The sequence below is a fragment of the Paramacrobiotus metropolitanus genome, unplaced genomic scaffold, assembly GCF_019649055.1.
Source record: "Paramacrobiotus metropolitanus isolate TYO unplaced genomic scaffold, Prichtersi_v1.0 Parri_scaffold0000031, whole genome shotgun sequence".
NCBI classification, from domain to species: Eukaryota; Metazoa; Tardigrada; class Eutardigrada; order Parachela; family Macrobiotidae; genus Paramacrobiotus; species Paramacrobiotus metropolitanus.
In genome coordinates this window covers 207,534-348,099 of record NW_026570251.1, presented here as the reverse complement: position 1 = coordinate 348,099, position 140,566 = coordinate 207,534, and the positions used below count along the sequence as shown (strand labels likewise).

General features: G+C 44.3%; 14 protein-coding genes and 4 long non-coding RNA genes across 25 annotated transcripts in view; 7 read left to right on the top strand and 11 right to left on the bottom strand.

Moving 5' to 3' along the window:
• Positions 1–1,758, bottom strand: part of LOC129588840 (serpin B6-like) — a 1,763-nt gene extending 5 nt beyond the window's left edge. Inside the window, exons 1-2 of the mRNA XM_055483236.1 lie at positions 389–1,758; positions 1–308 (exon numbers count right to left, since the gene is read on the bottom strand). The exon at positions 1–308 is cut by the window's left edge and continues 5 nt beyond it. Coding sequence (XP_055339211.1) covers positions 67–308; positions 389–1,448 — 1,302 coding nt within the window. The 5' untranslated portion in view covers positions 1,449–1,758 and the 3' untranslated portion in view covers positions 1–66. The remainder of the gene's footprint in view (positions 309–388) is intronic.
• Positions 1,759–5,125: 3,367 nt separating this feature from the next.
• Positions 5,126–9,007, top strand: LOC129588776 (uncharacterized). Of its 5 annotated transcripts, XM_055483148.1 has the most exons (4): positions 5,126–5,905; positions 6,923–7,762; positions 7,850–7,864; positions 8,404–9,007. In XM_055483148.1, the coding sequence occupies exons 1-4, from the start codon at positions 5,237–5,239 to the stop codon at positions 8,575–8,577; spliced, it is 1,698 nt and encodes a 565-aa protein (XP_055339123.1). In that variant the 5' UTR covers positions 5,126–5,236; the 3' UTR covers positions 8,578–9,007. The 5 variants fall into 5 exon arrangements, with proteins under 5 accessions (XP_055339123.1, XP_055339126.1, XP_055339125.1 ...); XM_055483151.1 differs by lacking the exon at positions 7,850–7,864 and having other exon boundaries at positions 8,444–9,007; XM_055483150.1 differs by lacking the exon at positions 7,850–7,864 and having other exon boundaries at positions 8,422–9,007.
• Positions 9,008–17,900: 8,893 nt separating this feature from the next.
• Positions 17,901–19,328, top strand: LOC129588743 (uncharacterized protein F54H12.2-like). The gene is made up of 2 exons (XM_055483108.1): positions 17,901–18,440; positions 18,561–19,328. Exons 1-2 carry the CDS (start codon positions 17,901–17,903, stop codon positions 19,326–19,328), a joined length of 1,308 nt encoding a protein of 435 aa, XP_055339083.1.
• A 3,081-nt stretch (positions 19,329–22,409) lies between these two features.
• LOC129588856 (uncharacterized) lies at positions 22,410–22,938 on the bottom strand. Its single transcript, XR_008690532.1, has 3 exons — positions 22,799–22,938; positions 22,665–22,745; positions 22,410–22,606 (listed from the first exon to the last, which is right to left on the bottom strand). It is a non-coding gene; the product is annotated as an uncharacterized LOC129588856 (long non-coding RNA).
• A 323-nt stretch (positions 22,939–23,261) lies between these two features.
• Positions 23,262–24,377, bottom strand: LOC129588742 (uncharacterized). Its single transcript, XM_055483107.1, has one exon. The coding sequence runs from the start codon at positions 24,375–24,377 to the stop codon at positions 23,262–23,264; it is 1,116 nt and encodes a 371-aa protein (XP_055339082.1).
• A 9,694-nt stretch (positions 24,378–34,071) lies between these two features.
• Positions 34,072–34,752, top strand: LOC129588741 (uncharacterized). The gene is made up of 2 exons (XM_055483106.1): positions 34,072–34,462; positions 34,531–34,752. Exons 1-2 carry the CDS (start codon positions 34,106–34,108, stop codon positions 34,750–34,752), a joined length of 579 nt encoding a protein of 192 aa, XP_055339081.1. The 5' UTR covers positions 34,072–34,105.
• A 17,334-nt stretch (positions 34,753–52,086) lies between these two features.
• LOC129588786 (serpin B6-like) lies at positions 52,087–53,931 on the bottom strand. Its single transcript, XM_055483166.1, has 2 exons — positions 52,631–53,931; positions 52,087–52,575 (listed from the first exon to the last, which is right to left on the bottom strand). Exons 1-2 carry the CDS (start codon positions 53,703–53,705, stop codon positions 52,376–52,378), a joined length of 1,275 nt encoding a protein of 424 aa, XP_055339141.1. The 5' UTR covers positions 53,706–53,931; the 3' UTR covers positions 52,087–52,375.
• A 10,064-nt stretch (positions 53,932–63,995) lies between these two features.
• Positions 63,996–65,638, bottom strand: LOC129588799 (uncharacterized). The gene is made up of 3 exons (XR_008690517.1): positions 65,397–65,638; positions 65,111–65,307; positions 63,996–64,998 (listed from the first exon to the last, which is right to left on the bottom strand). It is a non-coding gene; the product is annotated as an uncharacterized LOC129588799 (long non-coding RNA).
• A 140-nt stretch (positions 65,639–65,778) lies between these two features.
• On the bottom strand, positions 65,779–68,443 carry LOC129588798 (uncharacterized). Its single transcript, XM_055483181.1, has 3 exons — positions 67,307–68,443; positions 66,249–67,037; positions 65,779–66,157 (listed from the first exon to the last, which is right to left on the bottom strand). The coding sequence occupies exons 1-2, from the start codon at positions 67,943–67,945 to the stop codon at positions 66,828–66,830; spliced, it is 849 nt and encodes a 282-aa protein (XP_055339156.1). The 5' UTR covers positions 67,946–68,443; the 3' UTR covers positions 65,779–66,157; positions 66,249–66,827.
• Positions 68,444–74,093: 5,650 nt separating this feature from the next.
• Positions 74,094–76,952, bottom strand: LOC129588775 (uncharacterized). Its single transcript, XM_055483146.1, has 3 exons — positions 75,933–76,952; positions 74,994–75,803; positions 74,094–74,916 (listed from the first exon to the last, which is right to left on the bottom strand). The coding sequence occupies exons 1-3, from the start codon at positions 76,602–76,604 to the stop codon at positions 74,734–74,736; spliced, it is 1,665 nt and encodes a 554-aa protein (XP_055339121.1). The 5' UTR covers positions 76,605–76,952; the 3' UTR covers positions 74,094–74,733.
• Positions 76,953–79,101: 2,149 nt separating this feature from the next.
• Positions 79,102–83,620, top strand: LOC129588785 (uncharacterized). Its single transcript, XM_055483165.1, has 10 exons — positions 79,102–79,602; positions 79,961–80,012; positions 80,107–80,158; positions 80,988–81,009; positions 81,118–81,194; positions 81,253–81,335; positions 81,411–81,528; positions 82,784–82,817; positions 82,896–82,982; positions 83,213–83,620. The coding sequence occupies exons 1-10, from the start codon at positions 79,477–79,479 to the stop codon at positions 83,396–83,398; spliced, it is 837 nt and encodes a 278-aa protein (XP_055339140.1). The 5' UTR covers positions 79,102–79,476; the 3' UTR covers positions 83,399–83,620.
• Positions 83,621–84,499: 879 nt separating this feature from the next.
• On the top strand, positions 84,500–86,429 carry LOC129588812 (serpin B8-like). Its single transcript, XM_055483199.1, has 2 exons — positions 84,500–85,795; positions 85,852–86,429. The coding sequence occupies exons 1-2, from the start codon at positions 84,748–84,750 to the stop codon at positions 86,028–86,030; spliced, it is 1,227 nt and encodes a 408-aa protein (XP_055339174.1). The 5' UTR covers positions 84,500–84,747; the 3' UTR covers positions 86,031–86,429.
• Positions 86,430–87,222: 793 nt separating this feature from the next.
• On the bottom strand, positions 87,223–88,364 carry LOC129588740 (atrial natriuretic peptide receptor 1-like). The gene is made up of 6 exons (XM_055483105.1): positions 88,301–88,364; positions 87,934–88,225; positions 87,796–87,870; positions 87,657–87,726; positions 87,503–87,577; positions 87,223–87,432 (listed from the first exon to the last, which is right to left on the bottom strand). The coding sequence occupies exons 1-6, from the start codon at positions 88,362–88,364 to the stop codon at positions 87,223–87,225; spliced, it is 786 nt and encodes a 261-aa protein (XP_055339080.1).
• A 1,657-nt stretch (positions 88,365–90,021) lies between these two features.
• On the bottom strand, positions 90,022–91,259 carry LOC129588739 (uncharacterized). The gene is made up of 5 exons (XM_055483103.1): positions 91,014–91,259; positions 90,845–90,927; positions 90,688–90,768; positions 90,210–90,356; positions 90,022–90,132 (listed from the first exon to the last, which is right to left on the bottom strand). The coding sequence occupies exons 1-5, from the start codon at positions 91,225–91,227 to the stop codon at positions 90,022–90,024; spliced, it is 636 nt and encodes a 211-aa protein (XP_055339078.1). The 5' UTR covers positions 91,228–91,259.
• Positions 91,260–100,612: 9,353 nt separating this feature from the next.
• Positions 100,613–108,851, bottom strand: LOC129588738 (atrial natriuretic peptide receptor 1-like). Its single transcript, XM_055483102.1, has 20 exons — positions 108,524–108,851; positions 108,119–108,182; positions 107,309–107,610; positions 107,125–107,207; positions 106,768–106,848; positions 103,856–104,002; positions 103,710–103,760; positions 103,378–103,560; positions 103,167–103,302; positions 102,975–103,059; positions 102,794–102,857; positions 102,563–102,706; positions 102,327–102,497; positions 101,978–102,254; positions 101,589–101,880; positions 101,441–101,515; positions 101,310–101,379; positions 101,169–101,243; positions 100,907–101,094; positions 100,613–100,802 (listed from the first exon to the last, which is right to left on the bottom strand). The coding sequence occupies exons 1-20, from the start codon at positions 108,849–108,851 to the stop codon at positions 100,613–100,615; spliced, it is 3,006 nt and encodes a 1,001-aa protein (XP_055339077.1).
• Positions 108,852–111,182: 2,331 nt separating this feature from the next.
• On the bottom strand, positions 111,183–114,209 carry LOC129588822 (uncharacterized). Of its 3 annotated transcripts, none has more exons than XR_008690523.1 (4): positions 114,069–114,209; positions 113,640–113,920; positions 113,426–113,579; positions 111,183–111,886 (listed from the first exon to the last, which is right to left on the bottom strand). It is a non-coding gene; the product is annotated as an uncharacterized LOC129588822 (long non-coding RNA). The 3 variants fall into 3 exon arrangements; XR_008690522.1 differs by lacking the exon at positions 111,183–111,886 and adding an exon at positions 112,491–112,975; XR_008690521.1 differs by lacking the exon at positions 111,183–111,886 and having other exon boundaries at positions 112,491–113,579.
• Positions 114,210–124,196: 9,987 nt separating this feature from the next.
• Positions 124,197–125,024, top strand: LOC129588851 (uncharacterized). The gene is made up of 3 exons (XR_008690529.1): positions 124,197–124,239; positions 124,298–124,559; positions 124,626–125,024. It is a non-coding gene; the product is annotated as an uncharacterized LOC129588851 (long non-coding RNA).
• Positions 125,025–135,042: 10,018 nt separating this feature from the next.
• LOC129588825 (uncharacterized) overlaps positions 135,043–140,566 on the top strand; it is a 6,360-nt gene continuing 836 nt past the window's right edge. Inside the window, exons 1-3 of one of the 2 annotated variants that reach the window (XM_055483218.1) lie at positions 135,043–136,748; positions 136,813–137,034; positions 140,007–140,357. In XM_055483218.1, coding sequence (XP_055339193.1) covers positions 135,264–136,748; positions 136,813–137,034; positions 140,007–140,063 — 1,764 coding nt within the window. In that variant the 5' untranslated portion in view covers positions 135,043–135,263 and the 3' untranslated portion in view covers positions 140,064–140,357. Of the gene's footprint in view, positions 136,749–136,812; positions 137,035–140,006; positions 140,358–140,566 lie in introns of those variants that run through there. The other variant, XM_055483219.1, reaches the window with a different exon arrangement.

The following is a 140,566-nucleotide window of genomic DNA, read 5'->3' as shown; positions in this document are numbered from 1 at the left end:
GATGGTGATTGACCGTATTAACTAAAGGATGTCTGTACAATAAAAAGATCATCATTAAACCGGAAGTTATGACTTGGAAGTTGACTGCGGTTGGGGCAACCATGGCGGCCATACAAGCGCTTGATTCTCAGGGTCAGCCGTTTCATCCGGCTCCGTAATGCGTCCAATAAAAACGGGAACGTTGGCGATCTCATTCCAGAGGATCACCAAGAACGGGTGATCGGCCTGAAAATCCGGGAATTTAATACAACTATAGCTCGAGCAAGAACAAGACGCTGCCGATGCCTTGATGCCATATTCGTTCATTTCTGTAAGTACATCCAAAACTGAGCGTTACCGAGAGTTGTAACAGAGAACATATGTAAACCAGTGACGGTACGGTCGGTACCTATAGCCACTTCCTGTCGAAACTGGTCAACACGCTTCCCCCGACAGTCTTCATCAAACATCCGGTCAAAATTCACCACCGACGGCTGAAACATTTCCTGCAAACCCATTGCTTTTGCGCCCGGTATTAAGTCAACACCGCAGCTAATACGGAATTTCGGTACAACAATGTAAATCATTTCTTTGGAACTTTTCTGGCGCCACTTTAATAACTTTTCAGTAGTCAGTTCTTTCTGCAAACTGTTAATTCCACCGGTGTCTTTTGCTGGCAACAACAACATTACGCTGAATTTTCTTTCAACGACGTTGAGAATAATCATGCGCGGATCTCCGACTTCAACATTTTGCTCCGCCGTTTTATAATAGTCATAAATATTGTACGCGCGAACTTTGGCATCTTGGTTATTCATGAAGTCAACCGTTTTCTCGACATTGTTCGCGCAATAAAATGTCCCATTTTTGGTTTCTTCTTCATCGAACGGAAATTCCCATTGACCGGAGAAATCAATGATATTCACCAGAATTAACAGCGTGTGATCATCGATTTCTTCCAGCAATTTGGTTATTTTTCCTTCGGTTTTCTCCGCAACAAAACTATTTACCATCGTCAGTGCTTCCTTAGGAGAAATCGCAAATGGCGTTTCGACAAACCCAAATTTCATGGCGCTGTCAATCGTATCCTGATATTGCGAAGACAGGCGACAGTTGTCATCATAAAATGCCGCGTTAACTGCATTCAGCGCGCCGTCCGTGTTGACGGCATCCAGATTTTTTATCAGCTCGGAAAAGTCTCTTCCATTCTGGCATAATAATTCTGTGAGGGCTGACTGCAGTGCACCGTTGGTTCCGGGAAGGAGTGCCGCCAGAATGATTTCTGCCGAATAGGGACTGACGACGATATTCTCATCCATGGTGTTCGCCGATGTGATCACAGCCTTGAACATTCTAACGGCAAAGTTGCTCTCCGGATTGACGGTGAAATCTGTATTGTAGGGTCGGAGATCTGTTTCCTCAGGTTCCGGCGATTCGCAGCTGTCGGAATCGCTTTCTGTTTCATCCATAATTGACGTGCACAGAATTTACTGCGGGACAACAACACAGCAGCAAATGGAACACGCTTGTGCATAACAATGTAAAAATCACCTGCACAATACGACTAAATTGTCGAAACAAGGACAATTATAAGAAAAAAGATGCCGTTGAATTACTCAAGAAACAGAGCTTAACAGTTAACAATGTAAAAGTGCTGTATGTATCTGTATGTCGCATTCTGTGGCTGCGCTTGTGCGTTGGCTAAACTAAAACGACCGCAGTTGCAACAAAATCAGGGCCTGCAAGAGGCATCCAGATGAAGATCCAAGTAGTCGGCGTGAGCAATCGCGTATACGGTACGGTGAACAAGACCGAAGCTGTGCGAGAATGTGCGGTACGATGTTGGCAAACACCCACCGATCGATATTTTTGGCTTGTGGCAGTAATCAACCGCATTGCCCTATATTTACCCGGCATCTCGAAGCTTGAATGTAATCTCAAGTAGAAGTACTTCTACTGTACGTTCACGCCGTGCTATATGTATGATTCTGCGTACATTACGTCGATGGGACCGTGTGTGACCGGCAAAAATGTCCCCCCTGTCCCCCCGGACATTTTAATGCACCACAAAATGAACAGTTAATGCACCACAAAATGAATGCTATCGATGCTATTATTTAAGACATCTTCAATCGGCATTTGTGGCTTTATTCACCTGTGGTACAATGTATCTGTATTATTAGGTAATTAAAAAAACAACACAATTTTACAACATTAAAACTTCGTTTAACTTTTCTGCTCCTTCCATTGTTCCCAAAACTGAGGCCGGATTCCCCCGCTGTATCGCCAACGACAAACTTTGCCGCAGAAATTCATGGGAACGCTTCTCCCCTGTATCGGCATCTGCCATTACATTACACATAATAATACGCCTGAGCGGGAGTACACTAATGAAAGTTTCGAATTTTAAACACTGAAAACGATTATTTAAGATTGAATAATATAATCCTAGCATCACTATCATGCTTCTACGACATTTGTGATGGCTACTGAATCTACTTATTCCATCTTACCGCGTCGGCCTCAAGCGTTGAAGGGTCATATGCCAGCACATTTGCCATTTTGAATACAGATACGATGCACAGTGTACAACGGTCGTTATGAATACAGGTATTTCCATTGTTTTGCCTTTTCTTGTTTCGCGGCCATGTTTCTTTTTTTCTTGTTTTTCCACATCAGTTGTATATCCCGTAAGTTTTTTGAAAACCACAAGAACCTACGCAATTGATGAAAAGCAACAGGAGGACGCAGAAAACGCACTATGGAAGTACTGTAGGATAAACCGGAATTCCAATATCCACATTAACAGAGATATTGAAATACCGTAATACTTATTAATACATGCAGGATACTAAAACAAAGTTGTGATGCGTATTCCGGGTGTATGCTTTCAATTTCTAAGACTTCTTAGAGTTTCTGAATGATTTCTTAATGCGGTCGGTTATAATTCCCTGAAGAAACGTAATAAACCTTTTGGCAATGCTAGCAATAAAGCAATGCAGAAAAGTGCTCTGGAGTGCTCGAAAACACAAAGGTAAGTATTTTACACACAGTATTTAAAAAACACACAGTATTTTACAGTACGAGTATTTTACAGTAACAGAAAGATGCAAACAGCAACTTGTAAAGTATCTGAAATTTAGCAGAAACAAGTATCACTAGTTCCGCAAGGCAAGACGGAGAAAAATTTCAGTCATCGTCGGCGCCCTTGAAAATTTCATCTAACGCCGCTAAAGTTATTTTGCTTAAAGCGGATATGTCTAACTCCCGGAGATCCAGTGCATCCCATCGTTGTGGAGTTCCATCCGAGTGAAACCCGCTGAACCTGTTAGCATGCACAGATTACCGCAACAAGCATCATAACGTACTGATAGACTGTTAAGCAGGAGGTATACTCCATCCGAAGTGCTTTCAGTTTGCCATTACGAAATGAAGGAAGCAAATAATAAAAAAAATTCGTTATCACGCGCTCTGTAGACTATTTGATTTGGTAACATTATTTTACTCACAGATTAAGGAAATTTCGGACTGGGACCCATTCTTCCGGGTAAGCCAGGGTTTGCAGCCAACGATTGTGTACGTATGTCACTTTGTACGATTGTGTACGTATGTCCGATTGTGTACGTACGTGTACGATTGTGTACGTATGTCACGATTGTGTACGTATGTCACTTTGTCATAGACGAACTGGCTTACAAGCGGAAAAGCGTTATCAGCTGCCAATAAGAGAAGTCGGACGTGTTGCTCCGTTGTTTCCGCGGCGCGTAGACGTAGACGATCGATTTTAACCGCCTGACTTTTTCTGTCGTGGCAATATGCCCGCACAAAAGCTCCTTCGGGCTGTGGAATAATTTGTGGGACTCCAGAAATAAGTGTTAGTTTACAAAAAAAAACGTTCCGGTGCTGAAACTATGATTCACTATCCGCAGCTGGTCACAAACGGCCATTAGTTTCGAAAAATTTTGGCATTCATAATTTCCAGTTGTCGCTGTATTCTTTTCCAACTCCGCACGCCAATTCCAACAGCTCCTAACTATGATTACGGGGACTCTGATTCCTTTGGCAAGCAGCACTTCCGTTGCAGTGTTCGCGCGTCTTTCGAATTCCGTGCTGCTGCTGTTAACCGCAAGATCGACAAGGGTAAGCGTTTTTGTGCGGCTAGTGATCATTTGGTCCAAAACCATGGTGAGATGATACTTATCATTCCAAGTAGAGGTCACTGTTTTCCAAGCATGGATGATGGTGTTCTGGTTCTGTGTAACATTCTTGTAATATATTTTCTCGCTGATATATGAGCTACGAGTAAGACGTCGGCGGTGACGAGATGTTCCGGTAGCATCAGGTGCCATAAGATGCACACTCTGAAAAAATAACAAAACAAAACGCATTTCCAAACAGCAGTAACGGGGAATAGTCCCAGCTCCCGGAGCCACGGGAGGTCCACTTCGGCTACCCGAAATTTGCCTGCAGATTGTCTGAGATTAAGTTCGAATGATAACGCTGGCAATAACGGCGGTGTTCTACGCCTATAAAAGCTTTTCTGAGATTATCTAGTTTTCTCAAGTTTTTCTCATGTTAGGTTCCATGGTTATTTTCAGGTCTCTTATTAGATTTGTTGAGGTGTGTTTTCTTTTTCAAATGTGTACGAGTGCACGTGCATGTGTTCTGCATTTGTACGAGTGCATTTGTATATAAAAATTAATGTGAACTCTTTTCCTTGTATTTCAGTAAAAGTGTTTTCATAATTCTTCGACTTTGATATCTTATAATATCATGTATGAGTCACACATTATCCTACTCATCTAGGTCATTCAACGTGTACTCAAGGGGCTTTCTTGTATTGTATTGTTTACACCGAGCGCGAAGAAGAAACTTCTGTTACGTGCGATGCATACAGATACTTGTACGTGTACAGGTGTAAATGGTATGCTTTATTGCGACAAGCACACGATAAGCGGAACGATAAGTCGATCACCAGGAAATAACAAACCGGTAACGGCATGAACGCAAGTGTACTTTGTAGATAAGCTAACCTAACAAGTAAGCAAGCAGTACATATGCAGTATCAGTCGTATGCAGTATGCCGGGTACAGGCCCACAAGCCTGTGTAAAAGGCGTGAGGCTGAATTTTGCAGTCAGGTAAGTTTTCATTTTCCACTTTTGAGCTATAGCGCCCACCTCCAGTCTCCAGTAATATTATTATCGCAGAGTTTGAACTTTTGTTACAACTGAATGGTCGCTTCCGGAGTACGTGAGCATGTCTCTGTATTTGAAGGAAAACGAGCTGCAACACTCTGCATACGAGTGGAATGGTGTGGATGTTGAAGTGGATGGTATTCTTCAACACGGTTATGTCATCGGCCTAGAACACAACGGATGCTGCTTGCAGCGTCTGCTTGTGGATTTCGGATGTTGGACGCAACGGTCGGTCCCAGTTGATTACGGGAAGGCTTTTCAGCGCTCTCTTCAGAACAAAAGAGATAAAAATTGTTTTACCAACGATAGCGTTCCTGCGAAGACTTACCCCACCGTAGAGGCACTGATCGGCGGCCATCCAAGCCAGCCTTGGAAATGGTACCCCGCCAAAAACCTCATGGCACACCTTGCTGATCTGTTCGACTACTCTGTAGTGGAAGTGATTCAAGAAAATCGCAATATCCGAGAACTGATTCCAGAGAGCCAAATAAGGTGGACGCAATCGGGCACAGCACCCCGGTTGAAACTCGTTCGTCCAGCTGATTTTGTGATAAGATCGTGCACTTTCCCTGCAGGATTTTGGTCCTCCTTGGAGCCATGGAAAGCCATGAGCCTGCGCTGTAGGATACAGCATCGATGTAGTCTGTTTATTATATCGGTCGTCCGTGAGACGATGACTTATCTTGATCGCCCCAATGGTTACATCATGCCCAAAGAACATGGAGATGCAGTAAGTTTATGCGTTGCTTGGTTAAGGAAATTTTGGAAGGTCAAACATGTACCTAGAAAACCTCATTAGGACCGACATTCAAATTCTGCGCGAAAATGAAGACAGTTTGAGGATCGTGGTTGGAGGACTTTAACGTGGAACTAAAGTTACGGCATTTTTCTTTCTAATTTTGAAATGAATATCATAAATTTTTAACCAATTTCGCAACTGAAAAAAGCCAGAACAAAAAAAAGTTAAGTAAAAAAAGTTAAGTGTGATTGCAAAAACGAACTACAAATTTTGTATGAATTTCCGGCAGACGTGCACGATTTGAAGAAGATCGGTCCACAGTGAGACCTTCGATGCAGCTGTTTGCGCTTCGATTTTGTGGAACTTTACTTCGCTCTATGGCTGTTGCTAAAAATGTATTACCAATGTACATGTATATTAAACAATTTCATGATGTGTCAGCTGCTTGTAAACTATGACCCATTGTTGTTACTAACTGATCTATGAGTGTACGGTGGACCCCGGTCACCAGTCCTCCTGTTTATCCGATGTTAAGATGCAGTAACTTAATAGTATCGCGAATGCATCGTGTGCTGTATAATCACCTCCCTGTACAGCTTTGATTCTTGTTTGGGTTAGACGCTACACTGTTACAAAGGGGGTTATTTTATTACTGCTGACCGAACAACAACAAAACAGAACAACCTCTGAACAAGAAGAAAAAAATTTACAAAAAATTACAGCAATATTGCAGCGGCAGCCAAATGCGACAGACACGTGCACGTAGTAAATGCTTATGCTTTTGGCTTTCATGGTGATATCAGTCAACGGATTTTGACTGGTTGACAAGGCACATAAGGGGCGTGATAACAATCAGCACACAAAATAGGTACGAACTTGATATACTAGCACTGCACAAGAGACGCGTCATCACCGTACACAACAATACATACTTGGATTACTCGCATAATCCCACCAACGTGACGCCAATATGTGTTACGCTTCTAGTTTATGTTCCCGTTTTTGTAGTGGAAAGTGTTCTATCATCTTCGCGATGAGATACGATATAAAGACAACAGGAAAAGAACGGAAGATCGTGTAAAGATCCAAAATTTGCAAAATGATGATGAAGCAGCCGACACCGGCGAACTCACTCTGATACTACCTCCTGAGCTTTTGAAAGGAATCTTCCGGTCACTCGACACCATTAACCGGCTGCGCTGCCGACGCACTTGTCACTTGTGGAATGATATCCTAGGTTCCCCGGAATTTTGCCGCGATGTCGTTGTACAGATACAACTAGAGCAGTCAATGTCTGATACTACTGACAACTGTCAGCAGTCCATTTATGAAGCATACGCATGCTTTTGGAAGTGCGTTACATCCATTACCCGCACAGTCCGCATACAGGGCGGCCTTGTTCACCCGGATGACGATGGTGAAAAATGGGGACGTCGACGCATCACCGATGCGATGCTCGACTGTATCCAACAGGTACTGGAGCACACCGGCACTCGCATTAATCAGTTAGCGTTTGACCGCCGCGACATGACAATCACCAGTGCTTTCAACCGCCGTTTCGGAGATTACTGTGATGATCTAGCTTGCACCTACTTCAACCTGGCACCGTGGTGCCAGCGCATAGTCTGGACCAATGTTTCGTTCTGCTACATAAAAGACGGCCATCAAATCTATATTCGCATTCCGCGGGGAGAGTTCGATCTGAAAAGCGTCAATGCTGCCCAGATTTGGGATTTATTGGAAGCACATCTGGATCTCGTGAAGGCGCTAGATATGGAGCGTATCGCACAATGGATCATATCAGCAGGACAGACGAAGTGCAACACAAGCGGTGAACGGATCATCCGGGTACAATTCAATGTTTCTCTTATAGGAAACAGTTCTGCACCGCATTGCAATAATATTTCGATAATACGTACAATGTACGACAAAAAGAGGTTGAACCGATCAGTCGGTCCGCGGTTCAAAATAACCTCGCAACGACACGCCACCACTAAAACTTGGACGCTTACTCACTACTTTCAGACGCTCGCGCTCCGTGATATCAAAGTGCAGCTATACTGGTTGCATATCAAAAGGTGTAGAAAAAAATTTTTAACTTTTTGATACTAAACCTGTGACTGTTTATGGCGAACAGCACAAATTCTAGCCATTTTGCTTTCCCATAGAGTATAGACTTGAGCACTGATTGCAAGCCAAACGGTTATGCGCACAGATCCTATGCTGTGTCTACGAGAAAGCAAAATGGCTAGAATTTTTGTTGGTCGCCATAAACAACCACAGGTTTAGTATCAAAAAGTTTAAAATTTTTTTCTACACCTTTTGATATGCAACTAGTATAGCTGCACTTTGATATCACGGAGCGCGAGCGTCTGAAAGTAGTGAGTAAGCGTCTAAGTTTTAGTGGTGGCGTGTCGTTGCGAGGTTATTCTGAACCGCGGACCGACTGATCGGTTCAACCTCTTTTTGTCGTACATTGTATTTTGCAGGTGCTGACAACGTACCAGAGCTGCGATCCGCGTCTTTCAGCCTCTTATTCCAAGAGAAAATGGAAAACGAAAATTCTGCGCAGTTTGGGCGTTCGGAAACTAAATCGATTATGTTTGTATGTTTTATGGTATATTGCTCCTATATTGCTCCTTGAGACGGATCCACGGAGCTAAAAGTTTGTCTATCTGCCGAGATGGATTTTAAAGGTTTCAGAATTTATTCTGTACTGTTGCGAAAACATGATGGTAACGTGATTTCGTAACCAGCGGAACAAGATCGCGCAAGGTCACTTTTTCATCAGCATGGTTTCAAATAAGAGATGTTTAACAAAAGTGGCACGGTATGGGAATGAGTACCGTTACGTTTCCCGACTACGCCAATGGCAGTGGCTGGAGGAGTATGAGGTGACGAATAACCGAAAAACGGGGTACTCATATGGCATTTATATTAATTTGTTCACTCTGTTGTACGCCGTGAGTGGTTATGCTGACCGGAACTTAAGAAAACCTTTCCGGTACTGATATCAGTTAATTTGTACCTATGCACGGAAACTATCGCTTCCGCGCTCTTCAAAAAATATATAATGTTTCCAATTTTTTTGTAACATTCGATGGTTTAATGACCTGGAGGCGTTGGCATGAAAACCGATTGACAGCACAGCTTTATCTTTGTCTTTCCCAAGCAGTTGTTAATTTCCAGAAAAGCGGTTTGAACAAAACAGTCGGTTTTGCAACTTCATGTTGCGAGAGAAGAACAACCTAAAAACATTTAGTGCTTCAAAAATGTGAGCGTAAAAATTGGAAAGTATATGAAAATGTGCGAAAATTTCGTTTCAGTTTGACTGTAGTTCAACCGGGTTTCTTTCGTTTCCATTATGAAGGACGTTTTCATAATATATTTTCACAAGATGGCTAATAGTTGATTGATCAAATTATAAGTGTCTGTATTTGCTCTTCGCCTACGCATCGCAGAGAGAAAAGCAGGGGAGACCTAATTGCGATTACTTTAGGTCAAAATTTTTAGCAAAGATCTGGCCTCTCTGTGTACCCTGTACAGTTTATCATTATTCATACGTTTATGTCGTCCCTCACTGTCTCACTTCAAGACAGTGATAAAGGATGTCCCAATTTTTATAACGCAGTAAAAGTTTGACCACTAAAGAAACTAAATCAGAAAATAGTTTCTGAGCAACACTGACACGGATCACACATATCTGTATTTGACAGAAAATATGTGTGGGGAAGTATCGCTAGATTCGGTACCCGTGTTACGAGAGGAAACGGTCTCTTGCAGTGTGTACTGGATGGTCTTTATTGGCGACCCTCTCGATTCAAAACTCTCAACTAACAAGATTCAGATACTAGCGATGTAACCGCGCTTATATTGGCGGCAGATTCCTAGCATCCAAGGCTTCAAAAAGATAGCAAAACACACACAGCAGGTTATGCAATCAAAACTCATGAGAAGAACACGCCTACGGGTGTGGGAGCATTCCTAATGACATCATAACAGTGACCTAATAACAACTCTCCCCTTAGAAAAATCGCACTTCGCGATTAAAACAAACATACTTTGTACTGTCGCACCGGATCAATAATTATTAGCAATTTAATTAGCAGACACATACAATTTAAAGCATCAAGCATCCATGAAATTTCTTTCCGTTTCGTTCAGTTTTCACTTTCATCGCCCATTCGATTTGTAGTCTATTGTATTTCTCAAAAATTGTTCTAATTCAATCGCGCTGATTTTCTTCATGTTGTTTCCATGCGTCAGTTCCAACTTTTTCCGCTTCTTCCCTCCAGTCGGAATTCGTTAAGCGTTTCGTTGTCCCGATGCTTAATATTCACTGATGTTTGCTCATTCTTCACGTCATTTATCTTCATGACTCTTCCTCCTCCGTAGAAAATTCCTCCCCAACGTTTTTTAGGATGCTCTCCAGTTTCTGTTATTTCTGCTCTTTCAGTTGTATTTGGCGTTTTTCTATTTACGCGGCATTTTTTCACGCTTCTCAAACGCCTTCTATGGTTTCCCTCCAATTTTCCGGCTCCGTTATAGCTGCCTTTCTTTCTCCTTCGGGGAGTTTTAACTGCTGTCGCCAAGAAACGCTCCTGTTGTTTTCCAAAGATGTCATTGCAATCGTAATCCGTGATTCTAATCAAGAATGGTTCACATTATTCTAATCGGTCGTGGATTGTGGAGGATTTTGGCAATTTACCCATTCGGAAGTTCAATCGAATCTGCATAGATGCTCTGTCGTGTGCTTTATGGCCAGGTCGCAAGCTACGTCGACAGGAACACCAGAATGCACGACTAGCGAAATCACTTGGCAGAAAGGCTAAAGCGAAAGCTGGAACCGACGACGATGAAGATATTTCCTTGATATATGTTTGGGCGAATAGAGCAATAAATTTGCTATTATAACCAGTATGGCGGACACGCGAACGCTGTGGAGTTGTTGAATGCGGTTTTGTGTTGTCATGTTCATTGTGCAATTGCCGCAAAGAAAAGTGCGAAGACTTTTTACCTCGCAGAAGAAATAGCGCACCCTTCGTACGTCCAACGGGTTTGTCACCGCTGCGCACTGTGTAATCTGAATTGGTGATCTTATCCAAATACATAGAATTTTTACGACCACAGGGGTCGAAGAAACGCAGTGCGCACGAACAATTGCTAGTTACGAATGACGATTACTAACAGCCTGGTGCACTGGCCTGACGGCCGTACACTCGCAGCTTGATCCTAGAGCGGATAACCATCCAATTCCAAACTGTGTTCGATGTACTACGAGTAATTGTAGGCATCCCTTCAAAACCCGAAACGTGTGCATTAGCACCACTGCGTGTGGCTGTTGCATTTGGATTAACTTAACAGTTTAGCCAGCCTGCCGCAAATTCACTGGTCCGTGAGTTTAGCTATCCATAAATGCGAGCGGATTGTCTTTTCGTCCTACCGCTTGAATATATGGATTGGGAAAACATGATGCATTGTGGTGATTGTACCCTAGCCCTCATTGTCGAAACGTCTGTACGGCCAATTATTAAAATTTTAAATGCTACATCACTAAAATGTATACAAAATGTCTGTCTCAACATGATGAAATGTCTAATCCACTTGTCAACAGCAAATCGTCCGAATCTTCATATTGGCAGCTATGAAGTGTATGTACTTGTACGAGTGTTTTTCTGTAAGTGTTTTTCTGCAGTTGTAGACACGCAGCAATTATTGTGTCTGTACATGCACAAGTAGAGCGAATCATTCAAACCGAAGAAACAGTTTGTGTAACTGCGATGCTAACTGATCGTGAGTGTTTAAAAAACGTGTATGCCGATATGACACACAAAACCTGATGAATATCGATCATTTGCTCATTAAAAGAGAAATAGCGGCAAGTCTTGCGACAGGCAAAAGATAAACGGGGACGATAAGCCCGAAATTACGGTGAAACCTGCCGGTAATCATAATGTGTGCTTGTTTCGACAAGCTGATGAAATTAAATACCGATTTGCACTCAAACTTCGTTGATAAACTTTAATCTGGTATATATAACTTTCCTTTCTGCCCCGAAGAAGGCTATATAACAACAGATTTTATTATATGTAAATGACTTTATACCTGAAAGTGAAAATGCATCTGTATGTAAATGGAAATGGTAAACGCTGTCCTCAGCGCGCCGTAGTATCCCAGTCCAACCTGACCAGTTTTTTTTAACCGGGGGGTCTAAAATTTTGGACCTAGGTCATTATTTACGGGTTATAATTTTTGGACCTAGGGTATTTATGTAGGGGTCGAAATTTCTGGACCTGTTACGTATTTTACACCGGCGGTGGGCATGTACAGTCGTGGCGCAGCCACGATTGTTTATGTACACGCGGTTTCAAGTAATCAAAAGCAATGATCTCGGTACTTTTGCCAAAAAAATTATCAAAACTGTGCTTATTTACACAAAAATTTACTTCAGTTAGCAGAAATTTTGATAAAAGAAGTGCGATAAATAAAGAACGGAAGTGTTAGTAAAAAAGCAAGAACTTTGAAAAAAAACTGTAGAAATACAGTTTACCGATTTTGAAATTTATAGAAAAAAGGGAAAACAAAGCTTGATCTGCGGTTGGGTAAATATGCTATTGCACTAACGCACATTCCAAACGAAAAAAAGGTAATTATAACTGATAACCTTGGCAATCAAAACTGATTATCTTGGTAATTTAAAGTGATTACCTAGGTAATCCAAACCAATTACCTGAGGAATCAGGAACGACTACTTTTATTACTAGAACAGATAACCAAAAACGGTTACCTTTTGTAGATGTCTAAAGTATAAGAATAACCAAAAACGTTCATCCGTGAAACAAAAAAATATATGGAGGTAACCAGAAATGATTAGCTTTTCTACTGGTAGAGGTATCAGTTTTTGATCACGTCAAGTACGTACAAAGTTGTGGTAATGAATTACGCATAGTGTAGCTTTTTATTACGTTGCGTACATTCCAATCTGTTTAACACAAAAATCCGCACCGTGTTTTGCGCCGGATCCACAAATACTCTGGCAATAACAGTTACTTTCCGAAAAAGTTTTTGCATTCAGTTATTTTGTGGAACGAAACCTCAGAAATTGGTATGACCGGAGTCACTGTTTGAAAGAAGCGCCCATTCTTATACAGGTCCAACTGTTCCAACGGTTCCAACTGCTGCATTTATGCTGTAATAATAACGAGGACATAAGTACGCAGTAAAGTTTTTAATTGATTGCAATCTTGAATCGTTATACACTTTAACTTAATACTGTTAAATTCTTACCCAGCAGTTGAAACGTCATACCGTTCTGTTGTTCGGTTTCGCAAGGTGCTGTTCCAGTAGTCAGTACGCATAATTTTTCCAATCCCTTCAATGACAACAAATGCAGCGAAAACTACGAAGAATACTACATACACGATGATTAGCAGCACCTTTTCGCAATTCTGCTCAAGGTTACGTGCAAAGCACAACATGTGTTGAAGGTTAGCCATTGTGAATTGAACATATTTTTAAGTCATACCAGCATCCCTTAAATAAGCTAGCGCAGTTTATTTTCCACGAGTGGGTCAAGTTTTAATTCACCATCGTTTCTGTCTATTTAAGCGGTATCGATCAGGTGTGCCAAATATGTACACAAAATATTCTGCTGGCTTTAAAAATGTTCAGTGTAATAAATGATTATCCGCGCTTTTGCGCTTTGTTTGGAATGTGTGTTTGTGGGCCAACTATGTCGGGCAAAACAAACTTTGTTTTTACGCTCCTGAGAAACAGTACCTCCGTTTTTGATCAACAACCAGCACGGATATTATATTGTTACGGCCGGTGGCAGAAGGGATTTGAGAACATTCAGAAACAGGTTACTCCAGTAGAATTCTTGTACGGTCTGGACGAACTCTTTTCAGTTTTGCAGTCAGTTGACAGTAAGGCTCCTACCTTGGTTATTATCGACGATTTAGCTACCGACCAGTGCAAAGATGCTCGATGTTCGGACCTGTTCACCCGTGGAATTCACCACAAGAACGTTTCCGTCATCCCGCTGCTGCAAAATCTGTACGAACAAGGAAAATCCATGCGTGACATCACACTCAATTCGCAGTACTTGATACTATTTAAGAAAGTCCGGGATGTCAACCAGATCGCATTACTGGCAGGTCAAACTGGACTGAAACATTTGGTCGACGCGTACAACAAAGTTACATCGGAGCCCTATCAACCCTTGGTTCTGGACTTGCGCCCAACTTGCCCAGATTATTTAAGGATACGATCGCATGTTTTACCGGGTGAACGAATGCGGATTTATCTCAACCGGAGCGCAACAAACAGTTTACCAAAATGTCGGAACGGGTAAAGGCCTTAGCGCCCTTCATCATCACCCTGCAACACCTGAAGCCAGAGCAACAGAAAGTCCTTGTGGGCTAAATAAACAAATCGCAACTTAAAGCACTGGAAGAAGTTGCGGTCAATATTGTAAAAAACACGGTCAACCTCTCGTCTGCAGAAGCAGACAAATGCAAACGGTATCGGAAAGCGTCAAAGCTGATTGCCTTACGACGCTACCCATTGAAAGAAAAACGAAAATTGATTCAGCAAGGAGGATTTACTGGAGCAATCTTACCAGTCATTGCCGGCGTCTTGACTTCTCTTATCGGAAATGGATGAATACTTTATCGTTCCACGCCGAGTTATGGAAAACCGCCTTCATGAACAACTGCAGATCAATAGGGAACCCCCAGAAGCCCAAAGCGTTCTATCGTTGGACGCCCTCGTACTTCAAACACTGCAACGCACTGATATAAGCGAGCACGAAAAAGCCAGCCAGATAAGCAGTATTCTGGAACGGTTCCTTGCCTTGAAACAAAAAGCAATTCCTGATGAAAATCCATTGGAATTGTCCACAGATGTAACCACGCAACCGCTACCAATAACTGCGGAAAGGAACCTGCAACCCCCAACACTCCAACCACATTCCCGACTGCAACCGCAGGCGATGGTAGTTGAGACACGGGATTTTGATCAACCAGTTCCTCGAAAGCGAAAGAAACCAGAAGACTTTGAGGAAGCTGCTCCTACCAAACAACCTCGTCAACCTTTATTCCCATCCGATGTACCCGCCAAAGGACAGAAACGCCACGACAGCGATCTTGAAGACAATACCAGAGCCAGAGCAGCACGCATTGCTTTGTTTCCTGCGTTGTTGCCAAAGAAAGGTTCAAAACGACATCAAGACGAGAGCGCAGAAGTGCGACCATTAAAAACACCACGCCTGGTGCTGTCTCCACCGACCGCACCAAGGAAGGGTCAGGAACGACAACCTGAAGATACTAAAACCCCAACGTATCCGCAAAAGCGATCTCGTCGGCCGCTGTTCCCAGTAAGCACACTTTTACGTGGGAAAAAAAGAAAAGCGGGTGAAATTGAAGGCAGTGTCAGGAAACTGCGCTCACGTACCATCCAAACGGGAACTGGTCATATGAGAATACAGTGGATTACCCTAACGTAATGGCTAGCCTACTGCCCAGCGTTTTGCGGTTGTGCCGAATATTTAAGATCAACTGCGTGTCAACGTGTTGCAACAAAAGTGATGGAGAAACTGATGAAACGATACCTCATTCCACGCGACCCCGGCGGTCTTCGAGGCGTAGAAAGGTTTCGAAGAAGTCTCAAGACCAGAGCCAACAGACGGAAAGCAAAGGAGATTCTGCAGGAGATCAATGCGTACACTGTGACCAAAGAAAATCCCCGGCGGTTTGCACGCAATCAGATCGTAGTGACCAACCTTCGCCAGCAGTACCAAGCGGATCTGGCTGATTTATCAAAATATTCCAAGGAAAACGATGGATACGAACACCTGTTTTTGTGATTGACTGCTTCTCCAAAAAGCTGAGCATCCAACCGATGAAAACCGAAACGGCCAAAGAAACCAAAAATGCCTTATCGCAGGGCTTTGAAGAACTCGGCGAACCGGAGAAGCTGCAGTACGACAAAGGAACCGAAGTTGTTAACGCCACCGTCAAGACTTTCCTGAAAGAAAAAAAGATTCATTCCTTCACATCGGAAAATGAAGACATTAAATGCGCCATGGCTGAACGCGTCATTCGCACCATCAAAACACGGATGTTTCGCTTGTTTCGAGCGCGTGTATCGACCGGTACATTGACATACTGCAAGACTTGGTTTACTCGTATAACCATTCCAAACATCGTGCCCACGGACTGCGCCCAATTGATGTCACACAAAACAATTCGTTGGCGGTATTCAACAAGCTGTATCCCACCAGTAAATGCCGGCAACCTCGGTTCAAGGTCGGTGATCCGGTTCGCATTACCGTGCACAAAACCAAGGTGGAAAAAGGCTATACGTATCGATTTAAGGAGGAGGTCTTCTACATCAATAAAGTCATCTCGCATACTGTACCGGTATACCGACTACAGGATTACCAAGACCAGCCCATCGAAGGGACATTCTACGAACACGAACTTTCCAAAGTATCGCACCCGGAACAGAAGGAACATACCATCGACCGCGTTATTAGACGCCGTGGACCTAAGATACTAGTACGTTGGTTAGGGTACGGACCTGAACACGATTCCTGGATCAAGGCATCATGTATGAAGGAGCACCGTTCTACGTGACGCTGCCGAGCGATGTCGCTACGGACCCTAGCAACACCCCTTCCAACTGGACGACCAAACTGAAGCATCCCATTACCCTGAAAGGAAAATGGGAAATGGCTTTGGTTGAACTACAGTACCTCAACTCCTTTTTTACTCTTCCTGTTGAGCAGAAGATTGCGGTATACATTGTACGAGAATTCAAATTAAAGAAAGACGAAGCAAACTTCCTGGAATCTGCTGACCAAGTGGTTCACACGGACGAGATCACTATACCACCTGGAAATTACAAAGATGCGGAATTATTACTGAAGACCATTAATTCACTGGTGCCCAAAGTTGGATCGTACATGGTAGACGATACGGTGCGCGCTGATAAAAGCGCTTTAACTGCTGACAGAGCTTTCACTGTTCAACTGCTAACGCCCACCAATCATCGGGTCCGACTAAATATTGGCAACGATCGGGTTTCCGTCGTTTTTCCTCCATCGTCGATAGTTTTACAAAAGATGTTAGGATTTGAACATAGCGTTCTAAAACCCGATGTCCCGTTGGAGAGTAACAGCAATGCATTTATTGGTCCATTTCCTATGGAGACAAAAAACGTCGGTATCCAGTACCTGTCGTTTCTGGCCAAGTCTCCTGATCCAAAGCTTACCACTTTCATTTCGGAGCGACCGGTCAATACTCTACTAGGAAACCAAAAGCCTGTTTGTCTACAGTGATGTGGCCGACTACAGCTTGATTGGAAATACCGCAGCGCAGTTTTTACGTTCCGTGCCTGTTAGAGGAGAAGTCACTCAGATTGTCGAGGCTAGGTTCGACATTCCATACTATGTTCCTGTATTACGACAACTTCGAAACAATAGAGCTGACCATTGCCAACGACCTGGGAGACGACGCCAAGTTTCAAACGGGAAAATCTTTGGTAAAGCTAGATTTCCGACCACAACGACTCTACTAAAATGCCTCTGTTGGAGTACGTGCCGGATCCCCGCCGATACGAAAACGTTTTTTTTTTGAGTCAGACCGGTGGCAGCGCACTTATTCGGTACCGTGGCACTCTTCAAAACGGATCGGGTTTTCCGCAAATTTTGAAAAATCTGTTTGCCAAGCTATCAGGATTCGTTCAGCCAATATTACGGAAAGCCGCACCTCATGCTAGAGCTGCTCTTGAAGCGGCTACACCTCATCTGCAAGAAGCGGCCACCGGGGCTTTTAAAGAGGCAGCCTCACGTGCGGGAACAGCTATAGAGAAACGTTTTGCTTCCCAGGAAGGAGAAGGTGTTCGAAAGAAGCGACGAGTTCAACCCAAAGTTGTTCGACTGAAACGTATACCACCAACTAATATTCCGGATTTCTTCTGATAAATGGCCATGCTAATGATGGCAAATTCTGAGCCGGCCATGCAACTGGAGAACCAGCTCTTTGCATTACCGGCCACTCTAACGGATCGCTGGCGCACGGAAGACGAAAAGCTTATCCCCACTGCCGTCTTGACAGACAACAGATCCGCCGGCGATATCAACTTTTTCATCCCACCTAGCACCTCCGGACTACTCAGTTTAGCGGATATGATCTTGGAATTAGAAGTGGGTATTAAAGTCCGCAAAACCACCAGTGAATGGGAGTTTATCACAACAGCAGATGGTGTGGCACCGGTCAACAACTTTCTGCACTCCTTGTTCTCTTCATGCCATGTCACCGTAGCCAACCGATTGATCTCGGATACCGCGACCTTCTACCCGTATCGCGCTTACCTGGAATCACTGTTGTCTCACACACTGGACGCCCAACAAAGCCAACTAACATCCGCCGCATTCTACTACGATAGTCTGGGGTCCTTTAACAGTGAGACCGCAAATAACGGTGAAAAAAATCGAGCGGCGCTCTTTAATGCAGGACAATACGTACAGCTTTCCGGCAAACTATTTTTGGACCTATTTGATCAGAGCAAACCGCTGTGCACCGGTGTTCCCGTCAATATTCGCCTAGTGGTTAGCCGACCGGAATTTGCCCTACGTGTATAGGATACGGACACCACCAAAACCTTCAAACCATTTATCCGGAATGCGCACCTGTCCATTCGCAGCTACATCCCGTCACCGGACTTTCTGACTGCTTCAGCCGGAGAGCTCTTGAAGAAAACGGTCAAGTACCACATCGAACGCGTAGTGTTGCGCGTGTCGGACATTCCCCAACGAAGCCAAAGCACCGTGGTCAGCAATTTACAGATTGACCAAATTCCCAAGGTGGTCTTTATCAGTTTTATGGACAGCGAAGACTTTCACGGATCACAAAAGAAAAACTCCTTCAACTTCCAGCACTTTAACATTACACAAATCAGCGTCGAAGTGGACGGTCAAAGTTATCCCACCAAACCGTACACTGCCGATTTTGGCCGTAGTTCATCTTTGGAGTGCTACGACGGGCTGCTGGATACTCTGGGACACCGTCCTAGCTTGCAAGGCGGCTTACCTTTCAACAGGACCCAATATAACGACGGATACACCACTTTCGGTTTCGACCTGACTCCAGGACATACCGGCCGCGGACCTCTGACACTGATCAAACAGGGAAACCTAAGCGTCTCGGTGTCTTTCGGGAAACCACTAAAAAATACCGCTATGATGGTGTGCATGCTGGTCTATGATAGCATTATAGAAATCAACCAGCATCGACAGCTGATTGCGGATTTTACAACATCAATACACAGGAAATTACCTCGGCCCTCCATGGGAATCCTCAAACTACATCGGTATTCCGTGGAGTCTACGCCATTGATCAGGTTCCAGTGACACCTGCACCTTTTCCGGAGCCTGTGTAGTGAATACCGACCCTGTCGATCAGGAAAGCGAGCAATGGATTGCGCTGTACCAGGAACAAGCCGGTAAAATGGAAATGTTTGATTCCTACGGGAAAACTTTGGAAAGCTATTCTCAGCATTTCACGCCACTGGTGGCAGCCAATGAAATGACTCTACAAAATGAACAGTTTCAGTCGGAATTTAGCACTGTTTGCGGACAATATTTTTTGTTTTTTATTCTACGACGCTGTGGTGGTGAATCATATACTAATATTGTGCATTTATTTACGGACAGCCGAATAAGCAACGACAAAATGGTGTGTCAGTATGTCAATTCTTTTTTCGACATTAACACAACCATGGTGGATAGAGCTCTACTCCGACAAATGTGCAAGCGTCTAATGAAATAAAAAAGTCACTGACCCGTTTCCGTTATTCGTACCAGTAGATGTGAAAACAGCAACTCAACAATAATCGGTCGAAATAATATCTCCAACCTTGGCACGAATTTGATCACCACGCTTAGCCAAAAAACTAGCCACATCGAGGTCCAAAGCCTGTTCTACACTTAGCTTATCCAGACCAAACAAATTCCCGTGAACCATACGTAATTCCTAGAATCGCTCCACGGCCCCGTTCCATTGCGCATCAGATGGCACATAATTGTCTTCATGGCAGCGTTGAAAGGTCCCATCGTCCAACTGCTTGACCGATGGCGCCAGAGCATCAGCAATATTCTCGCACAGCGTTGGGAATTTCAGTCCTTCCTTGAATGGTTCCTGGATTCCTTGCTCTTTTTGGATTTTGACAATATCCTTGAACAGCTGCAGGTCTTTCATTAAATCTTTCAGTCCATCGTAGCAGCGTTCGCCAAAAAAAATACCGTAGCGGGTGGGAATCATGTCGCCGCCCTTCACTTCAAAGCGCGGAATCGTAGCCACGTTGGTGCCCGTTGAATCGGCTCCAGCCAAAATACAAGTTACTGTCCAACAAGTACAACAGTGTCAGCCGCCCAGTTTCGGCTGCGCTGGCACGGGCCGCTTCATCCATATCGGCCTTCTCGGTCAGCATAAGTGCGGCCAAACGGAGAAAACCAGTTTTGGACAGCGAGATATTTTTTCCGTAGCTGGCTTTCCAAGAATTGTCCGGCTGCTCTTTCCATTCACCGAAAACAATACGAATTGTACTGACCTTTCCGTCGCTGTTCGGTCCAACGTAGACAAACTTGTCGTTACCTAAGCGGTACACCGGTTTTCCCAGTTGTGAGAAAGCAAACCGCGGATGCGTGGATATGGTGGCCGGAATGCTGTTGGGTTTGATTTTCTTGGCGTCTGGCTTTCCTCCATCTTCCGACTCTTGACCTTTCCGCTTGGACTTGGTTACAGCGGTTTGCGGACGCTTAGTTGTCAACAGATCCAGAAATTCCATGGTAAAATTAAAATTTTCAAAAAGGTAAATGGTGAAGAACCTGATGAAGAATCAACCACTTGCATTCACTTTATATAGGAATGCTTCTGGTTTGAGGTGACCCTTTTCGTTTACTCTAGTATCAACGTAATCGATTTTGATTACCTTTACTAGTACAAAAGGTTATCGTTTTCGATTACCTGGGTGATCGTTTCTGATTACCTGGTTAACCGTTTCTGATTACCCGGGTAATCGTTTCTGATTAGCTGGGTTATCGTTTTTGATTACCTGGGTGATCGTTTCTGATAACCCAGGTAATCGTTTCTGAATACCCAGGTAATCGTTTCTGATTACCCAGGTAATCGCTTATTATCTCAACTAGAACAAAAAATTATCCGTTCTGAATACTTCTCAAGTGCACGGTTAACAAACCAAATCATTTGAACTTAATTTGTTTTGAGCTGCTTATCTGATGATATTGTTGTTTTCACCAGGGATGAAATGGCAACGCCTTGTATGCTGGACACCGACTGGTTCGTTATCAATGGAAACAAGTATTTCAAACAACTAGCGTTTTACTGCCCCGATAAAGCTGAGCAGGGTCTGTACACCTTCACGCTACCACGCTTTGCTAATCAGCACATCCCCGAGCTGAAAAGACAAGCGCGCCACTCACACGGTTTACTGTGGAATACGGAAGGAGAATATCGGCATAATCAGGTGACCTGCGCCTTGGAGGACATCTTCCGACGAATTGGGCGACCCAGCCAAGTGCGCTTTTTTGCCAAAGGTCTTGAAAAGTGCCGGCTGTTGGAGCAGTACTTACCGGAAGTAAGGAATTTAGAATCCCTGGGCTGCCCACCGTATCATAGGCTTACCTCGCTGCCAGTCTCAACGCTTCGGAAAGCCGTACGATTCGCCTTGTGGTACCACTGCGATGCCCAGAATCACCAATGTCGTTGCCGTTGCGAATTTAAACTGTACCCTGGACCTGAAGGAAATTGAAAAAACACTACCAATGGCCCAGTACATTCCGCAGCGATTTTCCGGTCTTTTGGTCCGCATCGTCAGTCCTTTTAAAGCGCACTGCCAGCTGTACCGCAATGGAAAAATAACAATTAACGGGGCTCGCTCAGAGGACCAGTCACGGGAATTGATGGAAACGTTTGCTAGTATGTTGGTGGATATTGGGTATCCCTGTATAGTTTCAGGATACCGAGTTGTTAATATCGTAGCTAATCACACCTTTCCTCATCGTGTGCACATCGAAAAATTTAGCGAATTTTTTAAGTTGGAACACACCCCTGAACCGTTCAGTGGGCTCGCTATAAGGCTCGAGGTTAGCCGCGCTGTTTTGTTTCCTTCTGGTAAATGCAATTTTCTGGGTTTGAAGCGTTTTTCTGATTTACCTAAGGCTGTGAAACGTGTCGAGGTGATGCTGCAACAATTTAATAAATTCAAGACAGTGAAAATCCATATGGAAGCGTGTTGTAATCAGAATCAACAATCCGACGTTTGTCATACGTCACTTGAAAGCGTTTTTGCATGCTAGTACTATATATCTCAAATCTTTCTTCACACGTTTTAGGGTATCAGGATAATGAAAATCAACGCTACTACGCGTTTCCAGCATTTTCAGCATTGAAACAAAGTTAATTTGCTCACTCGTTCGCCCATTCAAAGTGAATCCTTTGACTTTCGCCACTGTCTCGCCGTCGTTGGTGACGTACGCGTAGGTTTTGGCACCAAGGCTAACAAACTGCACAATATGTTGACCAGGCTTTAGCTCATCTGTTGGGTCGCCTAAGAAACACCCAGTTGGTGGATCCACAAGTCCCGGTTTTGTCACAAAGAAAATCGAGTCTAAAAAATATATTTTTTGTGCGACAAAAAAGATAGACAAGAACATGTGACTGAATACCTGTGTCAAAGTACAACAAGCGATCCTTAGCCCATGTCCATAAATTTATATAAATGCATTCTTGCCCAACAAGTTGTAAATCTGCAATAATGCTTTGTGTGAGATTACTTCAGCACTGAAAAGAAGAAACTTACGCCGCCAGGATGACATTAGTGTTTGGATTCTGATCCACAAAACCGCTTTCCTTCCTGTACGTCATTTGAACAACGTTTTTGGAAAACATGTCCCAAGACTGCACGTGGTACTTTCCAGACAACAGCATGTCGTAAAATTTATCCGGTTCCGTAACATATACAGTATTCAGCTTGTTATCTTGCATCCCCAAACGTCCCCAAAAACTGCAATTAAAAATAACCGTTTTTCATGTACTAAAATAATCCGTATTCTTGTAAATTACCTATTTAAACATAATTTAGAAAGGGCACGCAATCCGGGATTCAGTGCAATCCTGTTATAAACGACGGCAACGTTTTCGTGTTGCTTAAAGTCTTCTATGTACTGCTGCTTCTGGTCTTCCGTAATGACATGGGCCGGCCATCCACTAGCTTCGGCTTTGATTTTCAAAAACTTGTTGATGTACTCTGCGAACAGATGGTGTTAGTACTCTTCAAAGTGCCAAACTTCATAAATTCTTGTAACGATGTAGCCCCGGTCCAAAGCTTCATTAATTTCAGGGGTGCACCATGTTCCAGTTAGAACACGTTCGGCATCTTTATGTTCGCATTTGGAATTTCGATACTTGTCAACACAAGTGCGACACAGCGGAAACGTTATTTTTCTACCAGAGCGGTACGGTAGTACGGGAAGTTTTAAATCTCTTGGTGAAAGAATTTGACACAGGACAACACCAAAATAACTGCGAATATCTTGAAAATCTTTGGTAATAATTTTAGGATGACCGATAGGATACCGTTCGTTTTTGTTGATGTACGGGTATTCGCTGTTGACATCGTAGTAGCATATTTTTTCGTCTCCACTGACTTCATGCAGTAGCTTTACGGCATTGGTCCGGCCACCGTAGAACGCATCGCGAGGACTTAGCGGTGTAACAATCAAAAACCCATTCACAAATGCTGTTAGTTCAGGATCGGACTTGACTTGGTCGTTGAATTCGTGTTCCCAAATCGCAGTTAGGCCGTATCCCTGACTGCGAATGTACTTTTCGCGCTCCATGGTTTCGTTATATATTTCGGACATGGGTATACTACGAAGAGGGTGTATCGTGTCGGGAGCTTCACACTGCGGGCATCCATGGTAAAAGCAACCGTGAAACTCGTACGCATGGTTGATGTCTTCGCGAAACCCATCAACAAAGTACGGTCCAATCTGATGTTTGGCACCGGTTAGCACAGACTCAATGACGCACTCCTCTTCACGCACCATCCAGGCCAACCATTTCTTTGCAACTTCTGACTGATTGCGATTTCTTGCATGGATGCGATGGGGAAGTAGTTTTATTTGATCAGGTTTGAGAATAAACGATTTCCAATACTGAATGCAAACGCCAGCAATGGTTATTGCTGCCACAAAAGGACAAAGACCGTTACTGATCTTTCGGAAAAGGTAGCGAAACTGTTGACAACACTTGCGCGAAATTGTCACATCCATCCGGCAATAATCCTCAACTTCTTTGCGAAAGTCAAAAAGATTGCCTTTTGCTTTGGATTCAGTCTCGCGCCACCGCATAAAAGACTCCTTGGATTTTTTGTTCATGCTGGAGTACCCGTACTCCTCCGGTTGCGGAAAAGGAACCACTTTATCCCAGTTTTCTTTGCGGTTGAATCGGTGAGGAAACGTTCCCTTGTCAATATCCGGAATACCAAAAGTCGCTGGCCATTTTGCTAGGCTTTGTGGGTTGTAGTTGTAACTGTCTCGGAATCGGATGTTGAATTCACTTACATCCAGCTGCAGGATTTTTCCGCCACTCATAATAATATGAGGTTCTATTCCGTTCCGTAGTAACCAGTGAAGTATGAAGTGCCCATCGAATCCCTACAACATTAAATATCATGTGGTATTATCGGTTATTTTGTCGCAACATTGATTTTACCTTGACATTATGTGCAATTATATAGTAATTCCTGTGTCTTTCATGAAATACAAAGCGTTGCATAGTTGATCCGTTACATTATCACCGAACGATGTTTTCTCTTTTGGAAAAATCCATTCCCGACCGTTGTCATCTTGAACGACCTTATAAAATGAAATTATTGTAAATAATAAATTATATACGGAAAAAAGCATTCCTGCCGCTAGATTAGCCGCCAGTTCGTGATTTTCTGCCACGTAAGTTTCCAAATCAAAAAAAAGAAAGCGCGCATTTTCATGTTCTTTTAATTCCTCTTCTGTCACTTTGTGAGGTTTCATGAAACACTTGTGAATGGCAGGTAAATCATGAACCTTGCAGATTTGACAATAAATTTCTCCGCATCGATGCTCGTTGCCGTTCTTCCGATTTCTGTTGGATACCACACGAAAACATTGTTGACATATAAATACCGTCTTACAAATACTTCTCCGTCCTTTCTGTCGGGGTGTCGATCCAACTTTGTGTTCAGCGAAACACCCATGACCAAAGAACTTGCGATGGCAATCGGGGCATTCAATAATGTCTGCATTATCTGACTCGCGGTTTGGGCGTAAACAAGATTGGCAGATGGACTCACATCGATGATCCGTTGTTTCGTCGTAACCCTTGTTACAGGTAAAACACCAATAACTTTTTTTTAAAAAAATGCAGGCAACGAATTCAGCAGATTAAAGTGATGGTCGTGATGCAGCAAAGTAATGCGTTTTTCCCGCTTTGGTCCACTGTAAACAATGCTGTTGGCGTGATCCACGCTGACAATGATTATTTGATAATCGGAAAGGGCTTGTTGGAACAAAGGGACATCCTTTAAGGTATATTCTCTTTCACCAAATCCAACCTTTTTTATTAACGCCTTTGCTTCGTTTGTTTGGAGCTTCTTTCCGCGTTTTGTACTCCGAATGAGTGATTTATCTGCATACGCTTTTCCCACCACCAGTGCCCTTGCGAGACATATTTTATCCGGTTTTTTGATACGGATAACAGACTGCATATTTTTTAGCTTGTTTCTCAGCAAAATCGGCACTTCCCGCACGCAGCTTCCCTTCGGGATGTCAGTGTGTTGCACAAACACTTCAAAATGCCCGTCAATCATGAATTCTTCGTAAGAATTCAGCACCCGTTCTACTTCCGCTATCCAACGGCGCACAGTTAGTTGCGATCTCTGGATAGCTGGAGTCCAGATCGGATAATTCAGTGAATTGGACTCGATGCGCACGCGAACCATCCCTTCTGGGGCCACGCCTTCTAACACGTGATCCAGTACATGCTGAAGCATGACTGTCATGGCCATAGGTACAGCTGAAAATAAAACGGATTCCAAACCCGTGTCCTTTAAAATTAGTCTTGCAGTTAGGGAAAGTCACACGGCTAAATATGTAATGTCTTTCTTACCTTCACTGAAAAATACTTTGACTGCAACTGAAATTTTCTCCAGAATTTTGAACCGGAATCCGCAATGTATATGTTATCAGCTACATTATCGAGAAAATGATCCGACAATTCTGCAAGTACATATTCAATTCAGCTGGTGACGCAATGGAAAATGGTCACAGTATCACAGTTTTATGCTTGTTTTTTTCTTAAGTTTAATAGACAAAAATCTTATTACATTACGCGCTAGCCGTTACCTGCTTCACCGGATCCGGATCCTCGAGGACTACTTAAATCGTCCTCTTGTCGTTTGCGCTTCTTCACCAGTTCCATCTTAGAAGGACACAACCTCGATTTCGTGAAAGAGAACCTCTGCTTTGGTATATTACGAGAAGAAATTGTAAGTTCGTTTGCAAATATTTGCACATATTTGAAAGCTAGTTGAGAAAATCCTGACCAAATAATTTCGAAGGGTTCTGCTTTATATACCCTGGGGTATCTTGGTATATTGGTTCTACGGTGCTGTATGTACAAAAGATAATCGGATTTGATTACCTCTACTAATACAAAAGATAGTTGTCTCTGACTACCTCTATACTTTCTGCTACTCGCACGGCTGAACGTTTTTTATTATCCTTATTTTTTAGATATGTAGAAAAGGTAATCGGTTTTGATTACCTCCACTCGTACAGAAGGTAATCGTTGCTGACTGCATTGGTAATTGGTTTCGATTAACAAGGTAATCGGATTTGATTACCGAGGTAATCGGTTTTGATTACAAAGGGAATCAGTTTTGATTACCTTTACTTCGTTCGGTAATCAAAACTGCGCAGTAGTAAATTTATCTGACCAACAGATCTAGCTTCAGTTTTCTTTTTTGTACCAGTCACTGAATTGGATCAGAAGTGATATACAAGGTAATCAGTTTTTCTGTATTTTAGGATATAGTTGCTGCGGTGCGTGGATTGTTAACTCTTGCGCTTACGGGATTAATTGATTTCGATGATCACTGGAGGATAACCGATAGTAGGTATTTTTTAAGAGTTATTAATTCCGATTACCTCTAGTAAATAATTTTGATTACCTCTAGTAAATAATAGTAAATAATTTTTCTCTGTAAATACACTGACAACAATTATTTGGATAAAAAAGCATAGCTAGACCCTTGAGACTGTCTGGCAGTACTTGAAACCACGTAGCATTACGCTTATACACCCGCACTGCACCGCCGGTGTAAAATACATAACCAGAAAATTAAACCCATATACAATACCCTGGGTCCAAAAATTAAGACCCGTAAATAATGCCCTAGGTCCAAAAATTTAGACCCCCCGGGTGAAAAAAAACTGGTCAGGTTGGACTGGGATACTACTGCGCGCATGGAACGGTGTGGATGTTGAAATCAATGGAATGCTGCAGTTCGGCTACATCGTCGGCCGAGAGGATGCCGACGGTTCGCAGCGCTTGATAGTGGATTTCAAATGTCCTGAACAACGGTCTGTAGTGGTCCAACTCGGAACGGCTTTTTGGCGGTCCGATGAGGACATTGTTGCAGACAGTCGCTGGGCCGATGATTTCTGTCGTCTACCCGCGCACCCGGGCAACTTTGCCGTGGAGATACTGATCGGCGATCAACCGGGCCCTCCTTGGAAATGGTGTCCCGCCAAAGTGCTCCTGTTCGGCTTCGATTATCTGTCCCAACACGCTCTAGTTGAAGTGAAACAGGATGACCGCAAAATCCTAAAACTGCTCCCAAAAAGCCGGATAAGAAGACCGCTGTCAGCCACAGAACGGCCGCTGCGACTCATTTCGCACAAAAATTTAACTTATTGTTCGAACCGGTTTCCGGAAGGATTTTGGTCCATATTGGAGTCAGTACAAAGCGCCGATTCAAGTATGAGTATAACTAGGAAAGTGCACTCGCTTTTAGCGGGCACTGCATGACCGAAGCGTAGCGGGATCATATAGCGGGAACAGGGCTTAGTGCTGACGGTAGCGCGATTTTAGGAAGCTTTTACACACCGGATTTATATCATAGAATTCTTTATTTTTTCGCAATAGGCAAATTTAGACATCAAATGGAAAAACATTTATCGTAATTGTCTGAAACGGTTCATTTCGCGCGCTTTTTGCACAGTAGCTTTTCTTGTTTTGATGGACTGGAGTAAGCTAAAGAAAAACAAAGGTTCAATTGCAAGTCCTTTCCATGACTTAACACGTGAAAATCCCACATAAATAAGGCCGGACGCGAATTCGCGGGCTCCAAGGTGCACCACTGCTTGGTTACAAGTTATGCCTTGAGCTTTATGAATGGTGATAGCCCAAGCGAGGCATAAAGGCAGCTGTGTTCTTGCGCACTTCTCCGATTTTTCCGTCCAATGCGTTGTTGTTGGCGTTATTGGAATACAGTTATTCGCTAACGTCGGACCAGTATATTTGTCAAACTCAACCAGTACGGCATACGGTAGACTGTCCGTCGGGGATGTGCCAGGGGAATATACAATTTCTCTTATATAACCCAGCGCTCCGTTAACGAGCCCTTTACTTGTCCACAAATTTCGTTTAAGCATGACCCGGCTACCGTGAGAAAGGTATAAAACCGGTTCGAAACCCATAGCTTGTTCTTTGGTTCCTACAAAAAATTAACCGATAAAAAACACCAACGTTAGATATATCCTTAGAATAACCTTTGGAAGCAGTGCGGCCGTTATGTTTTGCCATAATTCTTGCGACCGGCATGTTCAGCTGTCTTAAAGCGTTGGTGTTGTAATTTCGTGCGGGTTCTTTTTCCGAAAAAAGATGCAATGCTCCCTTGAAATCTGTTTTCTCGTTCTCTGACAATAGCGCGTACGTTCGGTTGACAAACTTTTCATAGTCCTCGCTTGTAGAGTCGCCAGTTGCGATACGATCTAAAGCATCCCTTAGGGCTTGTTGATCGGGGTCCGATCCGGTCTGGCGATGTGATGAATTAAGGATGAAACATTTGGTGAATGCGTTTCGGAAAACAAGCTGTCCTTGATCGGATAAATCGCTTGCAAAACCATCACCATATAGCGGTCTGTCCAGTACAGGCGGCAACTTGTTGATGTCTCCGAAAAAATAGACATACATGCCACCAAATGGGAGATCGCATGATTCAGGCTTGGCTTGGCGGCATCTTTGATCCATCTTAGCGAGCAAGGTACACCCTATCATGCTGAACTCATCCACAATAATGCACCGAATATTCTCGAAATCGGACTGGAATCTTGCGAGTTCTTCGTTTTCCAGAGGTACAAACTTCCTGTTAACCGGAATTCTTAGAAGAGTGTGTACTGTCATTCCTTCAATGTTATTGGCTGCCATGCCAGTTGGGGCTACAAGCCGGTACGATTGCTCACCGAATCCAGGTTTGCTCTCCAGCTTTGCTCTCAAGAAGGAAATAAGTGTGGATTTTCCACTTCCCGCTTTTCCCTGTATGATTGTACAGCGATGTGGAATAGTGCCATTAAGCTGTTCGTCGAAATAAGCGTTGACTTCCTCTTGTTCACCGGCAAGAGTGACGTTGGGCAACGTCACCGGTTCGTTAACTTCGTCTGCATCTGTTTTAGCCCGTTCAATGAAACTGTCGGCTTCCGCAATATTTGGGTATTGTTGGTAAGCCGCCTGCCAGTCAAACAGTACATCAATTTGACGGGTACCCAGCTCGATAACTGGCGGTGCATCATGCGGACCATGGCCGTGCAGAACCATATACTCATCTTGGTCCCGATTGTTTGGTGCTTCCGCTTCCTCATCCGAACTATCAGGTACTTCGGCCTCTGGTAAATCGTTTTCATGGGCTGGAAGCGCGAGCGCGTTATACGCTTGTTCTCAACTTTGTCCTTCTGCCAGGGCAGTGTTAATGTCACGCCACGGAGAGTGTAGCAGCACTTGCTGGCGATAGTACTCTTCATTTTTCGTTGCATCTGCCGATAACGCTAAGATGGGAAATACTCGTACAACAGCTTCCTTATTTCGAGCTCTTTTTTTCCAGCCATTTTTTGACCAGACAAAATTAGACGCGACTTCCATCAGGCTGGAATGTTCGAGAGCCAGTGCTCTGTTTTTATATTTGCTAAGGATGGTTTTGGTAGATGGGGCATCTGCATCTGGCTGGTCTGCATCGTCGGCAAGTGGAATCCATTCCTCGCTTCTGATAGTAATATTTACAAAAGGGCGGGAACTTCTGTACAAGTCGAATCCCATTAACAAATGCTTGCATTCTTGTGCTGAGATGTCGCGTTCCGATACCGATTTTAGCAGCAATCGTTGTACCGATCGTTTGGCCATCACTCCGGCTCCAATGTCACTGTCCAGGATGATTTTTAAAATATCCCCATATGATGCAGATCGCGGTTCAGCTTTCGATGCATATTTTGCAACATAGTTAATCACTGCATGCTTGTCAACAACGGGTGATACATCAATATTTGCCCGCCAAGCCTGAAGTATACTTCGGTTGTGCCTGTTTACTCTTGGATCGTTTCTTTTTGGTACAAAGGTCCATCTGCCCTCCGTTCTTTCAAGCATACTAACGGGCACAATTCCTTGAGGGAAATCAAAACGGCATTTCTCGATACCACGTCGTTTCTTCCGCAAGCAAGTCTCCTTTCTGCAGACAGTATGCCTTTGCACTTTATTCACCAGGTGCACGTAATCAGCATTCCAGTCAGTGATACTGCCTGGTCGAAGTTGAGACGGATGGACTGCAGCTGGTGGTGCGCCCATATCCGGGTTTGTAGCAGTGATCAAACCATCGAAATATTCGATTATTCGTTGTCTTCCTTGATTATCCAAAGTATCAAAATTCACCTTGGTGGGCGCATCTTCTAACCACAGCAGTCCATGAAGGTGTACACTGCCACGGTGTTGGTACTCGTATCTGTACCAATAGTCGGCAATTCTTAGCTTGGGCGCAAGAATTTTGTGAATAAAGTGCGTTGCTCTTTCGGAGAAAAACCAATCCGCCACCATTGGGTTATCTTGCAAGAGTTTTGCTCTCAGTTTTGTGCTGGCATTCGTATTTAAATCTTGAAAGTCGACTGTGGGATCCAAAAGGTCATACAGTTCAGGCCAGTGCAAGTCTGCAGCGGACAGCGTGAAAAACAGTGTTGGCATTCCAATGGATTTAACCATGTCGATCAATTCCGCGCTACGGTGATACCAATATGCCCTGGTGCCGCGTAGTCTGGAGCCGTAACTCATGATCTGTTTGATTAATGCTGGGTTATTTTGCAGCTTATCTCGTAGTTCCTCTGCCGTTATGTTCCCCAACGCCGACTTCCGCACAAAAAGCTGTCCTGTCCGAAGTGCTTGCCAGCGAAATAATGTGTTCATAGCAAAAAATCTAAACGTTGGATGTGATGCAAACCGTCTTCCTACATAGCGCATTAGGTGTTTGAAGTATTCGCTTTCAGAAACTGCGACTGTCCTTCCTCGGTTATCACGTAAATCAGCGGCGCCGGTAGGGAATAGACACGGGAACGCTTGTGCAATATAGCCTGGTGTGTTGAACTCGTCGATCGGCTGTGATGACAATTTTGGATACGGAACTTGTGGAATTTCTACACCAACTGCCTCTCTGACTTGTGCCGACTGATTAGTATGCGGTGTGACCACAACCCCAGTGTCATGAATCCGGTCATCCGGTTGTGTGTTACCACACGGTGGTTGAATGGTGGTTTGTAACGTTGGTAACGCGGAGTGCAGATTGCCATCTTCCGGCAGCAGAGATAACGTAGCTTCGTTAATCTGGATATCTTTGTACCATATATTGTTTTTTTTTCAGCCAGAGCAGTGCCCGGCGAATACGAGTGGCAGAAACCTTGAATGCAGTATAGTTGTCCATGTCGGTTCCACTGACCAAAATAACTGAAACCAGTTCGTTCACGTTGTGCGGCAGGACTTTCGCAAACGATTCGACATCTTGCATGAAATTTATGACGTTTCCACTGTAACTTAGCTGCTGACCGCGGCCAATTTTGTAAACTGATAGGACGGGATGAATTCTTGCAATCAAGAGCTCTTCTAGAAAGGTCAGACGTTTCAGCGCTGCTGGTACAGTTCCCGGGTCCATGTTGTTGTTTTTCCCGTATTTCGATATTGCTTTTTCTGCAATGCGCACAGCGCATAAGATCGTCCAATTTCAAACCTGGCCATGCTTCCTTGCACACATCACATCTTTGCCACTTTAATGCCATCATATGTTGCTGAAGTGATGTTGCTAACAGGCTTGGGTCCATGCAAGCTCGAGATATCGCGCGAGAGAAACGTCGGGATTGTAAACGTTCAGCTCTTTGTTCAGATGTCTGACCTTGGCGTGCACGTCTGTGAGCCTCTCTATCCCGCCGTTGTTCCTCTGCGCGTTCTGAAAGCCTCTGTTCTCGCCGGCGCGCCATTCGTTCCCGATTTATCGATCCTAAAGTGCGCCCTGCTTGTAATGGCATATTTTGTGTTCGCCGACGAGCAGCAGCCTCTCTGTCCCTCCTCTGTTTGCTTCGGAGTTGGGCAGAGGTCATTGCGGCTCTTCTTCGAGCTTGATTTGCCCTATTGCGCGCACGGGTCTGTTCGGCTTGTTCATGAGACTGCCGCCGCTGACGTTTCCTAGGTGGGGACGGTGAAGGTGACGACGATTCGCTATTCGTCCCTGCAGCACAATTATGATCTATATTGTGGATTTTTCTTAAGTGTGACACGGCATTTTCACCTTGCTACGGACAATTAGTACTCACGGTTTGTTATTTCCTCCTTTCTGGGCCTTTTGCGGTTGCCGGGTACGGGCGCCTTCGGAGCAGGTTTGCGGGCCATCAAAAATTTCGGGTAAGCGAGCTAATCGGCTTACCGGCAAGTTTGCCGGCTATTTACGCATGATATACAGTGACCTTTGTAACAATTTAATTTACAGTATATAACATTACACGACTAATGTCAATAAATAAAGCACTGAAACCATGGAAATAATATTCAGTATTATTAAATGGACAATACTTACACAACGTTGTACATACTTATATTGTACATACTTATTGTTGCACATTGTACATACTTATACAATGTCATGTGGTCAACGCGGTTCAGCGATCGGCGACTCACAGACACCGCATAACGATAGAGTTCCGCCATGGCGGTGACCGACGCACAGACCCCACAGTTTCTTTGTGGTGTGAGTATATACGGCCATGTGTGGAACGCACGTACTGGGCGCCATGGCGGTGACCGACGCACAGACACCACAGTTTCTTTGTGGTGTGAGTATATACGGCCATGTGTGAAACGCACGTACTGGGCGCCATGGCGGTGACCGACGCACAGACACCACAGTTTCCATGTGGCGTGAATATATACGGCCATGTGGGGAACACACGTACTGGGCGCCCAACGAATGGGTTACGCAATGGCGGTGACCGACGCACAGACACCACTTTTTTTATTTTCCTTGAACATAGAAGACCTTCGCTACGCTTCGGTCGATAAACAGCTTGTGCAGCAGTTTGTTCTCACGCAGTGTGAAATCCCTGCAGATTGTCCAGAAAAAAACGCAGAGCGGAAGGAAGTTCTCGAAAAAACGAAATACTCGAAAATCATTGAAGAATCACCGAATACCGGCGAACTCGCTTTGATGCTACTACGAGAGCTTCTTAGAGAGATCTTTCACATGATGGACACTATCGACCGGCTGCGTTGCCGTCGCACCTGTCAACTGTGGAAAAAAATTCTGAGCGCACGGGAATTTTTGCAAGATGCCCTTGTACGGTTTAGGCGCCCAAAGGAGTTTCTTCCTAACACTATTAAATGGAAGTCCAGCTACGGCGCATGCGCTTGCCTGTTGAAACACACTTCTCCTCTCACGCGCACAATCTCCGTACGGGAAAGCCTTATTTGCGAGAAGGTGGGTGGAGAACTGGTACGTCCAGTTAACGCCGGAATCGTGGTCAACTACATTCAGAAAGTGCTAGAAAGCATGGAACTTCGCACTGCTCGGCTGGTGCTGTATAACCGCCACCTGACAGTCTTCGGCGCTAACAACCGAACTTTTGGAGATTACTGTGCTGATGTGGCTCGCTCATACACGGACCTGTCACCGTGGTGTCCTCGCATTATCTGGAGCAACGTGTCGCTGTGCTACAATAAGTACGATTGCGAAATTGAGTTTCGCATTCGCTATGCGTATTTCGATCTGGATAATATCGATGCCGTCCAGTTTTGGAACATGTTTGAGGCATCCCTTGCGCCCGCGGAGCCGTTGGACGCCAACCGTGTGGAAGAGTGGATAGCGGAAGAGGCGGATTGCAAACAGTGCTGTAAGCGGATCATCGGGGTAAGTTCCTGGTTTTATACTGGTATAAAATAACTGTACAGTAGCACTGCATTGATAACATTTTGCAGATGCTGACGGCGTTCCAGAGCTGTGATCCGCGCCATTCCGCGCAGTACTCAAAACACGAGTGGACGCAGGACGGTCTGCGCAATGTGGATGTTCGGAAACTGAATCGCGTCTGCTTGTATGCTGCTTGTCGTCTGTGGTGCAGACATCGCATGTCATGTGCACGTCGTCGGCGAGCACTGCGAGCACTGACGGAAGTAAAGGATGGGGAAGCTGTTGACTAGCCTGACGGTGGGCTAATTGACGGGATCTATAATATACTGGAAGTGGAAGAGTGCAGCGGTTTTGGAGTCATGCGCAATCTGTCCGAAAGTGGTATTATCTCACACACTGTCTAAGAGAATCTGCGTATTTTAATGATAAATTTGGAAGTTTTTATGACTGTTTGAGTTTTCCTATACCGCCTAATACATAAGTCAGTCGTGCCGGTCTTAGCTGAAACGATAAGGGTATGATTTCTTTACGTTTTACCTCCTAAATCCTAATTCGTACAATATCTTAATTAACTGTATAACTTCATCACAAAAATTAAGGATAATATGACATGTTCAAAGCATTTTTCCATGTAATTTTTTGTTGACCTAAACATGCATAAGAGTTTTAAAGAAGGGATCATCGACCATAGTCACCAGACGCGGTATGCGTATTAAATTGTTTATTTTGAATTTTGGCTTGCACGAAAATTTCATTCCTCTTAGTTTGAAGTTTGAACTGTTGATATTAATACGGTACGACCGTACAAATACTATTTACAAACCGTTCATGCTACGAAATTTCAAAGGTCATGTTACCGATAATGCTTTTATGCTACATTATTAACAATATGCGCTAAGAAAATCAGTGCGCTACGATGCAAAAGTCAATACTAACGATAAATGAAGAGTTTCTGCTGTACAGTTGTACTGTATACTGGTATCGGTAATCTAACTGTTAAGTTGCCTTGAGTTTAACAAATACTTAAGTTACATAGAGTGCAACCATGGTACATTCGTACATATGATAACAAGCGCATTGCGATTCATTGATATCTGTACGTCTTATTACAAAATAGATTGCTGTACTTGTTATACCATGCAAAAGTTACACCGTGCAAAGTAAAGGGCGCGTGTGCTGTACCAGTTCGCTGTTTTCTTATTTCGGTCCTTTCGAGTACAATGCGCCGCTTGCTCTTGCTCAAGGTGTGCCTTGGGTTTATTTGATCATTAGATGGGCTTATACATAGCGAATTACGAATGGAGCCAAATTCAACCGATTTGGTCCCAATTTTCGTACGGCGACGGACGCAAGATATTTTCTACCTGCAGCCCATTTGGAAAACCGTTAAGTGGCGCTTTCTGGACGTATCCAAGAAGGCCAACGGTTTTTACCTCCCTGCGTCGTTTATGAAAATAAGTTAGGCCAAGCGGAATCCAGTGAAGAAAGGTCGACAAAGACAACCATACTGAATGCCTCGCGGCGTGATATCCTGCGGTTTTTCTAATGTTGTAAAGAAATAATCGGAATTTTTGCTTTGAATTCTAACTTCCCAGTGTTCTCACTTTAAAGCTACAGATATGTCCAGAGACCTGATGAAACTGATTTAAGACCCCCTTCGTTTCCGGAAAACTTCCGTCGGAGTGACTTGTCGAGTTACAGCGCGCAGGTGTGACATGGTCACCCTTTTCAACTAGCTTATCCAATTTCACAAATCGCTTTCCGGTGGTGCGGGGGCTCGCGCTCGCATGGTGATGTGGTTAATCGTTGCACACGTTACATTACTTCACAATCAGTTCGCTCTATCAGTCAGTTATCTGTTGATCATTAACAGTAAGCAATGCGTTTTTGTGCAGTGCAGTGTGCTGTGTACGAGACTATCGGTGTGGAAATGATAAGGTGTATATCACGAGAACATCATGCATCCAACTCAACATGTAATTAAAAATAACACCGCCTCGCAAGCCAATCGAAACTCTACCCTCAAGTAAATGTGCAATAACACGCAATGTCACTCTCATAATTCTTTGCACGGCGGAGTAGCGATGGTAATTTGAACGAACTGTTTTAATTTATTTAACAACATTACTCCTGGGTATTTTGTATTTTAAACACCGTATGGTTTACGTGTTTAGAAACAAAAAAAACAGCGCGGAAAATTTAACGTTTTTCACGCGAAGCCACGTTTTTATACTATAATTTTATATGAGAACCTTCTTATAGATTTTTTTGTTTGGCCAAGTGCTTCTTTGCTGGCGAAGATAGCAATAGTTTTTCTCGTTTTATAATCAACTCCATTCGTGTCGATACATCGTACAATGCATGTGTACGAAAAGAATGTGCCGCGATTACGAATACACGGATGGAATACGGTGGACGTAGATGTTGATGGAATGCTGCAGCACGGTCGTATTGTCGGGCTGGAAGATGTCGAAGGCAGCCCGCAGCGTTTGCTAGTAGATTTTGAATGTCCGGGACAGCGATCGGTGCCCTTTGATTACGGAAAGGTGCTTGAGTGTTCCTACAAACATAAAGTCCAATGTAACTGGTTGAGCCAATCCGACAATGGTGCGCCTGCGTACGCTAAGTATTCCGAAATAGAAGTGCTGTTCCGCGATCATCCTGATCGACCGTGGAAATGGTATCTCGCCAAAGTCATCGAGCCTTCCTTCAAGTATTTGCCTGACTGCGCTCTGGTGAAGATTAAGTTGCCCAACTATAACATCCGCGAGCTGCTTCGCCAGAGGCAAATGCGGCTACCGCTCACAGGCGAACAACGGCAGCGCAGAGTCATTTCGCCAGGCCATTTTACACTGCAGTCGTGCAACCTTCCTGAAAACTGTTTTTGGACCGCGTTTGAGCCTGCGTTGGCAGTTGTACTACAGCGCAGAATGCAATATACCTTCTGGATGCATATTGTTTCGGTCGTTGGTGAAACGGTGACCTATCTGCAACGATGTGATTGGCCGGTGACGCCTAACAAAGCAGTAGGAAGGTGTCAGCACGGAGGTTCTCTTGCCTCACTTTTACTGCCCGACCAACACATATGTAGCTAATTCCCAGTTCCGAACCTGCTTTGTTTTCTGACAACATCCTTGCCGGTACGGCTTACAGTCTTATGTTTTTCAGATTTCATGATGGGCTTTCTTGGGTTTCGCATTGTTGGGTTTTTTTCGAAGGCTTGTAAATATTTCTTCTTCTACAAGCCCGTCCAACAACTCTTTGACCGCTGTAAGCGCAGCGCATATAAATCGCGCACAATAAATCGCGCGCATAAATCGCGCTCAAGCCCACTTTCTTTAAATTCCCGCTTACAGAGGTCAAAAAGTTGTTGGACGGGCTTGTATTTCTTCTGTTTATCAGTGTAGTGTAAATATTTTTTCTTTGTCTGCTGGACAGTTTTGCCGGCTTCCATGCAAAAGCGTCCGGTGGACGGTTTCCCTGTCCGGATGGTTTTACCGGTTACAAATCATCGGGTTAACATTTTGGGGTCGGTTAGTGCATAATGATCCGCAAGTGCCTTTTGACCGATTAAAACCTCGCACTTTTTATAATATGCGATGCTTGTTGCGACAGATTTTGTTGCAGTTAAACGAATTGTCCTAGAGGTGAAACAAGGCGAACTCTCTTTTGTTACAGGGAAAGGTGCTGGCATCCCACGGCGATTGCACCCTTGCCGAATTAATAGGAAAAAACATTTTCGGAATAAGTGAAATCACGTTTAGCGGGGAAGAAAAAGCAATATACAACAGCGAAAAAATGTCGCAACTATCACCGTAAATTGTGACAGAGGTTTTCCAGTCATTGGACAACATCGACCGGCAGCGGTGCCGGCGGACCTGCCAATTGTGGGAACAAATTCTTAGCCTGCCGGAGCTTCGCCATATGTTCGTGTACATCTGCCGCATAAATACTTTCCTGACAGTAATTCAGTTGAAACTTACGGCGCATTCGTTTGCATCTTCAAGTGCATTACACCGGCTACGCGCACAATTTACTTACGGGACACGGACACTGCGCACATCTACTATCTGCGCAGTCGCACAAATGTCGGCGATGCTATTAAATTTATTCGCCATATACTGGAGATTCGCAAAGTTTACATCGATCGTTTGGTGGTGTCGTATTACCCCATACAAGTTCATGAGCGTGAATGGACGTTGTGGAGGTACGTTGACCATCTCGTGAATGAATGTTCGAATCTGGCGTCGTGGTGCCGTCGCATAGCCTGGATCAACTGGTCTTTTACATGCCATCCTTTCGGCATTCGGTTAGCCGCAAACCGCATTTCCTTTCCGCATTCCCCGTGCGATGTTCGATCCCCATGACATCGATGCGCAAACAGTTTTGGGTGTGCTGAAACAGCATTTGGCCGATGTAAAGCAGTTGTTAGTCTTAACACGTGGTGGATACTGTGTGTGATTGCTGACTGCGCGATAACGTTTATCCGCGCAGGGAAATGGGAGAATAAAGATGGATCGATAATTACTCTGTGCAACTAGCCTATCTTCAGTGTACCGTGTACACTAAGACAACGGTGTTTTTGTAGCTTTACTCACACAACAAATAACAAGAAAGATTGAATTATGCTAAACTCACATCCAAAGCAAAACTTAAGAAAAACACTACTGACTTTACAACTGAGAAAAGCATTAGACTTATAAGAGAAAATCCACGATTCTACACACAGGATAAAATGGAAAGTCATAAAATGCCAACACTTGCACAAACACACCCAGTTTCCATTAAGACGGTAGTAACTCATGTACAGAGTACATATACAACATACACACTAAGTGACGGTTAATGACACAGTTCTCACATCAGCACTTAGGCCTAATTAGATAAGGGAATATGCATGCGGATATGCGGATATGCGGGATAGCGCCCTTGAAGACGTAATCGATGCGGTGCACATATGTAATCGGTATCGATCCACTTCCGGGTATTATGTGGACACATATGTACTGTATATATACAAGTACACGTGCACAGAGAAGCGCGGCGTTACAATGCCCTCTCCTTAAAGATGACGTCCTCGCTCATCAATCCGTATTCCCAATGACGCGGAATCCATCCCGAGAATCCGGTCGCGGTGTGTAAGTTACCCGTCCGGTGTCCAGTGCCATGCGCACTTCCGGGGGAGCTGTTCCATTCACACACTCCTCGTGTCCTGTGTTTCCAGATCGTAGTGGTGTTAGTTCACTCGCCGTAACAATAGTAGACGGTCGCGGTCGCACGCGATTTCCTATGCGGCGAAAACACCCGAAAATCAATAAATGTACCTTAAATTGTATGCACACATACACAATCACAACCACAATCACTACAGTGATTATGCTGCCGCCTAAACTCTTAAGCCAAGCAATACGATTAATTATGTCAGGAATCTGGCCGGTTTTACTAGCCGATTCAACTAAAATTCCAAGATCTCCAATGCCCTGCTGTTCAATCGTTCCCGCTAACTGTCCGAGAAGCGAAAACGTAAGCGAATGTTCCTTATCCATCGCTGACTGTAGAAGTACTCCAGATACATCCACACTTTGTCGAAAATGGTGGGCCAAAATGTGTCGCTCCAACTTCCTTGTCGGTTTCACACGAATCCATTCTCCATTACGAGATTCAAAAGGCATCCCATTAAAGTTGACAATGCTTGTCTTCCAGAGGCATGGCTGATATGGAACTAGTAAGTATCCATCAGGCGATATTGACCAATCGTCGGCGCGCGGCTGTGGTCCGCAGTGACTATCGTTCGCAACCAAAAAATCCAACTCCAACTGGCGGCACTGACGAATTACGCTAGCTGTTCCAAATACCTGTAGACTCTGACAGTTTAACATTTCCATGCTTCGTGCAGCTAAGATCCCAGAAATTGTCGACAGCGTAAATAAATCTACAATGCGGTTTCGATTCAACCGGCAATGCAAATTATTCACAGCATCCGCTAACTCATTCTCATGATCCACGACGTTATTAGACAAATACTGCATGTGAGCAGGTATTATCTGCTGTAGACTCATTGTTGGCGGTGCGGGCTTCGTCCATTATGCACTTGACTACTGTAGTCGTAGAGTCCAGTCGGTGATGCAGTTCCAAATCCTCGCTTCTGACGTGGCTTACCACGTTTCTTCACCATAATTGTGGGAAACTTCGTAGTCTTCTTCGACTTCCGGCGTGGAGATATCTTTGTAGGGGCAGGCGTAGACAGTTCCTCGAAAAGTTTACCATCTCTGTCCAGTACGCACATATGCATCCCGGCTTCGCCAATCACTGTATACACATCCGGCAAAGCCGTGTCACACAATGTCTCCCGTTCGCCCAAGACAAAATCCAACTGATGCTCTTTGTCGCGAACACGTATACTATCCTTATCTTGAAATAGCGTCCCGTTACGCCGAGCAAAACGGCTAACGTCACAAGGCTTTGTTCCGACACCTTGGTCGCTCCAGACATACGTACGCATTCCTTGAATAGAGTATCCAACTTTTCGTCCATTCGCTATCTCTCCCGTTATTGCCATAACAGGGCATCCGTCACATTACTGTTCTAATGTAACCTCTTCTAGTTCGCAGTTCCGCGTTGTAAAATTCTTCTGCGAATTCCATGAGCCTGCGCCGACAGGCTCTGTATGATAAATCCAAACTTTTCCAAGTTGCTGCAGAACACTTTCTCCACAACGTCGTGTCTGCACCATCATCCAGCAGTCCTGTGGACTGGTGATGAGCTGACGGGTTGTCCTCTTCGTATCCGTTGTCCAGATTACTGTCTCGTCGATGGTAAGGACTTCTTCCCACGTACGACAGACGTAACCACTAAATGTTTTGCTCGCATCACGCTCCATGTACAGATCAAACTGAATAGGTATCCCGGAAATTCGTTGCGGCATCGTAGGACACTTCAAAAGTTCCTCGAAGTCGACGACACCCATGAACTGTGGTCTTGTGCAATCGCAGACCTTCATGGTAATCGCCTCCGCTGGCACCACGAGGTAGCACAAACTGACCACTGCCAAGGCAAGATGAAAGTACCTTCCCGGCAACATCGCAGTACTCGCCGTCCACTGGCTGGTGTTAACTGTATTCTTTGACTTCTTCGGGACATCCTTCTCCGTTACGCTCTTCGTAATCTTTGTGGAGGGCGGACTCTTCTTAACCGCCTTAGTAGGAGCGTCTCCCACCTTAGGTTTCCGTGTCTTCTGATCCGCCCAGTCTGACTTAATCAGACGATCCGGTTCCTTAATCGTGCTTCCTGAGCGACGCTGCTCCACAACTTCTCCGTCCGAAACGGGCTCGACTGTCTTTGACTTTGCCCTCTCCTTAGAGGCAAAGCCCTCCGACTTCGGTGGCTCCAAATCCAACGTGTCCTTGCTCCCTGAATCCCTTTTTGTGGTCTCATGAGCAACGACTGGCTTCTCTGGTGAACGCACCAGTATACCATCATCATCCGGCATCCATCCTAACTCACGGTAGTTATCCTCGAATTCCTGTGCCCAATCCTTAACGTCTCCATCCGGCATCGAAGTCTTGGCAGATATGGATTTCCTTCGTGCTATCGGAATCCATCCTTCCCCTTCGTCATCCGAACTGTCTTCGTACAGTTCGTTCCGGTCATAATATGCCTTCATTCGTGACACATGGACTACGAGCTTCATGCGGCGTCGCTTTCCCTGTGACTCCACTTCGCAATTCACTGGTGAAGTTTGTCTAACCACCCGATACGGGCCGTACCAGCGTGACAACAACTTCGTAGCCAATCCACGTTTACCACTTGGATTGAAAATCAGGACTGAATCTCCTTCACCATAGGTGACATCTACCTTGTCATCTCTACCATACACGTAGTTATGTTGCGCTTCGATCCGAGCGGAAGCGACAGCATGAATCTCTATCAGGCGCTCCTTGATGTCCACGTTGAATGGTTCTCGCACTGTCGGCAGTCCAACGTCCATCGGCAGGGTGGGGTTGCGCCCGAACAACATTTCAAATGGTGAGAATCTGGTAACATCATGCTTTGATGTATTGGAAGCAAAAACGACGTATGGCAGGATAGTGTCCCAAGTCTTCTGATCTTTATCCACGTACTTCGAAAGCATATGGGCAAGTGTTTGGTTATATCTCTCCACTTGTCCGTTGCACTGGGGATGGAATCCACTGGTCGTTAGACGTCCAATGTCCAACAAACGATGCAACTCACCGACGAGCTGGTTGACGAATGGCTTACCCTGATCAGTTAGTAACTGATATGGCATAGAGTACTTCAAAAAGATATCGTGCAAAAGAAACTTTGCAACAACAGTAGCTGTCTGTTCAGGTATGGCCTTAGCCACCACCCACTTCGTGAACAAATCTGTAGCCACAATGATATACTTATTCCCATTCTTAGACCGTGGGAGCGGACCTAACACGTCGGCCGCTACAATGTCGAACGGTCTATCAGGGCAGAAACTCTGGACTGACCCCGGCGTCCGCTGGGTCATCCGATTTCTCGCCTGGCACGCAGCACACGACTCCACATACTTGCGTACAAATCCAACTAAATCCGGAAAAAATACTCGCTTGCGAATCTTTTCCAATGTCCGGTCCACACCCAAATGTCCTCCCATTGGGTCATCATGCGCAAACCGTAACACTTCAAAACGGAGACTCTTTGGAATTACCAACAGTTCCAGGAGCTCTCCATGAGACTTCCAAATTCTGTAGAGGAGTCCATTCTTGACTGTAAATGTCTTCTTTGTCACTCGATCCTCAGGCAGTTTCCGTAGGACATCCTGACAGAACGCATCCGTAGCTTGCTCGCTCTTGACATCCACTTGTCCCGCAATGTCGTCCAGGTTGTCCTCGCTGAGCAGCATCGAGAAGGCTTGGTGTTCCACTGGTCCATCCAGCGCAGGCGGGTATCGGGAAAGGCAGTCACCATCCGCATGGGACTTACCCGACTTGTGGACAATCACCAAAGTATATTCCTGCAGGCGCAACGCCCATCGCACCAACCGGCTGTTGGGCGATTGTATATTAAACAGCCAGCACAGGCTGTGGTGATCAGACCAGACGGTCACCGGGCGACCCAACAAGTAATACCTATACTTTTCGCAGCACCACACTATCGCTAGTAGCTCTCTCTCTGTGGTAGTATAGTTAACTTCTGCCGGGATTAGGCGACGGCTGCCATAAGCGACAACTCGCTCATGACCTTTACTGTCAATCTGAATGACCACTACGCCGATTGCGTATCCGCTAGCATCCGGGTGTATCTCCACCGGAGCGTCCGCGCTGAAGTGCACCAGTACCGGAGCACTCGTAAGCGCTTTCTTCAGCTGCTGGAAGGTATCCTCCTGCGCCGCTCCCCAAGTGAATGGTGTGTCCTTCTTCGTCAGTTGGGTCAACGGTCCAGCCAACTTGGAGAAATCTTTTATAAAGCGCCTATAATAACTACACAACCCAAGGAACGACCGTGTCGCTTTGAGGTTTGTAGGTGTAGGAAACTTCATCACTGCTTCCACTTTGTCAAGGTTTGGACGTATCCCTTCGTTCGTGGCGGTAAATCCCAGCACTCTCACTTCCGACTTCATGAAGTGACACTTCGAAGGCTTCAGCAGAAGGCCGTATTCTCTGAACCGTTCGAATAACTGGCGCAGACGGTGGAGGTGTTCGTCCAATGTAGAGGTTCCGCAAACCACATCGTCGAGATACATGAAGACATCCGACCAAATTAATCCAGCCAGAACCTCCGTCATCATTCGCGGGAAATGGCTTGGAGCGTTTCTTAGACCGAAACACATCACTTCATACTCGTAAAAGCCCTGTCCGGCTTGGAAAGCGGTGATAGGCTTACTGGCCTCGTCCAACGGGACCTGCCAAAAGCCACTCTGCAGGTCTATCGTGGTCATATACCTAGCACCTGCCAAAACTTGTAAGCAGTCGTCCACGCGTGGGAGAGGATACCGGTCCGCAACGGTGACGTTGTTTACTGCTCTCACGTCTGCGCAGAGACGCCATGACTTGCCACCTTCCTTCGATGCAAGTATAACCGGGGAGCTCCATGGGCTCCGACTCCGCCGAATGACGCCTTTCTCCAACATCTCCTGAACCTGCCGCTCCACTTCCGCCACTTCACGCGGGGCGCGCCGGTATTGGTTCCGGAATATTGGCTTGGTATTCGGGAGCAACTCTATCTTGAATGGGGTAACTCGGGCCTGTCCGAGTGGACGTCCTTCTGTATGGAATAGGTCCGAGAACTCCTCGAGGAGTGCCCGCATCTGCGGCACACCGTCCTGTGTATTGGCATCGCCAATATCGAATTCATCGACGGGAATCCGAGGCCACTCAAAGTCCCAACCGGTTAGATCCATCTCGGAACCGTCCTCATGATGCAAAGACAGTAACCTGTGGTGCTGGACTACGCCGGCACTCGTCGACTGACCGATCAGTGTAATCATAAGGTTACTTACCATGGGCTGTGAAGCCCGGGGCTCAACGGGGGCAGCTCTATTACTCTCACATAGAGGCTTACCTGTGGCATCCGACAGCAGCAGGTAGTCGGCCGCTGACAACAGGCGCCGGTTGCCTACGTCCACCAGGATGCCGGGCTGTTGAAGTACGTTGCAGCCAATGACACAGTCATATTTCCCCGCCCCAAAATTGTCGAAACAACGAACGTGATGTCTCCATGGATTCCTTCCATATCCACGTTCAGGGTGATCTGTCCTGACGTCCGGACCGTCCGGTTGTCAGCGACAACCACATCGGTAACGAATGGCTTCATTACCATTCCTAATCCACGTATGAAGCTCTGGTTCACGATTGATAGGCTCGCTCCACAGTCTATCAACGCGGTGGCAAGACGGCCACAAATCCGAATATCCATGAGGGGAACCGTCCCTCCGATATCCAGTGGTGAGAGGTATGCCTTAGGCAAATCCTTCACCATGGCGGGCAACTTCATGAGCGGTGGCGGCACCGCCCGCATGACGCGGTACTGGTGTACCGGTATGTGAACCTCGCTTCGCTCCATCCGTCCAGACGTGGACACCGGCTCGCGCCATCCAGACGTCTCTTCATCAAACAACGGGTACGTCACCTCTCCAGTCGTGCCGACCGATCCTCCATCCAATGGGTCAGCGTCTGGACTCTGCGGACTGTAGTTAGGTGTGTAGTAAGGAGGCGGTGACTCAGGGTGTTGAGTCTCCATTGATGCCATCGCGCGCCGCAGTGCCTGCGTCCGATGGTCTCCTCCATGATGCTCGATGCATCCTTCCTTTCCGCATCGTGCGTACTTGTGATGTCTCCAAGTACGGGCTAAAACTTTAATAAGTATTACCGTTTTACGACTAGTACAAGATAACAACTAAATGAGAAGTACAACATCTAAAGACACAGCAACAGGAAATAACGCACAGTTGCTAAGTCATCGTTTGTATCGCGACTTTCACGATATGCCAATAATCTCGTGATATGCAAATATACCACAGTACTCTTCCTCCGGCTGCGGCTCTGGCCGGTAACCTCCATGGCATGCCGGCTCCGCTCGCGCTGCGCACTCCTGCTGCATCCGACGAACCGCTTCCCATGGTGTCTCAATTCGTACCGTCGAGTGTGACCGGGCGCGTTCCGTGCGCAAGCTGGCCATGCTTGCCGAACGTCGCTCCCTCCGATCACGAGATGGGCTCCGTTCCCATCTCTCCTCAGTAGACTGGTTCCGGCTGCGGCGCTCCCGCGCCCAGCGCTGCTGCTGCGCCTCCTCCAGGCGCGTAGCTTCTTGGGAGGTGTGGGCATCGAAGCCCAGGAGCCCTCGTCTGCACATGCTTCGGAACTCCCTCGGAGACATCCGTGTGCGCACTTCAATTGCGCCGTCATGCTCAACAGCATATGCCATAACGCCAGCCCGGTTGGCTGGGCGAATAGCTGCAACGCAGCTTAATCGGTACTTCCGTTGTGATTCCAAAAGGTACCGGGTGTATGCCGCATCACCACGGTATCCATCCACAGCTGCATCCCGGCTGTGGCGCACTACTCGCTCTCTGCCGCTAGAGCGTGTTCCAGGCCACCGCATCATCTTCCATGACTGGTCGGTATCCGACGATGATCCAAGGCCAAAAGTATACCAAGTTAAACCGGCCTCCCCACCGGCACCAGTGGCCGTCCCTCCAACGACGCCACCCTCCAGGGTTGGTTCTCCTCCACTCCCTGTTGCACCCACATCCAATGCCATTCCCAGCTGCAGACTGGGAGCGGCCGGTGCATGGCCTCCATCGTCCAAGGTCAACAGACTGCGCGCCTGCTGCGCACCTGCTCCGGTCGTATTCCGCGGCTGCTGTGTGACCTTATTCTTCGGGCAATACCGTTGAATGTGATCCGTTCCGTTGCAGTTGTAGCAGCGCTTAACCGGCCTGTCAGTGGGCTTAGGTCCCCCATTACCGGCCGCTGTACCGGCATTGGTGACCTTTCGCATAAACGGCTTCCCATTGCCGCTATTGCCGCCATACTGACCTTTCCCATAATTATTGTTCCACGGCCGGTTACCGCTCTTCCTCTCCACCGTCGTCCACTCCGTCGCTCGATTCTTCGACTCCAAGCGCAGGGAATCCGACACCTTCTGCATGTCCGAGAGGAACTCCATAGGCGTGTCTGCTTGCGTCATTGCCAGTCTGCTAAGATACTTCGGCAGTAACCCGGCTTTCAGCTTCTCAATGACGTCGTCATCATCCATATCGGCATTAATCTTGTCACACAAGGTCATGACATCATTAAAATAATCTTCCAATGCCTCGTCGCGCTTCATCTTACGTAAACGCAGCTTGACCTTAAGCTGATTACGGTAGTCTTCAGTTTGAAAGCGACCGATGATAGCCTTCAATAACTCCTCGGAAGTTGCGTAAGGTAACTTTTTACCACCGTCACTGACCTTGTTATACCAAGTGGCAGCAAATCCGTCTAAGTAGACCGGAATTTGGCGTAACACCTTACTCTCCTTCCACTCTAACGCGGTAACCACGGTGCGGAAGCGCCGCACCCAGCCTTCCACATCCTCTCCCGCGCGTCCACGGAACAGGGGTGGCTTGGTGTCACCGGTTGCTTGAATGGAGGTGAATTCCTCAGCCAGGGCGCGTGAATCCAACACGATGGATTTCCCGGTTGCACCCGCCTTGGTTGGAATAGCGGTGTTGGAGTGCGGCTGCACTTGGCTGCCGGTCGATTTATTAGGGTCATCTCCAGGATTAGACATGTTGCGAGTTACCGTGTATACTCCAACAAATCAATAATCCAGTCGCCGTAGTTAACACAAGTAATTCCCAAAGCAATACACGAATAATCACCCACTGATTATTCGGAATATGATAATATCCACCACAGATCGATAATGGTCAATGTCCAACTGCAGAGTTAATGACCGTATTCCAAACGACAATGCTCCTACGCCTCCGCAGACAGGTTTTCGGCACCAGTGTTAGTCTTAACACGTGGTGGATGCTGTGTGTGATTGCTGACTGCGCGATAACGTTTATCCGCGCAGGGAAATGGGAGAATAAAGATGGATCGATAATTACTCTGTGCAACTAGCCTATCTTCAGTGTACCGTGTACACTAAGACAGCGCGGCGACAACGGTGTTTTTGTAGCTTTACTCACACAACAAATAACAAGAAAGATTGAATTATGCAAAACTCACATCCAAAGCAAAACTTGAGAAAAACACTACTGACTTTACAACTGAGAAAAGCATTAGACTTATAAGAGAAAATCCACGATTCTACACACAGGATAAAATGGAAAGTCATAAAATGCCAGCACTTGCACAAACACACCCAGTTTCCATTAAGACGGTAGGAACTCATGTACAGAGTACATATACAACATACACACTAAGTGACGGTTAATGACACAGTTCTCACATCAGCACTTAGGCCTAATTAGATAAGGGAATATGCATGCGGATATGCGGGATAGCGCCCTTGAAGACGTAATCGATGCGGTGCACATATGTAATCGGTATCGATCCACTTCCGGGTATTATGTGGACACATATGTACTGTATATATACAAGTACACGTGCACAGAGAAGCGCGGCGTTACACAGTGGGAATTTGATCTGGAATATGCTATAGAGAATATTGAACGCTGGGTGGCGAATAAGACTGGGGCAAAATTTCCAAAAAAGTATAACAAAATCATCAAGGTATAACTGCAAACAGCGTTCTCTGTTTTAGCGTTAGCGCTACATCGTTGCTGGTTTTCAGATACTGAATGCTTATCAGAGCTGCGACCCGCGTCCTTCTGCGCATTATTTTAACCGGTTGTGGATCGTGGAGGATTTGGACAATTTGCCCATTCGGAAGTTGAATCGGATTTGCATATATACTCTCTGGCGCGTATTAGGGGATCGAAAACCACTTCGAAGTGGAACACTCGAAAGCTGGACTAGCAAAATCACAGAGCAGGAAGATAAAAGCAAATTCCCGCAACGAATAAGTCGATGATTATTTGACTGGTCGGATGTTTGACCTGCTGAAATAACGCAGCATTAAAATAGTTATAGTCAGTTGGTCAGACACGCGAATGCTGACTCCAGCTGTGGTGTTGTCACAATCCGGTTTTACGTTATCCTGTTAACTGTGCGATTGCCGCAATGTGCAAGGATCCAGAAAAAATAGCTCGCCTCAAGAAATTCAGTTTGATGTTATAGCATAATGTTGTTCCGCCATTTTTCTTAGCATGCAAAAGACAGAAACCACAGATCGGCAAAATCAGTATCGCTCTAAATCGTATCCGTATCAGAGCTGAGTCAGAGCGGGCCACTTCTACCTCCACCGCTGCGTACTATCCAGAATTGTTGAACCCATCCGATTAAAACGTTTACGACCACATGCAATGCAGAGGTTTACTGCAAACGGTCAGCGCTGCCAGTGGCTAACAGTCTGGTGCGAGACGGCCGTGCATTCTCAGCTTGTACTCAGAACGGTGAATCAATGACCCATCTAAGTCCAGTCCGCGGTCGATGTACAAGTAATCGTGAATTTTCAAACCCGGAAGCCTATTTATTTATCACCACTGAGCGCATCTGTTGCTTTTGGATTAATTGTCCATCTAGCTTGCCGCAAATTCATTGATCCGTGAATTTAACCTATCAAATGTGAGCGGATCGCACTTCCGTTGGTAAGCTACTATCGCTAAAGTAAATGGATTGGCAAAACAACGTAGTGATTGTACTCTCGCTCGTTGTCGAAACGGCTGAACTTTCAGTTATTAAAAAATTAGGGTTTAAATGGTAACTGTTAAAGAGACAAGGAAAATGCGGGTAAAACGGGGTGCCTACAGCCATTTCCTTAATCTTATACTCAAATATAATTGCTGCATCAGCATTGTAGCCTGTAGAAAAGGTTTTGGCTTCGTTTCGGTCTGTATTACTAGACTTACTAAGTTGCTAGAAAAACGGCCATCTTAACTAGTAGTTTATCTTTGTGGTTTTTGTAAGTGGTAGCTGATGTTCTGCATGGGAACTAAAACACCAGGCTGATATCGTACTGCGTATAGGGACGACAGCGCACGCTACGGCGGCCCTCAGCATCGCGTCAGGGGGTTCTATTTGGGTACAGTCAAAGTAACCGGACCGTATTTTAATTTCTAATGCTATTAAGTAGTTTTTAATTTTTCAGACCGGTCTAACTATACATTATTTGAGTTGCTCGTAATGGACAGCCAGAATTTTAGCCGAATTTCAGGCTACCGATCACTTCGGCCGTTTTCATTTCGGCCGCGCTCGTTTCGGCCAAAGTATTTACATAGCACGGCATAGCACATGGGCGTCAGTTTCTCTTGCTATTTTGTACCATGACGACCGAAGTCACCGAGCGTTCACTACCAAGCCGAAGTTTCCTTTAAATCAGCCGTTTCTAGGTGCATTTCCCAGCATCCGTCATAAAATCTGGAAAAAAAAGATTGCAGTAGCGGTTCTAGAAATTAAAATGCTCTGGACTTGGAGCATTGCAGAATGCAGAGTTTGTGTATTATCGAAATTCGAAGTATTTTGGTGCAGTATTGACGGTTGAAACGTGCAAATTTAAATTTTTTAAGAACCTTGGAGAAAACTGTGGGAAGTCTTTCGATTTAAAGAAATTATTCAGCTTTAAGATAAAAAGGTTGATATACGCTTTACAGTAAAATTCTAACTATAAAAATGCAAGTGGTTATCACCCGATTTTTCTGCAACTATCCTATCAAAGACACGCGGTTATGAGGTCAAACCCGATCCATTATCAAGTTCATAACCTTTTCAAAAAGTTTCTGGATTGCATTTTTAAATTCTGGAAATTATTCTTTGTGTAATACGATAAACGTGATTTTGGTTCGAATTCGGTTTTATTGTCATCGACCTTTCTTCAGCTTTTTTTGCCTTTTAAGCCGTCCAAACCTTATTCAAGGGGCTCTTTTGTTTCATACATTTTATAATTTTTGCCTGCTTTTTGTAACAGTTGTTTTACGTTTTTTTCATATTTTTATATTTTTTCATTCATATTGTTGTATATTTTAAAGTATAGTGTAGAGCATACAGAAGCCTCTATCCCATTACCGACCGGTTTCCCTAATCAGGCACTGCCAAAATTCTGTTTCGATTTCGACAAATGTTTATTGAGATCGTTTTCTTGAGGAAAATCCAAAAATATACATTTGTGTGATTTTCAAATCGAATTAAGAAGTACTTGGCACAATAAGCCGGTGATATTATTACTACAGTTCTGGTGATACTCTGCTGGAGAACGTGCAATCAGTCCGAAGTGAAAAAGGATTCAAAGCCGATATTGAAATGTCGTGAACAGATTTTATAGGGTCAACAAATGCATCCTGATCAATTTACTGTTCGAGGGCAAAACTAGGTTGAAAAAATTGGCTAACAAACCCTTCCGTGAAAGTGGAGGCATCCAATATAGCAAACCCAAATTAGCCAAATGCAATATTTTGGCGAACACAACGGATTAAGATATAATTTTATCACTAGAAAAGCTTGGAAGTCATTACTCTGATGTTCCGCATTCTAAAGTCGTTGACCTGTCTATGAATAATATTTTTCGCAGTCTCCTACTAAATGTTGATGCAGAGGCAGAATCCACTTAAGTGAGATTACCAGAGACCACTTCCTGTCGGAACTTGTTAATCTGCTTTGGCCGACCATCTTCTATAAGCGTCCGGTTAAAATTCGTCACCGATGGTTCAGGCGTTTTCTACACACACCGCAGCGACGTCTTTGCCGCGACCGAACCTCCGCACCTGACCACCGGTCTGTGTGAAGTCACAGCGAAGACACCGCTGATCAGCGCGGCGAGTGATGCCAGCGAGAGCAAGATTGATCAGGTCATCCTTACCGTTGTACCGCGAATCGCGATGCCTTCTTCAACGTTTCGTCTACTTTTCCAAGTGAAAGTGTTATAATTTCAGATGACCGTTCCGTTCACAAGATTTACATTAAAACTGGAAAACTATTGCACAAATAAAATCCATGCAAAAATCGTGAAAAATTGTGATAACTACAGTATTTGGGAAATGTTGTTTTAGAGTTTATTTAGAAATTCACAAAACTTATTTTGAAATTGGGAAATTAACGGTTCTTTTGCATACCCATGCAAACACCTGATCGTACAGCGAACATACTAATACATATTATCTCCGCATATTCAGCGCGCACGCCGCAAAGTATTATGCTAGTCATAAGCTGTTTGTTTTGCGCTTACTTAAATGCTTAGGTGGATTCTGAAAAATTTTGCCCAGCGATCGATTTCAGGTGAATGCAGAAACATGTTTGGAAAGATTTCACGTGAACGCGTCATTTTTCCAACTGTTAAACTGATGACATTCGATAGTGCTATCCTAATAAGAATAAACCGGGCTTATTGAAGCGGTACGTTATTGTAATCAGCCGTTTCATCTGGCTCCGTAATACGACCAATAAAAACTGGGACATTGGCGATCTCGTTCCAGATAATCACCAAGAACGGGTGATCGACTTGAAAATCCGGGTATTTGATGCAGTTATATCCCAAACTACAGCACGTGGCCGCTGATGCTTTGATACCGTATTCGTCCACCTCTACAAGCACAACGTACATTAAATTTTGCCGGAAATGTTGGTGCGGTAACCTTACCGATTACCACTTCCTGTCGGAACTGGTCAACGCGCTTCGGCCGGCTGTCGTTCTCGAACATCTGCTCGAAATTCGTCACTGACGGCTCGAACATCTCCTCCAAACCCATAGCTTTCGCACCCGGTATTAGGTCAAGACCGCAGCTGATACGGAATTTCGGCACGACAATGCAGATCATTTCCTCGGAACTTTTTTGGCGCAACTTCAACAATTTTTCAATAGGTAATTCCTTTTCCAGGCTATTGATTCCGCCGGCGTCTTTTGCTGGCAGCAAAAACATGACGCTGAATTTTCTCTCGACCACGTTGAGAATAATCATGTGCGGGTCGCCAACTTCGACGTTTTTCTCGGCAGCTTTATAACCATGAATATTGTACGCGCGAACGGTAGCATCTTCGTTCTTCATGAAGTCTACCGTTTTCTCATAATTGTTCGGGCAATAAAATGTCCCGTTTTTGGTTTCTTCCTTGTCGAACGGACATTCCCACTGGCCTGAGAAATCAATGACATTCACTAGAATTAACAGCGTCCGGCGATCGACTTTTTCCAACAACTTGGTTATTTTTCCATTAGTCTTTTCCGCCACGAATTGGTTCACCATCGTCACAGCTTCGCCAGGTGATTTTGCAAACGGTGTTTTGACAAACCCAAATTTCATTGCGCTGTCGATTGCCTTTGTATATTGCGGAGCCAGGCTACAATTGTCGTCATAAAATGCAGCGTTCACTGCATTTAATTCGCCGTCTGTGTTAACAGCATCAAGCTTTCTTATCAGTTCCGGAAACTGTCTTTTATTTTTGCACAATAATTCCATCAGAGCTGGTTTTAATTCGCCGCTGATCCCGGGAAGGAGTGCCGCCAGGACAACTTCCGCTGAATACGGACTAATAATGATGTTCGCATCCGGAGCCTTCGCCGACTCAATGACAGCCTTGAACATAGTCACAGCAAAACTGCTCTCGGGGTTGACTTTAAAATCCTTAGTGTAGGGTCGGGGTGTCCTTCGCCTCCGCTTCGTGGAGTTGCCTGGCTGGCTTCCAGCGCAGCTTCTGAAAACTTTGCTTAATTTCTCCATGATTTGCAAACACAACTGTACTGTGCGATGAAAGAAGGCTTCTTTGCAATTTATTTTTATGTTAAATCACTGAAAATTTTAAGTCTGTTTTAAACTATTCGAAAGGAAGATAATATAAGCAGTGCTTGGGTGACTAGCCAGGCAACAAATCAAGCAAAATGATTTTGGATTTGTTGTATGGAACATCTACGATTGCAATTTAAACTTGAGTGTTACTGGAACGGAAACGCGCAGCTGCGGCAACGACCAAGTTGCAATGACATACAGAGCGCGCAAGCGTGGTAGCCGCGAGTGATATGGCGCATGCCGCATAGTGAACAGGATTCAGGAGGGAAGCTGTGCAGAACATGCAGCATGATGTTTCTAAACACCGATCGATCGCTGTTTTTGCCTTGTGGCAGTAAGCATTGCGCTCCTTGTCTGGCATAAAGGCAGGAGCAACACAGTTAGGTTAAGCAAAGCCAGCTGTGCGGACGGCTTTGCGACTGTCGATACATCATACTGTCATGTAATACAAAGTGTTTTACGGCAGTCTGTTATATATACAATCTATACAACGGTACATGGTCAAATTCATGTTATGTACATGTACACACATTCAGTACATATGTGTGCATACATGTGTTTATGGGTACCTATGTGTACATGCATGTGTGAACAGATTCGGTACATGCACATAATAATTATTATGTTTGGTACATGGTCAAAATGACCCGGTACATGGTCAAATTCATGTTCAGGCACAAAAGTTTTACATTCGCGCACTCTTGCTTGCCGCATTGTATCATTATTTAACGTGAATAAGTACCAATAAACGTGAAGCATTAATATTGTAACAGCATTTTACTTATCGTTAGGTATCTACGTTGTACTATATCTGCTTGGTATACCGTACTTCCCGGCTGGCATATGACTCGGAATACCCGTGTTTACCCGGCACAGGCTTTAGCGTCGATGCAAAGGTTGTAACAAATTATTATGTTATGCACACTGCACAGTCTGTACAAAGAAGCACATAATATTATATTATCGAAATAGCAACTGATCAGATCGTTACTGCTATGTGTAAATAGAAAACTAACAAACGCTTAGCTGCACATAAATGTTTAGTTTAAAAAACTCCAACAGACATTCAAAAAAGGAAGCCAGCCTGAAAATTTATGTGATACTTGGGATTGTGAAAAAACATGTTTACAACTTTTTGCTTGCAACCACTACTTCAAATCCACTACTTCAAACGTGAGGCAGTGCAGTGGAGACGTGAAGCACCCCACGAGAAAAACGGTCATGTCCTTTGTTCTGGAATCCCAGCGAATTGTGTAATATCAACAGGAAAAAAAAACTAAAAATTAAATAACAGGAACTTTAAAGAATAGATGTGATCGGATTGCGTTAAAGATGGATGCGAGCGGTGTAATAGCAGTGGAGATAATGTATTGGTACTTAATACCGAAATATCTGACATAATACACGCACCGCGTGTACTACTACTAACCTGACCGCAGCTAGCAGAGAAGGAACTCCGGAGATTGGTGTTGGTTGTGTTGCCTACTTCCGCAGACAACAGGTGCCACAAACACACTCTCACCACACTCACTACCACACTACAGGAATACCACACAGTAACTTCCGCCTAGGTACACACTACTGCTTTCCCTAAACGAAGGTCACTCACAGCACTAACACCAACAGGACCACAATGATGTTACTCACTTTAATCTTATTGGGCAAAGGCCATCAGTGTAACAAAAGTGCATACGCGTAATACTACTTAAAACGCGTAATACTACTTTAATCTTATTGATGTTCACTCAATACAAGTCACACACACACTGCCGAATGCTAGCCGACGACGAAGCGCAGCTTCTGATCGGAGGATAGCGATAAGAACACGGATCATACGTCATCGCTAGTACAACAGGGAACACTCGAACAACGCACCGTAACTCGTACAACATAATACCAATTATGTCAGTATGAAAAACCAGACTCGGGTATTGCATTCGGTCTCAACAGACGTAATTGTAGCGTTTCACATACAAATCGCTAGTAGGCAAAAACCGTTGGTGCGCGCAACACCCAAATGGAGAGTCACTGGTACGATGCTATTCAAAAATACTAAACATCATTTAAGTTCCCTGGTCTTTTTTGGCTCTTACTGATAACGCACACAAGCATAATAACTTTTCTGCCGCGGAATCACATAGCCATAATGTTTTTCAAATTTTAAAATGGACTTCGAAACCTTTTAAATGCCAGGGAATATCAGAACTGGTTCCGTGATTGTAAGTCCCCAAACCTAAAGAAGAGAACAAATACAAGCAGAACCGGGTCAGGCAAGAGTACTATTGTCTCCTGTTTGCCTTTTGCAGTTTCCCCTCTGCCTTTACCGCTGCCATTTCCTTATAGTTCCATTTAACCTTAAAAAAAACGTTCTACATAACCTCCACCGTTGGCTTCAACGGTAGTGACCCGGCATATATTACCAAATTCGTGTACATGACGATTGCATTCACTTTCGCGCACTCCGAAATTCGTTTTTTCTTTGTTCCATGCCATCCTGCAGTCAGTTGGTTTGTATAAATCGGCTGCCATAACTTTGCCGAACCGGATGTTGCACGCACAAACGGTTTTCACGCCGATATATACAATTCATCTGGCTATAGAATGTTATAAAACGACACACAAGATGAGCGGAAACGATCAGCTGCTCATAAGGAGAAAACTTGACCGATTAACGCTAGCACGAAAACAGCCCGCTCGCACGAATTTCTTTGACAGCGTTTGTCTATAGAGGTACAGCGTGGTAACGAGGTTTCTGTTTTGGGCATGGTGGAGAAAGCGGAAATGTTTAACGAGCTGTTGGTTTTGTAACTGTTTCTAACACGTGTTTAAGTGATGGTTTGAAATAAAATCGCATAACCATTAACGCTATATCTGCAGAATTAGATGGGCTGATGGAATCACATGCCAGTTTACACCTGAACGGTAAATCTGCGTGTAGAACGACGGCCTGCAGTTATAAGGATTGTTACTACCCCATCCCTACTGTATAAATCATTGTCGTCATTACCACCAACATTTCCTTTTTATTTATGAGGAAAAATTGTTTTTTTTAAAACGCGATTATATGTGACATGTCTCAGTAATTGCACGAAAACAATCTGCAATATTCTGAATAGGAATGGAATGGATTGGATGTGGAAGTGGATGGAATACTGCTGCATGGTTACGTTACAGGGCTAGAAAACGGTGGATACAACATGGAGCGTCTCTTGTTGATTTCGGATTCACGACAGGACGGTTAGCCCCAATAAATTACGGGATGGTTCACTAGCGCTCCTATGAAGACAGTCTTAAGTTCTTACAATTTTGTGGGTTACAAAGGCAGCGAAAAGCCTATACTGTGTACGCCCGGAGGCGCAGAGGCTGGATTTGAAGTGGAGGTAATGAACATCGATATTCCTAGCCGACCTTAGAAGTGGTTCCACTTCGATGAAGTGCTTGCACCCGTTCCCTTAAATTCATCACTGGAATAAAGGCAACAAATATTCTTTCTGCGGAGTTTAGCTTGCCATAGTGTGTTTAATGCCCAACATTAGAGGCTTTTCGCAAAAGACACCATAACCATACCTTAAGCATACCTTATCGTGTAGCTAGACACCGCCATCGGAGTGACAGTGTAAAGGATACCTTAAAACCAACGCAGTTGTTTTCTAGAAGTCTTCGTATTTATTTTTTTTCTCATGCTACACGGTATGGCATCCTTGTGGAACATCAAAATTCACGTTCTCCGATGTTTTCTGTGCTAGAAAAGCTTAGCTCTAACGATGTTAAAGTGTATGGGAACTAAGAGGAGCCTTTGGAAGTCAGCTACCATACAACGAATTTGTATGGTATCCGCACTTACCATACGCTCGCACTTAACCATAGCGTATAACTTTGTACGAACTTATATTAATTTTAGCGAATAAGACTAAGAATTAATAAGACTAAATAAGTTTCTGTAAACAATGGCTTTTTGATCATGATTTTGTGTCGGTTTCCAACTGGGTTCGTTTTTGCCCCTGGATAAAAAATTTCCCTCATCCAGTACCAAAGGGTGGCTGCGGGACCTAGTCTGGAGATCTTCTCCAGAGACTGTCGTGGCAGTTGTCCCGCAGTTATCGAGCCGCCACAGTTCCACACCGTGTAAGTACTCTTTTCTGATCTCCTGAATTCAGATCTCTTTCTCCACCGAACGCTTTATTAAAGGGACGACAATGACGAACCCTCTTCAATGCCCAAAGTGCCTGAAAGTCCTTTCCAGTGCACTGTATCTGTCGAAACACCTTGAGACCCAACCGAAAGAATGCGCCAAAGCAGAACAACGTCAGCTGCGTTCTCAACCGCCCCCACCAAGCGTCTCGACTAATAATCAGCAGCGCACCGTACCAACTGATCTCCCATCCCGCCTGGCGGGATTACGCGAAACAGTCCATCTTCCCGATCACATCCCGAAGAGCACCCGCATTATAGTGGCCGAAGCGTTACTGCAGACGCTGGAGAAAGTTACGGACAATAACTCCACTGAAGCTTGGACTGATCTCCTCGTCTTCAGTTACGCAACCCTTGGGCAACCGAAAGCAGCGCCAAGCCAAAGACCACGCCTGTCATACCCCAATATCATCCGTCAAAACATCCAAAACCATGGTCCTCCCGAATCAATACAGGGTCCTTCGACGGACCGCGCTCCTCGTGCAGCTGAACCAGACGCTCCTGTGCAGCTCCGCAAGCGAGTCAGCCGCAAGCTTCAGGACGGCAATGTCAGCGGTGCTGTACGGCAGCTAACCACCGAAGAAACGGTTCTGCCCGCGACGCCAGAGACCTTCATTGCGTTGAAGGAGAAGCACCCTTCAAACCCTCCGATACGTCACCCGCCTCCGGGACCCGCAACCCCGATAGCCCTTGATATTACTGTTGCAGAAATTGCAGAAGCAGTTCGTGCCTTCCCAAATGGATCGGCAGCAGGCCCTGATGGATTACGACCGCAATATCTGAAGGAGCTGATCAGTCTGAAACACCATGAACTGGGTAAAAAGTTATGTGAATCACTGGCTGCCGTTGCGAACATAATGTTGAAGGGGGCGGTATCCCAGGACATTACCCCGATGCTGTATGGTGCAAACTTGTTTGCATTCAAGAAGAAAGATAATGGGATTCGTCCCATTGCAGTGGGAACAAGCCTGAGGCGTGTGTTTTGCCGCATTGTGACTTTCAGGTTACGACACTTGAATAAAGAGTTGCAGCCAATTCAGCTGGGTTTCGCAACGAAAGGGGGCGTGGAGGCTGCTGTCCATGCCGCACGCAGTTTTATCGAAGATGCTGCAATTCTGGACAAGCCACAGGTTTTCCTTAAACTAGATGTCAAGGATGCCTTCAATTCCCTTGACCGAAACTACATACCTAAATCTGCCGAAGAGTTCATGCCGGAGTACTACAAGTTTGTGTGGCAGTGCTACGGTGAAAACATCAGTACTGTTGCACGGCATGTACAGTGCATCTTCACAGGCGGGCATCCAGCAAGGAGACCCTTTAGGCCCGCTACTGTACTGCCTTACAACTACTGGACCCCACAAACGCCTGAAGTCGAAGCTGAAAGAGTGTTTTCTTGACGATGATGCGCTCGGCGGAGGCCCTGAAGATGTCTTTGACGATCTCTGCTCACTGCAGGAGGCGCTACGAGTGCGCGAGCTAACGCTTAATATAGCAAAATGCGAGCTGATGGTTATCAGAGGCTCCGAGGAAGAACGCCAAACTGTGTACGATGCGTTTCTTCATGCGTACCCAGACCTGGTTTGTCCCCAGCTGAAGGATCTGCATTACCTCGGTGCGCAAATCCACGATGATGCGGTTGCAGGCGCACTCGTCAGTGCTACGGAGGTAATCGCCCGAATGACGGAGCGGCTAAATCTAATACCGGCCCATCAGGCTCTGTACTTGTTAAGATGCAGCATGGGCACAGTAAAGCTGATCTATAAACTGCGCGCCAGCCGATGCTACCAGCAGAAAGCCCTGTTAAAAGCATTTGACGATATCATTCGCCAAAGCTTAACTAGCATTACCCATGTCAACATTACTGAAGACATATGGATGCAGGCATCTCTCCCGATAATAGAAGGCGGTCTCGGAATTCGAAGCGTCGAAAAGCTTGCCCTTCCGGCCTTTCTGGCCTCTGCTTATTCGGTGGCTCCATTAGCATCGGAAATTATCGAGTTCCAACCACAGATCTACTGTCGTGATGCTGCTGCAGAACGGCAAGAAGTAACCCAACAAGACCTCCCACACCATGACGCGCGACCGGTCCAGAAGGTATGGGACAATCCTATTGTCCAAAACACCGTTGAACAATTACGAACGGCAGCTGGGAACGACATCTCCGAACAGGCAAGATTGAACGGTGTTAGCACGAAAGAAAACGGCGCATGGTTGGGTGCGCTTCCGGCTGCCTCCCTTGGCAACCTTCTTACAGACTCAGCAGTACGAATCGCCGTTGGTTTACGGCTTGGAGCACCGATCATCACCCCACACCGCTGTGTATGCGGTGAGTGGGCGGATGCCCGCGGTTACCACGGCTTAAGCTGCAAGAAAAGCCGCGGACGAATCCCTACGCATAAATGCCTGAACGCCAATGTGAAGCGCAGCCTCGCATCGGCCGGCTTTGAAAGCGAATTAGAGCCACAAGGTATCTTCCCTACAGACAGCAAGCGCCCAGACGGCGTTACCTTGACACCATGGGAGAGAGGACGGATGTTGCCATGGGACGCAACGTGCGTCAATACAGTGGCCATATCGCACATCGTCGCGACATCCGCACGAGCGGGAGCAGCAGCAGCACAGGCCGAGCAGGGCAAGATCGAGAAATATCGCGATATCGGCCAGGACTACCTATTCCGTGCTCTGGGCTTTGAGACGCTCGGACCACCCGGACCGGAAGCTGTCCGAACAATAACGGAATTCGGACAGAAAATACGTCAAGAAACCGGCGAAAAACGAGCCACGGAATATCTTCGCCAACGGATCAGTATCGAAATACAGCGAGAAAATGCTGCATCGATCATGGGGACGGCGCCGATGGGAGCGAATTTAGACCAAATTTTCTCTGTGATTAGGCCGCCGCCGTCGATTGATGCTTAATGAGTGATAGTTTCCGAAGCTCTTGTTAAAAGTGCTCGTGTTGTAATTTGTAATTGTAAATTGTGGCTAGTTGCAAACCATAGCGTATGGTTAAGTGTAGTGCTATGGTTAAGTGGAGCAGTTGCGAAAAATGTCTAATAGACATTTTTCGCAACTGCAATTGCAAATCAGTGGTACCATGTACTTACAATTATATTCGCAGCTGTACTAATGTCTACGTTTTATCAGTTCCTTCTTCGATCCTTTCTAATAAAGCATTTTCTACCTCCCCACTTTAACATGTAGTAAGGCAGTGCACAAAAACAGAGTCGATTTATTATCAAAACTTTCAAACTGCGCATATTCTCTGGTGTCCATTGTTGATTACAGAAGGTATGGCAATTATAGCATTGGTGTAGCAATTTTAGCATTATATGGATTATGTATAGCAGTTAGCCGAAGGACACGGGTCGCAGCTTTGGAAAAACTTAAAAACCTGCAAAACTGTCGTCTTTTAACGGTAGTATACTCTACTGTACTCTGCAGGAAAAGGATCTGTACGCCACCTGAATAATTTTAGTGCAGCTTCTGGTTGCTTCTGGTGGCCTGCAATCAACTGTGCGATACGTTGCACTTCCAACCGCTCTCACAAACGAGATGCTTGTCACAAAAATCCCAAATATGTTCTGTATTAATTATATTGAGACAAAAATCGGAATGCGGAACAGAATGGTGTTCGGACCGCAACCAATAAACAATTCCTCCACATTATGCGAGGGCACCACGATGCCAGTGCGGAGTATGCCGGCACCCGATCCTCGAATTGAATCCCCAAAGTTCGCTTAGGACGAGTGATCCTGCTGTCGCATAGGGTCAAACGATTAACATGGATGCCGGTGCTTTCCAGCACCTTCTGAATGTAGCGGACCGCGTGACGGGCAATATGGCCGTTACCCGTGCGCAACTGTATTTTTCCGGTCAAAGCGTACGAAATGGCATCCCGGATATAAATTGCTCGCGTGATTGGAGTGACAAGCTTAAAGATGCACGCAAAAGCACAGTGGTCAGAATATAGAAAAGCATCGGATTGCGTCGGCCGCAGCTGCACGTGGACATCGCGGCAGAGTTCTGGGGAGTTGAGAATTTGCTCCCACAGTTAAGTCGGCAGCGCAGCCGGTCTACGTTGTCCAGTGACAGAAAGATCTCTTTCAGAAGTTCCAGTGGCAGCGTCCAAACTGATACGCAGGTGTTTCCTGCTTCCTCTTGCTCAGTTCCATTTCAATCGCTTTCCCTTAGAATAGCAGATTGATTAAATAAAGTATGCCGGCACTCCCGCAATAGCTCCGGATTTTTGTACATGTATGGTAGCAATCGCTTTCACGATTTCAGAACGCGTTTATGCATTGTTACAACTTATGTGGTATTCTGCAGTGAAAAGGCTAGCAATAAATTTAAGAGAATTTGGCTCTGCATACCACTTTTATCACCCTTTGCACCTCGTACCACTTTTGACACTTACCATTAAAGTTGAAATCAGCGCATATTCACCAAAATACGAGACTTACAGCACCTAGTAGAATACAATGTGCAGTATTTTATTAAATTTTTTATTTACTGTTTTTGTGTAATTATCATCTAAAGTAAGTATGGGAGAACGTTCGATGACGTCTACGCGCGCACATCAAAGATGCCGCCCTTCGCGCACCTGAGATACGGATCTTCTTTAATTCGGATCGCGGATATGCTGCATCGCATGGTTATCAGTTGGCAGATCATATCCGCGGATTCAATGCGTGCTGAAGCGAAGTCGGCTCTATCTTCTGAGTACTGAACGGCATAATTTTTGTTTCTGGTTGGTAGAACCAAAAAAATTGAAGTTCAAAGAATTCTAGATTTAAAAATTCAGAAAATACTAATAGGGTGTCGGCGTCCTATGCAAAACGAAATTAGAACGAATAAAAATTGCGCTGCGCTGCCTTTGCCTCTATGCGTTGCACGTACTAAAAAGTAATTACCTCATTACATTCCTGTTCTGCCTAGTTATTCACTATCCGGCATAGCAAGGGATAGTGAATAAGGCATAGATAGCTACCACCCTACCACTTACGTATGTGCACTAAACAGGAGACTTTGAACAAGTATAAAGAAATGACACTTAATGCGGCAATCGCAATTTACGGGAAAGCAAGCAACGAACGCAAATAACATGTCTTGAACTTCAGTCCATCAAATAAGAAAACCTTATGCCATGTGAATTCGAATAAAACGCTACGCGACAGGCAGGTGCTTGATCCATTAATTTTACAAAGTTGATTAGTATGTAAGTAGTAATGTACCTATTTTTCGCGTTCTGTGATCTTCGGGGTGTTCTGCTATTGTTATAACTGTCAGAAAAAAACTCTTGCTGGAGAGGCGAAATGCATTTGTACGAGTACGCACACCGCCAAGCTTACGAATGGAATGAGCTTACGAATGGAATGCAGTGGATGTAGAAATAAATGGAATGCTGCAGTACGGGCATGTTATTGGGCTAGAAACAGTGGAAGGCGGCTCGCAGCGTCTGATCGCGGATTTTGGGTGCACAGGACTACGGTCGGTGCCGGTTGACTACGGAAAGGTGCTCGACTGTTCCAGCAAATACAGGACCCAGATGGTTGAGCAATGAGTACTACGGCCGGACGAACACGTTATCGCGGATGCCAGAGGACGGCGATTGTCCTAGCGTGGAAGTGTTGCTCCGTGGCCAGCCCAGTCATCCATGGAAATGGTATCCCGCCAAAGCGCTACTTTAACGCTTCGAGTATCCGTCGAATCAGGCTTTGGTAGATGTGACTGTAAACACCCGCACTATGCGCGAACTTCTCACCCAACAGCAGATGCGGTTACCGCTATCGGACGAGGAACGCGAGCGCAGAATAATCAAGCCGAAAGATTATAAGCTGCGGTCGTATAGCTTCCCAGGATTTTGGATCACACTGGAGGCAGCAGTGGCGATTCGGTTGCGGCGTGAAATACAGTCCAACCGTTACATACACATTGTATCGATTGTTGGCGACTCGATGACCTATTTAGAGCGACGCTGCAAAATGCGGTTGTGGAATAACCGAAAAGTAAGTCAAAGGAAGCGACCCGGCACATGGCCCGAGGCTGGTGTATACCCAGGGAATTAACGTTTGCGCACTCCCACACATGTTTCGCGGTAATACTGTATATGCACATAATATAATATCAGAATGATTTTATATATTTGTACCCGGAAGAGAAAATGTACATGAAATATTCTTCATAAAATACTTGTGCACATAATAATTCTAAATACTGGCATATATCCAGGGCCATATCACTGGCTCCCGTCTACCAAAAATTTCGTTTTTTCAAAAAAGACCCGTGGGTATACCTAAAAAAATATTTTCGTCGGTTGAGAGAGTGGCCGTGGCAAACGTTATTTCAAATGGCAGTACAGCACTAGAGTATGTATTGGGAATACCGTAATAGTCATATTCATATCCGCAGGCCTATTATATGATTGCAGATATATAATATCGTTATTTTATCTTTGTCAAACTGCAGCAAAAACAAAAGTTTTATAACGTTTAAGCTAATGTCATTTTTTTGTTTAGCGGAGGCCTTTCGCATACTACCGATATCGCGTTATTGCGGATTCAGCAGCAAACCAGGTCCTGGAAAGACCCCCAACACATACAAAGTGGGAGGAGACGGTGAACAGCGGCGAACGAATTTGAGCACTACCATTGGAAATTTTGACTGAGATCTTCCAGTGTCTGGACACTATTGACCGGCTGCGATGCCGACGCGCCTCTCAACTGTGGGAAGAACTTCTGACCACGCCGCCGCTGATCCGCGGTCTTCACGTGCAGCATTATCATGAGCATCCCGACGTTCTTCGCAGCTACCATTGCGGCGCCTACGCATGCATCTTCAAGCATATTACACCGGATACGCGCCTGATCTGCATACACGATGCCGGTCTTGACCGTGATCCGGCGGTTCATGACATCGTCAATAAAACGGACAGTCGGACAGACGTTGAGAACACCATCGATTACATCCAACAGGTGGTGGCAAGCAGTAGCAGTCAAATTGATCGCTTGGTGGTATCTCGCTGCCTGGTTAGCGTCTATGGACCAAAATAGACGTTGCGGGCATATGTTGACCACTTGACGCAAATGTACAGCCAGATGACGTCGTGGTGTCATCACATCACCTTGGTCAACTGGTCTCTGACCTACCGTACAGATAAATACAGAATCCCTTTTCACATTCCACATGCGGCGTTCAATCTCCACAGCATCGATGTCGCAACGATTTGGAACGTGTTGGAACAGCATCTTGTCTATGTGCAACAATGGCAGTGGAATCCGGAGGATGTGGTAAAGCATATTGGTCAGTGGATCACGGATCAGGTTGGGGGCCAGTCTCCAGCACACTGCGACGGAGTTATCAAGGTTACAAGGTATGATAGAAAATTTTGCTTGAAATTTTCTGTGGAGTAATGTTACAGCGGTGCTGGTTTACAGATTCTGAAGGAGTATCAGACCCGCGCTCCGCGTCCCTATGCGCACTATTCGAACTGAAGCTGGACGACAAAGGATCTGAGCAATCTGGACGTTTGGAAGTTAAATCGCATCTGTCTTTTTGTTCTCTGGCGTACTTCGTGGGCGGTGTGGCGTCGAAAATTACGCCAGCAGCAACAAGCGAATGCTCGTCTGGTGAAAATCCACAGTAGAAAGGCGAAAGCTCTTGGTGAAGCAGAAGACTACTTGACGGAAGGAATATTTTGTTCACTGGAATAATACAATATGAAATTAGTAATCGCCCATCAACGCATACTGTAGTTGCAGAGTTCAGTTTATCTACATATGGTATTATCACTGCCTTTCACTGCTGTGACGTCGACTTTCCAGCAGTTTATTTTTCAGTATTCATTACACTCATTTACGAACTGTAAAAGGAAAACCACAACCGCTGTACACAACCGCTGTATAGCTATAACCGTATCCTCTTTCCCTGTACTAAGCATAAAAGTAGGGCGCATTCTGGTGCTGTTGGTGGCACTTTGCAATTTGTCATAGTTCCTTGAGTTTCTTCTTCCCGGATCCATGGTTACAGCTTACACTGGTTTTTACGCTCCACTTTTGCATGTAGCAATATAGAGTATACAGACAAAGTCGATTTAATTTTCCGATGTTCAAACTGTCCAGGTTGTCTATCGTCCACGTCTTGTTAAAGTAGTTTGCGGAGGGACGCGGATCGCAGCTCTGAAATGCCATCAAAATCTGCAAAAAAAGTTCGCCGCTCATTGCAACGCTGATGTTCTTGGTGTACGCTAATGACTTTACTAAAGTAAATACAAAATCGAAGCTTTACCTGCATGACGTCAGCGCAACGGTTTGCGGACTTTGCCATCAGTTGGTCTGCAATCCACTGGGAAATCAGCTCCACATCCAGAAGCTCGCTATAGTCGAGATGATTTTCCAGTACGTCCCAAATCTGTGTGGCGCTAATGGTACACAGATTAAAACGGGCATTTGCAATGCGGAGCAGAATGCTGCAGTTTTCTTGGCAGTACGAAATAGCACAATGTCTCCAGATTATACAAGTGCAGCATGGTGCTATCCTGGAATAAGCCTGCAGCAGACTGTCCAAGGAACGCCCCAAAGTCCAGTAACGCCCGATGGACATGTTGCTGTCGAACAAGACTAATCGAATAGGACAAGTACCGCTGTTTTCCAGCGCCTGTTGAATACAGTTGATCGCTACACCGGCTTTACTGTCAACATCGAAAGTTTCGACATCCCGCACGAAAACGGTTCGCGTCATCGGTGTGATGTATTTGAAGATGCAGACGTAAGCGCCGTAACTTGGATTCGGAAAAATATCCGCTTGTTTTGCCCGCATATGTACGTGGACGTCGCGGAACAGTTCGGGGGAGGTGAGAATTTCTGCTCACAGATGACAGGTGCGTTGGCAGCGCAGCCGGTCGATGGTGTCCATTGAGTGGAAGATCTCCCTTAGAAGCTCCGGTGGCAGCGCCCAAATGTATGCGTCGTGGTTTACTGTCTTTCTTCGCTTGGCGTCGTTGTCCTGTTTGCCAGCATCCACTTTTCCTTCACTATCCTTCCGTACGCGATCGCAACAGCTTGCGAACGTCTTCACCTACCCGAAGAAAAAGATGGACAGTTTCATAGGATATAAGTGGATGGGAGGTTAAATTCGTGGTTCAATCTTGTTACCCTGTAAGAAATAGGATATGCAAGCCATAAACCATCATTTTCAACCTCTTTTAGCAAAGAAATTGCAATGCCCATTTAGTTGCCTACTAAATACTAACTGGAGTTTCTAATAATCATAGTAAATGCGGCGATTAAAAAATCATAAATCGCACACGGCTGCACCATAGGAAGCAATAAAACATTTTATCTCACCATATCCTCTTCCGGAGGCGATTTTTCGAAGCGCCCCTGGAGATAGGTCAACGTTTCGCCAGATACAGACACAATGTGCAGCCAGTAAATGCGCTGAATTTCACGGCGAACTTGCAGTGCCATGGTTGGCTCCAGCTTGTTCCAACATCCTTTCGGGAACACACTGGAGAGCACCACATAATGGTCGGTTTGAAGCACTCGGAGTTGCCGTGCTCCTCCCGACAGCGGCAGCCGCATTTGTCTATGGGGGAGGAGTTCGCGGATTTTGTAGTTGGTCAGCAGTACCTCCACCAGAGCGTAATTAGGCAGGCCATCGAAGCTGGGTATGAGCACTTTCCCGGGATACCATTTCCACGGACGATTCGGCTGATCGCGCATTAATACTTCTATGTCGCTTGCGTCGCTGCACCGCATCCACATTTCATCCACCTTCAGCTTATTGGAGCAGTCGAGGACTTTCCCGTATTCAACGGGTACCGACCGGTGTGTGGGACATTCAAAATCCACAATCATGCGGGGCGAGACGCCGTTGACATCTTCCAGGCCGATGACATAGCCGTGCTGCAGCATTCCATCCAGTTCCACGTCCACACTGTTCCATGTGTACAATGATCGTATTCCGTTGTCGTATAAGTGCATTCTGTGCAGGTACAAGTTTAGTACAGAGTAAAACTTCACTTAACTGGAAGGTACTCAACAAAATGTCAACCACTTGGATAATGCACACTTCTGTTCGCAACCAACAGCTGCGTCCTCTGTCAGGCAGTTTAATTTCTAAAAAAATGACTCCCAATCGGAACTGGGGTCCAGGAAACGCGCGCAGCAACCATCACACTCATGACTGCGTTAATACTAAACTTAAAAGCTTGTTCGTTTACAGTTTACGAGCGAATGCGTCGAAAAACCAAATTTCAGTCTTCGATATAGCCAAACACAGGAAGCCATCAACAGCAGCAGATTGCACAAGCAGTCAAGCACACATTATATATGTACTCGGGTGACTCAATAGGTAGCTGCAATATATTATCGTGGTTACAATCAAATCTGCGATAAACCACCCATCTAGAATCTACAGTAGATAGCACGCTAAGCAATATCCCGAAGACGGGCCAGTAAAAATTCATTACAATTTTGCGCTCTTACCGAACCAAACTAACTGCAACTGCAGGCCCAGACTGGAAGTTTCGCAAAATTAATATTATTAGGCACCGCGAAAATGTAAGACCGGGCTTACAATTGTTAATCCAGCTCAGCTGTTCGCCTTTCTGCCGTCTGTGCTTTGAGTGCTCTCCCTCAACTGTATTATGTTATTCTTGTGCAGTGCCCTGCTGCCTCCTGACAGCATGCTCCTCTCTGTCTGTATGTCTGTCTGTCTGTCTGTTTTCTGTTTTTGCTTCGTGCCGGTACGTTTTCTCGACGTGTGATTGAGATTTGCGGATGGGCAGGCTGGTGTCGTTTAGCCTAATAGTAAAACCAAAGTCTTTAAATGAGCTTTAAATGAGCTGGTAAAACCCAGTATTAACGTTCACTTTGCATCTTGAGCTGTAGCTAGACACAATAATTAACTGAGAATAATGGGGATGCGGTATTCTCTTTGCCCTCTTTCAGTTCGCTGTAACCATAGCGGTAGTAAGCGCGCCCATGCGATAGTGCGACAAAACAGCCGTTACAGGCCATTTCAACGCATTTTGTTAAAGACAGCGGCTAGTCACAACGGCGGGGCCGGCTGCACTGGAAGCCCGTGTTCCATTGATTGTTGTTGTCGAACTACAAGAGAGTTTATCGCGCTTGCTACAACTATGTGGTTAGGGGCTTCTCCCACTCCTGATGCACAAGTGCTAGCCTGTTCGCATTAACTGGTTGCCTGCTTGTTATCCTTAATCCTTCCAGCTGGTAGCAAAAGAGATGCCAGTTCACATCAGATTGCTGCGACCAGATGGCACCGCCCGGTGCAACCGCAGCAGTCCACCACCCACGGTAACGACAGGTAGCAACTAAAGCTCCTGCCCACTGTTGTGGCAGCGGACAACCACTAAGGTGGCGTGTTACGTGACTATAGCGAGCCGAAAATTCGATGGTTTGTCAAAATACTGTAATGACAAGAAAGAGAGGGCAAAGCAAAACCAAAAAAAAGGGAAAGAGGGGTATTTCTGATGAATTACATCAAGGGCGACTGTTATCGAGAAGAGAATCGTAGACAAGGTGACTGCATCGGTTGGGATTCACCACCTTGACCTTGGTCATTTGTCCAGATGGGTGGTGACCCCTTGCGTCATTCTAGAGAGATTTTCCATTCAAGTGATTGTGTCCGGTAGGAATTTGACAGTTAGGTCATTGTGACCGGATGGGAATTTAAAACCCTAGCTCGCTTTCCGTGAGTGGGAAGGAGGTTCGGCCCGGTAGGAATTCACAACTCGGGTACGTAGTGACTTCCTACCGGTACAGTAGATTTTTTCAGTCTAGGACTTTCTGCAGGCAGACGATGATCTGCATACACCTTTTGTGCGCACAACTTCCGGTTCGGGAGTTGCATGTAAATTCACATGGCCATGAAGATCGTTTTTACACCGATCCAGACTTTCATGATTTTTTTCAAATTTAAAATTGAGTTTTAAAATTTTTGAAATCGATTTTAAAATTTAAGAAAACATGCCAGAACAGTGGATCGCTGTAAAAACGTTATTCGTGAATCGCGTTTATGTGCATTTACGTTCAAAATTTGAGAAAGATCAGTCCATAATGAGACTTTTGGTACACCTGAATGCATTTAAACTCTTGGAATTTTTCTAGCCTATAAATCCCGAACCGGATGTTGCGCGCACAAACGGGTTTCACGCCCGTGCATACAAATCATCTGGCTACAGAATGTAAGAAAACAAAAGAAAAACGGGTTCGGGAGTGCGCGAACGTAAAAGATATCGTGCATGTGCAAGAATTTGGCACCATATACCGGAGTCACCGGACCACTTCCCTTAACACTTATCTACTATCTTTTATTGGGCAAAGGCCATCAACGTAACAAGAAGTGCATTCGCGTAATACTATTTGAAATGATAGAAATTTAAACGTTAAAAAAACAGCCGAAATCGTTATCGCCGTCAAAACTCCTAGGACGCATGTTCAAAGTGCCTGTGAGCAGAGAAGCGGCTCACGTAAAGCGATAAAGTCTTTCAAATGATTTCAACGTATTGCGCCGTGGTGCAGTGGTACTGCCTACGCGGATCTAACGACGTAGCCGGGGTTCGATTCCCCCATCGGCGACTTTTTCAGCCGTTTCTCGGTTTCCCTCGGATTGCGCCCTGCTAGATGCCCAAAGCAGCAGTCAGCATTTTCTTTCACTACAGCCAGACTAAATCTCTGCTTCAAAAATGCAGTAGAACGAGGTTCCCCTGTCACGTCGCGAATCTTTTTGCCAGCGAAACGAATGAGCTCCATAAAATCCTAACCAAATGTGCCAAAGGTTAGTGCCTATCTACTTAGATCTGAAAACTTGTTACAGCCTTATCCGTGTCAGTGCATGTAACTATGAGCCAAACCGGATCCCGGCATAATACACGGCAGCGTGCACTGTTGCCTGGGATTTGTTACTTTGGGTGCAACGGCAGAAATATTCTTTACTTCGCGAAGAATAGAAGTTCACTATCGGTCCTAACTCCTAAGTATACGATTAGCCACTAAACTCGTTCCGTATGACACAAGTACCATTTCGATGGGTGAATCCCTAAGATACCCAGATACCCAAATCTTCAGCGACATTACCATAATATCCAGTCCGCGCCAGCGATATGCCCGCCACATTCCGCTATTACAGGGAGCTGCGCTCCGGTGCGTGCCAAATGAACTACGGCAACACGGTGCTGGTGCATCGCGACAGCGGCCATTGGTGGCTGATACTTTCAGGATATTAACGGCGAGTACTATCAAAGTGCCAGCACAATCAAAGCAGAATGGATTCATTCGAAACATCTGTGGCCGCATCTTTGGATTTATCTCAATCGTCAGTTATCCCTTCCTGGTTGTTCTGTGCATGTGGCGCTGCAAGACGAAGTCGGCGGACCGTATGTTTTGCGACCGGCTACTATGGTTGAGAAGCCGCTGTCAGCCTGGATCAATTAAGCCAAACATACTCACCGGAACGCCGCATCGTGCATCAGCGCCAGTTAACCACCCAGCTGCCGGCATCGACTGTTGAAGGAAGGTGTTTGGATAAACCCAGCGGGCTGATGTACCGTAAGGATGTCGTGCCTTTCGACCAGGCGCATCTGTTGCGTAATGTGAATTTTATGGCCGAGTTTTTAGTTGGCGCTTGTCTTGTTGTTCTGGGTCCGGATGACCTTTGCATTAGCAGCTGTCGGCTAAAAAGGTCGGAGGGAGCGGATAATTTGTATGTAACGTGCATAATAACTTTCAGTCATTGGGCCGAAGCTTCCTGTGGTGGTTGTCGGGTGTTTGTGCGTGTTGGAATCGACACCGTCACATTCATTTGCTCCGAAGTGCACGGTGACGCCCCGGGACGCAGCATGTTCTGGAACGAAGATTCTTTATGGGAAGTGTGCGAAAGTTACCTCACCGAGCAGTTTTCAGGGGAATCTGCACAAGTCGGTAGGACTGTGGCCCTGACTTTGACAACGGCTCCTTCTCAGTACGGTAAGTGTAGCTGGCGTACCGACAGATTTTTCTAGTTTTACAAAAAAAATACAAAAATTATTTTTAAGCGGGGACTCTCCGAACTACGATCTGCGCGCTCTGTGTGCTACTATTTCAGCGATAGAATTACTGAGAACTGGATTTTATATTTTGCAGAAACGGAAGATCTGGTGATCTTTGGCCTACCGACTGCCATCCTTGCCAATATTTTTCTCAGCGTGGATGTCCTTTCTCAGATACGAATGAGCCAGTACGTAAGCTGCAGTTATTTGGCTGATACTGACAAGTTTTAATTATATCGAGTTAGTAATTGCTCCGGGAGTCGTACGTTTCTGCACTTCCTTTTTCGTTTTTTAATATTTTGCTGTAAGGATTGCAACGACTCTCATGCTTTGCCCTAGGGTATTGGCGCGTGTGTTGAAATTACTACATGGCTTCTGTTTTCTATGATAATCTGTGCTTGCAGGGTGTGTGCGTTGTGGAGACAGATTTCGGGCGACCACACCCGGCACCGCCACATAATCTTTAGCATCCCTTCTCTGCTCCCCAAGGAAGACTGGCATGGCTGGATTCATTCTTCTCTGAATGCGGTTGTGAGTTACAAGCTCAAAGCGATACTGGAACAAGCCATTACCGCCAAAACTCGTGTTGTTGCGTTGGTGGACGAAAGAGCACCTGATGAGAGAAAGTTGAACAAAAACGAAAATGGCTTTACGTCGAACATGTTGGCAGTTTACCGTATTCTGAAGGGCAAAGGTGTTCGCCTGCCGCTCCTCGTCGTCAAGAATACTTCCGAGAAGTGGGGTTCGTTCGTGTGTCCAGGAGTAGATGAGCCGTGTGTCCAGGAGTAGATGAGCGGAGCGGGCAGACGGAATGCAGTAGGCTATCGTACTCGATGGACATCTGTGAGACGTTCGTTCTCGACAACTTTACGGTCTGCGATGGAACCGGCGACCAGTTTCAATTGAAAGGGTCTTTCCACATTGCCGGAATGGCTTGGCCGGAAGGCGAAACTGGATTCCTGCGGGTGGCAGATGAAAGGCGTTTGGATGTAGTTATTCCGATTGTGCGCTTCCGCTACACGGAGGCCGCCACTGTGAATTGCCAACGCTTTATAGCCGCGGCCAACGACAGTTGCCCGGCCGTTACGCAACGGGTGTTGGAGAAGGTCCCGGAGGCGCATATGGGATGGGTGCAGACGCTGGCCTATCCCGAGCAGTGGACCGGGATTCGCATATTTTTCCAAATGTGAGTAGGCTCTTTACGCAATTACGCAGTGTGGCTTAGTTTTCACTGGCTCCATTCTACAGTAATTCAAGTTTTCTGTTGAGTTAGATTTAACAGCGTTCTTCTCGACAGCGGTCCACAGCGTTGGGATCAAGTCGACCTGCAGCAACTGGATGTGTCAGCACTGAACTAGTTAACCTTCGCTGCGTTGGATGTGTACTATAAAGACTAGACCATCCGTGTAAAAAATTCGTGGAACAACGGAGTATGACATTCGATGTTTGTTGTCAGGTCCTGGACGTAGGTGGCGCTTCTTTGGTTTGCTATTCATACGGATGTTGAGAACGACTTTACTGACTGTGCATGCGTAAGAAGTTGTACAATCCTTTTTTACTTTACAATTCACAGGACTGTTTCTGCGGCAAGCAGAAGCTCGATAGAACTGAAAGATTACAGCATTTACATAAGTGTTCTGGCGATGGACAATGCAGTATATCTTGTATAACTGCTCAATGTAGGAAACTTTTGACTTTTTAAGCGAAATCTTGTTATTACATGAGCTTGCCGGCGTGGTTTTACAGTCGCGTGTCGATAATTACGTACCGGAGTCTGAATAATTATGGATAAATGATAATTAAGCGGTGTTTGAATACTTTTGCTCCACTTTAGTAATGTGAGACAGAGCATCCACACACAGTCGATTTAACTTTTGTGTTCCGAAACCACCCATATTACTTAAAGTCAGCGATTCTTTGAAATAATTTGTAGAGGGCGCGAATTGCAGTTTTGAATGACCCACAGAATCTGCAAATTACCGCCGTTCCAGGGATAATGTATCTAATTCAAACAAAGATTCGTACGTATTCCTTTTTTTGGAGCGCTGTTTACGGATTTCGCCCTCACCTAGCACATATTTATACAGTGTGTAATAACTTTCACATCAAGCGGTTCTTCATAGTCCAGGTGCTCATCAAACAAATCCCAAATCCGTGTCGCAATAATATCCTGCAGTCCAAAACGGCGTTCGGAAAGCGGAACAGATACCCTTTCAGTGTTCGTGGACAAGCGTTCTGATGATTTCGCTCGTAGTGAGGGAGTTCATCGCTAGGAGTATAGGTTTGAGTTCAGCGGGTCATCTGGGCATAATTTCCGTGTTGCATGAGTTTGCAGGGCGATCTGATCAGCCTTGCAAACTAATCATATTTTGGATGGCTACGAGTATTGGTAATATCCGTAGTCTCCACGCACGGTTCAATATTGTTCAAGATTGTGGTAAGATCCACTTAACACTTTTGCTTACTTTACAGAGGTACTGTCACTGCGACATAACACAACATCGATTTTGGCTAAACCGTTCAGGTGCGAATTACCGGGAAAAGTCATACTGATTACGGGAATCTAATCTCGCTTTTAAGTACACATGTGCTATATTTTCGTTTTTAAGACTGTATCGGTTTTTAGAGCACTTCTAAGCTCTTTGTGTTCAAAAGGTGAAACCAAAACATCCTAATTTGGCGATAGAACGCTGCAGTTTATTGGTTGGGTTTTCCTTGTCACAGCTTGCGGTCGTTTGCTGAATATGTTCCGCTCCACTTTAAAATGTAGTTAGACAGTCCATACAAACAGAGCCGATTTAATCCTCCAATTTGTAAGCTTCCCAGATTGTCAAGCGTCCACTTCCGGTTGAACAAATACGCAGGTGGACGCGGATCGCAGCTTTGACAGGCGTCCAGTATCTGCAAAGGAATTGTCATTGCCACTTGATGTACATATTTTTACGAAGTTGTGCTTTACTTAAAGATCTGCACATCACCTGGATAACTGAAACACAGTTTCTAGTGGAATTTGTCGTGATCTGTTCTTCTATCCACTGCGCAGTGAGATCCGCTTCTAGTGGCTTTCCATAATCTAAGTGTTCCTCAAACAAGTTCCAAATATGCGTCGCATTAATGGTACGCAGACAGAAACCTGCATGGGGAATGCGGAACACGATGGAGTACCTTTCTTCACAGTAGGAAAGTGAACAATTCCTCCAAATTATGCGAGCGCCTCGCACTGCCATTCCGGTGTATGCCTGCGCCAGGTTGTTAAAGTAATCTCCCAAATTCCAGTGACGGCCGAAGACCGACGTATTGCTGTCGATGAGCACCACCAGATCCAGGCGAGTACCGGTGGTTTCCAGCAAGTGCCGGATGCAGGTGATCGCCGCACCGGCGCTGCTTTGGATCTCCCGTCCTTTACTGTCTATGCCAAAAATAACGGCGTCTCTTACGAAAACCGTCCGCGTCATCGATGTAAAGTGCTTGAAAATGCTTGCAAAAGCGCCGTAATGGGAATTCGGAAAAATATTAGTCTGCTTTGGATAAAGGTGCACATGGACATCGCGGCACAGCTCTGGAGAAGTTATAACTTCGTTCCACAGCGGACAAATGCGCCGGCAACGCTGCCGCTCGATGGTATCCAGAATCAGAAAGACTTCCTTCAGTAACTCCACTGGCAGGTTCAAAGAGAGTTCGTCGTTGCTCGCGGTCTCCGCTTGTTTCATCACAATAGGTGACTTGTAGCGGGTTTCTCTTTTAATACTGTTGCGAATGTTGTCGAGTAACAATGTAAACATCTTGCTCTACACGAGAAAAGAAAATTAACTTGTCTGCAACGGCCTTTAATTTTGTGGCTTCTTATTTTTAGCTGAGAATCAAATGTATTGTACAATTAGGTTTAAGAAATTGTACGCAGCATAATTTCAACTTACTAAATTCTCCTCCTCCAGTGGTTTGTCAGCGTGCCGCTGGAGATAGACCATCGTCTCGCCCACGACAGAAACGATGCGAGTGTCATCAATTTCGCGGTGAACACGAGCTGCAATCTCGGGTTCTAGCGTAGTCCAAAATCCTTCTCCGAACTGGCACGAGCGCAATACAAAATGACCAGGTTGAAGTACTCTGAGCCGGCGGGCCTCTTTTGACAGCGGCAACCGCATTTGTTTCCGTGGAAGCAGTTCGTGAATGATGTGGTTGGCCAGTCTCACCTCCACGACAGCATCATTTGTTAAATCTTCCATGCAGTGCTGGTGCAAAAGCAGTTTGGAGGGATACCTTTTCCATGGATGACTGGGGCGATCGCGGATCAGTACCTCCACGCTGGCGCTATCATCCGCACCGGTCAGCAAACCGGACAGCTGGTTGCTTGAAGACGTCCACGTTGCATCAGCCTTCATTTTATCGGAACAATCAAGAATCTTCCCGTATTCAATGGACACTGATCGTTGGTCCGGATATCCGAAATCCACGATCAAGCGCTTTGAGCCGCCGGCGACTTCTTCTAGGCCGATAACATTGCCGTGCTGCAGCATCCCATCTAATTCCACGTACACGCTGTTCCATCTGTAGATTGCTGATCGATTGCCGTTTTCGTACAAATGCATGTCGCGCTGGCACAACAGCCCATAAATATTTAAAATGCAACTACTGCTTTTTTCTGTCACAAGTTAAAGATGAAATTTCTTTACACGTCACGATACGTAACCAACTTCAGATCGCAACTTGCTCTATCGATGCCTGCTTATTCGGTCAGTGCAATACTTGTGATGCCCAATGATTTGGCAGCTGGCACTGATGCAATGTGCAGGCACAGCAGAGCAACCAGAGCACACGAAGATCACTTTTGTACAGATAATAGTTGTGTTGTCAGGAATTTACGCAATGCAAACAGCAAACTACCAGTCTTTAGTGCCGGAATAGGAATAGAATCGACTGCAACAAGCATACCAGCAATCTGCGGTGATGCTTACCGTGCGCTGCTGCTGTGTGCTCATATATGTAATCGCCGCTAATAAATCGGTATGTACAGTACGTGCTATCAGCCTGGCGATAAGAACACCAATCCAGATAAAATATGCATACTAACCAAACAACTAGGCCAATAAAAGTGTGCAATCAAAAAGCAAATACTCCGCTTTAAAATCTTAAACCAAGTACAGATATTACTTTTGACGGAGGTGCATCTGCCTGATATGTACATAATTGTAAATACATGTTCGTCGTGTCTAACTGATTGAATAATTTGCGAACGACCTTACACTTCACAGTACTAAATCACGAAAAAACATGGGGTGTTTCTAAATAGCACGGGGGCAGGAAAGTTAAAAAATGCATATAGTTAGGAAAATCTGGGTAAAGCCTTCAACGCACTGATTTTTTTGCAGCAATACATTCTTGGCAGGAACAGTCTTACGTCCACTTCTGATTGAAGTGATTTGCACAAGAGTCAAGTAAAGAAAGTTCTGCACGTAAGACTAAAGATTCTACCACAGTTTCTGGCAGATATGGCAGTAGCAAGTACTGTATTCGCTAAACGAACTTGCACCACACACTTTAATGTGCGGAAAAGACACACTCTGCTCGCGTGTCTATGTAACGTGGGCGATGCATGGGAGGGAAAGGCCGCGGCTGGATGTGGCAGTAGTGCACGTTCATCTTGCGGTACCGTTTGTGGTTCATCTAAGCACCGCAATAATTACTCAAAAGCCAGTGAAGCCAAGATGTTACTATGGCATAATACCAAACGAAAAAACTGGGTGCCGGTGTTTTCTATCATCTTCTACGTTCTCGATGTAGCGGATCGCGCCCCTTGTTCGTAGTAAGTGAAGGCATCCCGCACGAAAATACTTTCCTGAACTGCTATAATGTGCAACTTAAGCGCACATGGACATCGCGGCATAGGCTAAGCTCTGGGTGTAATTATTTGGGACGTGTTGTACCAAAGAAAAACCTGGAACGTGCCTTTTCTTTGTGTAGTCACAGTAGTCATTTGTAGGCAACCCGAAGACGCAGTCAGAGTTTTGTTGGGTGTGAGAAATTAGGCAAGGACAACAAGCGGTTGTAAGCGGGTGAAAGGCTGAATTCTACTCGAAAAGACAGTTAAGAGGGCCACTATGATAAGTGAATGGGCGACAGACACTTAAGTGGGCCGCTTTCTGTTATTTCTCTTCTGATTCGTTTTTTTTAGGCTTTTTGTTTTGGCGGATTCAGGAAAGTTTGTTCTTCTTAGAGTACTTAAAATTTTAGCAGACATCATGTAGTCATGATATCATTTTAGCAGACATCATTTAGAAATTTACAGACATCAAGTGTCGCACCTATAGACTGTACTCAGTGTAGTTTCTTATTCTTTTAGAATATATACTAGTACAGGCTCTGCAGAGGTGTGCAGGTACATTAGTTTACCCTTACACACAGGCAGCTTTCCCTAATGCATCGGTAGTCATCTGTTGACGGATCGTAGACACCAGAGTAACGCTACGTTTTCATGGTCGAAACCATGTGCCGGCAAGTGTATACAAGGTTTCACGGTTGTGACTACCGTGTCTCTGTAGGTTTCCACCGTGATAAAAAAATGCGTTCCAGTTATAAATGAAAGGTGTCTTACACAGGTTATTAACCAATACCATAGCGATTGTAAATTCCAGATAGTATGTTAGTACTTAAAGTTACAAAGTAGCAACAGTAGACAACCGGTTTCCGATCGGTGGAAATCGAAAGTCAGCAACAGCCGGAAACTGCATACAAGCAAGATATGGAGCCACATTGCATAACGATCAGTGCACAGTGTATAGCGATCAGCATGGTAGTGCGTCTGCTGACTTGGCAGTATCTGTACCGTACAATATGACTTGGCGCTTTTTATTGCTAATACCAAACGCAAAGTGTCTTTAATCTGTCCAAGCAATCAATCGGTAAACTTTAACTTTATTTGACAGCCAGTGCTTGAGGGTAAATCATAACCAGACAGAACTTCCTAAAGAAAACTGCGGCATATCTATTCATCTACCCAGAAGGCAGGTATTATGTTGTGTTCAAGAAACCTAGAGTAGTCGTAACTCGTACCACATGCCTACTCGTTGATTGCGCCGTATACTGAAGTTGATAGCGATCGTGTTTGTTGTAGTTCACTTCGCTTGACACTGGTGCATATTTTATGCTATTGATCTCCAGCGTTGCTTGAAATTCTGCGTTTGTTGTAACAGCGTGAGAACGGGCACAATTTCCCGCACTGGAAATTAACTGTTAGAAAAAACAACGGTTAAGAATCCTTAATCATCATAACCGATGTCGGCAACCAGGTCATTGTTAGCGGTTGCTGTCAGGTCATGCTCATCAGATGCGACGTTGTACCACTGTCCAAATGATTGTCATTGTAGCCGAGCGACAAAAAACCTCTTACAATTTACAGAGTTTACGACGATTTATCCAAAAAGGAGCAGCTTTTTCCCATTTTCCTCCTTCTGTTACTAAAAAATGATAAAACACCGCCTTTTGAATACATATTTCTTTCGGTCGATATTATTTCTATGGATTAGCTTGATTGGTTCTCCCGTTTTTTGTACCACTCGGTATTATGGATCATACCTTTCATACGGATCTGTAAGTTTTTGGCATTCACTCGTTGTTTGATCAGTTCTCCAGTGCGCAAGGAGCTTTCTTTCATGGACGATTACTCTGGCGTACAAAACATCTTTGAATTTAGGATTTGAAGCATGATCTTTCGTATGGCTTCTTGATAAAATTGTAACTGTAAAACACGTTCTTGTAACCGTGATACGAGTAGATTGCGTGTTCGGACAGCTTTTCGAACACCTGATTCGCGACTGTGCATCAGTTTTGCAAAAATTGAATATGATGTCTAAGTAACGCAAAAACGCAAAAACCTATTGCTCTATAGTATGTAACATTCCCACTGTTGCATACGGCATGGTACCTATATGGAGCGCCATTTTTCTAGGGGGACACGATAATACAAACTCTCCACGCACATTCGGGAAACGACGATATAGGTGGGAATAACTAATCACGGAGTCAGAAAGTAGTTGTACGGATTTAAAGCTAAGTTTAAACTTGCGGCTCCTTTAACGAAAAACTCTTTGATAGAGCGAAAGTGGCATGTGGAATGTCTTGATGGAGAAGCTCTTGTCGGAATACAGTAGGTTCAACCGTTCAACCATTAACCGAAAAGTTGTTTTAATTGGCAGTTTAAGCAACTATGCCTTTTTAGAACCCTGTGCGGCATTATTTGAACGACATTATATTTTAAGATTTTTCAGTCGTAATAAATAGAATATGCGAGTTGGGCCAACGCGTTTTTAAAACCGCAAAAAGCGAGTTGGACAGCTAAGCGGGTTTTACGAGCCCTAGAAACAACCGGTTTAATACCATGATCTGCGAAGCTTGAAACACGAAAGAGGAAACCTTTAACAATGGTACCCATGAATCAGTTAACACTAGAAAATGAAACAAAAGAGACATGAAGTAATACTCGGTAAACAATAAAACTTAAAACGTTTCATGTTTCATGGCTCGTTTGTTCGCTTCGAGCATTATGATTCAGTGTGTCGTGTTCCTTTTCTTGTTTAGTTTCTTAGTTTTTAACTTAAGGTTTCTTGGGTTTTTATACTTCGCGTTTCATGTTTCGTGTTTCATGTATCCTTTGTTTGTTTAACGTTTTAATGCTTTAGTGTTTCATTGTTTCAGGTTTCTTTTCTTGCTAGGTATTTTATTAGGTTTCTGTTTCATGTTTCATGTACTCATCGTATAATATTTCGGTTTTGTGTATTTCATGTGTTTCATGGGTTTCATGTGTATCATGTGTTTCTCTCGTTTCTATAACATCCAAGGTTTCGCTCTTGCATTTAATACTGTTGAGTTAAGTCACCTGTTAAGCAGTGTCCCAACTTACCAAACTCTCCGCCGTAATTCACATGATTTTGCTTCTTGCTAATAATGTCGAAAACTAGGAGTTTTCCGCTTTTCAGGGATATGGTCAACGATTTCCAGGTATGAGTTCTCTATTAATTCCAAAATTTATCAGTACTTAGTGCATATTTATTATTTACTGAACTGAACGCTCGCGCTTCTCATACTTCTGACCGTACTTGCCTACAGAAACTGGAAGCTGTTTGGTGCAAATTTTTGTTTCCGCACAAACAGCCCGCAAACGGGATGTATCCTTATTATCCCATGTAAGAAAGCAGGATTAATGTTTATTCACGTAGCATAAACCTGATTCTTTATATGCAGATGCTTCCCCAGAAATTACACGTCGCAATTTTTTTGCTTCAATCCCCATCAAATTCAACTCACTGCGAATTCATTTATTACAGGCAAGAAACATGGTCTAAAGTCTAAACCCAGTCGGTTATTGTTGATGAATATGATGCTAGCCTTTACTTTTGCAGGACTCTGGGACGATGAATCGCAGTTTTTGGTGTCCCGAATAGGTTTGGACAAAAGTCAGCCGTATAAATGTTGTAGAGCGCCCCCGGAATATTATATTGATTACACCAGCTGCTACTAGTACGTTACAAATTTACAACATAATAATTTTATTGATCAACATCTTGAGGTAATACTTTTTAGAATATATTTTATTTCTTAATATGTACAAGACGAGCTTCGTTCAACAAATATGATCAAATGTAGAACTTGTCACGGTTGGCTTTCGACAAAAGCCACTTGTAACACTTGTTGTCTTTCGGCAAAAGCCAAAACCCGTAGCACTATTAAAGAACAAGTATCGGCCGAGCTAGCGCGCGAGTACTTGTTTTTGAGGTAAGGAATAATACGAAAGAGATTACAGAAATTAAATATACAGTCGGTAGTTACAGGAACAAAACAGATTTTAAAATATAATTCAAATGCAAAATGTTTAAAAAGCAGCTGAACCAGCCATAAAAACATACAAAAAATTTAAAATGAATTTAAACGATACAGCGTACGGCTCAGGATGCATGATAAAAAATTTTAAAAAAATATAACTATTTCTTCAATACTTTCCTGTCTTTTTAATCTATTTTGTGACCTTTTAGCTATCTGGGTATCTAATTATTTTGACGTATTTAAAGCTGGCACAGATGAACATGGATTAGTGAGTTTCCAAATTACCACCAGTATCACAGAGGGACGTAGGTTAGTGAATGCCGCAGCTGCCACCAGTATAACAGAGAAGTAGGACATAATTTCCAAAAAATAAGGACGTAGATCAATATATCGGTATCATCCCATTTCGCCAACCGGACATTTCGCCAACGGGACATTTCGACAACCGTAGGTTTTCTTACTTTCTTTGGTTTTCTTAGGTTTCTTAGATTTTTCAACTTTTCTTACCATTAGTCCTCATAAAGTTTGTTAGATTTTTCTACTTTTCTTAGTCCTCTTAAGGTTTCATAGGTTTTCTTAGGTTTCTTAGGTTTTCTTAGGTTTCTTAACTTTTCTTAGGTTTTTTGATTTTCTTATCTGTAGATATGCTAAAATTTTATCAGTTTTCTTAGGTTCTGTTCATAGGTTTTCATTTCCTCCATTTTAAATTTTTCGAACAGTTAGTGATAATTTGGATTCGAGCTGCCGTGTAATAATTTCAATTCGAATTGCTGCTGTCTGGTTGGCGAAATGTCCGGTTGGCGAAATGTCCCGTTGGCGAAATGGGTGGTAGCCAATATATCAGTACATGGATCTATGGCATATATTTCTATATATAATCGTTTATACTCATAAAATGCTTACGTATATGCTTATATGCATCTAATGAACAATAAAATGTGCTTATTTATAGCATGCCAACGCATGACCAGTACTGGGAATACTATGTAAGTCTGCTGAGCACACGCTTACCGCACACGCTGGCCTGTGACCTTTATTTCGCGGTACAAATGTACGCTTTTTAGGATTCTTTGCAACATGTCATTGTTTATTGTGCCGGCGGCTATGTCATGACGGGCATATCGAAAAAGATCAACCCAATCTATGGCGAGGTGCGTTTGACCTTTCTAACAGTCGTGACTTGAGGAATGCACGTGCATTAATGCAACTCAATAAGTTGATAACATGCATTAAGTAATTTAGAAGACATAATATTATTACAGCAAATGGCATTCTTCAAGGCTAATATGTGCAAATATATTGTGCCTGAAGCGATTCTAAATTAGCGTTTTAGAGGTTTAAGAAAGTCAATTCAAACCGTAATAAATTTTGACCTTTACAGTGGCATATCGAATGGATTCAGTGCTGTCGAATTGGTTTTGGTGGAGCTGGTAAAATTCCTCCGCCGACGCGGATAAAGCGTTCGGAAGACACGGAAGACGAAGACATCTATCTTTATCCGAACGCGCGTGCTCCACTTCAAATTCCAAAGAACTGTTCCATATTTTTCTCGGCAATTCACCAATAAAATTTATTGGTGGTAAAACCATCAGTTCGGTCCAATTCTGGTGACATTCAAATTGTTACCAAAATCCAGCCGATCTTTTTTTACCACATCGGCACCAGTGTAAACGCTAACTTCATTTGCTCCGCCTTTTTTGTTATTCGGTAATGTTATATACGTACAGTGTACCTTCATTTAAATTGTGCGGATTCATAATGAACTACGATACCTGATGTTTTGCTTGTTTTCTATGAATTTTCAAGGATGTCAGCAGCTAAAATCCACAATAATCAATGTTTTTGTGAACAGAAAATTGATGGAAATTGATGGAACTGTTTCCTAACAACATAAAATATACAGCAACAAACAACAAAATGTCCTATAATATAATATTATAAAATAAATAAAAAGGATACTTTTTAGAGCTTTGGAGAGTGACCTTTAATGTATTGCAGTATACATAGCAGTTTGACAGGCTGCATCTCACAATATTTTCGAGCATAATTTAGTAGCGTTGTAACTCGGGAATGGCGTTTAAGTTAACTCGATCCTTAACATTACTATTGGTCCGTGACTACACCCATCGTGGTAGCGTAACGAACTAAGGCGCGTTTCTTGGTATAGCGTAACGAAGCAGCATCTGCCACTACACCGCGCAGCGCTAAATGTGCTTCTCGGTGGTCCTGCATCGGAATTTTCAGTTTACGAGCGCCATTTTTGCCTCTCACAACTTTGTGTCTTGCCAATCGCAAACGTCTAGCATGGCTAATCCACCGTGCGGTAGCGCAGTGAACAGCCATGTTTAAACCGGCGCTACGGCGCAGTATCCCGCAGTGGTGGTAAAAATGGCAGCGTAAAATAATACATACAGTACAGTCTGTACATACATGCGCATTGCCAGATGCCGAGTGCACTCAGTGCAGAGCATAAAGTGGTTGATTACCGCCACAAGCAAAAAATATCGATCGACCGATGTTCACACACGGTCACGTCGCTTTGTATCGGCAACGGCTCGCGCAACTTCTGTGTAGTATTATTGGTATGTCATGCGGTATGCGCCTTGTAAAAATAATGTAACAAGTTACAGTACGAGTACATCAGCCTGAGCCTACGCAGTTTGCCTGAAATGCAGCCTTTGCAGACCATGCTTGTTGCCGTATCAGCCGTGATAATGCCGCTGTATGTGTTTACAAATGCCTTTTCTGGAAGCACTGCTCGCACAGTTATAATGCATCACGTATATCAGTAACGATTGTGCTGGATCTTTCAACATTTAAGAATTTGAATCCTTTTACAGTATTTTGCTGTCCTGCGCATGTTTATTTCAACAGAAGCTTACTGCTCGTGAATAAAGGGGAAAATCTGCAACAGCCATGGGGAAATTTCTTGATATTTTCAAGAGCTTTTTGGGACGCCGGCCACGGGAAGCCCCGAAACGGGTGCAGAGAGAATACCCACCATTTACAAAGGATTTCAGCATCAACCCGGAGAGCAGTTTTGCGGTAAAAATGTTCCAGGCTGTGATTCAGACAGCAAATACTCCTGACGCGAATATCGTCGTCAGTCCATACTCAGCGGAAGTAATCCTGGCTGCCATTCTTCCCGGAGCCGGTGGCGAACTGAAATCCGCTCTAACGGAATTATTGTGTCAAGCCGGAAGAGATTTTTCGGAAATAATCCGAAATCTTGAAGCTGTCAATACGGACGGTGCGCTGAAATCAGTGAACGCAGCGTTTTACGATGATAGATGCTGTTTGGCTCCCCAGTATCAGGAAACAATTCAAAGCGCAATGCAATTCGGGTTTTCTAAAACGCCGTTCGAAAAATCTCCCGGCGAAGCGTTAACGATAGTAAATAATTTTGTAGCGGAAAAGACCGAGGGAAAGATAATCAGCTTGTTGAGCGAAGTCAAGCCGACGACGCTGTTAATTCTGGTGAATATCATTGATTTCTCCGGTCAATGGGAAATTCCCTTCGACAAAAAGGACACCGAACTCGACATTTTCTACTGTCCAAAGGGCGTTGAGAAGACAGTGGAATTCATGAAGAACAATGAGACCTGGGTCAGGGCTTCGAACATGGATGCATCTGGAGAGCCCAAGATGGTCATCCTTAACGTCGCGAATAGGAAGTTCAGTGTTATGCTGATACTGCCAGCTGAGAATACCGGAGGCATCAGCGATTTAGAGAAGGAGCTAACCATTGAGAAACTACTGGCTTTGCGAGAAAGAAGCTCGGATGGAATTCACTATGTTGTCATGCCGAAGTTCCGCATCAGCTGCGGGGTTGATTTGATACCGGGCGCGAAAGCCATGGGTCTTCAAGAAATGTTTGAACCGTCGGTGACTAACTTTAGTGGCATGTTTGAAGATACTCATTGGCCGAAGCAGGTCGATGTGTTCCGGCAGGAAGTGGTTTTAGGTGAGATAATTGGTTTATTTTGACTGTAAAGTTTAATGGCAGTGTATCGTTTTCAGAAGTGGACGAATACGGCGTAAAAGCAGCTGCTGCAACGGGTTGTTGTATCGGAGATTACTGCTGTGACTGCAGTCGTTCATCACCAGACTTTGTCGCAAATCGCCCGTTTTTGGTAATCATCTGGAATGAGGTAGCAAATGTTCCAGTTTTTATTGGTCGCATCACGGATCCGAGTTAAAATTTCCGGTGGCGGCCATCGGCTCTTCTTAATTTTCTTTTTTGTGGAAAAATGTGAAGTACCCTCACGTACGCGACTTGTGACGTATCAGGGCTCCCCCGCCACTTTTGTGTCGCTCGAGTTTCAGTAGATCAGATGCGGCAATGTACAATACAAAATCGTCTGGATGTCGTGGATTTTTGTTACGTATTGTTACTTGTGTGATTCGTGATGTAATTTACTTAAAAGTGTGAACTCGTCTGCATGCAATTTCGTTTTACACAGGTTATTATCCACGCCGTATGATCTGCTCTACAAGTAATTACAAAGGTTCAGTGTCTCTACGAAAGCAAAATCGAATATTACAGTATTATGTTCTCAAAAAATGAGATGGTCAACGAAAGATTACTACGGTTTTAGTCCGGGTTGAAATCTTTAAGTGGTTTTAGAACTCCCACGAATAAACCACCTGCAGTACCTTTGTAATCTCGCGATCAGCAGATACATAGAACGAAATTTGTAACACACTACGCATTTTTGTTGAATTTGCTTGCCATTGCTGTATTTCAAGCACAATAACTGAATTTTAATCTTGAGCGAAACGAATATATATATACCTGCGTTCTAATATTTTGATTTCTTATGAAGATTTCATGTTATAACATCTAGATACCGTAATATATCTGCCATCAGTTTATTTTATCATATAAAATAAAAATTAGATAAATATATGATACATATCTTCTACATACAAATATTGAAATTACTGACATTTCCAACAGCGACAGATCTGGCCAGCACTGGCTACTCGTACAGCTCGGTCTTGCTGGTTTGCTTTATGCATGTAAATTAGTAAAACAGCGCACGAATAAAAACAAATGCACCTAATAATATGCTAATGACAAAATCGCAGCAACGTTTGCTGATTAAATATATTTGTCTAGACAACTATGCCGAGGTGGAAGCAACAACCAGCCAGAACGTTTGTAGTTGACCTTTTCCTTTAACCTCGATCCATCCACGTTCTTCCACTCGATATCGCGAATTCGCAGACAGAAGCCGAGCGGTGTTCTGGCCGAGATGAATCCTCCCATCAGCGCCACTGGTCAAAATTCTTGATGCCGTGTTAACAGCGTCTCCAAATCTTTAAAAAATAAAGAAAATTTCATAATGGAACCTGTTGGCAGACAGTGTGCCAGAATGCACACGCTTGCTAAGGTGTTGCTGATCCATACAGACAATAACGGGGCACTTTCTGTCCGACCACACCGGCGGCGCACGTGCCGCTATGGATGCCGACACGCAGTGATGTCCCGTCAAACAACGCATCCATACTCCCGTATGCTTTCAACATCTCGGTGGCTGATGCACAAATTTCCTGCGCGTGGAGATCGCCATTGCGTATGGGTATCCCACTGACGACCTGCAGACCCAGTTTTCGCATTGTCAGTGAGCTGTTTTTTTTTATCTGATGGTCTTGTGATATTGCTTGCCATATAAGAATCCTTGATTGTTTCCACTTTGTAGACGTTATAGGATGCCACAATGCGATCAAACGACGTGTACACCTGGACCATAAGCATGAAGGAAACATCCCATCGTATACACACTGTTCTAGCTATTTTACATAGTTAACCTTCCACTCACATTATTTAGGAACAACATAACCGTTTTCGGATCCGTTTCATGCACAATGTTGGCAAAACCTCCAATCTCACTATCAAAATATCGCAAGCGTTGTCACATACAGAGTATGAACCAAATTCGTCCTTATAGAGATCCTTACGTGAACATTATCGTGGAGGAAATGAACATTTCGGCTTCCGGCACAGTGCCTCTGCGCAGTTGTTCAATTGCCATGCTAAATATAAGCATATGTTTTAATTAAATTCTGTATGTTCAGTAAAGTCGGGTAAATAAAAACCTGGGCAGCATTTCCCGTAATAGGGCATCACATTTCTTCCGCTCATCAAGTAACGCCATGGTGCGCAGAACAACCAGTCGATCAAGCTCGTCCGTGTAATTCTCCAAGCGGCGAATGATTCGTTCGACGAGATTCTCATTGTTTCTCATGGCTAAGCCCTCAAAGCACAGCTTCAGCAGCTGAACCACTCTTGGTCGATCTTCTGGATTGTTTGATAAGCACTTTACCAGCGGCGGGAAGAGTTTGCTGAATTTACTGTCAGAATGGTCCACGATGCGCTTATACATCAGTTCTGCGCAAAAAATTAAGTCACATAAACGATCGAATTAGATCTGAACTTGTTGGCAAATGAGGTTTTTACACTGACCTCGTGATTCTAATGGTTCCTCTTGGATAATGATGTGGTACAAAATATGCCCCGTTGCGTACATGTCGTTTTTTTGCCCTTCTTCGTAGGCTGCATTTTTGTTCGTAAAGGGTTGGTTAGCAAGCTCGAGGACTGCACTGTTTGGTGTTAATAGGGCCTCGATTTGCATATGACCTGTTTTCCCAATTTTTAGGCTAAAATGGTTATCAAGTAAACAGCAGTGAATGCTCAGGAATCCATGAAACTTCACTGTAGATTGGTGTATTGCTTGTAGACCTCTGGTAAGATCAGCAACAACAGTACATATAACAAAATCGTGAACTGCTATAGGTATACCGTATGTAGTTGCATGCAATACGGTCCTATGTAATTGATAAGGCAGTCTGATCCAGCAAAACCAGTAACCTCGTGACTGATCAGTGTAACCTTACCTTGAGTAAGTCAAACAAGAATGAAGCCTGCAAATCAAACTCCAAATGGGTTCTGGCTAGAAGTTCGTAAACGGAGCCACGCGGACAATACTCCGAAACCAGAAGCACTGATTTGTCAAGAAAACATAAACCAGCGAAGCGACAGACATTAGAATGGTCAAGGTCAAGCACCTATTACAGATAAGAAAAATTCACTGAACGAGCTATGAAACAGAAACTTTGCTATCGGAATCTACCGTTTTAACCAATGACATCAGATGACTATTCAGATGTGGGAATGAAATCACGGCAGCAGGTTCGGTGGCGACATGCGTCGGCTTGATCCACACCATTTGATTGCGTGTAAGGTACATCTTCACGCGATCGCTCTTATCCTCCACCTAAATTCAGCAACGATCAATCGTGATCTTCTACGATTTACAAGTATTTTGACGGAATATTTCGTCGAAACGGTACTGTGCCGTACCGGTAGCAGTTGCTCGGCTGAGATACGCCACGCCTCGGAAGTGAAGGCGTTCTGCGTGGCACGTCTGCAATTATTAACCAAGTTTATTTTTAGAGTAGCTTGATATTGGTTTTAATCAGGAAGCCCGGCTCTGTATATAAAATCACTGTTTACAGTAGTACAGACATGCAGTTTTACATATATACTCTGTACCTCACAAAAATTGCGGTAATCAATATGAGTAAGAACGTGGCGATGCTGGCGCCGACGCTAGCGCCAATTGTGGCTTCCAGCGCACCTAGCAGCATTATTTACACCATTAATTTGAACGTATTTTTTTGCAGCAAAGGTCTATAGGTAATTTAAGCACTTTTTGAATGACAAATCGGAACGTCTCCGCGGAATCCACAGCGAGGTTCATTGGGTGGCGGCCACGGAATTAACCACTGCGGTTTCTCGGTGGTTTCCATCAAGGTAAGCTCGGGAACTTTCAAGATACAGAGCATCTGCGTATGATGCATTTGTTTTTTTATTTACTGGTCACCTACTCGTATCCACATATTGAAACAAAAACTCCTTACTTACCCGCACACGCGATGTATTCCAATCCAACTGGTTCAGATTGAGAATCGGCAAACGCTCCCCAACCTCATCGATACAAACATCTCCTAGGTCGGTTGTGAATGTGCGATTCATGAACAGCTTGGCTAATTTTCTCCCAGACGACCACACCTCTTGATTCCCGGTCGTACGTAATTATTCAATTACCTATGTTAATTTCGTCCACTTTCTTATGTTGCTAATCAAGTGAAAATACCAATGGCTGAAAGTGACGTAAGTAGGTTTCAGTAGCATGGTAAAAACTTTAGTTGTTTACAAAATTCTTTCTTCACATGTCGCTCTACCTGTGCCAGGATCATCATCGTCGAATATGTGGCTGCCGGATGTGGCGTCACCTGAAGGGGAACACACCATCATGCTAATTAAGCGGTAACGTAAGCTGATAATTGCAATCATTTTCTGTCTTCCTCACCAATTCAAAAGGTTGATATGTGTAATTGTACCATTCCTTGGATCCTTGAATCATTTGTTGGGTGAAATTTTCTGAACCATTGGTTTTCCCATAAATTGCTTCGTTAAATTCCATCAACAGAACGGAACGATAGGCTTGCCTAACAATCTGCAATACCAAACCTGAATTTTCCCGAAGTAACGTACTGCATTTATCTAGAAGTACGTTAATTCAGTGATCTGCCAGGAGCCCGTGTGGCTTATGCTGTACAGAACCTTAGCTCTGCCATTTTTTTATATTCTAATATCACTTATTTTATTGTTTTATTCGGCACAGGCAAGTTGATACGCAGTTTATTATTAGTTTTCATTTAAAATTACTTGCGCATATGACGATATAGTAATATCGCGGCATCGCTTAGAAACGCACCAAAAAATAGCAGATATTTAGTAAGTAGCATTTTGTTTAATAATCCTGTGAGAAATGCAGCATACTTCACCTCGTCGTCACTATCGCCCTTATCCCATGAATAGAAACCGGGTTCCGAGCTCCTCCGGAATGCCGCGAAAGGTATGTACACCTAACAAGGTACACTGACAGGGTGTTGAAATGTTAAGAAAATAGCGAGTGCATGCTGAACGTTAATAAGTTCTTACGTGCTCGCCGCTGGTCATGTTGAGGTTTGCTGCCATCAGAAGCAATCGTCGAAATTCACCCAAATCCCCAAAATAAAAATAAACTGCAACCAACAAGCTCAAATACAACTCAACCACCCTTCAAGTTCTAAAACTACTACGTAATAATATATACATATGCACGGTTCACCTCGCGCTCGAACGTTCAGACGGCGAAGCACGGCAATCCGCTCGCTATCTGTCGTATTCGATGAGTTATATGATTCCAGGTAAGCTTGACGGCCATTTGCAATTAACTTTTGGGCCGATTCTCTGGCAAAGACCGCATGACCCCGATTGGTACCGGTATCGCCTATGACACCCACGGACGTCCAACGGAACTTTTTCGCTGTACTCAGCACCATGTTTACAATAATTTGGAAGGAGTTGCACGTAGTCCCGATCCACGTTGGCGTAATTGTTTTCTTACGGAGGCTTGGGTTAGTTCCAACACTACGATATAGACAGAAAGTAATAAAGGGTTGTGAAAACATTATTGTTAACTATTGTAACATGCAACTCGGTAGCCTAAAACTCGACAACGTGCACGATGTATAGGGTTGTCTTCTATCTAATGTTTAGTGCACAGCTACTAATAACAAACTGTAAAGGCTTGGCCGAAAATATCGATCGTATAATTTTTATCACGAAGTTGCGTTATGAATGATTGCCCATGCACTACGTCTACGACATTGACGAACTCATTTCTATCGAGATCTTAAATAATTCCAATTCCAAATGAGGAAAATTAATATTTTATCATTTATATCGATAGTTTACTGTTTAAATTATACCAAGCATGCGTCAAGCATGCCAAATGCGTGTCGAACGTTAACAGTGTGGCGTGACCGGTGGATCTGCATTTGTCCCTGTGTTAGCACGATAAAATTACGGGACTAGAGTGGGCAGATACGTTGCTGATAACAATCAGAGAAATGCTGTTCGAGATCATTATGTACATACAGCAGCTTGAAACACTACATGGGTTAATTACTTTGCACGTTTTGGATTATTTGCAAGACGTAGGAGCTGCAGTCTCGATCGGACGAAATATTCAATATTGGGTCACTCTGCGTGTAGTAAACTTGGTAATACGGTACCTGACAGCCAGTGACAGGCCGCAATTTCATCCAGACTGACAGCGACCATCCATATTTTTAATGTACTTACAGAACAGTTAGCGAGCTAAGTGTAGTTAAATTTGTGGCAAATTCCCTGTATGCTTTGTTACGTGGGGCCCAGCCCACTTTCTTTGTCGGCGCCGGAAATGTGTTCCAGTTGCCGCCGACTTTGCAGACGGCCTGCTCCAGTTTTACATTTTGTCCCGAGCAGTCGTGCTGACTTGTTAGTTTTCTAAAAGAGCGCTCATTTCTGTGCTGTTTTCTTTAAATCTTGTACCGTGATTCGAACTAAAAATCTTTTTCTGATAACAATTTTCTTACGGAATCTGTGAACCATGCCTCCAGCCACGAGAAGTGGAAAAACCGCCAGGAAATCACGGCGAGCTGTCGGAAGACCTCCCGGGAAAGCGCCACCGAAAAACCGCTTGAAAAGCGTAGTCGTTTGTCCCACGCCGCTCACAGCTACCGCTCATGAGACCTCCAGCGAAGTACAGCTGTTGGAGCCGACTCTACAGTCCATTATGCAGGGACAGCAAAGACAACAGCAGCAGATAGACTCGCTAATTTCGATTATGAAAACCCAGCCGCAGCAGGCCGCGCGGCCGCTATCGCCTTCTTCCAACTTGCAGATCCAGCTTGGTGACGACTTCGGTAGAATCGTGCACCAGGTGGACTCTGCAGGCAAGTCAAACGAGGGAAAGCGGAAAAGACATCGCAAACGAGGTAAGAGAAGCGACTCTTCTTCCTCTGAAGAAGAAAGCGATAGCGATAACTCACCAGCGCGCAGCTCAGCACCCCAGCACACTGGCGACCGCCCTGATGTGTTTTCCCGTCTGGGACCGCCGGCACCACGACTGTCAGACACTGAGTTTCCATCTCCCCAGCTCCCATCTATTCCTGACAAGAAACTTCGTAAAAAATTGCTTGATCTTACGGAATATGTGGATTTCGATATGTTGCTGCGCCGCAACAGAGTGGAAAAGCCGAAGAAGCTGGAGTCCAAGATGGTATTCGTCGACGGGAAAGTGACTATTAAGCCGGAAGACGGGAAAGTCAAGATCGACTCATTTTCCTCGTGGGCAAGTGCTTTCTCCGTCTTCGCGACATACCGTATCAGTGTCGCACCGCTGCTAAGTGCAAAGTTGTTCAAATATCTGGACATTATTGCATCATATGCTGAGCGTGAAGTGCCTATCTCTAACTGGCTGGAGTATGACCGGCAGTTTCGTGCTTTTATGACCAGCCATCCGCGGGAGTACGATTTGTGGGCACACCAGCATGAGGACACATATATTGACTGTATACAGAATCCGCTGAGGAATGTGACGGAAGACGCAGTCAGCCGCCGTAATAGCGAGCGGAAAAGGGACGATAAGTGCCGGAATTGTGGCGTGGCAGGACATTTCATCAGCAGCTGCCCGCTGCCGCGAAAGGGACAGCCGGGTCACGGGCAGCCCTTTCGGACCGCACCCGCCACAGACGGGGAAATCTGTCGGAACTTTAACTTTGGGGGATGCACCACGCCATGTAAAGCACGACGGATACACTCCTGCTCAAAGTGCGGTGAGCAAAACCATCGCGCCATCAACTGCACAAAAGCTGAAGCCTGAAGCGACAGTGCCGGCAAAAGCGACTACTCCACTGCGCGCCACCGCTTTTGCCGGACTGCTTGCGACATACCCTGATGCGTCGGTTGTGTCGTTCATAACGGATGCTCTGGCGCACGGCGCGCAAATATTCCATAACGGGCCTCAAAAATGCCGATATACGCCGAATGCAACAACAGCAAAAAATCACCACAAAGCCGTAACAGAGTACATCGAAAAGGAAGTAGCGAAAGGTCACAGCATCGGGCCGTTCGGATCACCACCGTTAGCAGATTTCGTTGTTAACTCGCTCGGCGCTCGGCTGAAAAAAGATGGTACAATCCGAGTAATTATGGACCTATCCCAACCGATTGGTGACAGTGTAAATGATGCCATTGACGGTGACCGGCTACCACTGGAGTACTGCTCCATTGACGATGCAGTTGCAATCCTGACGAGTCTAGGCCGGGGTGCTCTCATGGCAAAAATGGATATAAAGTCTGCCTTTCGTCTGATCCCGGTGCATCGCGACTTTTGGAATCTGCTCGGATACAGTTGGGATGGTAAGTACTATTTTGACGTAGTACTCCCGTTTGGCTTGCGGTCATCGCCATATGTGTTCGAGCAATTCGCAAAGGCAGTTGACTGGGCGGTGCGAACCCGAAGTGGACTGACGTCAATGCTTCACTATGTAGACGATTATTTCTTTGTGGGAAAACCTGGCAGTACACAGTGCAGTGATTTCATGCGCACCATGTCCGAAATATGCAGTGAGCTCGGGGTCCCATTGGCGGAAGACAAAACCGAAGGACCCGCGACTCAGCTGGTATTCTTGGGCATTCTTGTTGACAGCGTGAAACAAACTCTTAGCCTCCCAGCCGGTAAGCAAGCAGAAATACAAGCTGTTCTTGACGAGTGGAGGGTGCAACGTTTCTCCTCACGAACACAGCTCCAAAGCCTACTGGGAGTCTTGCAGTTCGCATCCAAATGCGTGCCTGCTAGTCGTCTTTTCACGCGTCGGATGATTTCGTTGTTATCCGAGCACCGAAAAGACAAGCTAATTCCCTTGAACGTTGATTTTCATAAAGATCTGGACTGGTGGAGGGAATTTTTGCCAGCTTGGAACGGCACTGCTCCGTTTTTACAGCCAGACTGGACGCGGTCGGACGTGCTCCACCTTTATACGGACGCCTCCGCAACTCATGGTCTCGGTGCATTTTTCCAAGGTGCATGGTTTCAGAAGCGCTGGCCGCCGTGGGTGGTTAAACTAAAACCGTGCATTGAATATTTGGAAATGGTGCCGATACTGCTTTCTGTTATTGTTTGGGGGGAGAAGCTGACGGGCAGGAAAGTTGTCTTTCACTGCGACAACGAAGGCGCAACACATGCATGGGCGAACCTGAGATCCACAAACCGCGGTGTGCTGGACATTATGCGGCGTCTAGTTAAAGCAGCAGCAACCGCCGGCATGACGCTGACTCTTAAACACATAGCTGGTGTTAACAACGAACTAGCTGATGCGTTGTCTCGTTTCCAGCAAAGCCGTTTTCGACGACTGGCACCACAAGCGGAGCTGCTCCCGGTGGACTGCCCCGACTTATTTCCGGATCTCGAGGCGGCGTATTGCGATCCTCAAAACTGAATGAGCTGCTGCAAGCTCACATTGCGGACACCACCAGATCGACCTATAACGCAGCATTCTGCCAATTTAAGCAGTTTTGTGAAGAGAGAGCGCTGGCCAGCCTGCCTGCGACACCGACCACTGTTGCTGAATTTGTCGCCAAGCTATACGCCGACGGTAAATGCTTCCGCACCGCTGCCGTGTACCTAGCTGGCATCAAAAATCGTCATCGAGAAGCCGACGTAGCGTGCCACACGGACAATGACACGGTGCAAAGAGCACTGGAAGGATATCGCCGCTTAGCGGCTCCGCAGAAAGACCGACGTCTCCCCGTGACGCTGAACCACATGCGATATTTAAAGGACGCTCTGCGGACAATCGGAATGTCAGACTACGAACAATCCCTATACTGGATGACATTTACGTTTTTATTCTTTGGCTTCTTCCGCATCAGCGAAGTAACAGCCCCAGGCACGCGCCGCTTCGATGTTCGTCGAACGTTGACATGGAGCGACATAGTGGACGGCGGTCACCACCTCACCGTCCAACTCAAGTTAACGAAAACGGACCAGACTGGTCGTGGTAGTAGCGTAGCGCTGGCGGCGACCGGACGCTCGGTCTGTCCCGTGCAGGCATACCGTAACTACCGTGCTCGGGTATCCGAACCTGCGAACGAGCTGCCGCTGTTGCAGCGCGAGGATGGGAAGTTCGTCACGAGAGCCAGTGTCGAGAGATGTCTCCGCCGTCTTCTCAAAGGCCACCCGGACAGAGAGCGGATCACCACGCACAGCTTCAGAATTGGTGCGGCAACCACGGCTGCAGCCAACAATGTTCCGGATCGCACGATTCAAGAGGCCGGACGCTGGCGCAGTAACTGTTTCGCCCGATACATTCGCCGCTCCGGACCACCCGTCGCGGTAAATCCCTACCAGACCGGATAGATTGTTTGGGGGCAGTCGGGCGGATGTGGGGATACCGGAAACTCGAACCGGTGAGGTCATCACCTGCACCTTCGATTTCGTGTATGCCGCCGCTCCGTCGACCTGCTCTACCCGCAAACGCCCAATCTACCTTCGTCGCGCACTCCGATAGAATTTCCACAAGAATTTAAAGAACAGTTAGCGAGCTAAGTGTAGTTAAATTTGTGGCAAATTCCCTGTATGCTTTGTTACGTGGGGCCCAGCCCACTTTCTTTGTCGGCGCCGGAAATGTGTTCCAGTTGCCGCCGACTTTGCAGACGGCCTGCTCCAGTTTTACATTTTGTCCCGAGCAGTCGTGCTGACTTGTTAGTTTTCTAAAAGAGCGCTCATTTCTGTGCTGTTTTCTTTACCACCCGCCCACCCTGCATGGCGGCACATAATGGTGTTTATTGTTTCGCAACTGCTCTGTTGTTCAATACGTATTAAACGGGGGCAGTCGGGCGGATGTGGGGATACCGGAAACTCGAACCGGTGAGGTCATCACCTGCACCTTCGATTTCGTGTATGCCGCCGCTCCGTCGACCTGCTCTACCCGCAAACGCCCAATCTACCTTCGTCGCGCACTCCGATAGAATTTCCACAAGAATTTAAGTTGTTATTATCAGCTTGTCTAGTTGCGTCACGAAGGGCACAATTACATCAATTTCAGAGCATACTAAGAGAAATCAGCAATAACAAACTGAACTTTGATTTAAATGCATTAAATCTGTAGTTTGCAGAAAAGTTATACAAGCAAGTTAGAGTCAACGAGCCTAATGTATACCTAGGTGCCGAATAAAACTGAGAGATAAAATATTATAATAATAAAGCTGATGCGGAATTAAATAATCTGAAAATAACAGATACTTAATATTAAATTATACATAATATTAAATCATACTAAGTATGAAATACGAAATCATACATATTATAAACACAGCAATAATAAAAAGTAGAAAGTGCGTAAAAAATTATGGGCATCCGAATACAAGATTTTCTTGAAGATGTCTCTCACCGCTGAAAAGCATCACACTGGCAGAGCATTTCGCATCGTCTTGGCTATGAGTTAGCGCCCCCATAGTGTAGAGATGCTTCGCGGTAAGGAAAACAGAATCGGCAGTGAAGGAATTGCAGTCTGCGTACTTCTTATCGGAAATTATCGTATGCGTAACGTTTAAACGGGGATATCTCTGCCGAATGTTGTCCAGTGCCAGGCGATACGCCGGTCCCACATATGCCATGGATCCCAGCATGACCGGATACAGAATTGCCAGTGAGATGATTTCCAGGTCAACCCTACTGCACACAGCAGTGGAATTCAATACGGCTAGCGAGATGCTCATTTTAACGCAGACGCAACAAAGACATAAAATCTGATCTTACAGAGATTGCATAATTTTTGCTGCGGCTGGAGTGCCAGCAACGCAACAAAGACATTCATCGCCCACCCACCCAGGTGCTATATTCAATAGGGCGTTTTACACCTCTGCGCCATGGAAAGCGGAAGCTGAATGCTTTCTGCAGGCATTTCCGCGTTACCATTCAATCTGCCTCAAATTTCGTTTAACTCCGGGATAGATATGCCATGGATCTAGCTGATGTTGGCCTTTTTCCTATCGTATTCGGCTTGTATGAACGGGCGCCTGCTGGCAAATCATCCGGACGGACGATAAACGCTTTCCGATGAATCCGTAATCGGTGCAATTGCAGGCTGATATCTGATATTTGTTTTCGTTTCTTTCGCCAGTTAAGTGAGATGATTAGCGGATTGCCGATGCGGATTAATATGAACTTGTAATTACATCTTGCGGCCATCCAACTACACATATGACACTAGCAAACACCTTTACAGTGATTTACTGAAATCTGTAAATGCGGTCGTTAACTATCACAGCAGTTTTCGTCAATGAACAAACAATGCAATCAATTTCTATGAATGATGTGATCCATAAAATCCATGCCTCGAAGTTTGTTTTGTGCACTTGGCTAAACTTTCTACAATGTTTACCGGCACTGGTTTGCCAACTTAATCCTAAACGGAATTTTTAGCGGCTTCGCGGCGCCAATGCTTATTTAGCACTCGAAAGCGTAGGTAACCCAATATGTTTTTGTTTAACCCTCCAGTGGGCGGTACCCGAAGGAGTGCGAGTTTCCTCCTAAAAATCGGGATTTCCCAATGAAAACATTCAATTAAGAAAGAGGATTTTTGTGAGCTTGTGCTGACCATAGGTCAGTGGGGGTGACTATGTCGCCGGCCAACGCCAGTGCCAAAGGACAGTACATTCACTACTTTCTGTGGGCACTGTCAAATTCTCTGGTCATTCGGGAAACTTCTCTTTTTTAAAATCGTTGATTGCCAAAAGGCGGTAATATGCAATTCGGCTCCCCTAGGCAGGAAAAAACAGCATCATCATGAACCATTAATTTTTGACATACACTAACCGACGTTTTACTTTCTGCTGAAGGAAAGCGTTGTACCGAATGCTGCAGGCCAACATGCAGCAAAAGTAGAATATTGCACCCTAACCTGGCACTTGACGAAAATTTGTGCGCTATGAGAGACACTGTGCTGTATAGCCGGATTTAATGTTCAGCCGATTCGTGTTCTGACATGCACTAGCTGCAAGCCGCGTATGTGAATGGTGAATAAGCTCGTACAAGTGCGCGTGGCTGAACTGTACAAATTTCCGTCAAGTTCAGGGTTAGGATACAGTACTCTTTTTTTTTATTTATTTCAAACCATTGCTATACATGTGTTTAAACGAAATTAGGAGAACCAAAGATCATTAAACAGTACTTTAACTAACGGTACCTCCTCCTCCACCGGTGTTTCGCTTCTCCAGGAGATAAAATCCACTGTCTCGCTATCGACAGAAGTAATATGCGCGGTGCCTATACAAGTCTGCTGTTGTATTTCCAGGCGCTATCGTGCTGTCACTACTGGCTTTAAGGAAGTCCAAAACCCATCAGGGTAAATGGGCGACCGCTTAACAAAATTCCCTGGCTGAACTTATCTACGCCGGCGTTCTTTGTCCGACAGTGGTAACCGCAACTGGTCTGCGGGCAATAGTTCGCGAATATGACACGGTTCGGTACCGTCACATCCAACAAAGCGAGATTAATTACGTATGTCATTCGAATGGAACGTGATCGCCTTCGCTGGATGCCATTTCCAAGAAGAATTTCGATGATCACGGAGCAATGCCTCCACGTCGGGATTATCCGCACCCACGGAGGGATTTGTGGGATTTGTTGGCCCATTGGTTAAAGGCATGCTTGCTTTAAGCAGTTGTCTCGTACAATGTTCCGACATGAGCAGTCAAAAGCTTTTTCGTAGCTGCCCAGCACCGCCCGCCGTGCAGGACATCCGAAATCTACGATCAGATGTTGTGAGCCGGTGGCATCGTTTGTTCTGGACACCGATCAGGTCAATATCCTCGCCGTGTCGCAAAATCCCATCCACATTCACTGTATTCCTTGCACATAGTCGTCGTCGTCGTATTCGTTGTTATACAAGCACATGCTTACTCATTTCAGAATTCAGATGTACAATTAACTTATGGAGCTATAAAGCATGATCATACGAGCACAAACACGAACCCCCGTGTTAAAGACAGAATGTGCTAGTGGGATCAGAATGCAAGCTCGAGGCGTTGAAAGCACATCTTTGACGTACGTATCGCTCGTTTTATCTTCTGTGAACTGAAATACGGATTCTTAATATTCCGTTTGTAGCCTCAGTTTTTCGCTAATGTTTAGCCTCTCGTTTCCATTCCTCTTGCGCTTGCTGCAAATAAGATATAATTTGTCTGTTTTTGGTTAATCGGCAAATGGAATCAGCGAGACAGCAGACAGCCTGATTGAGCCTGTTGGTTTTATTATCACTTGTTATGTTATTGTAGGTATCTCAAAAACTGTGTTACATGCTTCTATACATGCTGTCATGCATTTTGTATCATGCTTTCAGAGAAAGAAAACATTTTCCAACTAGAATGGCGATTTTCGCATGCCGACAATTGGAGTGTAACATTTCGCCCCTCTCAAACTTAAAGCGCAAAAATTTGCCGCAGGAAGTATGGACGCTGAGACGCCTCGTTCTTCATCGAAACGTTCTTGCGACAAAATGCCCTCGCGACGAAACATCGCTTTAATTCTGCTTCACCATCGTGACTGCGACGACACGTAAGTTTTTTACGGAGTAAGTTCTATTTGGGTATTTCCAGGCCTGTTTCCAGCGAAACTGGTGCGCCTTTAATACAAACGGGGAAATGGCAAAGCTGTCCGGAAAAGAGCCTTGAATTCGGAGAACTCACAATGGAGACAGATAGGGTCGGCCTAATTTACGGATGACGGCTTAGCCGGATAATTATTTTTAATTATTATAACGGCGGTACGACTGCAAACAGCGCAGAAATAAAATCAAATGGGCGACGTTAACAGATGAAATGCATTAGGTTAGACAGTTATGCCGAAGAAACAATCAGCCAGAAAGTTTGCAGTTGTCCTTTCCCTTTAACCTCGATCCATCCACGTTCTTCCACTTTATATCGCGAATTCCCGTAGAGAAGCTCTGCGACGTTCTGGCTGAGATGAATCCTTCCATCGGAACCATTGGTCAAAATCCTTGAAGCCGTGTTAACGGTGTCTCCAAATCTGCAAAATTCATAAGAATTTTCAACGGAACCGGAAGCCCTACAGTGTGCACGCCGCACACTGTTCACACCGGAAAAGGTTTCCTAAGGTTTTCAAATGCATACAGGCAATAGCGGGGAACTTTATGTCCGACCACACCGGCGGCGCACATGCCGCTATGGATGCCGGCACGTAATGACGTCCCGTCGAATACCGTATCCATACTTTCGTAGGCTTTTATTAACTCGGTTGCCAATGCGCAGATTTCTTGCGCATGAAGATCTCCATTGCGTATTGGTATACCACTGACGACCTACAGAGCCGAGTTTTGCATTGTCGATGAGCTGTCTTTCTTAGCAGATAATAACGGGTTTTGATAGTGCGTACCATATAGGAATCCTTGATTGTTTCCACTTTGTAGACATCGTAGGATGCCACAATGCGATCGAACGACGTGTACACCTACAAACATAATTGCAAGTCATAAGAAAACATTTCCTTATTGTATAAAGGTCATCCTCGACTCACATTATTTAGAAACATCATTACAGTTTTCGGATCCGTTGCTTGCAGATGGTTTGTAAAACCTCCGATCTCGCTGACAAAATGTGTTATCGTTACTACATATGCTACGAATTCCTGCTAAAAGAGATGCTTACGTGAACATTATTGTGGAGGAAAGGAACATTTCAGCTTCCGGCACAATGCCTTTCCGCAGCTGCTCAATTGCCATGCTGAACATAACTGGCTTTATATTATATACATAAATGGCAGGTACTGTAGATTAAGTCATAAGGCTATGCAAACCTGGGCAGCATTTCCCGTAAAAGAATATCACATTTCTTCCGTTCATCCAGCAACGCCATGGTGCGCAGGACAACCAGTCGGTCTAGTTCGTCCGTGTAATTTTCCAAACGGCGAATTATTTTTTCTATTAGGTGTTCATTGTTTTTCATGGCTAAGCCTTCAAAGCACAGCTTCAGCAGTTGACCCACACTCGGTCGGTCCTCCGCATCGTCGGATAAACATTTGACCAGCGCCGGAAACAGTTTGCTGAATTTGCTGTCAGAATGGTCCGCAATACGCTTATACATCAGCACTGAACAAAACATCAAGCACTGAACAAAACATCAAATCAGCCCTCTAACGATCTGATTTAATCTGCATCGGCTAGTAACTACGGTCTCTGCACTGACCTCGTGAATCTAATGGCTCCTCTTGGATGATGATGTGGTACAGAATAAGTCCAGCTGCGTACATGTCGTTTTTTTGCCCTTCTTCACATGCGGCATTTTTGTTTGTAAAATGAAGGTTAGTAGGCTCGAGAATCGCACCGTTTCGTGTTAATACGGTCTCGATTTGCGTATGACCTGTTTTCCCAATTTTCAGGCTAAAATGTCGATTAAGTAAGCAGCAGTGAATGTTGAGAAAACCATGAAACTTTATGGCCGACCGGTGTATTGCTTGTAAACCCTGATAAATGTTTAAAGTGTGTTAAAATAAATATACATGATTATGGCGGCTGATTGATCCATATTTCCTTACCTTAAGTAAGTCAAACAAAAACGACGCCTGCAGATCAAACTCCAAGTGGGTTCTAGCCAGGAGTTCGTAAACGGAACTACGCGGACAATACTCCGAAACCAGCAGCACGGACTTCTCAAGAAAACATAATCCGGCGAAGCGACAGACATTAGCATGGTCAAGGTCAAGTATCTATTTCGCATAAAAACAACCAGCTGGCAGAATTATGAAAGATGCACTTTGCTACCGCCATCTACCGTTTTAAGCAATGCCATCAGAGGATTGTTCAGATGGGGGAATGTAGTTACGGCAGCGGGTGCGGGGGCGACGTGCGTCGGCTTTATCCACACCATTTGGTTACGTTTGACGTATATCTTCACGCGATCGCTTTTCTCTTCCACCTAAGTTTTACAATTGTAAATCTTGATATCACGAAATTTACAATTGTTTTGGAGGGAACATTATTTCGAAACTGTACTCTACCGTACCGGTTGCAGTTGTTCGGATGGGATCCGCCACGCCTCGGAAGTGAAGGCGTTCTGCGTGGCACGTCTGTATTTATCGACCATGTACAATGTTAGCATAGAATACAGTTCGATAGAAATCCTTTAACCTCGATGCGTGTTATTTAAAATCCTTATTTAACATAGAAATGCAGTTGTCACACACCTCACAAAAATCGCGGTAATAAATACGAAGAACACCGTGGCGGTAATGGTACCTACGCTAGCGCCAATTATGGTTTTCAAAGCACCTATGAAAAATATCGTCATCACGGCTGTAATACATACTGGTCTGCTACTGCGTGTATTTTACTACAAAGCAAAAATTCTCGCTAATCTCTTAAACTATTTTATGCACCTTTCGGATGGCAAATTGGGGCGTCACCCCGGAAACCGCACTGAGGTTCATTCGGTGGCGGCCACGGAATTAACCACTGTGGCTCCTCGGTCGTTTTCATTAAGGTAAGCTCGGGAACTTTTAGGACATATAGCATCTACGTATGACGCATTTGTAATTTTATTCAATTATCTAGCCAAATAGGAGGGAGAAAACACGTCCTTATACTTACTCGCACACGTGACGTATTCCAGTCTATCTGGTTCAAGTTCATCACCGGCAAGCGCTCCCCAACCTCATCGATACAAACATCTCCGACCTCGGTGGTGAATGTCCGATTCATGAACAGCTTGGCTAGTTTTCTCCCAGACGACCACACCTCTTGATTCCCGGTCGACCGTAATTGCTCCATTACCTATTTAAGTTCATTTCCTTTCCCTGGTTGCGTATCAAGTGTAAATACAAATGACCGAATATGACGCAAATCCTGATTTGATAGCATGGTAAGAATTTAACTGTTTACTTGGTAAACAATCTTGTTTCGTCATAATTCTGTCGCAATACCTGAGCTAGGATCATCATCGTCGCATATGTGGCTGCCGGATGTGGGGTTACCTGAAGGGAAACACACCATCATGCTAATTGAGCAGTAATGTAAGCTTTTAATTGCAGCGCTGGTTATTTTGGTTGATATTTTCTGTTATTCTCACCAATTCGAAAGGCTGGTACGTGTAATTATATAGTTCCTTGGATCCTTGAATCATCTGTTGCGTGAAATTATCTGATCCGTTGGTTTTACCGAAAACTGCTTCGTTAAATTCCATTAGCAAAACCGAACGATAGGCTTGTCTAGCAATCTGCAGTTCCAACCCAGGATATTTGTTAGGTTATGTGATATCACGAATGACAAATGTTCAACGAGTAGTTTGCAGTTCGTAGTTTACGACTGCGGGTTAAGCTATGGAACTCACTTGTTTCTTTTTACTTACATGGCCCTTTAAAATTCGAATACATTCGAATTTTAAAGGTTAGTATATACATATTGCAAGAAACCAGCCAGTATATATATATATATATATATATATATATATATATATATATATATATATATATATATATATATATATATATATATATATATATATATATATATATATATATATATATATATATATATATATATATATACACGGCGGCGGCGGCGGTTGACACGGCGGGCTGAACAGCATCGTGTGCCGATCTCTTGTGTCAGCTGGGATTCCGGCAAAACTGGAGCCGCGTGGCACATCGCATACGTCCGAACGACGTCCTGATGGCTGCACAACCTTCGCCTGGCAGAGAGGGATGTGCTTGGCATGGGACGTCACTTGTGTCGACACGGTTGCGCCTTCCCACGTCAAGTCTACGGCAGCTAACGCAGGTGCAGCGTTGGAAGCGGAAGAAAAGAAATCCCGGCTTTATTTATATCTAGCTCAACATTTTCATTACTCGGCGCGCCCGTTTTGGATGACGCTATCGGCCCAGCAATTGTCGAGAAATCCACCATGTTGAAGACGGCATGCGAGCGGCTACAGCTTCTACCTGCCCATGTCGCACTGTTCCTGTTGAAGAATTGTCTGGGTGTCCCCAAGATTGTGTACATGTTACGGTGCTGTAACGCGTGGAAGCAACCGCAACAGCTTTATCAGCTTGACGAAGTAACGCGCGAGTGTTTTCAGACCTTGTGCAATGCGCACCAACAAGAATGATTATCCGTGTTGGCGGCAGGCGTCTCTCCCCGTGAGCAGAGGTGGCATTGGCATTCGTCGAGCGGAAGAATTAGCACTCCCAGCCTACCTGGCTTCGATTCACTCCGCATCTGCACTAATGTCACTGCTTCTTCCCAATCACGCTGCTGTGGACTCCACCGATGCACGGGAAAAGTGTAAGTGAAGAGCGGTCAGACAGATCTTCCCGAACTCAACTTCCAAAACTGTCAACGATCGTGGGACTTACCGCTGTGTAATGCGTCACTGTCAACACTGCTGGATGTTTTCCGTGACGACGAAACTAACAGAGCCCGTCTCCTTGCCCAGTCCAAACCGGAAGCCGGCATCTGGTTAATGCTGCCTTCGGCACATATCGGAAACCTACTCGATGACGACACTTTGAAGATTTCAGTCGGGCTTAGGCTGGGCGCAGTAATCTGTGAAGCACATTCTTGTGCAAAATGCCGCAAACCAGTTGACGTGTATGGCCACCACGGATTGTCATGCTCCTTCTCCGTCGGTAGACACCTCGCCATGGCGGGCTGAACAGTATTGTGTGCCGATCATTAGTATCGGCGGGTATTCCGGCGAAGCTTGAGCCCGCGGCATCCCACACGTCCGAGCGACGTCCGGACGGAGGCACGACGTTTGCCTGGAAGCGTGGCATGTGCTTAGCTTGGGACGTCACCTGCGTCGACACCGTCGCTTTGTCGCATATCGTCAGAATTCAACAGCGGCGGGATCCGCCGCTGCCCAGGCCGAAGACAGGAAGACCAGACAATATGCGTACCTCGTCGGCAGATACATTTTTGCGGCGTTAGCTTTTGAAACATTCGGGCCCTGGGGAAAATCGGCATCCGCTTTAGTGAAGGAAATCGGAAAGCGATTGCAGCAGCACACGGGTGAACCTCGATCACACAAATTCTTACGCCAGCGTCTATCGATCGAAATCCAGCGGGGCAACGCGGCGTCTGTCCTTGGAACCATTGATTTAACGGATAATTTGAGAGAAATTTTTCTGTTATAATAAATCATTTTTTTTGTTGTTAACAAAATCTGCAGTGTGACTGGCTTGCGCTAATAAAAATCACATATCAGTGGCAGATACATCTTTGCACCGATAGCTTTCGAAACAATGGGCCCTTGGGGGCCATCCGCTATCGCCATCATCAAGGCACTGGGCAAACGACTCGAGCAACACACGGGGGAAGCCCGTTCTCATGAATTTCTACGCCAAAGATTGTCACTGGAGATTCAGCGCGGCAACGCGGCGCCGGTTATGGGAACGATGGAAGGCGCAGAAAAGTTCAATGAAATTCTGATGTTGTAAAAAATGTTGATGTTTCATTATTACAAATTTAAGTTGTACCTCAGGTGATTTATTATTATATATATATACATATATATATATATATATATATATATATATATATATATATATATGTATATATATATTATATATATACATATACATACATATATACACATATATATATGTTATATATATATGTATTATATATATTATATACAATATATTGTATATATATATATATATGCTATATATATTACATATATATATATATATGCCATACATATATATATATTATTATTATTACATATATATATTACAATATATATATGTATATATATATATATATATATATATATATATATTATATATATATATATATATATATATATATATTATATATATATATATATATATATATATATATATATATATATATATGCTGGCTGGTTTCTTGCAGTCGAAATCGTATTTAACTTATTTCCACTATAAGAGTTAGCAGCGGGAGGAACCAGTAACATTCTGGTTAAAACCTTTTCAAAAGTACAGCCTACAAGCACTGTACCTCGTCGTCCCCATCACCCTTATTCCACGAATAGTAACCGGGTTCCGAGCTTTTCCTAAATCCCGCCATTGGTATGTACACCTAATAAAGCAGATAAACAAGACTTGTTTGCATCGAGCGCTGTGAGATGCTAAAATAAGAGAATGCACAAATTTGTTTGACGATGAAACTTCGAAGTGCGTGGAACTATTCCGATATAAATGCAATATTACAGTTTCCCGGTGGCATCGGACTCGCGCACGGTGCAAAATAATACTACTGATGTGATAGCAAATGCTGATAGTCAACAAATACTGGTTTTATATGTTTCACAAATAACAGGTGCTACTATGTGTGTAGAGCTTTCTGCTTACTTACATGCTCGCCATTGGTCATGCCGAGATTTGCAGCCACCAACAGCAACCGCCGAAATTCCCCGTAATCGCCAAAATAGAAATAGACTGCAACCAGAAGACACAAGTTTGACTCACCCACCCATTCATTCCCTTCGTAATAACACTACAATGTCAAAGTTCAGATTATACGTATTAACAGGCGCTACCTCGAGCTCGATCATTCAGACGGCGAAGCAAAGCAATCCGTTCATCATTTGTCATAGTCTTTGAGTTGTACCACTCCTGATAAGCTTGACCGCCATTTGCAATTACAGTTTTGCCCGATTCTCTGGCAAAGTGCTCATAACCGCGATTGGTACCGGTGTCGGCTATGAGACCTACGGACGTCCAGCGGAACTTTTTCGCTATACTCAGTACCATGCTCACGATAATTTGGAATGAATTGCACGTTGTCCCGATCCACGTTGGTGTAATTGTTTTCTTACGGAGACTTGGGTTAGTTCCGACACTATGAAAACAAGAGCAGATCAGACACAGAGACACTAATGTGACAAGCAGCTGCGTGGCCAAAGTCCCGATCGTGTTCGGGATTTAGCACTGTCTGCTGCCAAAGGTTTGTTATACAGTTTCGAAATACGAATTACTCGTACTTCGTTAATAAAGCGAACAGAACGAGTTTCTCGGGATCCCGACCACCGCTCATTGGTTAGCATCACCTAGAGGATCTCACTTACGCAACTTGTACACGCATCGGCTTTCTTCGATGTACGCTATAGTTATAACTTATATTTAAGTTTAATACTTTGCATTTTTTTACGGGATATCAGAAAATCAGTTTATTTGAGTCATTACGTACGTAAAGTTCGATCGTTTAATGATTAGCACAAAACGTTTGCGCTTAAGCCTCGATAAACAAACCTTCAAACATTTGGTCGCTCTGCATGTTTTCATACGGTAACCGGTCGACCACAATTTATCCAGACTAATAGCGACCAGCTTTAATTTAATGTACATACGTTGTTATTATCAGCTTGTCCAGTTGAGTCACGAAGGGCACAACATCGTCAATTTCGGAACATCCTAAAAGAACGAATAACTACAAGTTGAACTTGCATTTCAATACATTAATTCTACGTATAATTTGCGGAAAAGTTATGTGCAGGTAAAAGTCAATGAGCTAATTATAACTGATGAGTAATAATAACTGAGTAGAAAATAGCAATAATAAATCTAATGCAGAAATTAATGATCAGAAAATAACAAATACTAAATAAGTAAATTACACGTTATAATACTACCTATAAACAATAATATTTAATATGAAATCATATACTCTATAAAAATGATAACGATAAAAAGTAATAGCTGCGTAGAAAATAAATGGAATCCGAATACAAGATTTTTCTGAAGTGGTCACTCACCGCTGAAAACCATTACACTGGCAGAGCAGTTCCTATCGTATTCCCCAGGAGTCAGCGCCCCCGTAGTGTAGAATTGTTTCGCGGTAAGGAACACGGAATCGAATGCCAAGGCACCGCAGTCCGGGTACTTCTTATCGGCAATTATCGTATGCGTTACGTTTAAACGAGGATATCTCTGCCGAATGTTGTCCAGTGCCAGGCGGTACGCCGGCCCCACATACGCCATGGATCCCAGCATGACCGGATACAGAATGGCCAGTGTGATGATTTCCAAGTCAACCCTACTGCACACCGCTGTGGAATTCAATACGGGCGGCAAGACGTTCATTTTGACGCAGACGCAGTAAACAACGACTCGGCATCTGATCTTACAGAGATTGCATAATTCTTGCGGCGACTGAAGTGTCAGCAACGCACTAGAGCTGCTTAACGCCCACCACGGTGCTATATTCAGTCGGGGGTTACGCGCCTCTGCGTTACATGACACCCAAACGAAATGCTTCCTGCAGGCATTTCCTCATTACCATTCAAACTTCCTGTAATTGCGGCGAACTCCGGAAAAAATATGTCATGGAATGACATGGATCAAGCCGATATTGAGCTTTTTCTGTTACATTCGGATTGTATGAACGGCCGACAATTGACAAATAATTAGCCATCATGGCGGAACATAAACGCTTTCAGTGAATCCGGAGTCGGTGTAACTGCGTGCTGTTACATGATATCTGTTTTCGTTTCTTTCGCCAGCTAAGTGGAAGATTATCGGATAAGTGAAGAATAATATGAACTTGTAATTACAGTACATCTCGTGGCCATCAATTTACTAATATAATACCGGGCTGTTACTGGCAAACGCATTCACTAAAATCTGCAGCCGTTTACTGTTACCGCAGTTATGTCAATGCACAAACACTGCATTTAAATTCTGAGAACAATTTAATTAACGTGATCCGGAAAACCCATGCTGCAAATTTTGTTATCATATTTGTGCACTTTTGATAAAATTTCTGCAATAATTACCGACGTGGCTCTGCTAACTTATTTTTAGACAATTACTTATTTAAAGCGGCTTGGAGGCGATGATGCTTAATTAAAACTCAGAAGCGTAGATACCGCAAAATGTTTTTGCTTGGAAAACAAAATTTTGGCATCCCACTGTCGACACTGTAAAATGAGAATAAGCCGACCAGCCGAAACTTTAAAACAAAAATGCAATAAAATTTTACTATGCCTGTACAAACAATAAATAGGTGGAAGAAATCAGACATCACAGAAAATCACTCTCATATCTTTGATTGCATTCAGCCGTTGTGCATGTTCGAGCTCTGTTCAGAGAACAGTAACCAACGATTTGTACTTTATAGTGAATATAGCGGCTGGCTACTAATTTATTGTACTAGACCAAGGCGATTTCAGTCGATGCTGCGTACAAGGTTCCAGAGCATTTCCGACGGGACTGGGTAGGGATGGTATTTGACGAGGGTTTCACAAGTTAGAGCTTCGACGTAATCAAGGATAGGATCTATGCTGCGACCGGGATCCCCGTTAACTTTGGATATTACAAACCAAAACATAACACATAAACGGCTAACATCATCGGATTCAGCATGTTTGGAAACTGTGTGTGGCCGGCAAAACTGTCCAGACGGATAAACTGTCAGCTGTTCGCTTTCACTTGTAAGCCGGCAAACCCATCTGCCGGTGCGAAAAAACGACCACCGTAAATTTTGACTCAGCAACTGTTTTGGGGTAAACTGGTACTGTGATTTGTCAGGAATGTAATTTCGGTGGCGGACGGTTTTTGAAGGTAATTCGGCAACGGAATACGATATCCAGTGTTGTTGAATATTCAATGATTTTTTTGGGTGTATCACTCCATTTAGTCAGCCATAATTTGAAACATTAGCAAACTGGATATTGCATTCGGCGCGTATATTTCGTTCTGCATTTATCGCCTGTTTGTGATAATCAGACGATGCTTTTTAACCAAACGATGCTCTCTGACTAAGTGATTAAACGATGCCCTTTGCGGATGTTGGCAGTGCTTGATTAAGTTTGTCGAATTTCATCAGGATAGTAACGACATGACGATCATTCATGCCAATTCGCGGCTTTTGGAGTGAACAAAGAGCAGGTTTTTAGCGTCACCTGGTTCTAGTTAATCGTTTTTCCATTCCTTTTTACACTTTAATAAATTATTTCTGGAAATATTTCTACTGTAACCTGTTCTATTATGGCGGTAAAACTCGCTTATGCATTATAGGTCTACTTTTATGCATTAGCTGATGCTTATGCTTAGGTATTCCACTCGAAAAACACGATATTGGGAAGAATTACGCAAAATTACAACAAAATATTATTCTCTACGTACCTTTTATGAACTCTCCAAAATTGATACAAAAATTTTATTCGCTGTTATATCCAAACGTACCTCTGTATCCCAACCAGTATACTTTATGTATTCCGAATGTATTTCTTTAGAAAACAAAACAAAATCATCTGGACAAGTGAAAGAGATACACGATGGATGCCGTAAGAATAAATTAAGATACGCTGGATGAATTCGTCGCAGGACATTTGGTAGCAGACATCTCATCTCACGATCATGTCGCCTCCCGACATTTCGTCGGGAGGTCGTTCCGGCGGCGTGACAATTCGCCGCGAGGCCATTACCTTGAACAGATTTTCCACTCAACCGACAAATATCATTAAAGTTGAGCAAACATAAGGAACAAATGAAAAAATAACAAACCTAAAAAAACGCATGAAAAACATACGAGAACATTCAAAAAGCGTGAGAAACATTCGAAAACATAAGAAACTTAAGAAAGAACGTGAAAACATAAGAAGAAAATTTGGAAAACCGATAATTCGTTGCGCCCACTAATTTCCAAATTGTGCCCGGCACTGACGGCAACGGATGTTACCACTGCCACGCGTGCCTGGAAGTTACTGGCCGACACTGACGTACTCCCTGCGTAAGCCCTTCGTTATGTACAGAAATCTTGGGACACTCCTGCGGCTTTGCAGACATTTTCAAAGCTGATGACACTACGGGCTTCGCAGGAGGAAGTTGCTCACCTAAAGTCCGTAACAGTGTCGGAATCAGTATGTGGATCCATGCCTTGGTAATCTGCTGGAGGACAACGCTTTCCGGATAAGTGTTGCGCTGTGTCTGGGAACACCGACCGTTACTCCACACGTGTGCGTTTGAGGTAGGCCGATCGATGAGTTAGTCCGGCATGGACTGCCTGTAAATGGTCCGCCGGAAGACTACCACGACACGACAGAATCAGCGCGGAATTTACTAGAGGCCTAAAGTTAGCCGGCTTCCCTTTAAGAATGAAACCGAAAGGTCTGTTTCTGAAAAATTACAAAAGGACGGATGTGATCAGACTTGTATCGTGGGCGCGCGGAAATCCGCTGTCCGTGGATGTTACCTAGCATGCTATCCGCCTCGTATATTAAGATGCTATCCTTTAATTGCTACCTTATCCACTTTTTTAATTGTTAAAAAATGTCTGCCTAATCCGCTTATATTTACTGGAAATCACAATAATACCAGAGTTCCAGTTACCGGAAAATAATTTAGCAAAACTGCCTTCTCGCTTTAGTGTCATACAGACGGCAGTTATAAATACAGTCATTACTCTGAAAGATGAATGCGGAAGTTCTAATCTTCAAAATACTGTTTTATGCCCAGGAGATACGTTTCGTAAAAAATAAATTTACGGCAATATTGTGGAGCACTAATTGCTTCGTCTCATGTTATGACATAATGCGAAAAAGAACACAACAACCGATGTTTCGCCGTGTGAGTCGTTAGTAGCACAATGTTTCATTCTTTGTATAAAACCGGTTTAAAACAGAGACATTTATAATTGCACACGATACTGCCACACTGTTATAAGTTTTAATGGTTTCCAGTAAAACTAATCATACGTAATAGAATATGATTCAAGGCACTATGCGGTGCTTAACGATTAAAACGCTATGTACAGGAATTTTACGAGGACGACACCTTTCGAGCATAATTAGACAGTTATCAGAATTAACTGCGGAGCAAGCAGTATATAAGCAGACAGCCCGGCAGACGACATGCCGGTGTACACCGTATTGCAGCCCTAACAGCACATTTGTCTACCGTTCGCTATGTTGAAACTTTGGCACGTCGCTTCGGTGTTGCTATTCATCATAGCAACCACGCAAGTCGCCGCAGCTCATGCGCGTCTCAGCAATGAAGGTGCACCGGCAGAGAACGCAGTAGAACCCTCGGCGGAAGGAATTGGCCGCACCGGCGATTAGCCAGGGACAGCTGTCCGGCAGCACAGCAGGGCGGAATGGAACGCAGCTTGTAATTGGCCTTAACAGATTCGCTAGAACTGGATCAGGGTTCCACGCGCACGGGCAGTGGGGCAAAAGCGACATGGGATCTTTTCTTACCTTCAGATTCTACAACCTGGGACCATGAACATAGCGAGCCATGATGATTTGACGACTATCAGTGTACATAACTTACCGCAAATCATTGGATTCGACGCCATGAGGGACCGTTAAAAAGAAATTAATTTTCCGCTTGGTGTATTTTATTATATATGTACCAACGCTAACTGCTGTTGTAATTTCTGCCGCGCCTGTACTGCTCGCAGTCCCTTTCTTAGCTTTTCGTGAGATGTCTATCTCGCCGAAATCGCAAAGAAATGGCTCAGCCGCACCACTATTAGGAGTAAATACTTCATTTTTTGAAATTACTTGTGTAGAAAATTTAAAAACCATCAAATTTTTAGGCTTTCCGCTGACTGTTGTCAGCACAGGATACGAGCGGAAGCTACCTAATCCCCGTGTAATCAGGTACTTGTGCATGTTTATTATTGATTCGAGTTAAACACAGGATTGTCTTACCTTATTACCGTAGCACTTTGGGCTGTGTTTTTCCGTTGGCAGGCGCCCGTATGTTAAAAACAAACATGTTGACGCGCGGAGTTGTAACTGGCAAAACCGTCCACAGAAAACCTGATAGTTTTTACTCGACTACGTGCTTAATTCAGGCTGATTCCTGGAATATCAAAAAACAATACTCAGGGTAATTAATACAGTTGTTTTCTGTGGGACATACATTAAAACAATCGCTGGACGGCGAGCGCCTCAATGTACATGCCACAGAATGCGGCACTTCCAGAGCCGCCTTTTAAGGGATGGCAGCATAACAGATACTGGCAGAAGAGAATGTAGCGTCCGTCCGGGACTTGTGGTCTTTCCTTGATACGTAGAATCCTCGGCTGTTAGTATTATGAGCTTGCAACCGCCGTATTCTTTAGGAATTACGCCCCCGACAGCAAGATGCTTAGTGCTTACATCCCGCAAACATAATCCCCTTTCGTCCGCAGTGGGATATTCCTAGTTGACATTAATCATAAAAGGGAGTAAGTGCAACTCGAGGCATACAAACGGATAATAGCAGATTAGAGACACAGGCACTCCAGCCTTAAACCCATTGATCCTTCTACATCATTGCCATCATCATGGGTTAAGGGGCATTACATACCTTGAAGCCGATTCGATTCTGTATAACAAACATCCGCAATCCATAGTTGGGCATCAACTCGACCTTCTAGCAAAATCAATTAAACCATGCCGTGCTCGTGTGTAACTCTTCCGATAACATTCTAAGCACCACTGTCAAAACTTATCCGGATTGACACTGCCTGGAGCACGATACATCGCTCGAGTGCAAGCGGTGTGATGATGATGTACTGTATTTTGAGCACGGGCCCGTACTGGGCCCTATTCAATCATTCTTTGGCCTGAGACTGGCGACTGTACTTGCGTAAGTTGCGTACAAATACGAGTATTATCGATTGCAGTTTCAGCACTTGATTGTGTTAGTGTATGATTTTAGGCTATGGTTGCCGCGGGCCGGCATAAATGTTCATATTGTTCTATGTGCTTCTTTGTTTACTCTAATGTTCTACATTTAAAATAAGCCGAAATTTACGAGGAGTAACATGTAAGTGCAAAATATAGTTAAATTAGCAAATTTCTTTTTTCTCTAAATCTGAAGGCTGAAGAAGAATCCATGTCAAACGAGAATCAGTTGAGTCGCTTCGGTTTTGCTGTTAGGGGTAGTTGCCCGGCAAGCCGGCCTGGTTTAATGGTGCCTCGGCACCGACGTGGTGGTTCGCTGTCTTTGCTTGTATCACATCCAATTAAAAATGACGGTTTTTAAGCCGGTGTTTAAGTTTTCACAAGTACGTGACGTGAAGATATGATTGTAGCGTGAGGCAAGAGCGCCGGTAGAAAACGTTAATTAGGTGTGCTGCAGATACTGTAGCCGCTAGATGAAGTGGCTCCACTTTTAGATTTGCCCGCTCCCTGCACCTGGCCGGGCATTGAGCACGAGCATTCCTCCCTCCGGGAGGCGCGCACTTTGCTTTTCGATATTAGTAGATGTACTGTTACTAACTGATCTCTGCCCCTGCCAGGGGCACCCCAAAAACTACAACAAACCAGATTTATAAATCGAAAACTATCAGAGCTGTGACATTATGCTTTTACGATAATTATCGTACGTTGCTAAAATTAAGAAGCTCAGTAAAACCTGTAGAGCGTCAGCATCAGAGTGAAAATTGTTTGAAATCAAACACAATTCTTAACGGAGCAATGTGTGTATATTGCGCCTGCATTTTTCCCGTATACCAGACTCTGTGGAGCCACTTCATCTAGCGGCTACAGTACTGGATTCCCTTGTTGGCCGCATAATTCGTGCCGTTGGAAATAAGAAGCGGAATTTGGTTCCTCAAGTACACGATTCACCGCCACTGCCAGTACCCGCCATATGTGAGGTGGAATTTTTTTTTATGAAAGTAATAATTCCCAAAAATACTGCTCTATTAATCACGGGACAACGCTGAATAAACACTTCCTTATGAAACAAAATGGACTATACCCTGTCCGACAGGCAAGAGTAGCAACTGACACGGCGAACTGATCATGATGCAGCGCTAAGAAAGTGCAGTGCACTATATACCGCCAGACACAACTACGCCTACAACAACAAATAATAATAATAATAATTACTACAGACAATCACAAAAATCCACTACGGTAGAAATCGCAATACAAGCATTAGAGAATTTAGTCAACGGCATTGCTTAAGGCAATCGTGACTCATGCGCAGTGCATGCTTACTACGTACACCAAAGCAGACGAGCCACATTTGCGATGCTGCCGTAACATTGCAGTTCTCGGATCAATGCTACTTCTACCTTTCTAACTTTCATGTACACAAAGCTGTTGAGACAGGTGCAAGAACTGCCATTTTGTCATCATTATCGGCGCATAACTTCCAGTACCATGCCAATTCACATTTTGTACTGATTCAGCATGCATTTGTACCAAAGCAGCCGACGATCGGTGTACACATGGAATGCCGTGGATGTGGAAGGCGACGGATTGCAGCAGCATGGGTACGTTGTATTGAAGAGGTGGAAGGAGAGGCACCACGCCTCATAGGGGATTTCGGCAATGTCTCGGCCAGCGCGCGGAGCCCGTTGGTTACGGGACAATTTCCACTGCGCTGACATGCGGAGCTTTGGAAAGCTTGGGGCTAATTTCATAGCTGACAACGTAATAGTACTAGCTCGCCCAATGAAGTGCATCATACCAAAGTTCGAAAACTAAGCGAATTGCGTTTTTTTTTGTAGCAGTCGTCTAATTGTCACAGGCACGATTTTTTTGTGGCGTTTTGATGTTTTGGGGTAGTCAGAAATTCAGAATTGACTTACATTCAGAAATTCAGAATTGACTTACATTGTACTATTGCATAGGCAGTAAAAACTGCATCCTAAGCAGTAGTAACACAGACACTTTCGGCGCAAGATGATTGATTCCGAACTGCGTTCGGTTGCGTCTTAGTTTTCCGGCAACATGCTAATTTATCCGTGTTAGCTTAACATTTAAGCTTTTTTACATCTGATGTCTCCGCGAATTCAAAACGAGTATCGAACGTACCACAAACTATGAAGTCCATATTGCCGCTACGCAGACCGAAGACCGCACGCGGTATGCGAACTTGGATTTTGGAACCGCTGATATTGTAGCTCAGCGAGCAATCCGCCCAGATGACGCGATCATAACACCTAGCCAGGTCTGAATACGAGTTCATCACGCCTTTAAAATAATCATGCAATGGCCGGCTGGTCGCTAAGATGGTCACTGTACGCTGGCACAGCACCAGCCGATCAAGACAAATGCCGGTATGCTCCAGCATTTGCTGAATGCAACCCATCACCGCACCGGCGTTTGTGCGGCATTCCACCCCACCGCTACATTGTTGGCGAACGGAGGTGTCTCTTATGCAGATGTTGCGCGTATCCCGTGTGATGTGCTTGAAGATGCTCGCGTAGGCACCGTAATTGGTATTGCGATGAATGTCGGTATGCTGCTGAAGCAACTGCACATAAAAACTGCGGGCTATCTGCGGCGAGGCTAAAAGCGTCTCCCATAACTGACAGGTTCGTCGGCAGCGCAACCGGTCGATGGTATCCAGCGACTGAAAGACCTCCATAAGAATTTCCGGTGGCAGAGATAAACTGAAACTGGCCTTCCTGTCTGCTTCTGCAAGTTCGGGTACATCTTTGCCTTTAAAATCCTTGCTTGTTGGATCGCGGCTGTTGGCAAACACTTTTATCTGTTCAGCAAAAACATCTCATGTGACTTAATAAAATAATTAGGGCTTTTCGGTAAGGTCGCATATTTTAATCCGAAAATCAGAGTCTCAAACGTAATCTAATAGGGTGTGCTTTCTGCTTTGACTTACAACATCCTCGTCTTTCATTGGTGCGTCGCTGCGTCGTCCAAGATAGCTCATCGTGCCGTTAACAACAGATATAACACGCACAGCGCAGTCATGTTGCATTTTGTTCCACAACTGTGCTGCCACTACTGATTTCCACATTAACTGACACTCTGCAGGGATTGTGCAAGACCGCAGTATGAAATGGTTATGTGACAGTGCTCGACACTGACGCTCTTCCTCCGAGAGTGGCACACGCAGCTGTCGTTCAGGAAGGAGTTCGCGAACTGTATAACCTGGCAGCTGCACTTCAACCAGCGCATGTGGTTGCAGATATCTGAAGCCGAACATGAGTAATTTTGCCGGATACCATTTCCATGGGTGGATGGGATGGTCGCGGATTAGCGCCTCCAAGCCGGAATAACGGGTGCTGGGCGCGCCAGATAAATCGTTCGTCCAGTCGGTAAACTCATGGCTCAGCCAGCTGTATCGGACCGCATATTTGTTGGAGCAGTCGATCACCGTCATGTAATCAACCGGTACCGACCGCAGTGTCGGACATCCGAAATCTACGATCAGACGCTGCGACTTGTCTTCGACGTTCTCCAGACCGATAACGTGGCCGTGTTGCATCAGCCCATCAATTTCCACGTCCACCGCATTCCACCCGTAAACACTTCGAATACCGTTTTCGTACAAATGCATTTTGCCGCAATCAGATTACCGTCAGCCTGGTTTTACAAGCAGTGACAGTCAGTTTGCTTTAAATCCTAACGTAATGAGAAAAACTTGTTAGCTGTGCATTAACAACAATCAATTTCATTTAGATCAAGCGAATGCAGCACTCTGTTAAGCACAGTATGCCTCAGCTCAACATGGTCATTCACAAAAGTTTTGTGTAAAGCTTCATGTACATAAATGTACTCTGCACATAAAGTCGAATAGTTATCTACGAAGTAGCACTTCACTTAAAACTGTAATAGATCATGATTGGTAAACTGGATGAGTGGTGCATTCACTGATTACAGAACATGCATAGTATCCATGAGTTCATAAATTACGCATCCACAATGAGCAATGCTGTATTACGCATAGGTATGTACGTTTCACGCAGATTCCTTACCCTTTCTGATGACGAAACCGAATAAACCCTAATTTTGTACAGAGTATCAGAGAAATGACTATTACACGATAAGAGGCTTTGTATTGTATGATTCGAGAAGTTTTTTCTTTGACAAGCGATACATCTTCTTTTGATTGAAAAACAAAGAACGTTGCTGGACAAACGATTCCAAGTGTGTTTGATGGCTTTGCTCAGTCGTCGACTCGCCGTGTTACCAGCCACACAGCCCCATGTGAGCTATATGAAAATACAGCCTGGCGTAAACAAAATCATTAGCCACAAAGAGAACTGAGAGAATAGCATTTAGTTCTATATTTGGGCATAATGATTGATTGATTTAATGTCCTTTGCAACGGGGCGGAAACCCCCTCCAGGCAACAGACAAAAGTCAGCAGTAGACAGATAAGAGCAAAAAACATTATTGTGATTAGCAAACATGAAAGAAGACAAAAAGAAAACAGGGATAAATTTTTATGCAGTGTGTGGCATGAAAACACATCGAACTTAAAAAAGAGACTAACGAACATCCAGGAGTCGTTTAGCGGCTGTTAGTGTGTTCAATTCGACATTCTCCAGCGCGTTCCGAAAGGATGTCAGTGACAGGTAGGATTCCGTGGGAAGAAGCAGTTCATTCCAAAGGTCGACCAGATTTTCCAAATGTGATCCATGACGTGACGCTATAACTGCTCCACAGAGCGTTGTTGTAGTCAGTTTACTAGGGCATGGATGGCGGAGGAGGCGGGTGTTTGCACGGGTGTGATCTGAAACAGATTCAAGCGCAGCATGCGAAATTTCCAATGGAGCTATTATTACTTCGCTTAGGGCAATTTTACCAAACTTTAACTTGTAAACGAATTCTAAAGCCTGTTTTAAGCGGCGATGACTCAGAGTGTCCCATTTAAGTTCAGCCAGCCGCTCAGGATATTTCGAAAGGTCATTTCCCAAACGTATTGATCTTGTGAAGCGCTTTTGACAACGCTCAAGTAAGTCATTTGACGTTTTTAAGTAACATTAAACCACAGAACTACAGTAATCAGCGATAGGAAGGACCAGGGATTTGAAAAGCTTTAGGCGGGCTCCACCATTACTACGATTAAAGATATGGTTGACAAAACTTATTCTCTTGTTGCACTTTTTTGCAAGATTTTCACAGTTTATTTTCCACGTTAATTTTCTGTCGACATAGACGCCTAGATATTTCACGTAATCGCTGGCGGGGATCGGTACAGAGTGAAGTTCGTACTGAGCAGCCGATTTTACAGAAGATTTTTTCGAAAAGCGGATGTGAACTGATTTTGCCGCGTTGAGGGATAGTTGTTTCTCGCTAAGCCAGTTTTCTAAACACGCAAGATCTTCCTGCAAGAGCTCACAATCATTAATTTTTACGAGCGGACGGAGAATCACCATATCATCAGCAAAAACAAAAAGGCCGCTACCGTGCTTAAGGGCGCTGAGAATAAAATTAAGAACACAAATGAACAGCAATGGCCCGAGAACAGATCCTTGCGGCACACCACTTCGAACTGCTTTCCTCCCAGAAACCGCATTTTCGACCGTTACACATTGCGTACGACCTTTTAAGTAGTCCGATATCAAATGCACGACCTGGCTGGGAAAGTTCATAGAGTTCAGAGCTGAGAGGATGCTGGCATGCGAAACTTTATCAAAGGCTTTTGAGCAGTCTAGAAACACTGCGTCGACTTCAGTGCCGTTAGTTATGAAATCATTTAGGATTTTCGTGAAAATAAACAGTTGCAGCTTCGTTGACCGTTTTTCTCGGTAGGCGAACTGATGGTCTCCTAGAATATTATTTTTACCTAAAAAGCCGCGCATAAGCTGGTCTAAACATCTTTCAAAAACTTTAGAAACAGGGTTTAACATAGAGACAGGCCTGTAACTGGCAGGGAGTTTACGATCGGCTGACATTTTTGGGATGGGGGTAATGAAGGAAAGTTTCCACACAGATGGAAATTTGCCTTCATTTAAAACAGCATCAAAAACAAATTTCAGCGGTTTTTTTATAGACTTACAATTAGCTGCAAGTTAAGGAAGGTTGTTGGTGATCTCGAATTTTCCGCTAGATGTTCTAGAAGACAACGCTGCCAGTTGTTCAAAAATTAGCAGTTCAGAGATTTCCCATCTATCATTGTTCGTGAAAAGTAATTCAGTGTTAAGCTCTTTGCGAAGATTAAAACACTCAGATTGGGAATCATAATATTGACAATTAAGCGTTTCGGCTTTTTCAAAATCACTGGTAATCACTGCACCATTTGGTAGGTGCAACGGAGGCATGTCTGTGCGATCATTTACTGATTTTAGAAACTGCCAGAATTTAGATGGATTATTACGATGAGAGGTGGCCATATCAAGTAGTTTGTGATTTTCAAAACGTTTCGCCATGTTATCACATTTTTTTGACAACGACTTCCACTTGATTTTTAAATCGCTTCGGTTACGACTCGAATTGCGGTACCGCCGAAAAGCGCGATCGCGCGCCGTTATTAGTTTCTTTAATTGCTTAGGATATTCAATTGAACCCACTCGAACTTTTACTTTTTCGTACTTGAAAATTTTTTAGCAACATCAAGAAAAGTGGTTTCAAATATAACCGCGCGTTGGTCTGCATCTGAATGCCGGAACATAGTCAACCAGTCCATCGAAGCTAAAGCGCTATTGAAATCAGCTACGCTGGCGTTGTTTATTTTCCACTTAGCCACTGTGCAAAATTTTCGTGAAAGCCGCTTGGCTTTTAAAGAAAATTGGAACCCAATATGATCATTCGTGACAGAAGGGGGGCTAATAGGTACTGCTGGCTCGTACAGAAAACTAGCACTCAATAAGCAAAGGTCAAGACAATTTAATTCCCTTGTTGGAAAATTAATTAATTGAGTGAAATTAAATTCTCTTAGTGCCGTAGCAATTCTCGGCTTGCTGGCAGAGCAGCTGTTTTGCTATGCCAGTTAATGTCAGGTAGATTAAAGTCTCCCATAATGATAGTCCTTGCGAGCATTGCTGGTGAAAAACGCGTGCGAATATGATCAATAGAGAACGCACTGAAGACTTACACGTGGAAGGGGAAGCATAAAACCCAACAAAGATGAGATTGAAAGCTAAGGACTGGATACATAAAATTTCAAGTGAACTTTCTTCTAGGTCGATTCTGCGAAAAGCGTTGAATGACTTTTGAACAACAATAGCAACGCCACCATGACCATCTTTTCTCGCTTTACGGAACACATTAAAAGACCGAAGGTCAGCAAAGCATGCATCCGCATAGTGCGGTTTATCCCACGTTTCTGTTAACACAGTTACATCACTGCCATGGCAAAACAATTTCACTTGGGCTAGTTTATTCTTTCCACTGTTGATGTTACAGCAGCGAAAACGGATGGTCATATCACGACTATTTTTTTTGAAAGAAGCATTGTTAATAGGCGGAACAAGTAAATTCAAAGAAGTTAAGTCATTACTTTCCAGTTCCGCGGAACTGGAAAAAAAAACGGAGCATGAAGCCGGCCGGCTTCATGCTCCGTTTTTTCGATAGGAGTTGTAAAAAGTTTTAGAGTTCTTCAAGTTGGCATACATGTCGCACCAATTTTGCGCAAAAGCCGAATGTGAATTTTCATGCGAGAAGCTGTTATTTTTCTGACAGTTAACGCAAATGCACTCAAAGTCGTCGTTTTCCGGACATTCTGAAGAAACATGGTCCTTCGCGCAGTAAGCGCACACCGGTTTATTTTTACATGTCCGTTCAGTGTGGAAATACTCGCAACACTTTAGACACTGAGGGGCATAAAAATGATCCACAACAGGGCACATAAACCACCCTAATTTCACTGACCTTTTTGTACTCAAAATAGACCTTGCAGACTCATCGACATCAATAACCACTGCATACGTCTCGCGGTCCTTTCGACTGCTTTTAAGAACGGTTACAACTTTCACCTTACTATTGTCCGGCAAATTTTTCGAAGCCAGCTCGTATTCAAAAGACTCCTGTGTCATGCTGATCGGCGCCTTACGAACGATCATTCTGAACCTACGTGGCATCGGCTTTTTCACAGAAATATCAAGCTTTTCGGCGTGCTGATTAAACATAGTTTCGCCTTTTTCAACGTCTTCCTTACTTTTGAATTCTGTAACGAAGGTTTTACTAGAGCTAACCGTGCTGGTACATTGTATAGTCGATCGACTAGTCAGATGACTGTATCCTGACCCCCTATCACAGTAACATACTGTGACTTATATAGCTAGACATAGAATATCAACAGACTAGCATTCAGGTAGAACAACTAGACAATCAGCTCAGCAGAATAGCTAAAGGCAAGAGTCACAGACATAATATGAATCACATTACACTTCCCTCCTTAAAGGAATTTCGTAGAAATTTAACGCTATGACAAAACAAGTTCTTCTTTAATCTTCTATTTCGCGGAGCTTCACGGGATTTCTTTCGTGGGCTTTTCAGTGCATTTCAGCGTTCGTCGTTTTGTGCAGAACTGTCAAATTCAACTGAAGTCCTCCTCCCGTCCTTGAAAAGTTGCATCTTACAGACAAACATTAAGCAGTAACACATAATGTTAAAAATTTCACAGTATACTTCATGTACGTCGCACCCAAAATTTCTTCAGTCATTAGTATGGGGTCGGAGACACGTTCCACTTTTACAGCTTGCTCTCTTTCCCAAAGGTCATGGTTCACTCTTACAGCCTCATGCCTTTCCTTCATACCTTTAAACCTTATAATCCTGGTCCTAAGTCAATGTCGAATCCAGTAAAATTTTCATCAATAATTATACTGACTTCTGTACTGCCTGCAGCGAATAACTTCGTGTCCGGGTTTTCTGCAATGGTAGCAAATTCTTGGAGAGATGGGTCGTTGTCGTTGTCGTTTCTGGTGAGATCCAGGGGCGGGTGTTGTTAAGAATGCCGGTGGTAGTGTCTCTGCACGAAATCTGAGTCGGTGTAATTCATACTGGAGCTTCCTTTCGAAGGAGTTGGTATCCGGTGGAAGGTCAAAAAGGAATAGACGTTTCAATTCCGGCGGAAGGGCGTCGAATAGAGCGTATATTTCGTCTTCCAATGGGGGGCATGGTTGTTTTCGATGTAGAGTCGTGAGAATAGAACGTACAAACTGACGTGCTGTCAGTGCCGGGTTGGAAATGTCCATAGTACGGAAGTAAGCTCAATCAAAGCGAAACATTAGTAACACTCACTGCCGGTTGTCGGGAATTCAGTCGACGAATGCTGACCTGCCAGCAGTGTCGAGGCCGAACCTCGACGACCACTGGAGCCACCAATGTAACGAAGGTTTTACTAGCCATACTAATGACTGAAGAAATTTTGGGTGCGACGTACATGAAGTATACTGTGAAATTTTTAACATTATGTGTTACTGCTTAATGTTTGTCTGTACGATGCAACTTTTCAAGGACGGGAGGAGGACTTCAGTTGAATTTGACAGTTCTGCACAAAACGACGAACGCTGAAATGCACTGAAAAACCCCACGAAAGAAATCCGGTGAAGCTCCGCGAAATAGAAGATTAAAGAAGAACTTGTTTTATCATAGCGTTAAATTTCTACGAAATTCCTTTAAGGAGGGAAGTGTAATGTGATTCATATTATGTCTGTGACTCTTGCCTTTAGCTATTCTGCTGAGCTGATTGTCTAGTTCTTCTACCTGAATGCTAGTCTGTTGATATTCTATGTCTAGCTATATAAGTGACAGTATGTTACTGTGATAGAGAGGGAGGATACAGTCATCTGACTAGTCGATCGACTATACAGTGTACCAGCACGGTTAGCTCTAGTAAAACCCTTCGTTAAAATTCAACGAGTACAGACTTACCATTTGCAGGTCGCATGCAAGTGATGTTGGCAGAGTCCATTCCTTCAGGAAGGACATCAGTTAGCTTCTGGCAAAAGGAATTCATCTCGTTGGCAGATTTTCGGGCATGGATGGATGGTGGTGCAGCTCTGGGCTTCAGCAAAAGGATGTTGCCGCTTGCAGTCTTCGAAGAAACTCCATGATTGACTGCATCAGCGTATGTTCGATTCGCATGTGAATTTTCAGGGTACGCCGGTACTGGAATATAACGTCGTGCAGCCTGGGGTTCGAGGTTAGGTTCTTGCATTAGCTGCGTCAGGCGCTCTTTTTCCATCTTCAGATCGGTTTCCGCTTTCAGGGCGACTTCATGAATGCGTATATGATGATCCTTCAGCAGGGATGGGATTTTCTGCAGAGCGTCTTTATGGCTTTCAAGGACTTTCCCGACTTTCGAATTTGTACTGGATACAGCGAACACCTCATCAAAGATACCAGATAACACATCAGTCAGCTCGACAAATGTAAATTTCGACAGATCTTCTTCACTATCCCCTCCGCCCATGTTAAAATCGTTGGAACAAGCTCATCGGCAAAGCAACATCCTAAAGGTCACCGTCGCTTTAACGCCGTTTAGGCAACCCGGATACACTATTAGAGTGAGCTAAAAAAAGTTAGATCCGCTGCTTTGAAAGTTTCCAGAAGTTTCTGATTGTCGATGTTTACCCGAATGTGGCTATATAAGCGCCAAGCTTGCCAATGCTAGATGGTCCACTCTGGTTTAGTCCACTGGAAGTCATCTAGCAGTCACTTGAATAGTGTTTCGTAATAAAGTCTCAAAATCCACGTCGGGATTTCTACGTTAGACTTAGTGCTAGGGGCATCACATAACGTTAGTGGAGATCTGAACGTAACAGCCGCTCGATCGCACTGAAATTTGCTGAAATCGGTGGGTAACTGTAAATAAGAGTATGAACCAAAATGCGATTCCTGGCAGACAGTTTTCAAAATAGACCGATTATTTCTGGCAGTTTTTGTTTGTTCAAAAATTATGAGTTCTACGGTGGCCAACCCAAGAGATAGCATTATACGCAGTGACTAATATAATTATAAAAGAATACGTAGCCGTTGGTTGATGTTACAGGAAATTCTCATTGCATACTCTGTATCTGCATTTACCTATTTTCGTATGTTCATTTGATTTTTATTCATTCATTTAATTATTACATTCTTTCATTTTTCAGTATCTATGATATTTTATTTTCTCTTTCTCTGTTTGCCACCTGCCGATCAGGAGTGGTGTTTCTTACAGAACTACTTAATTAAATTGTAAGCTGCACGATTAATCTATCAATTTTTTCACTGCGCCGGAAAGTGCGCAAACTGGAATTACACGGCAGTAAATGATTTTCACGATCTATAATCAATAATTCTCTCGTCTTTACCGTCAGATATTTGATCAAACCAAACCGCTGTAGTAAAACTCCTAACTGCTGCTCATGGTCAGATGTGTGCCTGGCAAAATGGTCATGGAATTCACTGACGTATGCCATGGCATCTATTTCTTCCTGTTTGCGCACCTTCTGGTACTATGACTAGTACCGTAGGTGCGGTAGACAGCGGCGAAAAGTGAATGACAATATGCATCCCTCTGTAAAAATTGATTCAGCGCAAAGGAATCTACACAAAAAACGTGGAAGATGCCACGCTGGGAAAAACCACACCCAGTGTGAACTTGAGTATTTGCCGCTTCACCAGCCAGACTTGTCGATGAGCCGCATCCACATGCCATCGAACTCACCGGAACAACCGAGAATCTACCCGACGCTGTTTTGCGCATTTTCGTTTAGATGTTGTATTAAGCGGAAATTCTGATGGGTTATCAAAATGAACATGGTTGCACAGATATAAAACATTGCATGTACATATTAAAAGGGTGCATGCACAGATTCATGTACAGATATCTTTTGGTTAACCAGCAAAATAATTTTCAGGATATTTTAGTCATAAAATGACGCTTAATAGCTAAAATTAATACAAACTGATAAAGCATAAGATACAAAGAAACTGCACAAACCGTTAGCTTAAGCTTCTATGAGCGAGCGTGATGGAAGTTGACTTGATGCCGGCAAGTTATAAACTAGCCAGTCTTGTTGCCGGCAAAAAGAAAAGCCATCCACACTGTTATTTTATCATATTCGGGATGGGTGGACCCGTTGCGACTCAAAGGCACGGTCGGGTGCATGTAGCCATTTATTATCATCTGTCAATAGTGACGCACACATTGATGGGATCATTGTCATTGGGATGGACTTTAGTATAGTAGATGGATACGAATTTAAAGATACCATTCCTACATTTTCATAAATGGCGCAACTGAATCACTTTCTCGTGTATACTGGGTCAGCAAAATTTTGCTTTAGGGATAAAAAAATCTGCTGATTTGATTGGGTCATGAAAGGAACTTTATACGAAATTGTTTAATTTCTGTGTCGCCGAGGTCCTTTGGCTCCACTTGCAGTACGACGCAGAACACAACCATGACAACCGGTTATAAGCTCAATATCCAGTCCTCGCTTTGGCAAACATATGCGGGAGAATTTTTTTCTTAACTCCAGATATACCTGTACGTGCATAACACATTGCTGTGCACGGAGGCTGGATTTTATTAACAAATTTTCGGGTGTTCGAATTTGTCCATCGGAAACAGACATCTGCACTAACAGCAACAAACACACAGACAATCAGCGTAATCACCAAAGAACTCCTGCACAGTGCAGGCAAGCTTGTAAACCCCCAAATTACTCGTGCGATCCGACAACTGCTATACAGCAATACCCTGCGCAAACGATTTGGAGACGCTCTACTAAATGTCGTGAAGTTTTTCGGCTGACCGGAACAGTTTATTAATTTGAGATATGTCCGTGCCAAAACTGCATTGTATTATAATTTCGCTGAGTCAAAAAGTTGTCTTTGAGCAATACGATAATCTCGGAAGCCGTGCTGTCGATCCCTGGTTGTTCGTTTTTTCTGGTCGCACTGCCCTCTCTGTAGACGATTGTGAACCAACTCAGAAATTAAAACTAACACTAGACACACTTGCAGTCCAAACACAGCGTAAAACACTTTTTCCAGCCTGTGCCAGGCTACATTTTGGGCGGATCCCTTCTTTTCCAGCTGATGCTTTGGATTGCGGCTATATAATATGTTATTGTTTCCATAACCGAACGATATCAGTTTGTGTATACTGACAAGGTGATTGAGAATTCCCGTTTCCGAGAGCCGCTGCACCCTACAATTAGCGGCAGGAGAATAACGTCGTTTGACACAGTGCCACTTTTATCGCAATGGATTTGCAGTCAGTGTGTCATCATGAGACAAACAGTTACTTAAGTAAAAGAGTTAGAGTAAAAATGTCTGAAGCTCTTCCGTTTATATCCGCTGAAATTTTCCTTGCGCACACTTCAAAACACTTTTATTCAATAATACATGCGGCCCTACCTCGGAGTGATTGCTGTTGCAAGTGAACTCTTTGGCTTCATCTGCAGTAAGCTGACCCATCGGTTGACTCCAAAGTCAAAAACCGGGATGATTCTCCTTTTGCTGCACGCATTGCTATCCGCGTAGAAACACACAACAGCAGCCTTCCACTCTCGGGATGTACTAGCCGCCATATCGAGCAAGACATCATCCGTGTTGCCGGTTTCAAATGTGACGGCATTTCGCCACATTCTCGCGAAATCAGCTCTGTCTCCAGAAAGCTCGGCAAAGTTATTGCGCTTTATAACACGAAACCCGGAAGCAGTCAAGGTGTCCGGTGAAGTAAAGGGGAGCGTGGAGACGCTCACACTAAGCGTGGCGGTTAAAGACGACGTAACCGTATTTATTATTATCGGGGTCCATATAAGCCATATCATCATAAGTAACTTGTACGTCACGACGACTTTCGGAGGACTTACATCAGCTGCAAAAGATTCGATATTATGTTCGTACTTTTCATGACTGGTTTGGACGAAAAAGAAAAAAAATTTTGACCCTGCCTTGATTAAAGGTCAGGTAGGTAATTTCCAGAAAGCTCTTCGTGAAGCTCTTCATCGATATTCGTCGTAAGCGGTCTGATACGCTGAAAATGCTTGTCGTTCTGGAACGGATTACGACGAAGACGTTGGTCAGCCAGAACACAGCAATTATCCATGAAGACGCAAAACCAATACACAACCAGGTCTTGCTATCGAAACTGCTTGCTAGTCCGTTGAGAACAGGCTGCGTTTCGCCCGTCTTTACATGTTGAACATGAACGCCGATTTGGTAGGTTCGCGAGAAGTAGAGCGGCACCATGTTAAAGTCAGAACTGCGTTCTGGAGTCATCGATAATGGGCACAGACTAATATCCGCGCGGCTCTCCTGCACATCTACCGGTGGACCACCCAAGGAGGTGTTGTATTCTGCCGGATTTCGGTCGGGTAGCCAAGTCAGCCTGCAACCACTGGAGCAATTTCTGAATGTGCAAGAAATAAGACTGCTCCAAAATTTCTGATTGTGGAGCAGTTCTATGTGCACCCGTCAGTGCGAGGCTGAAGAATACAAATACTAGTAGTAAGTAATTTTTGAAGCGGTAGGAAATCTGTCGTCACCAACCTCACTTGCAGCGCATTTGCAACTTCTCGTAAAACGGATACTAATATCCCACAAAAGCAAACTGATCCATTTGAGATTGCAGCCACCTGATAGCTGTAAGGTGCGTTTTCGTTGACGCTGACAATGAAATCGTTAACTTTCGGCGATCCGCTGTTCCGTTGTCCATCGGAGCAAACTCGGTGGAAATCGTCACACATGACGACTGAAGCGCTGCGGACCAAAGGAAAGCTTTTAGTTATGGCGATAACCGGCAAACGCTAGCTTTATACTGACTGCGATGACGCCGTTGAACAACTTTCGTCGAGCACCAATAATTAATAGCACTTTTTACAGCTTAACTTTAAAATAATCATGAAAACGCTTCGCGGGATTACGACGCGTATGGGAAAAGCAGATATTTTTATACGAGTTATACTGATTAACTACATAGTTCCCCGCACTACAACGTCAAAGCGAGATGCAGCAAATCCAGTCTCCAGGGAAAGACTTTGATGGGTTTACCTAAAGATCGCATAAGTCCCAGCAGAGCGTTTTTGCAAACTGAGTTCAAACACCACTTTGTCGAATGAAGGCTGTGGAAATAAGATCAGTTTATTTTAGTAATTACATAGTTCTTGCAGCTTTGAGATCTCTCAGTTTATAAATGCCAGTTTTTCCGAACCCTAAACGATTGTTGCTTTTTGCATAATGCTTCTTTCGTACAACTTAACTCAGAGGCTGTGCCATAGTTTTCATAAAGTACGCAAAAAGAAACTGAAAATCTCCAGATAAATGTAGAAGCCTTCCTGTGATCAATCACTCGAACAATCAGCTAGGAATGTTTATTGCCCGTTATAGGAAAGCGAACAAGTATTTTTGAGAAAAATCCCATCCTAGACGGTCACCCTAGCCGGAAATAGGATGCATGCTTTGAGCGAATTGGATTAAAATTAAAATATGGTGGTTATGGCCTTATGGGCAGCCGGTTGCTTCAGCCAAGTGAGCAGCGTCAGCCCTGTTCCAGAAAACTAGAAAACCGTTCTAAGCAGGAAAAACCGTTCTGTTAAATAGAACAGTTTTCTAAAAATGAACTAACGAAATGGATTTTTTCTAATTTTCTAAATGTCTTCTATTTTTCAGAAATGTGAATTTTACAGTTTTGTGCAGTACATAATCGAAAGAGGAAAGAATGTTCTACATGGATGTATGGATCTTCTCCGGTGGGTTGAAACTTTATTGACATAGTTGATAAATATGTGTGCTTGTATCACGGTGTGTGTAAGTGTGTCAGCTGACATTTTATCAACTACCCGCACTTAATTAACCAATTAAGGCGTCATATTCAACCGCAAGGTGTACTCCAGTGGTGGGTCTTCAGGAAATGGGGTGCTTTTTAACGCGCCTTGTCATTCGTTTTATTGCGACACTTGGCGCAAATTGCCCAATACATTGTGACCTTTCTAAATTTTTATGCCGGTGCTTATAGTTACTCTCCTCTGGACGACCAGTCCTGTTAACGCTGTAAATGATAAATTGATTTTGTGCTGGCAACATTTTCAAGAATTGTAGAGCTGACCAAGCGCTCCGAACAGGCTTCGTATACGTGGTGTCACGTTTTCTTTGCGGCATCTGCCCGGTTTTATCGCTTTCAAACTGCCAAAAGTTACCAGGTTTTATCGATTCCCATACCATCGGCAGTGCCACTGCCACTTTCTAGCCCCTGCCTCGAGTGGCAATAACGAAAACTGGCCAGTAAAATTAATGAAACTTTTGCACTACATGCTTTGGGTACACCGGTGCAGGACCAGGGCACATTGGACGGTAATAGATTGGGCCTGAATAGAACGCAAGCGGTTATGGACGCCAACAATGTCAACGGAATTGGACAGGGCATCAAAGCGGTTCAAGTAAGACGGCCTGTGATTGGATTTAAACTTCCGCCAGTTCCTCCCGCACAAAACCCAAAACCTGCACCGCAGCAGCCAAGTCCTCCTCTTCGGAGACCATTAGCCGGGTGAATCGGACAGGGGTTAGCGGACGTTCAGTCGCTTGATTTAGATTTAAAACATAATAAAATGTTTTCCAACTGACGGCATATTATGTATTTAGCAACAGCGACCAACGAGGCGGCTTTTCAGATGATTTTTTTGCGTTAAATTTCGTAAAGATTGTGTATCTGTGGATCTGTGATAATCCCACAGCTGCATGAAAGTAGAATTTCAATTTTCTTTCTTGTCATCGCAGTTCCGAATAAAAATTTAATGTTAGCGTGACAGGTATTTGCATTCGCCGAGAAAATCTTGTAGAGTTGTACGAAGAATTATTTGTCCTCATTTACGGCGTACTCTAAACGTCGCTCTTTCCGCGACGGAAATAAGAGCCTGCGGGTTTCATATACCATCAGCAAGCGTTTTATGACACTCTTGCAGAAGAGAAGTGTTACCAGGGTCAGTACGGTTGTAATTCAGTAACGGTTAAACCGCAATCCGATAAGCAGCAGAAGTAGGTACTAGCACGGTATAAAGGTGTTCTCTGGTACTGAATGACATTGTGGAAAAATTCAGTACTTTTTTTTGCCGTCACACCTCATTAACATTTCTCGAAAGACAAAAGAAAGACTAATGGTCGAAACGGCCATCAAGTTGTACTTAAGCGTTTGGCAGTGATTTTAGGGCGATCAATAAAGGCTATAAACTTTTCACAGACTGAAAGTCATAGTAATATTTTACGCTGATTCTGAATCTGTAATTTGTTTTTCGAAATTCTAAAAAACATCTGAGTCGAGTAAAGTAGTAGAAAAGTGGTTTGAATCGGACATGTGCACATAGGGGCCAGGCAGCCAGCGCGCTAGCAACAGTCTGTCTGCGCCCTACAGTTTCAATCACTCCGACTGCTACAACGACTTATATAAGGCTCACTCGTATTCATAATTCGACTTATGCAAAAGTCATAATTTGTTATCAAATCAATAACGAGCATAGAGAGCATAAAAAACTAGCAAGAGAATGTGCAATCCGTTTTGAAAAATTCCAAGCGGTTGAGGTTGTAGGTCGTGCCGCACGTTTTACGTCTTAATTACAACTCGTAGCCTTTGACAAAAATATGCCGAAAAGTACTGAACTTTCATCCAGCAGATTTCGACTTTATTCAGTACCAGAAATATTTATCTCTTATATACTTTGATACTAGTAAGCGGTGTACGCTAAAGCTCACACCAGCGAGGGAATACTAATATTTTTTAACGAGCCGATTAATTTCGTGAAGTTTCTTTCGGCTTTTCACATCACTAGAAGGTCCCAGTTCGACTGCGCTGTAAAATCAAATGCGGCGTACAAAGTTGTTTGACATGCCTACCACTGCACCCCTCACGACAGGCATGCATGCATTCATGACTGCAGCTCGGTTAACAAACCTAAGTGTTTCAATCCTTCCATGGTCAAGCTTCGCTAACGATCAGAATAGTCACCGGGTTAAAGAATTCGCTTAAAAAATGTAATAAGCAATGTTATTGCGGGATTAAAAGAACTGCACTGTCGAACGTTCCCCAATTAAAACTTTCCCCGCATGGCTTCCTTAATATTGATTTTATCACCTATTTGTTTAGATATTTTCACGTATGTGACATAATCCCAGCCATATCTGCATATTTTCGCCAAAAAAGCAACCTGTTATTTCTAATTTGGCTTCCGGGAAACAATAATACTACCGGGAAACTAAAAATAACAATGCTAATGGGAAATAAAACATAATTAACCCGGTGAGACATCTTTCTCACTAACCCAAATATCTTTTCACCAACCATCCGGCCGCTACTTGGACAAATGATTGCGGAAATTCGGTTTCAGATCAACATGCCCTGGAGAAGCACTTTGATTTGGTAAGTGCATCCGTGCGGAAGTACCGGTACATCCGTCCGTTCTTAAACCACATCGTTCAAACAAGCCTAAGAACCGGATTTCCTTCGCAGCGTAAAGCGTCAGTCATACAGTGTTTTATTCCATATGCGTATGTTTGTTCGTGAGCTCTAAGTCCGGCTTAATCCGGTGCCGTTATTATGGAACGGAACTCAAGGTATTGAACCATCACCTTGTCACCATATTAGTTTCAAATGCAGTTATTAAATCTTAACAATCAACTGCGAAAAATGCATACAGATATATACAAAGTACGACCGACTGCAGTTGCCGTGCGATCAAAGCGCTGCACCTTGCAAGCATCTGGTTATGTCGACTTCCCTGCAGCACGTTAACGCGCAGAAACGTTAGCAGTATATATAAACAAGGAACGCAGTACTTGCAGTGTACACTGTACAGTACTGACTACAACGGTGTATTTACAGAATGCATCCCTTGTTCGCCATGCTGAGACTATACCACGTCGTTTTGGTTTTCCTGCTACTGGTAGAAGCCACACAAGCCGGTCCGGCTCCGATGCCTCTCAGAACCGATGCAAAGCCAGTTGTCAACTCAGCACCACCCGCCACCCAAGCATGGGACACACCGGCTCTTAACCTGGGCACACTGGTCGGCAGGGGACCGCGCTTGAATGGAAAGCAGTTTGTAATTGATGTTAACGATGTCGCTGGGGATGAGGCGGGTATAGAAGGCCTTTTGAAGAGTTCGAGCAGTGGGAGCAAAGCGATCTCGGATATTTCGTAGATAACATCGCCTGCAGTATCCCTGGAAAGCCAAAAGTAGATAATAATAATGTGTTACTAGAAATATGGTGCCACCTGTCAACTGGATTAACCGCTATTTTGTTTAACAAAAATGGTTAAGTTAACACAGTTTCAAGCTGAGCGCTGTTGCTACGGACCAAGACCGACCAGTTACGAAATGTGCGAAATATCGCCAGAAAACATTCGACGGCTAAAATTCGAGAACTTCTGGTTAATCCTCACTGTTAATTAAAAAGAAGGAAATCACTATGGACACCCCTTTTCACCCCCGTTTCTTACAGCCACCCCTTGTCGCACCCTGTCTTTTATGACCACCCTTTTCTACTATTAATTAAATAAAGAAACCCTATTTTGGGTTTTTATGGACACCCATTTAATTTTTCATTTTTTCAGCTTTGCAGAGAATGCAACTGAGCAGGCACGTCGCTTCCGGTATCTGGCTTACTCTTTCCTTGGTTGTCTTTAGCTGACTGCATGTTATTAAAGGTTTTTCCGCGCATTCCAGATGTAATCCACGGTGGGTCTTTTGTAAACGCTTTTTGAGTTAATTACGGGAACGTCATTGGGCGCCAGTGGCGCATTTAAATTTAAGCCTGCCCGTCGACTCCCCGTTTTCAACTTCACCACCATCGAGCGATGCAGTGAACGTAACAGGATGCTTAATTTCTATACTCGTACATACAGAGTAGTTGAGCGACCATGGCAACAAATTGTATTTAACGTGTAAAGTGCTCGTACAAACTAAATAATTTTACAGTCCGTTGCACTTCTTGTTAAAGTGGGAATCGAAAACTTGCAATACGCGCATCGTAGAATACGTAATGACGATTATGATGGATTCTCCAATGTTAAAACATTAAATCATGTTTTGGTTGAAACAACCGGCTCGCGCTTGTTTCAGCACGAACTGCCGGCTACGGAAGAAATTAAAAAAACAAAAATAGTCAAGAAAAAAGTTTTGATTTTCAAAAGCTGATTGGTAGTGTGCCGGGTGAATTAATGGCAGTCGACTGACTTATAGCATATTTTTTTGTAGTTTGTTTTCATTATTTTTTATTGTAAATTTTTTTAATCCAAGATCGACTGGCTAGTTTGCACTTTTTCGGACTACACGTACTGGTAAAGACGTACTGACAGTTTTTCGATTTTTAGTGAGCGGATTCTTGCTAACTTACTGTCTGTGTTTGTCATTTTATTGTTAAGTGCTTACGTTCCAAGTCTTTAAAGCTTATTAACGACTTATGCAAACGGTAAACAGACGGTTTACACACCGAGACAAGAAGACGGTCTAAAATCGAAGATAAAGTAACGGAAAAAACGGTGCACTGCACGTTTCTGACAGATAAATGAGTTCCAGCAACTCTGGCTGTACAGACCAGTTATCGATAATCCAAATCATTCCTGACTGTGCGGCAATCTGACGATGGGCTGAAGAGATTCGCAGTAAACATGCCGCTGTTAATAAACAAACCAGGTGCAAGAGAAAGTAATGTTGGACTTTAAGCTGTTATAAGGTAGTCACGTTAACCGGACTCAGCATAAAAATTGCTCTTAAGCACCTTAGGCATGCGCTGCATTATATGCAATGGGGAAAATAATGTTCATCGAGCTGATAGATAAACTCGCATTTTCGAATTTCTCGATCACTTTCGTAGTTTTTGTCGGAAATATATTCTGGCGAATATGAGATTCCGCTAATTAAACATGTATTTATACGAAAACGAAACGCGGTATGTGTACTCATGGAATTCGGTGGACGTGGAAATGGACGGGCTGCTTCAGCATGGCCATATTATCGGCCTGGAAAATGTCGAAGGCAACGCTCCACGTCTCATTGTGGATTTCGGATGTCCAGAGCAGCGAGCGGTACCGGTTGATTACGGGAAAATTTTCGACTGCTCTGCCAACCACCGCACCAGAGAAAATTCGCTGAAATACAATTTCAAACACCTGAAAGATAAATTGTCCGGCGCCCTTGCTTCTGCCAATGATACCAATGACGTTGACGTGGAGGTTCTAATTCGGAACCATCCTAGTCATCCCTGGAAGTGGTATCTCGGTGAACTGCTAATGCTCGGGCTTCATATAAAAGAATGGGCATGCGTTGAAGTGATGCTGGGATGTTATCGCACACGAGAGCTGCTTCCGCAGGCGCAGATGCGCATGCCGCTGGCCAAAGCAGAACTCCGCCACCGACAACTCTCGCCGGGTGTATTTGTGATGCGGCTGTGCGGTGTTCCTGAAGAATACTTCTTGTTGGATTCTGCGATGCAGAGGCAGTTCCTCCGTGAGCTCCAAGAGGAACACAAGCTGCACATTGAATACTTTTGCAATTCGACGATCCACTATCTCCAACGAACCAGCGCGAGACCAGTGCGCTATTCCACGCTCAAAAGTATGATTGATTATTACCGCGTCTCCATAAGGTATCCTGTGAAAGTATTATCGATTGAAGCACATAGCCAAAATAATCAGATGGATGCGGAATGCGTCAACGCCGACAGCCCAGCTTTAAGACTTCCGCCGGAAATTTTAAAGGACGTACTGCAGTCATTGGCCACTATTGACCGGCAGCGCTGCCGCCGGGTCTGTCCACTGTGGGAAGAACTGCTGACGGCGTCGGAACGTGGTCAGGATGTTCATGTTCAGTTGGCGGCAGATCACTGGATTCCGCATTACAGCGCATACGCTTGTCTTTTTAAGTGCATCACGCCAGTCACGCGCACCATCTGCATACGCGAGTCCGTTAGCGAAACTCTTCGCTACCCACAATTCGAAGATTATACAGTTGCCGGTCAAGCGTTGGGCTACATTGGCAAGGTCGTCGGCACTGTCGGTGCACGCATTGAACGCGTGATTCTGTCCCATCGTCGGCTTAGCAATGAGAATGCGAGCCGTACTTTGCCAGGCTACTTGAGCAGTTTAGCTGCAACATACTTGCGTCACACGGTATGGTGTGATCGCATAATCTGGACCGATTATTCTCTATCGGTCTCTGCACCCGTATACAACATCCACTTCCATATTCCACGGGCGGTTTTCCGTCTGCACCACACTGACGCCCTGCAGATTTGGGATTTATTCGAGGAACATTGCCAGCAGCGAAAGCTCGTGGATATGGATCGTATTACTCAGGGGACTGCATATCACACCCGGTCAAAATTCTCAGAGTGCGGTCAGATTACCGAGGTATGGCTGGAGAGCTTCGTTTGCACTGCCTATCCATTTGCAACGATCATGGTTTTTTTTAAAGATTCTGATGGCGTATCAGAGCAGTGATCCGCGTCCCGCTTCGAGCTATTTCCAGTGGAACTGGACTTTGGAAGATCTTGACAGTCTGGACATTCGGAAACTGAATAAGATCTGCTTGTGTGTTCTGTCCGGTTACGTGACCGAGGCGAGCAACGCCTCGTCGGCGATTAGTGAAACCCCTGGAGAAGGTGAAGAGATAGGCGAAAGTGATGGAAAGGACAAGGTGAAAAGCCAAAGATTTTCAGTGTAAAATTAGGTTATATACCAGATACTGGCACAAGCCGATTGCACATGTGTAGCCGGCAAAACTGTTAACATGTTAACGGTTAACGCATTAACATGTGAGCCGGGCGAACATGTTAACGTTAACATTCTCGCCGGGCCCAAATGTTAACGACCAAAATCGTACACGCTGTACATGGATATATGGGTAAACAAATCCTCTAATGTATTTAATGATATTTACCAGCATCGAGTTTAATTATTTTGCCGCTATTGCAAGAAACGTTTTTATTAAGGGGTTGAAAAATGAATGTCGCAAAATAGCAAGCAAAAGGGGCATAAAACGGAAACAAAACGCACAATTGCGGGAACAAGAAGATGACATAAATATCAGTCAGTTACAATTATTGTTTTTCGAAAGGAAATCAGCAAATTTCTTGGATCAGTAATTAACGACTTAAACTAAAAGTATGTTTTGACATGAAATTTCTACACATACTTTCTGCTTATTTACTTACCAATGCGCATACCTGCGCTCGGCTGTTTAACTTGCTAGGTAGACAGACAGCCTAGCATCTGTAATTTGTGTATCTGCAATTGTGGTGCAATTAATGCTGTGACAGTTTATTATTAATTTGTGAGATTACTATCGCACATAATATGCGTTAACATCCTTGCCGGGTCGTCCGTGTTAGCGTAACATCCCCGCCCGGCACCAATGTTAACGGTGGTTCCGGGCGGTGGTAATTTTGTAACGCTTGTCAACTGCCTTAATGTCGGTGGATATCTATTTATACAGTATGTGGCATAACATTATAGCAGTTGTTGGTCACAGTTTGTCATGCTCCGCACTTGTCGCACAAAGCACGCACTCTGTTCGCTGCAGAAATATATTAATTTTGTGCCCACCCCAAATGCCAAAGTCTCTTTTCGCAAAAACCTGGCCAAAATATATCACTCACACCAGAGCTGCCCATTTCTGAATTTCTCATATCCATTCCCCTCTCCAGAAATTCTCTTTTTCACCCTAATTTTACACTCATTTTTTATCACCTATTACAATTTTTCCTTTGAAGCATATGCGAGTTACAATTATTGTTTTTCGAAAAGAAATCAGCAGTTTTCCTGAATCAATAATTTACGATCTAAACTAGAAGTATATTTCGGCTCAAAATTTCTACGCCTACTTTCTGCTTATTAATTACTTAACTTAGCTTACTACTGTGCCTATCTGCGGTCGGCTGTTAGCCTGTTGGGTAGACAGACAGCCAGCATACAGGCTCCAGCACACATGCAGAGGCGTTTTTGGATTCGACGTGGATAGGGGTGCATTTATGCAGTGCATAAAAAAACAACTGTTTACTGCTGTACACAAATCTGTTCACGGTACATGTGATCGGCATCCTACAAACATAAGTAGGTGCTCGTAGTCGGCATCCATATTTTTAAAATGGTAACATCTTCGCCCGGCACCTATGAATGTTTATAACCGCAATGTTGACTACTGTACAGCCTATCGAACGGGTAAATTATTAAATGCTCGTATAGCGTAAAGATCATAAACAAAAAAGAATTGTGTTTTCGTAGGTGTAAACGAAATTCATAACAAAACTTTAAAAAAACGTACCGGTTTTGTCTTACATTACATTTTTTTGTAGGAGGCCAGTCAATATAAATGACCGTGACATATTCATAAGCCGCAGCTCACCCATTGAGATTCCATACTTAATCGCACAAAAGAGCAAGTTACGATTTAATCCAACAGCGATAATCGTAGGCATGGATATTCGACATGCATAATTTTTTTTAAAAATGTGAGCATCCCCGCCGAGCACTCATGTTCTCAAATTCAGTGCAGATCGCAGACTAAATATACAGAATAAAGAAAACACAAAGAACGAGTAGCCTTGAACGTAGAAAGTATTAGCCTTAGCAGAAAATTAAGCGTTTGTACAAGCGTTTAATGAGAGCGGTTTATGTTGATAATTTAGCAGAATCCGATTACCGCACAGTTATAGCGTGAACATCCCAGCCCGGCTCGCCTGTTAACGGCGTTAACAAAAAGCTTTACTTCCTTTAAAATTGCTTTTCCTTGTTTAACAAACAGCAAGCGCAAAAGAAGTCCACTTTTGGAAATTAAAACCTCCTCTGTTGTAAATGTAATATAACATGACCGCTTCATGAAAAACTGCAAAATTAATGCCTCAAATTTTAAAATAACGTGCTTTTGAAAGTAACATAAATTTTCGTCAGCAGTTTCGAACAATTGTGTATTAAGGCGCAGTTAAATTTTGTAGTTTTCGTATTTCTCCAACTATTGCTATTATAGCTATTGCTATTATTATTGCCTACAGTATTACTGTACATTACGGTGCCGCACCGAACTATGCCAGTTTAATTTAGTACACGAACAAGATCAGTATTGTCACTGCTTGAGAACAGGCAATTCGTACAGGACTTCAGACCGGGTCTAAATGTGATTTGAACTTGATTTTAGTCCATGATTCGTGAACTGCTATCATTTTGCTGCGGAGATTGAGTGAACAGCTTGCATGATTTTGGTCGTTAACATTTGGGCCCGGCGGGAATGTTAACGTTAACATTCTAGCCCGGCTCACATGTTAATGCGTTAACCGTTAACATGTTAACTGTTTTGCCGGCTACACACGTGCAGTAAATACGTCGTGCGTTTCTTTCTTTTACTGCGCAATAAGTCGAACGTTCGGCACGTTCTTCGCTAAAGGGGTATGTTTTATTGCCGGAAAGTTCGCTAAGCAACCGGGGACCATAGGTTCAAATTCATTTCACTGCCTCTCTCAGACGGCATTTACTCAGCAATTAATAGTCCAGCGATCGTTAGAAGAAATGGTGCAGCTGTTTCGGAACACTATGCGTCGTAAAATTTTGCGGCTACGGCTAAAGGAAGGGAGTGTGTTTGAATATACTCGTTGTTTGATCGGTCGAAATATGTAGGTGGACGCGCTCCTACAAACCGGTGGACGGCGCATCATCCAATCACCAAAGAAGTAACCAACCTCCACGATTTAGTCGGTTGAAGGAATGCTGACAGATTGGTAAATCTTGGTTGGATCCATGAATTAAATAAAATTTTTAATGTGAACTTATTTCTTTTTTTTGCCACTGAGCTTAACGACATGCGACCATTATGATGATGCGCAGAAATTTCGTGTGCCTTTGAGAGCGTAAAGTAACACTTTTCCAGCCCAGAAAACTGAGCACCACACTACCACTACTGCTACACTACCACTACCACTACTGTCCAGTGTTACCACTACTGTTGCGACTTTGTGTGTAGATATTGCTCGAAGGTTAAGAACCATCCGCTGGTGGAGCACTGAGCATCTATTTTTACCCATTAAAAACATGCAGACTCTTACTGATTGCTTTCACCTTCTTACAAATAAATTCTTAGACCGCAAAGGTTTGCAGCAGTTAGTTAGTTCTAGTACTTAATCAATATAGCGCCCTTCCGGTTCCCCGTCAGAGCTTTCGCTGGTGGACCATGACAAATC

Bases quoted from the DNA above. Each gene is read 5' to 3' on its own strand.
- LOC129588776 (XM_055483147.1), top strand. From the start codon at position 5,237: ATGTCTCTGTATTTGAAGGAAAACGAGCTGCAACACTCTGCATACGAG. The intron at 5,906-6,922 runs GTAAGTTTATGC...CCGTTTTTGTAG, and splicing joins CCAAAGAACATGGAGATGCA to TGGAAAGTGTTCTATCATCT.
- LOC129588743 (XM_055483108.1), top strand. From the start codon at position 17,901: ATGGCCATGCTAATGATGGCAAATTCTGAGCCGGCCATGCAACTGGAG. The intron at 18,441-18,560 runs GTACAGCTTTCC...CTACGTGTATAG, and splicing joins TCTTTAATGCAGGACAATAC to GATACGGACACCACCAAAAC.
- LOC129588742 (XM_055483107.1), bottom strand. From the start codon at position 24,377: ATGAACAAAAAATCCAAGGAGTCTTTTATGCGGTGGCGCGAGACTGAA.
- LOC129588741 (XM_055483106.1), top strand. From the start codon at position 34,106: ATGGAACTTCGCACTGCTCGGCTGGTGCTGTATAACCGCCACCTGACA. The intron at 34,463-34,530 runs GTAAGTTCCTGG...AACATTTTGCAG, and splicing joins GCTGTAAGCGGATCATCGGG to ATGCTGACGGCGTTCCAGAG.
- LOC129588786 (XM_055483166.1), bottom strand. From the start codon at position 53,705: ATGGAGAAATTAAGCAAAGTTTTCAGAAGCTGCGCTGGAAGCCAGCCA. The intron at 52,576-52,630 runs GTAAGGTTACCG...TTGTGCTTGTAG, and splicing joins CCGACAGGAAGTGGTAATCG to AGGTGGACGAATACGGTATC.
- LOC129588798 (XM_055483181.1), bottom strand. From the start codon at position 67,945: ATGCACTTATACGACAACGGAATACGATCATTGTACACATGGAACAGT. The intron at 67,038-67,306 runs GTGAGATAAAAT...TTCTTCGGGTAG, and splicing joins CGCCTCCGGAAGAGGATATG to GTGAAGACGTTCGCAAGCTG.
- LOC129588775 (XM_055483146.1), bottom strand. From the start codon at position 76,604: ATGCATTTGTACGAAAACGGCAATCGATCAGCAATCTACAGATGGAAC. The intron at 75,804-75,932 runs GTAAGTTGAAAT...TTTCTCGTGTAG, and splicing joins CACTGGAGGAGGAGAATTTA to AGCAAGATGTTTACATTGTT. The intron at 74,917-74,993 runs GTGATGTGCAGA...ATTCCTTTGCAG, and splicing joins ACTGTGTTTCAGTTATCCAG to ATACTGGACGCCTGTCAAAG.
- LOC129588785 (XM_055483165.1), top strand. From the start codon at position 79,477: ATGATAAAACACCGCCTTTTGAATACATATTTCTTTCGGTCGATATTA. The intron at 80,159-80,987 runs GTAGGTTCAACC...TCCGCTTTTCAG, and splicing joins GAAGCTCTTGTCGGAATACA to GGATATGGTCAACGATTTCC. The intron at 81,529-82,783 runs GTACGTTACAAA...GCTTATTTATAG, and splicing joins GATTACACCAGCTGCTACTA to CATGCCAACGCATGACCAGT.
- LOC129588812 (XM_055483199.1), top strand. From the start codon at position 84,748: ATGGGGAAATTTCTTGATATTTTCAAGAGCTTTTTGGGACGCCGGCCA. The intron at 85,796-85,851 runs GTGAGATAATTG...TATCGTTTTCAG, and splicing joins CCGGCAGGAAGTGGTTTTAG to AAGTGGACGAATACGGCGTA.
- LOC129588740 (XM_055483105.1), bottom strand. From the start codon at position 88,364: ATGTACGCAACGGGGCATATTTTGTACCACATCATTATCCAAGAGGAA. The intron at 87,727-87,795 runs GTAAGGATCTCT...ATATTTTGATAG, and splicing joins TCCTCCACGATAATGTTCAC to TGAGATTGGAGGTTTTGCCA. The intron at 87,433-87,502 runs GCAAGCAATATC...CTGGGTCTGCAG, and splicing joins CAATCAAGGATTCTTATATG to GTCGTCAGTGGGATACCCAT.
- LOC129588739 (XM_055483103.1), bottom strand. From the start codon at position 91,227: ATGGTGCTGAGTACAGCGAAAAAGTTCCGTTGGACGTCCGTGGGTGTC. The intron at 90,769-90,844 runs GTAAGAACTTAT...GTACCTTGTTAG, and splicing joins ACATGACCAGCGGCGAGCAC to GTGTACATACCTTTCGCGGC. The intron at 90,133-90,209 runs GTGAGGAAGACA...GTTCCCCTTCAG, and splicing joins CATATCAACCTTTTGAATTG to GTGACGCCACATCCGGCAGC.
- LOC129588738 (XM_055483102.1), bottom strand. From the start codon at position 108,851: ATGAACGTCTTGCCGCCCGTATTGAATTCCACAGCGGTGTGCAGTAGG. The intron at 106,849-107,124 runs GTAAGTAAGCAG...CTGCTTTATTAG, and splicing joins GCATGACCAATGGCGAGCAT to GTGTACATACCAATGGCGGG. The intron at 103,303-103,377 runs GTAAGTATAAGG...CGTCATACGTAG, and splicing joins GGAATACGTCACGTGTGCGA to ATGCTATATGTCCTAAAAGT.